A 136,153-nucleotide genomic window follows, 5' to 3' on the forward strand; every position below is an offset into this window, starting at 1 on the left:
TATGACTATAATTATTTAAAACAGTTATGTATGTAGTCAAGGCAGAAAATATGGAAATTAGAAAAGAGTTATTTGGAGCTTTATGGTAGTTATTAAAAAATTATTCTGAAAAACAATAACCTTAACTACATTGATAGGCCAACTTAGTATTCATTGTATGCTTTCTGAAGCTTGTAGTTGCTTATAAACATAAAAAAAAAAAATTAAAACAACTCTCCTTGGTGTTTCTGATGTCTACTAATCACTTTCTTTGGGTACACAACTAAACCACTCCAATCAAAAGAGAATCTACTTTTAAGAAGGAAAATCAGATTTTTAAAAAAGATTTATTTATTTATGCATACAAGAGCTGGGGTACAGGCCAGAGATGTGGTGGGTGAGAAGATTCACCAGACACAGAGTGGGGAACAGAACAGGCAGACTGATTGAAATACACTGCTGAGGGGAGCAGTGGGTGAGACAGGAGAGGTCTGCTGCTCCATGTGTGTTTCTCTCTGGCCGGCCGGGGAACGAACTCGTGCTACAGAGGCTGCAGATTGCTTCATAGTGCGGTGCTTAACCCCTTGCGTCACCAGAGAGACCTGAAAATCAGATTTACTTAATAACATATTTCAGGCCATTAAAGGTCTTCTCTAAGACTAGCTTAATTTCATTATGTTCAATAGAACCAGTCTTCACAGAGGAAATGTAGAACTTGAGGTTACTAAGATCTAATGTACAAATAACTGCTCCTGGTGTCATTAGGTAAGTATCCTTCAATCCTTTTGGATTGAATAATCCCAGTTTCTTTTACTTTTATTAAAGTAAACTCTTCATCATACTTGTCAAGTTGCAAAATAAGCCTCATTTTACTGTTTACATGAATTGAAACACATTTTCTGTTATTGAACACTGTTACAGAAAATAATGCCACAGAAAAAATTGTCTATATTCTGATTCCACCTCATCCTTATTCTTCCTCCTAAAAAAAGTTTTAGTTCATGGTAAGGTCACTAAGTATTTCACATATATTGCATTAAACATTCTGATCCTCATTTGCCCTATTAAATAAGAATTGACCAGATGGATATTCCTCTGACTCTCTCCTGAGCAGGTTTTAGTTAATTAAAAATGATTATTTTTACTACATATTTTATATATCTTCCAGATGTTACCTGTGGTCATTTATGGAAAGGATCATTTGGTGGTAGTTATAATTTTCATATTTTCCTTTGGGAGGCAAGACTCTTGAGCATAATCAAGAAGCAAATGTAGAAATTGATTTCACCTCATACCTTTTTCCTAGTGCCAAAATGGGTATAACATTCCATATCCTTTGAAAGAACTATCTATTCAATTCTTTCGCAGCACTCCTTCCCACTATGTTGTGTAAAAAAACATCAGGTTGATAGAAGAAAAATTAATGTTGGCTTCCCTCTGAACTAGACACGTAAGGTGACTTTTCCAAAGAAACTGATTTGGTTTATGTAAGATGTAACAAACCTTTCTATCACAACAGAGATTTCATCATGTCACTGAGGATGTGTTTTCAGAGACATTTGTAGCCTTTCTTGCTTTTGCACAGAACTCCTTGGAAACTATTTTTTCATACAACCTAATTTGCCTAAGTTTCCTGATAGTGCTGAAATAATCCAGAATGAGACTGAAACACCATAGTTATGAAATTATTTTGTGATTACACTCATCATTTTCTCTCCATTTGCAGACCAAATGGAATTCAAACAAGGCTTCTAGTTTTCCTTTCAAACAATAAAGTCACATTCAACTTTCATTTATAAGAAAAAAATTAACTCATGAGATCAAAATTCTGAAGGTTTTAGAGCTATATTAACCACACTATCACCTAGGTTAGACTTAGGTGGTTGGTGTACCTTGGGGCAAAAGTGAGTTTTTTGAGTCTGCAGTTAACATGTGACAATATGAAATTTTCAATTCCAGAGTCCTTAGTCATGTTTTGTAAAATATTTCATGGCATGATGTAGATGTAGGATCCGACTGTCTGCTTGAGTTTTTGAGTTTCTTTTCTCTAGTAAAAAATGATGGTTAGAACCAGACAGTCTCTAAAATCTCTTTAAGCCCCTAAATTAAATGACTGGTTGTTCTAAAAATAACCTTAAACCCTAATAGGCCTTATTAAACAATTATGAAAATTTCAGGTGTGTATAAATTAAGCTTTACACACAGAACACATCAACTCAGTTTCTCAGCGTATAAAGCTTCTGCTTCCAACGTTCCAAAGTACACAAATCTACTTGCAGTAAATCACAGTCACCTCAGAAATGACCTCTTCCTCTTATGTTTTCAGAGCAATCAGTATTTACAAGGATCTTCCTATTAAAGTCCTCTGTGCTACATTTGATTTCAAGAGCCAGGTAAGGGGAAGACATTTCTGATGAAGAGGCCAATAGTCCTTGGAATAACTGTCCCCCCAAATAAAAGATTACTTACCTTTAGATCAGGCTGTGCTCACTCCTAATATGTTTGAGGGACTTGCCAGTATTAATTTCCTATGTGAATCTATAATTGTCCACAGAGGTCAATTTCAGTGGATGCCTCATAGAAATTAGAATTGAGGATAATGATACCTGCTCACTTGATCAACTAAAATGGCCAGCTGGGTTTAATGGGAGGAAAACAAAAACCCCTGTGAAACTGGGATAGCTTCAGAGGTGATAGAATGTAATTATTTTTCTGCCATGTTTCTTCTCCAAAGTGAGAAGCGGCTGTTCTGGTGGAGACCAGGGCCACATGTTATGAAGGTAGATGGAAATGGCATTCAGAGCCAATGACCACACTCAAAGGCTGAAGTGCAGTGTAGGTTTTCTGCTATTGCATTGAAGCAGGATGTCATCTCCATTCTTATTTCAGTCATTTCACGTAGATTTAGAGGAATGCTTTGAGGGGAGTGGCCTAATTGTCTCTCAAGAGGCAAATTCTAATTTAAATTGCTAGAAAATTGCTCTTTATAGCCAGAAAACATTTTCTTGGATCTATTATAACCATTCTTAGGATAACAAAATTTTAGGTCTTCAAGAAAATTGCTGTCTGCCCCAACCCTTTATTTTAAGGTGAAGAAACTGAGGACCAATTCCAGAGATGTGAATTACCGGGACCGGCATTATAAAAGCAGAAAAAGGAAAAGCATGAGCTAGAATTCTGCAGATGTGAACATGGAATCAACTGACTCCCAGCCTGGTATTGTCCACTGAAGAATTGCTGGAGACTCATCCAGAGAGGAAGGAAGACCCTCTCAATGCAAATAACCCTTTGAGAAAACTTGTGCTCTATAATCTGGTAGAGGTACTAGCAAGCAAAAAGGTGGAGAAATGGGGAGAAAGCACAAAGGAACAGGCAGACCTCAAATCTGATCACAGTGAGCTGTGTATGTGTCTGTGTGAGCTGAGGGACACTGAGCTAGGGGATGAATGTACAGACTCAAGAGCCACATTGCCTGCTGGGTTTGATCCTTGACACTGCTCATTTTGAGCTCTGTGACTTTTGGCAAGTTGCTTAAACTCTCTGTGCCTCAGTCCCTTGTGTGTATAAAGGTTGATAAAATCACTACTTCCTATTGTAAGGATTACAAACTGTACTATACTTTACTGCTATAGGAATTAAATAAACTGAATTATTTAAAGAGATCAGCACATACTAAGTGCTATGTTAGGGTTTGCTGTTTTCCCGCTAGTCACTGCACCAGAAAATCTTAAAAGTTTCAGAATATTACAAAAATCTATTTTATTAATAATGTACTGAGGTACTTTATCTGAGATATTCAAGGACTCTACTAGAGAGATGAGAAAGTCATGGCAAAACCTCTTCTTATGTTTAACAGATGAATTTTTCAATACATATTGTTAAAATTGAAAGTTTTTAATAAAAAAATCTATCATATGCTCCAGCAATTCTACTCATAGGTATCTACCCTAAGAAGCAAAAACAATAAATTGAAGGGATAGGCACTCCTATGTTCACTACAGCATTATTGACAATAGTCAAGTATGGAAGCAACTTAAATGCCCAAGGACAGGTGAGTGTATATATACACACACACACACACACACACACACACACACACACATATATATACACACACACAATAAATACTACAAACAAAGATGAACTGCCAATTGTGACAATGTGGATGAAACTGGAGGGGAGATGGTAAGTGAAATAAGTCAGGAGGAGAAAGACAAATGGCAGATGGCTTCACTTCTATACAGGATACAGAGAAACTAAGGGTCAGATAAAACCAAACCAATTCTAACAAACCCTAGAAATCTGACTGTAGATTTAAGGCTACCAAAGGAAGGAGAGCAAAGTGGGTAGTGGGCCCAATGGACTATGGTGGAGGACTGTGCTGCCTTGCTCATGGGTACAATGTGGTAATATACACCTAAAGGGTTTGATTCTGTACCTCTAAATCATATAATGTGTCATAAACCAATGTTACCAGAATAAAACAAAAACTTTAAGGATTTTTTTCAAACATGTAACTTACTGGGATTTTTAAAAATTGAACACATTTAGGGCCTCCCTGGTGGCGCAGGCGGTTGGGCGCAGAGCTGTGAAGCTGTCCGCAGACTCTGCAGTGCTGGTTCGATACCTGCCGGCCTTGGAGCAACTCACATGGCGAGCACACCTCTCCTGTCTCGCCCGCTGCTCCTCTCAGCAGTGTATTTTGTCAGTCTGCCTGTTCTGTTCCCTGCTCTGTCTCTGGTGAGTTCTCCCACTCTCCCGCGCAACTGGCCTGTGCCCCTGCTCTTGTATAAATAAAATTTTAAAAAAATAATAAAATAAAAAAAATTAAAGACATGCAATGATACACAGCATTTCATATAACAAGGACAGAAATTTTATTAACAAAATAATTTCTGAAAGAGCATATCTGTTGGAAAACTTAAAGAATTTTCAGGGCAGGATATTAGTGCTAAGCCAGCTCCTCTGAGTTGCCTGAGTCCAGGAGAACTTCAGGGACAACACATTTTCTGTTACTAGAGCACGTTTCTTGGCAATTTAACATTTTTTTCCTTGGAATTTAATGTTGTCAAAGCTATCAGTAACATTTTACTTGGCATTTTAAGAAAAACCTTCATTAAATTAACAGCGCAGATCATCTGATAATTAAGAGCATCTCAGGTGTGCCTGAAATGAACACATATGTGGATTAGTTTTTTCTTTCATTCTTTGAATTAAATTCAACAGACACTTGAAGAGGAAAAAAGGTCAGTTATTACCCATTCCCCCATTTCTTAATTAAATAATTTTAGCAATGTTGTAGCAAAGTAATTTTTAAACACTGTTGTAAAGAACTTTCTGATATTGGTCGCTTGCTGATTTAAGGCATTGGAAGATCATGGTAAGCCGCATATCTTCCAGTCACTTGATGGTAAATCTGTTGAGGAAAATCAGAGTTCAGATCATTTCTAATAAATTATTATACTGATCAAGTAATAATTATACCGGTACATAAGTGATAATTTTAATTAAATTCATTATAAAGTGCCACTATTAGAAGCTTCAGTAGTAGGACCTCCACCCACCCCAGTTCAGGTGGGGGTTTGCTTAGAAGGAGGCAAAGAGGTTTGGGAACAATGAAGTGAACAGATAAGTTTTCATTTCTATGCACAGCTCATTTCTTCCTCAACAACATTTATCATTTTGCTCCAAGGACAATGGGTTATTACTCACCTGTCTCTCAATGTCCAAAAGCAGAGTGCTGGCCCCTATTCGAAAGAGTTCTGGCTTCAGCCAATCATCTCCCAGCTCCTCCTTTATGAGAGAGAGCCACGCAAGGGAATCCTTTGCACTGCGGATGCCTCCTGCTGGCTTGAAGCCTACCTAAAAGGGAAGGGGAACAGTGTTTGCTGTCATTGGATTCCTTTTTTAGATGATACTGCAGGATTATGTTAAGTGAAATAAATCAGAAGGATAAAAACAAATCCTAGATGATTCCACTCACATGTGAGTATAAATAAACAAAGCAAAGGAAGTGACAAAAACAAACCAAAGCAAAGCCTTGGAATCTGACTGCAAAGATAAGACTATAAGGAAGGGTGCAGGAGGGCTGGGGAGCAAAGGGTAGAGGGAGTTCAGTGGACTGCAGTGGAGGATGATGAGAGCTTTGGTGGTAGGTGTGCTGTCTGTGATAACATACATACGAAGAGGTGTGAACCTGAACTTTAAAACAATGCAGTGTTGTAAACCTCAGTCATTGCAAAAAAAAAAAAAAAAAGAGAGAGAGAGAGGGAAAAAAGCACTGCATATTAATACTGGGTCTCAAATTTACCCATCCCCTCACCTTAAAATCTATTTTATTTAACCCTGGAGAAGAGCTTAGATCATGGACTCACACCCATTCACACTACAAATGATTTCTCCGAGATTAATGGGAACAATGTCACTGCTTCTGGAGAAACACTGATGAGAGTTAATAACCCTATTAACATGTCACTTATTGGAAAGTCATAAACCCCAACTATCTAGACTATAGCCATCAACATGGGATAAACAAGAGAGATGCCAATAAATAGAGAAACAGATGCCACAAACGCCCATTCATTTTACCCTTCAAATAAACCCTTCTGGTCACCTTTCAGCCTTTATTCTAAGGTGCAAAAGACACATATGCGTATTTAAAATGAGGAGTGTGTCAGTGAGGATACAATACCTAAACTGGCAGACATCAGCAAGAAGAGTTGACAGTTGTTTAAATCAACTTAACTGCAGGGACTTTTTTCTAGTTGTTAGTAGATGGAGTTACATAAAGCAGCAGACCAGGTAAAGTAAGCACAGTGGAAAAAGACAGCGTTGGGGCTCTTCACACTTGAGTCGTCTTTGAAGGTGACCATAAAACAGCACAATTCAGCCTATATGCAATGTTTATAAATGATGTCCCTGACTCTATTAGCAAAGGAGAAATGTCTTCTATGTACAGTAAAACCTGCAAATCTGGATTTACTTGTTTCAAGCACTTGAATTTGCAGGAGACTAGAGACTCTACAGATGGCAGCAATCAAAAAAATAAAAATCCACACCCTATGGCCTAAAGCCCATACATTTGGCCACTCAGAGTTGTTGGTTTAATAGGTAATACCAGCAGGGATGACTGTAGTACAATGCTAGAGGAGAGAGACAACAGATAAATGGTCCCAATATCAACCAAGCTAGAAACCTCATAGTTAACGTGGGCTCCGCCATCTTCTTCACCACCCCATAACCAGTCAATCAATGGTCATACCCTACCAATCCTTATTTTTCCCCCTTTAAATAGTTATTTACTGGCAGTAGGCTGGAAAAGGTGATGAGGTTAGCAAACACAGACAACAGCGTGCATGTGCCAATGTCACGAGGGAGGCAAGAGTGCTGGGAAAAAGCACCTGGAGCCTTGGATGACGCCCCCTCTTCAAGAGTATGGGGTGGGGGGGGGCAGGGCTGGAGTGCTGATGGGGCAGCCTTAGAAAACCTCCGCTCAGCAGGCCTGGATGCGGATGAAGAGGGACTCACTGGCTGCTGCCCTGGCCTGGCTGCTTGGTATGTACCCTCCTTAGCAGCTGTTGGCCAGGGCTCACCTAATGCACTTCCTGGGCAGCCTTAAGGTTCTCCTTCTTTCCGCCCCAGGCCATAGGAGAAGCTCAGGGCCTACGGCTTCATCAGGGAACACTTGTTGATGGCACCACAGTTGATGGATGCCTCCTCCTTGCTCCAGTCTCCAGATAGGAAGATGATCCCAGAGACAGCAGGCTGCACTGTGCAGTAAGGTGCCAAGGAAATCTCCTCATGAAAAAATTTCTGGGAGCAGGCATTGTCTGGAGTTATCATAATGGGCTTCAGCAAGATGCAGTGCAGGTAGGCATTGGTCACTTAGAGCCTTGCAGACAGTAATGGGCACCTTCTCAGTTACTTACTTCCAGCACTGCAAGTGGTGCCCATCAGGGAGAATCAGGCTCCATGAAGATGATGCTATTATTCTAGAAGATGCTGGCATAATAGGCCCCAACATTGGTGTTTTCTATGATGGTGACAACTGAGTGGGTGTGTTCCCCAATCTTCAGCACACAATGGCACTTGGCAACGTCAGCTCCATCCTTCTTCTACTGGGCACAGCATTCAGACAGCTCATCCAGCCCTTGGGTGGTAGTCATGCCAGTTGTTCCTGCAGGGGTACTGTGGCTTTGTCTGCCATGATGCCCACAACTCTGCTTTTGGATTTGATATCTTGGGGGAAGAGATGATGGCCATCATCTGCTTTCTGGTAGAAAGTCTCATGAGAGAGGACGACACCCCTAGTGCCGGGGTTCATATGTCGTTGGCAGCCAGCAGCAGCTGTTGATAGAAGCACCAGTTTTCCTTGGTGCTCTCAGTGCCAATGAACTGCAGCCACTTGGCAACGCTTTCATTGGACTCATCTTCAGCCAGGATGCCCTTTCCTGGAACCACTATTCAGAGAGTTATGTCATGTAGCTCATTTCCTGCTCTGGGGTCATGTAGCTCATTTCCTGCTCTGGGTATCAGTAAGTGCATGTCAGTCAGGTCCACCCCAGGAAGGGGGTGGGTTTGTGAGGTGCAAAGGTGGAAGGCGGCAAGCTGGCATGTAGACTGAGAGAGTGAACCTGGCAGTCATCTCCAGGACCCTGGTTCTTCAATCCTACCTTCTTAACCTCTGTATTTCCCATATGCTCACCTCATTCTCTACTATCACATTTACTGTTTTAGACACTCATCAGTTCTCACATGGAACACAGGTGACTCCCTGGGTCACCAGCATTACACCACTGAGCAGCACCCATGTAGAGATTTGAACCTTATCTTCCTGTTATCTGGAGCTCAAATGACTGTGTAAGAGTGAGGGGCAGAAGTGAGGGAGATAGTGGGATGAGGTTATTTATTAAGAAGAGCACCTCCCCCTGCCACTCAGTTAGTTGACATTAGCATACATGCCAAGCTCAGGAGTATATCTATCAATTAGACATTGCCGCATATTGATTTTTCTATATAGTTCAGTTGTGTCAGCAAGTCTGTTTGGCAATGTTTCTGATGAGAGGTTGAAGCATAAGTTTAGCATTTTTTTTTTTTAAAGATTTATTTATTTATTTATTTATTTATTTATTTATACAAGCACTGGGTACAGTCAGAAGTGCGGGAGGGTGAGAGAATTCACCAGAGCCAGAGTGGGGAGCAGAACAGGCAGAAGGACCGAGGTACACTGCTGAGGGGAGCAGCGGGCGGCAGGAGAGGTCTGCGCGCCATGTGGGAGCTTCCTCCGGTGGCCGGGGAGCAGCCAGGGATCGAACCGGTGCCGCAGAAGCTGCAGGCAGCTTTGCAACCCAGTGCTCAACCGCTGCGCCACCAGGGAGGTCCCAAGTTTAGCATTTTTTTAAGGGAAAATATGGAAAACATAAATCTGTAATGAAATCAGTTATGAAATATTAAACCTCTGCTTCTCAGGAGTGACACTAATCATGGTCTAGAAGGTGTCCCATCAACATTTTTAAACACCCGTTAAATCAAGGATGTGGAAACTTCACCATGTAAAGGTGGTCCAGGCAATGTGGCAACAACCTGAAAAGATTGCAGACCTATACACAGATTCCCTCTGTGTGAAATCAACTGTCACTTAAATGAGTGTAATTTGTACCTGTTCATTTCTTAATAAAACTGGGATGAACTCTTTTTATTAGCTGAGGAAAGGGTCAACTGAATTAAAGACAGGAGAGCCCCTCCTTCTGTACACTGCTCTGGAACACTGTTTTTGACAGTGTATTTGACACTGTATTTGACACCGTTTTAAATTTTCTGCTTGTGGTGTGAGGACTCTCTTGGAAAGTAACCTGTTCATTTTTGTATCCCTAGCACTGAATCTCAGTTAGCATGGCACAGCTAACTATTCAGTAAATATGTGTGGGACCCCAGTGGTGATTTTTAGCCCCAGTGATGGAGCTTGGGAAATGCACAGATACCTGAGGATGACCCCTGATTAAGAAGCACCAGGGAGGAGGATCAGAGCATCTGTAAGTGAAAAATGCTTCACATCTATTTTGGTGTTATTTGGCCAAGGAGAACCACAAGTCAAGTGAGTGATGGTCTCAGCTGGGGCCCAAAGCTAGAATGCTTATTGCTATGGCTTTTAAAAAGAAAATTTAAATTTATTTGGACCGCTACAAAAAGCTAACAAATAGAGGTTACCCAAGTTGGGCTGACTTTCATAGGTGAGTCATGGTACACATTTCTCCAATTTTTAAGATAAAAAGATACTCTGAAGGGGAAAATTCTGGAAGGAGTTCGTTTCCTCTCAAACTCTGTACATTTTTATGAAGGTCTCTGATTCTAAAAATAAACTAAAGGTACAGTCACATACAAAGTCATCACATCCAGTTGGCAAAGGTCATTTTTGGGTTTCTATTTGGCAGAAATCAAGAGACTATTTTAAAAAGATGCCTTCTCAGGAAAGGAAAGTCTCATTTTAAAAAATATTACCTTTCTCTCCAATGATGTAAAAAAAAGTCCTTTGAGATAATTTGCAGCTAAACAAGCAACTTGAAGTGAAAAGGAAAATCCAAACTCATTTTAAAAAATACCTCATACGCATTTTTCCTTTTAACTTCGTATGTTTCAAAAAATATGTATTATTTTTCGAAAAGCTGACAAAAGCTAGCATATACCCTCCTCAGCTTAACAGTCTTCCAAAGAGCACATCCAACTGCCATAAAACGCAAAAATGGATATTTAATTCAAGAGCTATATAACGTCGAGCTACCTTTTCCCTGCTGTTTCACAGCATTTCATTATTTTGTTTAATAAGTTCATCTCCTCGAGAATTTTCTCTTCACCTCATATTATTAAAAGTAATAAGTTTTTCTGGACCGGGGGTTTCCCAACAGAAAAACCAATTTATGTGTGTCCTTCAATAATGACAGGAAAAGATTATTTCCCATTATATTGCATACTTTTCATATCACCACCACAGCTTATCATTCAATAAATGTTACTCTGCAATTCTTTCCATTCCTCAAGGAAGTTTAATTTCTGCATTAACCTGTTTTCGCTGGCCAACGCCTTACCAGACAGCCTCTGTGTTGCTGCAGAATTAGTTCGTTAAAGAACCCATTTAGGAATCTCTTGTCAGTGATAAAATTGTCTTCGGCTAATAAAAGGACATAAAGTGAGTTTACATCTTGATCACACATACTTACTCCCCACACTCACACTTACTTTTTGTTAATCGCACATGTTTCTCCAAGAACGTGTTCGTTTGTAATGAAAGGCAAATTAAACATTTATCTTAATAAAGGTAACTCATTCACACCTTCTGCGTATAAAGGTGATGATCGTGACTGTGACTAGTATTATAAATAACATTATCTGTACTCTGAAGAAAGATTTGCTGGCAATAATATACCTTGTTTCCAGTTCTCCAGAAGAAATCTCTAATGGCCCGTAGCATTACTATAGCTACCGGGAAAGTGGCATTTACTGTTTCTTTTCCAGTAGAGGTCTTAATAAAATCTGATCCTACAACAAAAGGAAGAAAAACTCCATGTTAATTAAAAAACTTAGCTTTTACACTTTGGAGTCAGTGGAGGAAAGAATCACGTAAAATTTTTCCTGATGAAAACAGTTACGTTGTTCATTAATCATTTGAAATAAGAAAAACAAAAATTTCTCTTTAAAATAATACGGTCCATACTTTCCCCCCCTTTTACCATAAGATGAATTAAATTAGGCATCAAATGGATTCTCACTGTACCCTGGGGCTCCTGCCTCCATTTCCTTATCACCAATTAAAATCAACTTGGTTTATTTAATGCATAACTGAGATGAATAAAAACAATTTTATGCTCCGTGCTGAACATCATATATCATAACATTTTAGAACTACAAGACTGGAGCACCTACTACTCATTTCTCCCCCATGTTCATATGTTTGATAGACAATCCACAGTACAGTGATACAGCATGAGCAGTGTCACCACTAGAGGATTTCTACTATGATGTTTGTTCAGGCAAGCAACATGTCTTCCACAGCTGGGGATTTTCACGACCAATTCAAGCCACTTGCAAATATTTTAAAGGACTTCTGTCTCTCCTATGTCTCTTAAATCCATTGAGGTAATTTATCAGGCTAGCATGAGGAGACAAATGCATGATAACAATAATTCAGATTCACTGCGGGGTATAAGCTATGCACAAATCTCCGTGTTCTACAGGTACAAACTCAGTCAATCCTCACAAGTGCACAAATTAAGTTCTAATGTGATCTCCCTTTTTAAAGAGGAAATTGAGGTTAAGTAACTTGTTTAAGGTCACATAGCAAGCAGGGAAAATGCCAATTATGACAAAAGCAATAAAACAAAAGAGTGACTCCCAAAAAAATCACCTAGAGTGACACAGAGAGACAGAGAGAGAACCCCATCCTGCATATGGCTACCTATCCCCAAAATACTCAAAGCCTGGACCACAGACAGGTAGCATGGACACACATGGAGGCTTGTTAAAAATGCAGACTCCCTGGTCCTACCCTGAGTCAGAATCTGAGTATCAACAGGATGCAAAGTGATTTTCTGAGCAAATTCATGGTCATAGCCCTCTGGAACTATACATAAGGCTAATCTCTGAGATTCTCCCAACATTCATCAAAGAAGTGGCTTGATGGAAATGGAGGAAGGGGGTGGCCAAAATGTTCCCTGTTGTTTCAATTGGGAAAGATACTTCCATGATTTTCCATGGATTGAAAGATTCAAATCAATACACTTTCAGTAAACAAACTGTTTGTAAGGCACAGTAAAAAATAGAAAAACAAATAATTCAAGCCCATTCTCTCAACAGCATTCATTCTAGGTTCAGAAGCAAGTGAAATATAAATATAACTACCTGATCAGCCAGAAGTCAAGAGATCTGACTCTGAGCTCTGGTGCTGATATTTACCTTGCAAGATCCTGTTTGTAAATTAGGTCTGAAAACTCTTGCTTGCTTTATAGTTTATACAAGGAATCAAAAGAGACAATCTATGTGAGAGCACTTTGGAAACTGTCAAGTGTTATACAAATGTAAGTAAAACAAGGGGAGCTAGGTAGGAATTCTGATCTATAAGAGCAGATGATCAAGTTTCCTATTCTTTTGGTCTGTAAGTCCACTGGGAGAAATGCAGACATGTCTGCGTGTGGTATGCTGAATGCATTTATTCAACAAACATTTCCTGAGTGATTACTCTGTGTTAGGCTCTGCTCTAGAAGCTGGAACAGACCACAAAACAAAGAAAATTTCTCCCCCTTATGAGCAGATTTTCAGAAGAAAAAGACAATAAGCAAATATAACAAATGTCAGGGGGGTAATAAATGCTATAAAGAATAATGCAATGCAATGAGGTAGAGAGTGTCAGAGAAAGCTGATTTCAAAAGTCAGCAGAAAGCTGTCTCTGAGTGAAATTCAAAGAGGGATTGAACGAAGAGAATCTGGGAAGAGACTTATAACCAGGAAAACAGCAAGTGCAAAGGCCCTGAATAGGCATGTGCTAAGCTGATCACTAGATGACTGAATGAAAGACAGAATGAATGAATGGGACCACAGAACCAGTGCTGAGTCCCTATAATAAGACCATAAAAGAAAGAGAAGAAATTAAAACCCCCAAGTAAATGTTGGAAGGTGAGGGGAATATTATATCAAATTGACAGAGACCAAGACATGTTTTCCTAATCTATCGCATTGTTTTCTGATTCACTCAAAGGCTTCTGGGGACAGCACTGGACATTACCAAAATTCTTTGAAGCTGCTCAGAAAAGAATATTAAGATAAAAGACCAAGGCTACAACTAAAGGGCTGAAAATGGTAACTTGAAAATCACACTCTTTAAAGAGCCAGATTCCTATGGGGGAGAAAGGGGCAAAGTAAGGAAGGAGGCACTTCCTGACATTACGTGGGAGGAGCAGAGAATAACACTATTATGGTAGCAGCAGTGGTCCTGGAGTAGGAACACATGGTTCGTCTGTCCCTCCCTAATCTGTATGGTAAGTTTGTTTGAGGGCAGGGGCTACAGATTCCTTATGAACTTCTACACCCCCAGAACATGACATCCACCAACAGGCACAATAAATTTTGGATGGTTGACCACAGGTACAAAAAAAAAGCAAACTTTAATATTTTCCACCTTTAATGAAAAAGGGAAGACAGTTTGGGCCTCATTCTAGTCCCAGTCATAAAACTAGGCATTTGGCTCAGAAGAGCATACTGTTTGATCTGTTTGTTTTTAATAGATGTTAAATTTTACAACAGCTTCAAGTCTATAGCAATACTGTGCAGAGTTTCCATATTTACCAGTTTCCCTGATTATTAACATGTTATGTAGTATGATATTTCTGCTACAATTAATGAAACATTAACATATTATTAACCCCAACCCATGCTTTATATACAATTCTTTAGTTTTATTCAAAATTCAATTTTATCCAGGATACAATAATATATTTGTCATGGTTCCAGGTTCTTCTTGGCTATGACTTTTCTCATTTTCCTAGACTTTCCTCATTTTGATGACCCTAATTGGTTAGCTATTTTGAACAATTTCCCTCAGCTGGGATTCCTTCAATAGTCCTTTTTCTTATGATTAAATTGGTTTTCCGGGTTATCTAGAAGGAAATCCATAGAGGTAAAGTGAATTTTTCACATCATATCTAGGGTCCTCCCATGACTTATCACTACTGTTGTTGACCTGGAACTCTTGGTGGAGATACCATGTTGGCCAGGTTTCTCCACTGGAAAGTCACTTTTTTTTTTTGCTATCTTTCATAACGTACTCCGGCAAAAAGTGCTGATACATACTCCCTACAAAAGGAGGGGGGAGTTATAATCCATCTCCATTAGGGGGAAATAACTACATGCAATATTTAAATTTTAGTGTGGGAGATTTGTCTCGTTTCCATTTATTTCTTACAATCTTTTATTCACTTATATCAGCATAGACTCAAAGATTTCTTGAATTTATAATCCCATATTACATTTTGTTGTTCAAATGGCTTCTAGCTTTGACCACTGGGGCTCTTTTAGTAGCTTCCTGTAAAACTCTTTCAACAATCTCCCACCATGTGGATTTTTTTTATCAGATGTATGTTTTCTGTTCCAGTCCTAGAATAAGCCATTTCTTCAAGGAGTCCTCATTCCTTTAATTGGAGAAACATATTAGATACCCAGATGATGGTATTAGGTATACTCATTGCTATAGTAGGGGACTAGCTTTTAGGCTATCTCATGCAAATGGGCAAGGAAATGTATGTATGTATGCCACCTCATTTATATGCAATTATTCCACCTACAAATAATTTCAAAGTCAAGTATCTATATCTATGTAAACTAGACACAAGTTATAATGATGTCTCCAACTCTACCTCTTACCACATGGATCATTCCTATTTTCCCTTCTCTTTGGATTTTATTCCCTTTTTTCAGGTGTTGAATTTTATTTTATTTTTTAATATTTTGTTTTATATAATTCTTACATCATTTTTCATTTTTGCAGAATGTATGCATTTTTATTTTGGTTATATTCCCCATACAATTGAACCCCTCCTTATTTTGACCCCAATCCTTCCTCTCCCCACCCCACCCCCCATAGTGTGTCTCTGGTTTATAGTTGCTTGTTGATTTTGATTTTTACTAAACTACAATGAGATACCATCTTACACCAGTGAGAATGGCACATATTAAAAAAAAACTAGCAACAACAAATGTTGGAGAGGTTGTGGAGAAAAAGGAACTCTCCTGCACTGCTGGTGGGAGTGTAAACTGGTCCAACCACTATGGAGAGCTGTGTGGAGATTCCTCAACCTACTAAAGATAGAGCTTCCATATGATCCAGCAATTCCACTCCTAGGTATTTACTCAAATGACACAGAAACAGTAATTCCAAAGGGCACCTGCATCCCTATGTTTATAGCAGCACTATTTACAATAGCTAAGCTATGGAAACAACCCAAATGCCCAAAAATAGATGACTGGATCAAGAAGATGTGGTACATATACATGGAATATTACTCAGCAATCAAAAAAGATAAACTCATGCAATTTGCAGCAACATGGATGGAGCAAGAAGGGATCATGCTCAGCGAAATAAGTCAGAAAGAAAAAGAAAAATACTGGATGGTCTCACTCATAGCAGGAATTTAGAAAACCTAAATAAGGGACCAGGAAAAAGACTAATTAATACAAAGGATTTTATTCATTTTTTTTAAAGAAGTAACACAGGCTTATGACACTGCATATAATTTAAGGTATAGCATCATACTCTTTAGATGTATGCTACCACACCCTACCCACCACCAAGGTACCCACAATCCTCCATCAGAGTTCATGTTCCCCCTCCCACCCACATGGATCATTCTAGCCTGCTCCCCTTGCTTATCTATAAACTCCCAGGCCAATCATGATAAACCTGCCATCTGTCATCCATTTATCTAATTGTTCATGTCCAGAATCTAAGTATCATGCTATCGGAATTGTTAATCATGGCATCATGAGAAACAACTTTATCAACTACAGTGCTAATACATAGTTTAATTTGCTTTTAGTATTACAGACTATTCATTTATAATGTTATTCAGGTCAATAACACCTCTTTCTCACACCTCCTTCAAAGAGGTTGTTTCACATATATGTAATACAGTTTGATTCTTTATGTTCCTGGAGACAAAATTCACAATTTGTCAAAGTGAGCATTTAAATGTTTCCATCAGTGTATGGCTCTAGCAGGTAAGCAGGTTTCAGTTGTGGGTCATGGAAGCTGACCCACATGGCACAGCAGACCTCTCCTGTCTCACTTGCTTCTCCCTCTTAGCAGTGTTTCAGTAAATCCACCTGTTCTGCTCCCTACTCTGTCTCTGGTTAATCCTCTCACCTCCCACATCTGGCCTACACTCCAGTTCATCTACACATACACACATAAAAAAGACACTAAGTATAGTACCTCCAATAGACAGATTGAAAGACAATTAAGAGTCATAAACCAAGTAAGAGATTAAAATAGCAGTTTGGATATGCAGGCACCACTGGCTATTTCTTTAAATTCAGGAATAAGACCTAGCTGTAATTACACAAAATGCTTTAGAAAGTACATTAGTATTTTACTACTGTCAAAAGAACAATGGATTTTCCAATGGGACCAAGTAGGCACACACTTTTGTTTTACTTCTTATTTTAATATTACTTTTCTGGCCTCTCTGCTAACACAAAATTACCTTAGAGAAATAAAGGATAGATTTTGAATCACCAACACCACAGAGTACCACAGACTCCTCAGAGCTCATGTGAATCCAACATTAACCAAACCCACCTCTCCTCGGCTTGGGGGAAAAAACCTTATGAAAAAATATCTTGCAATTAAAATAGCTATCCATATCAATGTTCTTTCATCAGTACCCACCATTTCAATGAAATGACTAAACTAGCAGGTAAAAGGCTTGCAGAGTCCAAAGTAACTAGCATTCAACTCTGATTTGTTGAAGTCAAAATTAATCATGAATTCATAGTATTATATTAAATTGTTTTTTTCCCCCTAATTTGGAAGCTCTAGCACAATACTTTTTTTGTGGTCTAAAGCAACTCAAAGCTTTTTTAAGGCCTATAATTACAAGTCTCCATGGTACAGTTTCATTAAAAACTTTCATTAAACAACAGCTGCCCTTGTATATGGTCTTCTAATCAATTTGGTCAAACAGAATGACTTCTAATCAGCTGTTGATAAAAATAGAAGATGAAATTTTAATTCTAATAGATTAACCACAAACTCAAGACAGTCTTCAAAATCCATCTAGCTCTATTCTCCAGTGGATTTAATGACTATTCAGCAACTCATTACTAAATAGAACAAGATGAACATTTTCCAGTTCATTAAAGAAATGTACTATGTATTTTTGCATTGTCCTCATGATTCGTTACAGGGAGTCTTAATTACAAGATAATGGATAATGGTTATTAAATGCAGACTGCAGTAATGAAGCTCTATTCATTTGCGAACCTCAGAGACTGCAAAGAGAGGAAAATAAAATTACTAGCTTCAAAAGATTAACGGATCAAATTATTATTCAATTTTGAAAATCTCATTCAGACTTCATAGAAACAAGAAGAGATTAAAAACTAGTATTAAGACCAAAGTAGTACATTTAAAAAAATAATATCTTAAGGCTATTACTGCATAATAAGCTTCAGATGTGAATATTAGAAAAACATATAGCTAACAATGAGAAAACATACATTTTTATTTCCTGAGCAAATCTTATTTACAAGATAGGAAGTTGCTAGTAAAATCTTAAAGAGAGTCTTGGTGAACCTGAAAGATATATGCTACTATGTTACAAAAGAACAGCACAATGGAAGGTATTATTAACATTTTATACTTCACTAATGAAAAATAGGATTTAAAATCAACTGCTGCTTGAGAAAGCTTGTCATTAAGTGGAATTCATGCCAACCCTATAATAAGAGCTTCTGGGCACATTATTCATTAGCACCATGTTTTCTATCGCTCTCTAAGAAATTACCGATTAAACTTAGCAAGAGAGTTTTGTATGGTAATTTTGGTAATTCTGACACTAATTTGTACTTGCAATCTGCATTGGGACACTTAAAAAAAAACAAATATACTGTACAAAAATACAAAGCCCTAAATTAAAAATTTATTATTTAACAGTGCATTCTTTTAACATAGGCTTGAAAATAATTTGAGATGAGATATAAAGATCCAGTGTTATAGCTGAAGAATAGACCCACGTAAAAAAGGAAGCAGACGGCCCCTGTGGAGGTATAAATATGGCAGTAATGCTCAATCTGGAGGTGATTATACCACAAAGATAAGCCTACAAGACCCAGGGATAATAGCTTACCTTGCAAAAAAAAAAAAAAAAAGGAGAGGAAAGACAGGAAAAGCCAAAGAGGGAGAGAAAGAGAAAAAAGGAAAACACCTGCTCTTTGGATTCTTTTCTTCAATCTTAATAGTGAACTCTGGAAAGACTTCTTCGTTGGCTCAGTCCCTCACGTGAGAAAGGCCACAGATCATTATAATTAAGCAGTAAGGCATGTTCTAGCAGAATGGCAATCAGAAAGCAATCACAGTCTCAGAGTTAGAAAATATCCCAACTACCCCAAGGGTAAGATTAGCTCATGATAACCACATTCCTTGCAGTTGCCTTACCCTCTATAAAAAAATGTGACCATTTAAAATAATGTAAAACAGTATGATTCAAATGACATACAAGGTAGGGATTCTGATGATATAATCCTTGGTAATTGTAAATAATGGCCCTGGGAGAACATTCTAAACAATTATGCCAACCATGCAAAGATATGTGTTGGAGCACTTGACACAAGCAAGAGTCCTTGAGTTATGTCAAATATGCCAGAAGTTTCCTTCCCCTTCTAAAACAGGTTATTTGAAAGGAGTTTTGGAACAATGATAATGTGAAAGATGAGTTATCCAATCAATGAAAGTAACATTGACTTCAGAGTGGCTATTTAAATGGTTTAATCTTATAGACAACTCTATTTTTATTTATTTTTTTACAATTTTGTGAAAGAAAAGAATTATAGAACTCAAATGTTTACAAGGTCCTGCTGTCAGTATTTTGGATGAAGTGTCAAACTGGGAAACAAGAGCGTTTTCCTAAGCTTCCTTATACCTCCTCTGATTCTTTCATACAGTATTAACATCCAGAGGATAATTACAAATCTCTACACAGAATTAACAGGTCAAAAAGGTGCTCCAAAAAAGCATGCTGCACTTGTTAGTTTTCACACCTCCCTCTTTTGAATAAGGTTATCCAGGAAAGAGAGTTAGGGGTAAGTGAGCCCTAGATGTATAAATAAAACAAAAGCTTCTGGAATTTGGTAGAGGGGGCAGTTGCACAAATTTGTGAATATACTAAAAACCCTTGAACTTTATACTTTCCTGAGTGAATTTTATTTTATGGGAATTACAACTCAATTTAAAAAAATAGTGTGTTCATGAGGGGAAAAAGGGAAGAAAAAGGAAAACTACCTAGTAAAACTAACTCTAAGTAAAATGATCAATGTTATAGTGATCTGTCCTCTAGTGCTTTCCTGGGCTCTCACTGTAAGGTTGTTCCTAGTGTTCTCTGTATATGTTTTCCCACTTGCTCTCAAGTATGACATCCCTATGGCAGGCCTTCCTCATTAATTGTCACTAGCAATGACAGCATTTAGCCATCACTGGTCTCAACAGACATGGTCAACTATTGATAAAGCTTCACTCTGCAAAGAGGGTTGCTGACCCAATGAACAATATTCATATGCAAGTTTTAACCTAAGCATTATTTTTGAAATAAAAGAAAAAAAAACTTGAACCCATTTATTATTATAATTTCTAATATTTTTTAATTTTTTATATCATTGTTCATTTTTAAACAACATTTGCTTCCCTCCACACCCTCAGGTGTAGTTCACCATAGAGTTTCCTTCACCAATGCACCTGTGCACCATCACCTCAGTCCCCTGTGCTCCTCCCTCCCTCCCTTCCTTTGATCCTTCTCCCACCTTCTCCCCTGAAGTATGTCTGATTTATAATTGTCTGTTTTTGATGTGTTGTGTTTTGTACTGTTATTTTTTTTTACACTGATGTCTTATTTGGTTCCCCTATATTCCTGCTATAAGTGAAACCATCTGATATTTTTCTTTTTCCTTCTGGCTTATTTCACTCAGCATAATTCCTTCTAGTTCCACCCACGTTGCTGCAAATGGCATCAGTTTATCTTTTTTGATTGCTGAATAAATTCCATTGTGTATATGTGCCACATCTTCTTGATCCAGTCATCTGTTTTCGGGCATTTAGGTTGTTTCCAGGTTTTACCTATTGTAAATAGTGCTGCAATAAACATAGGTGTACAGGTGTTCTTTTGAATCAATGTTTTTGTGTCCTTTGGGTGGATCCCTAGTAGTGGAATTGCCGGGTCATATGGTAGCTCCATTTTTAGTAGACTGAGGAACCTCCAGACAGCTTTCCATAGTGGCTGGACCAGTTTGCACTCCCACCAGCAACATAGGAAGAGTTCCTTTTTCACCACATCCTCGCCAACATTTGTTGTTGCTTGTTTTTTTGATATGTGCCATTCTCACTGGTGTAAGGTGGTATCTCAATGTGGTTTTAATTTGCATTTCCCTTATTATCAGGGATATTGAACATTTTTTCATATGCCTGTTGGCCATTTGCATTTCCTCTTTGGAGAAATATTACTTCTAAAAAGATTTTTTGTAACGCAGTTCCAATGCTGAGAATTTCAATGCTGGCCAAAGAGACAGAATTTTGCTTAAGGGACCATTTACAGCCACCTCAATGGTACCAGCTGGGAGTCACCACCTCTGCCCTGGGCATCATCTAAGGCTGTACTACCCAATAAGGGATCACTCACCAATGTGGCAACTAAACACTTGAAAAGTTTCTAGTCCCAACTAGGATATGTTCCATGTGGAAAACGCAGTTTTGAAGACTTAGCACAAAAAATAGAAAGTAAAATATCTCACTATTAAGTTGATATTGATTATGTATTGAAATGATATATTGTAGATTTACTGGGAAAAAATAAAACAATTACTCTCATCTATTTCTCCTTGGATGTGGTTAATTTTTTTAATTATGTATTTCTATGAGTCACCATAATTTGTAGCCAATCTATGCAGCCGGCTATACTTGTATATGTCTTTTAAATGTTGGTTTAAATTTATTTAGGAATAAAGATGAAATTCTGCCTAGAGGTAGAATAAGAAGATCCCTGGGGGGCAACACTTAACTATTCTTTCAAGTTCAAACACTTGGGCTCAAATGCCAAATTTGAATTCTTCACTCAGCAAAATAAAAGCTCTGCAATGAACTGAACCCTCCCTTCTTAGAAAGTGAAAAGCATTTGTTTGGTGAGCTCTTTAGAACTTCTTTTACCCAATTCCAAACTCATACAGTAGAGGAATTCTGGTAAGTGCACTTTTCTCTTTCTTGATATTTTCAGTGGTTTCAGTGTCTCACAGATTAGCATGCAAGAAAACTGGGCAACTGGCCTAGAACTCGCCTTGCTTTCAGTTTTCAAATACACAGAAGCAAGTCTACAACTGTAATAGGGTGGTCCCCAGGAAAGGGGGAGGTTCCCTGCCCCACCCAAGGGAGGGTGGAGCTGAGCAGGAGGAGGAGAAGCTGCAGAAGAGACTGAGGAAGGAAGCAGGATGGAGCCAGAAGGAGACCTGGAGGAGGCGCGTGGATCCTAGAGACATGTGAAGAAACTGCGCTTGTCTTTTGGTCGTGGACTGGGTGACACAGATGTGGGTGAGATCCATGGGGAGGTGACCATGGCAGCTTTTATCTTGATGTTGATTTTGCTCTTTTCCTTCCGGGCTTGCCCGCTTGTTTGTGACCCTTTTCTGTGGGTCCCCACTGGAAGATGCTTTAGACTTGTAGCAGGCTTTGGGGCCTTGTTCTGGGCCGATCCCATTTGGATGGAGTTTTACCCACGAGGGGATGGGTAACTTTGGGTGCTTCATTTAGAAACTAGACTCTTTGCCTTTCCTGTATTGTTTCCTAATTAAAGTTCCTTCCCATTAAAGTCTCACATGTTTTGTGTTGATGCGGCGGATGGCAGAACCCATTTAGAATAGGCAGGTTTGCGGGGCTTGGGCTGCCCCCCTCTCCCTGTCCTATAACACAACTACACTTACCAACTCATCACTGCGTATGACTTGTGCCCTCAGCTCAGTGTTCAACTCAACCACTTTCCTTCCCAATCTTTCTACATCCAGTTAGGTAATACCTGAGTACCTACTACGTGCTAGTTCATCATCCTTACTGGAGACACAGCCATGTACAAGACAAGGCCCTCTTCTCTATGACTGCCCATTAGAGGGAACACTGACTTGGTTACATAGGTTATATTTGTTTTCTCTTGGTCCGGCACCTAAGAGGAAAAAATCTTCATCTGTCATTATCTCATGTCCCTCTGTCTTTCAGAGAGCAGGCGGCATTGCTAAGAAGAAACAGACTGAGATTCACGAGAAGAGGCCAATAGTCTGATCATAACTAGTGTCACACGTACCCACAGGCATTGTTACTGTGTAGGTATAATAGTCGGGATAAAAGAGCAACAACATGTTTTAGACTCACCATAAAGTGAAAAATATCAATCCCTAAAACAAGTCACAGTAGCTAAATGCCTCGAAATCAGAATGCTTTCCCCACTGGCAGCCCCTACAACTGAACTTACTGACTTACGTTAAGCAAATGTCCTCTATTGATATGGTATTTTTAAAGTCATCTTATCTTAAAATGACACAACCATATCTAACACATTCTTTTTTTCCCTTGTATTAGCTGGGAGGAAAGGGAGATGGAACCTCAATACAAGGTAAAATGTGATTTGGTATCACTATACTTTGGCAAAGAAGAACAAAATGAAGAAGCATTTTAACAAAATAACTAGCTAGATATGCTTTAAACAAGTGAATTTCATTTTGATTGTGCTTTCTATTGTCACTAGCAAGTTTGGAATATATAGTATATATTAACATTAAAAGTCAGGTATGCTTGTGTGGAATCTATTAACTTGAGAGAAAATTACTCAAATTGAAGAAATAGCTGCTTAAAATGGATTTAGAAATACATTTTACTGAACAAAGCAAGCTAGAAAATGAGGCTACTTTATCAGGATTAGAAAGTGCTATGAATTTTAAACACAAAGCTTTTAAAAACAATGCAGAACATATTTGAGATTATCATACCTCAATGTCATCATAAATCTTTTTTTCCCAACAATTGATGATAAGTATGTAGTTACTTTTTTTAGTGACCTGTCTTTCATAAAAGAAGTTGTGTTAATTTTTCTGCAGGGAGTTTTATCTCTAGGTGAGTGTTACAAGGCACCTGGAGACTTGTGTGCTTCCCATGAGCAGATCTACAGATGGGAGAACCTTGAAAAGACTCTGAATGGAAAGTATTTACCAGTGTAGCTCTTTGGTTGCCATCACGATTATTGCAGTCACCACTTACAAAGACAATGCTGCCTCTCCTACTGTTCACAAACAATTTCCAAGTTGAAATTCTGTCTCTAGTTGTTCAACTATTCACCCCTTCATTTTTACCTTTATTGGCTTTCACTCAGCTACCACTGAAGACCTTGATTCCTCAACAAAAGAGGTACCTGTTGACAGAGGAGAAAGCCCAACCAAGCTCATCAGTGGGAAAGGGTGGCATCAGGCAGGGTCGCTACAGACTTTGGTCAAGTCATTGCTTCATCGGGAGATTAGCATCATTATCAAATTTATGAGAGCATATGAGGTGAGGAGAAAGAAGAGGAAATAGTCCCAGCCTTGACTCTGCAAATGTCCTGAAGTAACATACGACTGCAATCAGATCCATGTCTTATGTTAGACTAAAATTCATCTAGGCTCTCCCTGCCTCCCAGTGAAATGTACACATTCAGGTCCTGTATTCCCCTCATGGCAGAAGGGCTATGGCTTCTCTTCTATTTCCTAAATAGAAATTACATATAACCATATGGTAATGATGTATGTTTCAAACAAATAAGCTTACACTACTGACTTCATACACAGGCTTTATCTGTCTCCCACAGAACTTCCCATTACAAAACTAATAGGTTTGATTAAAAGGTTATTCATTTTTAGGAGATTTCTTCCCACCAGAAAACAGAATATAAATAGTTTCTTAATATGTATAAGTTAGGTCTTTACCTGCCTTCCTTTTAAACCTACATTTAAATTCTTGATACATATTTAATGTTTTTAATACTACCTGTATAATTGCTTTCAGGGTGGCATTTATCCCCTCCCCACTAAAGTGCATGTTATATAGCAGATATAATTTCTTCCTGCTATTTCAGGGGAGTTATTAAATGTCAAAATCCAAAGTGAATACATAGGTAACTTAAAAATGTAAAACCTCAATGAAGTAAAAAAAATTCAGCTATTCAGTTTATCACCAGAAATAGGATGTGGGATTCACAATGATAACCTATCAGGTAAAAAGAACATTTAGGAAACTGGGTTTGAGATAGTTAAGTGTCAACTATGGTGGCGACCTGTTTACTTGTCCTTCTGTCACAAGTAAGTTTACTCTTGAGAAGAGGTTTCTGGGTTGACTTGGCCCAGCCTTTTATATATATTACATGGAAACTAAAGAGCATGACAAATTTTAAATAGAAGAAGCTAAAAGTTCTTGTACTATGGAATGGACAGATAAGATTGATTTGATCATGGTATTTTTCATCTCAAAACCTTCAACTGCTTAAAAAATAAAATCTCTCTAGGATCTGGGTTTTGCTCAATATTCCATTGTGCCCTTCTGCTATTTACCCTAAATAATCTTGGATTCTCAATAATTCTGATGGTGAGGATAATATAACAACTGCAAGAGCTGTAAGATGTTAAGGGTCAGCAGAGACATCTACAAAGGATGTGAGCTAAGAGTTGTAGATCAAGGAAAGCTTAGTAAGCCTGCTTTGTTCTCTGTGTCCCACTATTTCTGCAAGGCCCAGTAAACCTTTGTTTACTATACATTTACTACCTCCATCTTCCTGTGAATTGTCTTCCTCTCCTTTACAATCCTAGACCTGTATCTCCTTTTTCCTAGCCTCAGAATGTCATAAAAACCCCCAACTGCAAGAGGCTAAGGAATCCTGTGTCTTTGTGGGAAGGCTGTGTGCTCAGGGAAGATTTAATTTTTAGTGAAGTAACACTGTAGCATAACATTTGTAAGTTTTAGGTGTGCAACATTGAAAATCAACACGTGTCTGGATTATATTACATTCACCACTGAACTTCCAATTCTGTTCTTCACCATACCCTTGTCTCCTTTGCTTTGATTCACCCACCCCTTAGTCCCCTTTCCTTCTGATAACTAATTGGTCTTATAATCCAAAAGTTTATATTTCTTTTATTTGGTTCATCTGTTTTCTCTAGATAGTGGCAATGATTAATAGGCTTCCCTGAAAGGAAAATGCTCCATTCTGCCTCAGAGGCAGATATACGTGCATGTGTGAAGGCCTGGGGAGGATGGGGACACTGAGAAGGCACACCCAGGGTGCAAAAACAGATTTGGAGTCCACAAGGGGGTCCAACATAAGGAAGAAATGGCTGCGGTTTCTGTGCTCGGCCAACAGAGTAGGAAGTGCATGTATGGAGAGTGAGCAAATTAGATCCAACACATTCTGACTTGCTGATAAAGTTTTTTTTTTAAAAAAAAAGATTTATTTTTTATTTATACAAGAACTGGGGTACAGGCCAGATGCATGGAAAAGTGAGAGGATTCACCAGAGACAGAGTGGAGAACAGAACAGGCAGACTGACGAAATACACTGCTGAGGGGAGCAGCGGGCAGGACAGGAGAGGTCTGCTGCGCCATGTGGGACCCTAGCTGGCCAGCCGGGATCGAACCACCGCTGCTGAGGCTGAGGACAGCTTCACAGCGCAGCGCTCTACTGCCTGCGCCACTGGGGAGGCCTTAAAGTTTGGGTTTTAATTCCTGATTTTAATCCAAGTTTGTCAGTTTAACCCAGTTGAATTTGTATTAAATTTCTTTTGCACTCCTTTTTTGAGCTCTTTATTCAATCAGGTTGATGCAAAATATCCTGATTGGCAATAATGCTTTTGATTATAAGAGAAAATTTTTATCTTTTCTTGAAGTTCTTGATTTTGGTCGGGCAAATGTCCTGAGTTTTCATTGAGAGGGAGAGAAGTTGAGGCACAGGGTGAGGAAGGGATTGTAGCCTATGGTTTCAACACAATGGATTTTTTAAAAAATAAAATACTTTCACTAAGATCTATCTATCAATAGCTTGCACTAGGATGTCGCACAGTGACTGATTGTTGCTTCTTCCAAATAGATTTTACTTAACAAGCTTAAATTAAAGAATGATCCCAATCCCTCCTAGTGTGTCTCTGGTTCATAGTTGTTTGTTGATTTTGATTTTTTTCTTTCTTATAGTTATTCTTTTTCCTAGTCCCTTATTTAGGTTTTCTAGATTCCTGCTATGAGTGAGACCATCCGGTATTTTTCTTTTTCTTTCTGGCTTATTTCGCTGAGCATGATCCCTTCCAGCTCCATCCGTGTTGCTGCAAATTGCATGTGTTTATCTTTTTTTGAATGCTGAGTAATATTCCATGGTATATATGTACCACATCTTCTTGATCCAGTCATCTATTTTTGGGCATTGGGGTCAAAATAAGGGGGTTGCAATTGTATGGGGAATATAAAAATAAAATTTAAAATAAATAAATAAAAAAGACTTCAGTAATTATAATTAAAATTATAAATTACAAAAAAAAATATTAAAGAATGAGGATCAAAATGGGGCTTCAGATTATAACCACAGGACCAGGAAGCTGGCAGTGTGTGAAGTGACTGCTAGGGAGGTTTTCTAAAATTGGTCTACTTACCCTGGCAACTTATGTGTCCAGAGTTCTGTGTTCAACATAATCTTGTCTTCTTAAAAGTTTACAATTCCACAGAGCATAATCTTCAATGTATACAAGATCTCCAGAATCTAGGAAGAGTCCACTTACCCTATTCTTCGGTTCAATATTATTAATGACACATAAGAAAAACTTTGCCATACTTCAAAATAAATTTGGTATTATGAGCTTAAACAAAAACACAGTTTTCCTCTTTGTAAACTTTCAGGATCTTTCTACGTGTGTGTACAGCATGAATAGCTTAGGGGGTAGAGTGCATGCTGTGTTCCTAGAGTCAGATGACCATAAGAGTACTTTGTCAGAGAAGTTTTCATGGAAATATTGTTCAGAACACAATTTAGAAATTATTGTTTTAGCTGAAAAACTGTCCCAAAATACACAACCTTTCTTCATTCATTTAGTGGGAGGCAAAAATCTGGTGTTTAGAGCAAGCTTTTCAATTCTGACATGACTTTTCTAGAACCCCAAGTCAGCCAAGGGCATGTGTCACCAACTCCTTTAAGTAGGCTAACTAAGGAAATGTGCTTTGATGCAGGCTGCATTCAAGAAAAGAAAGTCATCGTTTACATTTCTAAACTGTCTTTTAGCAAATTTTAATTTGAACCCTTTAGTGCACAAAACCAAATCCTCAATTGCCTTTTCTTCTTCATCTAATTATCTATAAATTCTAATTCTTAAAACAAGTTCTTAAGTCCCATTACACTATCCAAATGTTTCTAACCCTTGCACTAGGAAACACACAGAAGTGATCTTTATCAAGCACAGGTCCCTAAATTTGACGTTGGAAACTCCCAAGGCATCTCTATTTTAATTTATATTACAAATTTAATTCTTAAAAAAGTATAATAAACATGATCCCATGCTAGTATTTGAAAATAGAATGTAACAAAGAACCAAAGCTCCATCAAGTCATTTGTCACCACTGTACAAAGAATGTATTTGCAAATACCCTTATTTTTAAGAAAAGACATACAATAAGTTAAATGTGACCACTACTAACAATTTAGGAAGACAGCTTATCTTTTTCTCTCTTCTTATATCAAAATACTGGGGCTTCCCTTTTCCTCTTTAATTTTTTCAGTGTCACAAAAATTGAGATTTGTGTTTAAAAGTAATCTTTCAAGGATTTGAAGAAGGATGAGACCTCTAGATTTATACACTAAAGGAAAAAAAAAAAACAGGATTTAGATGGCAATGAGATTATGAGGGAGTAGTTAAGGCATTTGGGTTTTGTTTTATTTTGTTTTGAGCTGTGGTTCCCTTTGTCTTAAGTAGCATCTCCAGGGAAATTATGTATGTGTATGTTTTTTTTTCTTTGCATCTAGTTGTATTTTGAATACTTGATTTTAGATACAGATTTAAATGATTTACATATATTAAACTGCAATTATCTTTTTTACCTTTAATTATTAAATTGTTTAATATGCAATATCCTAACTAGAAATGATTTGCATATTAAATGTAAATTCATGGCTGGCAGGAAATCAAACTATACTTCACAGGATAAACAGAATTTCATCTGGTAGTAAGTCCCAGGCCAGTTCAGAAAAGCATGTTGTACCTTTACTGAACCTGAAATAAAACTCTGCTAACTGCTCCTAAGCACTTCATACAACAACGTTTACTTAGGAAATAAAGGAAGGTGGGGACACACTTGCCTTCCATCTCTAGTACACAATACACCTCCATCATCTATCAGGCTGGGGATGGATCTCGCTGAGTTTTAAATTACTAGTGGAGTTTGCACGTGGACAAGGAATCACAAGACGGTGAGGCAGCCAAGGGCTGGGTTGTGAGGGTAGTAGTGGTGAGGAATATTGGGGACAAAGATCTTCTCAGGCACAAATAGCTGGGAACACTTCTCACTGATCCAGGTCCCAGTAATCACCTCCTGCACTCCCCACCAACCACGCACCCAGCTGCTCCTCTTCCTTAGCCCTTAAGTCTCCTTCCTGCTCCTCTGCCACCTAGCCATTGCTTTTATCTGATGTCCAGCTCATAGCAGACAAGAAAAATAATCCCACAGCTTCTCTCCAATCTAAGACAAGCAGGCCATTTTACCGAACATGAGTAAAAAAGGTCCCCCATAAACTTTAGCTTTGTTACCTTGTTTATAATTCCTTTGCCATAGGTTGCATTGTGCCCAGTACCAATCCATATGTTGAAGTCCTAACTCCCAGTATGTCAGAACGTAACTGTATTTAGAAACAGTGGCATTGCAAAGGTTATTAGTAATTGGCGTATGGTGGGCCTCTAATCAGATAGGATCAGGCAGAGGTGATGGTGAGATGCCCAAAAGCTAAGTAAGACCAAAGATTGGTAACCAACCTTCAGAAGTTTGAGGATAGGCCTGGCACACACTGTTTCTCTCAGCCCACAGAAGGAACCAAGTTGACACGTCATCTCATACTTCTTGCATCCAGAACTGTGAGACGATGTATTTCTATTGTTTAAGTTACTCAAGTTATTTGCTATGGCAACCTGGGGACAGGGTTATCACATGCATAGTGGTAAGGAGCGGGTCTTGAATACTTCAAAGACTGAGGGTAAGTCACTAATATTTCAGAATAAATACAAACTCAACTCTCCAGCATTTCATCAGAAAGCTGGGACAAGGTAAAGTACAGATAAAGAGATAAGGGCAGAGGGTGCAGACAAGAAACCAGCACTGGGCCAAACTGAGCCGAGTTGAATGGAATGGAATAAAACAGAAAAGAAGGCACTGCAGCCCTGTCCAATACAAGGCTGCATTTCAGGATGTCACATATGGAAACAGTGACAGGCGGATATTATCTATGGAAACAAAAGGAGGAAATTCTCCTTGTGCAGCTTAAAAGAGCAGGGGGAGGGGGATTCTCAAGTTCTTTTTCAAAGTTTGTATAGTTCCTGGTCATGTATAAGAGCCAAATTTAAGTTGGGGTTATATACCTAGTATCCTGCCTGGTATTTCTTTTTATATCTGTAGTTTCTCTAGTGAATTATTTATAGCATTTATTTTTTTTAAGATTTATTTATTTATTTATACATGCACTGGGTATAGTCAGAAGTGCGGGAGTGTGAGAGAATTCACCAGAGCCAGAGAGGGGAGCAAAACAGGCAGACTGACGAAATACACTGCTGAGGGGAGCAGCGGGCGCGGCAGAAGAGGTCTGAGTGCCATGTGGGACCCTCGCTGGCCAGCAGGGGATAGAACTGGCACTGCAGAGGCTGTGGGCAGCTTCGCAGACCAGCGCTCAACTGCTGCACCACTGTGGAGGCCCCTATTTATAGCATTTATAATTTTGTTTTTGTAACATGCCTCGTAAACATCACCCTAATTTTATTTAATTAGATGTATTTGGGGCATTTAGGAAAGGGGTTATTTGTCCAAAAAGTCCACACTGGGATTTGTTTTCTAGATTCTTAAAGGACCTGATTTCTCAAGTTTCTGGCCAAATGCCTCCTCACCCATTGGGCCAGTTATTTCTGATTCGAAGGAGCTGATGACAGAAGGTTGAGTCTTAAAATTCTCTCATTTCCTTGCCCTCCTCAGGAAATTGTTCCTTTTATGTCATTTGCTCTCTTCTTGTCCTTCTTTGGTTGTATTTCCTTCTTACAACTTTACTAACACTGTCTGCTGTCTAATAGACATCAGCTCAGGCAGGACTTGTGGAAATTGGTGGTGTCCAGTGAGTCCATGCAAATCTAGAATTACTTCAACACCAAATACCATGAACACAAATACAAGATCAAATACAAGATCACATAAGAAGAAAGACTTCAGCCTCCCAAATGCATGTCTGTCTCTTTATTTCTGAGCATGAATTTCTTTCCCTTCTCTCTGTCTCTATCTCTTTCTCTCCCCTCCTTCCAAGTCAATTGTCTTTCATAAAAACCCTGTTTTTGGGGCCTCCCTGGTGGCGCAAGGGGTTAAGCACCGCACAGTGAAGCAATTTGCAGCTTCTGCAGCATGAGTTCGATCCAGCATGAGTTCCATCTCCAGCCAGCCAGGGAGCAACCCACATGGTGAGGCAGACCTCTCCTGTCTCACCCGCTGTCCCCCTCAACAGTGTGTTTCAGTTAGTCTGCCTGTTCTGTTCCCCACTCAGTCTCTGGTGAATCCTCTCACCCCCCACATCTCTGGCCTGTATGCCAGCTCTTACATGCATAAACAAACAAACAAACAAACAAATAAATAAATAAATCTAAAAAAAAAAAAGAAATCCTGGTCTTTTCCAGTCCAGCCAGGAAGAAGCAACCAAACAGTTCATGAAAGGGGTGGTTTAATTGCAAAGTGTATTCAATTAAAAGGGAGTGGCTGACCATCTCTTGGGAGTCTGGTGAAGAAGCAGAGTAGAGAGGAAGATTATCAGCAATGCCAGGGTATGTATGCTCACAGGCAGAAGCGAAAATGAGAAATGTGCTTCAAAAAATAATTTCAGCAGAAAAACATATTTGATAACCACTCAATTTAGAAAATACCATCTATAATGAAAATGTCTCAAAACCATTTTAAGGATTTTTATATTTCTCAAGGCATTATAATAATGAATACTGTAAACGGAGAATGCTAAGAAAGGCAGAAGGAAATTTGCTCTTTAATTGTCCAAGTGATCTCATCTCTAAGCCTACCCGGAAACCTCAACATCTGTGAGTGCAACTATAGGTAACATTATGCACTCTATGGAAATTTATATGCTTTTTCTTTTTATTAAAAAATAAACAGGAATATTTTAATTATTCACTAGAATGTGAATATCAAACCAGTGTGATAGCAGCTAACATTCGACAAACAGTCTTTTGCTAGCTTTGTGTGACACGGTGATGTAAATTCTTTCCCATTTCATTGACTATTCACAGCCTCCTCTGTTGTCCCTGCCCAATTTAGCAGCTTTGTAACAGAGGAAAGTTACTTTCGATGCCCCAGTGATGATAAATGCTTCACAAAAAGCATTCTGGAACACTCACTCTTGGGTAACTAGCTAGCAAAGCATCACCCCACTAATTCAAGAAAAGCATGCATTTCCCTCTCCTGAATCACTAAAATCACTGGACTAGTTCTCCATTTTGCTTTACATGCCTTGTCCTGCTAATGTTTTTTAAACAGAAAAATAGCTTCTCTTTCTTTTACCTTCATAGCCTGAACCCAATTTCCTTAAAAACCTTATTTTTTTCCTTGTTACAAGAACAGGAGAGTAGAGAGATGCTAAGACTATGGTGTGCTCTGCAGGAAGCCGACCACAGACTGAACAGGTGGAGGGCTCACAAAGGGAAGCAGAAACTGAAGTTCCTAGGCAGAGAAAAAGTCTTGCTTCTCTGGATTTCCTGATCCTGACAAATGGCACCACTGGGACTTGTGCTGGCCTCTCCTTCCCTGCTCACCACATACTGATTTAGCAAATACTATTTGTTCTGCCTCCTTATTATCTCTTCCCCCCTCCATTCCCACAGCATGGCCTCAGTTCAGCTCCTAGACATGATCAGCTAGACTGATAACAGCTTCCTAACAAGATCCCTGTCTCCACCCAAAACCTAGTGTCCAAAAGTTAGGTCTCTAAAGTGAAAATCAGGACACTGCTCCACTGCTCAAAGAGTAGGAAGGGCTTAAGAGTAGTCCTAAGAAAGGGTGTCTCATGGATCTTCATCTCTACCTAGCCACCTTTGACAATCCTAGCCCACAAATACATGGATGAATAACCAAAAAATCATCTCTTCATTCCTCAAGCTCCCTGCCTACAAGCAGGAATTCAATTCTTTGGCATGCCATGAAGTCCCAAGCTACTTACCAGCTTCATCTTCCACCTCTCCTGCCACTTCTCCATTTACTCTCCACTCAACACACCATCATTCTGCCCTGACAGGCTCTCCCATGTCTCAGTGTATAAGGGCACAAGTGTTTCTCTGTGGGAAGTGTCATTCCTCTCCACCTGGACCTAAAACCACTCTATCACAAGATTGACTCCTTTGCAGACCCTTCCATGGCTCTACCCGGAGGGTTAGCTCTGTTCCCAGAGCATTTAGCTGAGTGCCCAGGGCTCCTGTGTTCCCAACTATGCAAATCCTAAACCTTATGTTCAGTCTCAGCAGATTAACAGGACTAGTCAGTGTTGAGAGAAGCTATAGCTTTCTCATTTTTCTCTTCCCTTTCTCCCTTCTTATCCTTTGTCAGCACCCAAGATCATGTCTGATAAACACGAGATGTTCCCTGAATTCTTACTTGATATTCAATGTAAAGAAAATGCTTTGAGTATGAAGATAGCACAGAACCTTAGCCCCCTCTTCCCTTCTCAAGCTCCCCAGTCTTCACTGCAACCCTCACCACCTCTGAATCCCTCATTTCCTATTACCCTGAACAGCCTGAGACTGGGGGAGTTCCCATTCAAATCCTAAACTTGACATGGTGAAGATGGAAAGAGAAATCTCATAATAATTAGCAAGGTGGTAGAAGTTATTATAATTTTCATATCCTTTAAAAAAAAAAAAGCACTTACTATTGTCCTAGAGACCAAATACCAATTCATATTATTTCTCTAGGAAAATAGCTTCACAGTTTTGAACAAGCAATGTGTAAGGTAAGGCAATTAATTACTAGGACAATCGGGTTTGTTAACTGTAGACTGGCTATGCCAAAGATTTACCTCATTCTCCCTGATTTGATAATCTCTATTTAATAATCTGTAAATTACCTATGTAAGTGGAAAGAACTCTCATCTTAACATAGGAAACCCACATTCCATGGTGGGGGGGTTCTCATTCCTGCTTACACAAAGGAAGCTCGTGGGGAAGTTACAAAAAAATACTAATTCTCTTTGCCCCATTAAAGAGCAAGCAAACTCGGAGTACCCTTTGGTAGGTACTGTGCAACAGTTTGTTTGAAAAGCCCTTTGCGAAATTCTAGTGCACAGCCAGGACTGAGAACCCTGTTCTATATTGTTTTGACTTTAGTTATTTGTCCTTGTGAATTTGACCTTTCTAGGTCTCAGTTCTCTCACCTGTAAAATGAAAGCTTGAAGGTTCATGCAGTGTCTTTGCACTATAGAATCCTTTCCAATTTTCAACTCTTCTGAGTTAGCTTTGGAATGTTTGGTTGCTCTAGTTCTCTTGGCCTCTCTCACAATGCACAAATCAAGGGAAAACGGGGGTGGATTTGTGAAGACCTTTTAGTGACTTAGAAAAAAGAAGTTGTGAGCACAATTCCAATTTGAAAGTATGTTTCCCACATTCTCAACCAGCTCCTGGGAGGACAAAAGTTACATATACAATCACGAATTTCATGGATTTTTTTACACCCATTATGTTAAGTTTTTTTAAAAAGGAAAAGAAAAGAAAAAAGTTCCATACTATAATACGAGACTCCCTGGATAGGTAGTTCCATCATTCTAACAATGACTTTTTTGCATATGCTTCCATTAAAGTCAAGACTGCAGATGCAGAATAAGCTGTTGATTTCAAAAACGCCCCCTCACTTCTTTAAGTCTTTCTACTGAGCAGCTTGTGAGCAATTTAATACACAGGATCCCTAATTTCTTTACTCTGGTGATGGCAATATAACCTTTGTCTTGCTTCAACCCATTCTTCCCTCGGTTAACACATCTTTCCAAGTTTAAAATTTTTTTTTCATTTATTTGGCTTATAAAATAAACCTAGAAACCTGCAAATATTTTTTAAAGGCAAATAAAGAAATATTTACCCATGCAGAAGAAAAGAGAACACAGGAGAATCACTTGCTCCATTTTATAATATTATGGTACATTGTGTAGTCTTGTGTCAGTATTTATTATCAGTCATTTAGTTTATGATAGAGAATAACTTTTGATTACTGATGCTTGTGGTATTACTCACTCTGTCTTGGACTGTTTGAAGATCTGTATTTTTATTACAAAGTCCAATAAAAATAAAGTGAAAAACCCATAGGTCCCAAAACTGATTCCTGGTCTGTGCTGTATGTCACTCCTTTCCAATCTAAAAAGTATTTCCTTCTACGGTTAGTCTCTGTCTCTTGCTCATAAGCAAATTTATCTCCTAATGCCTCATTCTTTATTTTAGCCATTAATCTCCCATTGAGAACCTTACCCAATGCTTTTTGCAGATAAAAATATTTAATATCTACTAGATTTTCCCTATCCACAAAACCATCCAACATTGCTTAGAGGGAAAAATCAATCTCTTCTACCTGAATTTAAGTTTGCTGGCTTGACTCAAAGTGTTTTTCCTCTAACTTCTTCAGGTCTTTACAGGATTTAGTAGTGTAAGAACTTTATTTCTTTTTATGTGGGTTGAATTCTGGCTCCCCCCTCCCTTAAAAATATATTTTAGTTCCCACCCCAATATCTCATAAAGTGACTATCTGGAAGTCAGGTCATGGAAGATATAATTAGTTACTGGGGAAGGCTGCCCATTAAAAAACTAGTATCCTTATAAGAAGAAAAGAGACACAGCCCAGACAGTAACACCCAGGGAGAAGGTGGCCAATTGATGGGGCAGAGATTGGAACAAAGTACCCACAAGCTAAGGACTGCCATCACACACAAAATGTCAGAAAAAATCTGTAGAATTCTCCCCTGCAGGTTTTAGAAGGAGCATGGCTCTGCTGGACAGCTTACTCTTGGACTTCAACCCTCCAGAGCTGTGTGGATAAATTCCTTCTATCTTAATCCACACCATTTGTGGTGCTTTGTGAAGGAAGTCTAAAGAAGCCATTTCACTCCTCTTTTCACAATTATTTCCATATTCAGGGACTGATATGTATTGCATTATAATCTATATTGAAATTTCATGCATGCACACAGAATTATGTGTGTAACATATTTTTCTTTTCTACATAGGATCACACTGAATTCCAAAGCAGAGAGCATCTCTATTGGATGTTGAATATCACAAGTCCAACAGTAGCTCCATTGGGTTGTCAACAACTTGTACTTAGGACATTTTCTATCTCCTAACATGACCTGTCCAATTGCTGGACAACTTAGATTAAAAGACAAACAAATAAACAAACCTCTGTCTTATACCACGCCAAAGTCCATCTTTCCAAAACTTCTAAAAGTTGGCTCTAGTCCTCTCACCTTGTAGTAAAAAAGAGAACAACCATCTTTTTTCATCCGTGCATGTGTGTGTACAAGTATATAAACCCAGTATCACAACCCCAGAGATTACTGTCTTCCTATAGAAGACATCCACTTTCAATTGCTCTTCATGGGAAGGTATTAATGTACCTCATCCAGTGCTATGGCACCCCTCTGCTTGTGCTCCAATATCATTCCCAATGTCTCATACCCCTTCATCTTACTCGCCCTTCATTCCTGGACTGCCCCCAACTTTCTCAATGCTCTTCTTCTTTCATCCGGTGTATAAGATGAAGGTCCATTCTTACTGTCACACCCTAACTGTTTTCTTAGCACCCTGGATATGAGAATCTGAAAAGAAACAAGAACTTCAGTAGAGAACTCAAGCAGCAGTAATTAAGTCTTGACTCAAATGCATCATTACTGATAGTTGGTTATTTAATAAAAAATAATCAATGGAAGCTGCCAAGTGTGAGGGGACTCTTGGCCCATCCTTAGTATTTCAACAAGGACTGTTGGCTGGCATATGATAGGCAGGTCTGGGGCTTGCTTTCACTTTTCTCTTCCATGTTTATTTCATGTTCACCACCATGTATAGTTTTTCTCAAAACAGCATGTCTCTCTGTTGTATTACTTTTCTTGCCTTCAATAGAAAGTACAGGGCAACATATAAATCTCATTCATTAACTCTAGAAATACCTCCATGACTCCAAAGGTTAAACAGAGTATATATGTATTATCTAACATACAGATCATTACAGGGTGATTTGGAGTCAATACCCCTTCACAATTCTGCCTTCTTCTCAATATATGCCCCTGGTCTAGTCACTTAATTTCTAAGCATCATGTTTTCATCTACTAGATGATAAGTTACCTCCTCAACAACACTCTTTTAGGATTATTGTGAAAAGAACTGTAAACTACTAACTTCACATAATCTACAAACCTTTATTAATGTATTCATTCAACAAACATCTGTATCAAGCATCCATGTGGTCCAATAAACTGGGGAAAACATTCAAGAATTTCTTATATTGGAGCCTCCTTGGTGGCACGGGGGTTAAAGTCTCAGTGCTATCAAGCTATCACCAGCCACTGTAGCATGAGTTTGATCCCCAGCCAGGGAGCTAACCCACATGGCACAGCAGACCTCTCCTGTCTCACTTACTACTCCCCTTAGCAGTGTATTTCAGCAAATCCACCTGTTCTGCTACCCACTCTGTCTCTGGTGAATCTTCTCAACCCCCACATCTCTGGCCAACACTCTAGTTCTTTTATGAATAAATAAAATAAATCTTAAAAAAATTTTTCTTAAATTGATCAGTAGCCACCTGGCATGAATATTAAAGAATAAAGAACTAAAGCTTCTTTGGTTGCTAAGAATTAACTCAAATGAATACTAGAAATGAATACTAGAATCTCAGGTACAAGAGCAAGGACCCACAGGAAGTACTACATCATCTACCAGAATTCTACTAAGAAGAAAATACTTGAATGTTCCTTTTAATAGGAAAATAAACATTTTCATTATATTTTCATATGTGTTATTCACAAATATTCCTGTTGATGTCCTATACCTCATAACTGAACACATCAACAAGCACTTCCTAGGCATTTACTATATTATAGCATTCATACTGATGTATTTCTCTAGGTTTCTCCAGAATTTTTAGAACTCTCTAGATTTGTAGAAGGCCATTATATGACTTTAGAATAAATTGGGTTACATTACTTTCAAATGTCATACAGTAAAATGTAACACAAATATACACCACAAAACAGTAAGTTTACAAGCTTTTTCTATTCTTTCTTTTTCCCCAGAAGCCCAGTCATGAAAAGGCAAAGCATATGCTTTATGTTTAAATCTATGTCATACACTTAACCTTTTCTTTGAAATGATATGCATATGCCTAAATGTACTATTAGTAGTTTCTTCACTGTTGAGAGTTCAAAAATAGGAAAATGTCTCTTTCTGCGGGATTCATATTTTGCACTCAACACAGAATGGTAAGGGGGTAAATAGGGACTAGAGGTGGGTAGGTGGGGGTAAACTTTCTGAAATCTTTGCTTGGGAGCCTGAATTTACATTTACTCTTGAATGAGATGGCACATTAATTAGTTTTTACCCCATAAGAGATTTAATTTTCAAGGCTAGATTAAGTGTAAATAAACTTACACTTTAAATCTTTTAAGTCCTAACCTAATATGCATCTATATTCTTAAGCTTTCCCAAGTGATGAAGTTTCAGTGCAGTATACCTTTTCACAAATTAAATGCTTTTCCTATGAAAGCCAAGAACTTATTTATTTAAAAAAAAAAAAAAAAAAAACAGGGGCCTTCCCAGTGGTGCAGCGGTTGAGGCTGGGTTGCGAAGCTGCCCGCAGCCTCTGTGGCGCCGGTTCGATCCCCGGCCACCGGGCAAGGGTCCCACATGGCTCGCAGACCTCTCCTGCAGCCCACTGCTCCCCTCAGCATTGTACTTCGGTCCTTCTGCCTGTTCTGTCCTCCACTCTGGCTCTGGTGAATTCTCTCACCCTCCTGCGCTTCTGACTGTACCCAGTGCTTGTATAAATAAATAAATAAATCTTTAAAAAAAAAAAAAAAACAGGCTGGAACACCACAGGAGTCTAGATACGCCATCTGGATCAGTAGTCCTTGACTATACAAAGATTTGCTGCCTGCAATGAAGGACTCACTATGACTTATGACAATCTTTAAATGATAAATCTTAACTGTCATTTACTATTTGGTTCATTTTTAAATTTTTTAAGTGTCTTTAAAAAAATCTTAGGTGTTAATTTGGATTATTCACAGCACTTTTTTTTAGGGCTTTGCTTCCTTCAGTCATAAAAATTTCCCATTTCTTTTTCCCCTTGATTTTATTTTTTTAATGACTTGCCTTATAGTTTCTTTTATTTCTCTGCTTCATCTCATTGTTCCTGTATTTCCTTGAGCTTGTTGAGTTTGAATTTAGAGTAGTCCCTCCCCTGGTTCTTACATTTTACATTTTTGATTTCCTATACATTATAAAATCCCAAGCAACTTCAAAGCTCATTTTGCATTCCTTCAAGGTCTGCTTTTCTCAAGCCCCATATTTTTGTGTTCGTACTCTTCCCACAGATCTTCATCAGCAATTCAAGCCTGATGACATTATGATTGCATCTTTAGTGCTTTTCTACTCCAACCTTATTTATCATGCCTGCATTATTTCCAAAGATAAGGTCTAGAATAACTTCACAGCGGAGCTTGTTAGCTGTTGCGTGGGTGCACAACAGTCCACCGCTACTGAAAGATAAAGTCACTTTTGCACTTCCTGCGTTATTCTAAATGTGTGCACTTGCAGAGCTGAAATCCCTTAGCAGTAGATTGAACTGCTATAGGCTTCTCTTTTCTATAAGCATGTTTCCCTTTCTATCTTACTCCCTATCAACTTGTTCTTGGTCTTTTTTTTTTTTTTTGAGGGAGAAAAACATAGTTCTCTTTTCTCATCTCTGATTACATTCCTTCAAATTGTTTACTCTTACATGACCTCCCCATTTATGTTTCTCTCCCCACATGGCCACTAACATAAATGGACAATTCATTTTCTTTGATCAAAAGTCAAGGCAGAAAGTTTCTCTTTCTTTGCCTCTGGAACTACCTGGGAAACTTCACAAACCTTTAACAGGTCATTCCATTGTGTGGCTTGCCTAAACAATGCCATGGACATAAAATCTCCTTATGGAGGTATGCATTACTTGTTTTTGTTCAGCCAAAATAAAAGTTTGCTCTTAGAATAACAAAGCCATACACTACAAGGCTGCAGCACATTTGGAAAGATGAATCTAGATCTGCAAGTTTTATCTTACCTGTCTTCATTTTTCCTTATCATTTTCCTCATTCATTCATTCATTCATTCATCATTCATGTATTCCAAAATACTTTCCTAGGCTCTCCTAGATGCTAACCACTGTAGCAATCACAGGAGAATACAGGTCAGGCAGACTCATGGTTTTACAAAAAAAAAAAAAAGTCTCTACCTTTATTTAATAGGTTAAACAACTAATGATGATAGTAAGATTTTTTTAATAACTAACTTACAGTCTATAATATAGCAAAATCCATTATTCCTTTGAATTGATAAACAGATTAACTTACTTGCTCACAAAATGAACAAGATCTAACAAGGGATCAGGTCTTCTTACTCCTACGGACTATGTTTCTCCCCAAGTATTTTGAAAGATTCCTAAACAAACTAAACTAAATGTACCCTCTTAATCTATGAGTTGACCAAAAATGCAAATGCCTTAATTAAATAAGTTTTTACTTACAATAATGTATAATGCAAGACTAATATAGTCAGTTATATATCTCTACCTTACTTTCCTCCAGAGAATTATTTTTGCAATAATCTAAACAGCTACCAAAATGACAAAATAAATTAAAAATGTAAATGATAAACCCCTTTCCTTTTGAGATATTGATGCTAAATTAATGGTAAAACAAAAGCAATGTACAATTCCAGACATGATAGAATAAACGTTATTGAGCTTGCCTTCCTATAGAAATAACTATAAAACTGAACAAAATAAGGGAACTATTTTCAGACAATGGAAAATTAGCAATTCAAGATACAGAGCCTGAGATCATTATATACAAATTAAAAGATAAGGACTTTATCAGCTATTATAAATATGTTCAAGGACTTATAGGAAAATATGATCTCAGTGAATGAAAAATGAGAAATCTCAGCAGTAAAAGGAAAAGTATAAAAAAAGAATCAAATAGAAGCCCTAAAACTAAAAATGTACAGTAGCATCAATTTTGCTGGATGGGATTAAGAGCAAATTTAAAATAAAAGATACAGGTCAATAAATTTGAAAGATCCAATTAAAATAGTCAATCAGGAGAACTGGGGAGGGAAAAAGTAACCAGTGGGACAATATCTAAATGTCTGTGATTATGGCCCTCTAGGGTAAAACAGAGAGAATGGGACAAAAAATATATTTGAGAAAATAATTTTTAAATATCTTAAATAGGGTAGAAACACCAACCTATAGATCCTGCAAACTATAAGCAGAACAAATACAAGGAAAACCATGCTGATGAACATCATTGTCAAATTTGTGAATAAAATTGATGAAAATAAAATACTGACTGATCTCAACCAAATAAGATGAAACATTACTTAGAGGAAAACAAAAAGAAATGGAATGACATGTTTAAACTAGTGAAATAAAAATAAAACTAACAAACCAGAATTCTATATTCAGCACACTATACTCGAAACATAAGGGTGAAATAAAGCATTTGCAGATGAACAAAACCTGAGAAAATTAATCGCCAGTAGACTGACAGAAAGGATTAAAAATGGAAACAATGTATGTGTGGGAAACATAAAACTAGTTTCATTTAGGTTTTTTAAAATCTTTTTAAGAATCTGTTGAAGCAAAATTTGCATCATTATAAGAAAAAGTTCATAATAGCTGGAAGAAGAAAAACATTAAAATAATTCAAAGAACTGATGAGGGTGTAAATGGAACTGCTGCAAAATTCTTATATTTGTGACATATGAAGTGTAAGGTGCAATGATATTAATTCTAAATAGACCATGATAAGTTAAAAACATATTATAATTGCTATTGCAACTCCTTAAAAGAGACAAAGAGGGGCTCCCTGGAGGCCTAGGGATTAAGTCCGTGCTATCACAGTTAAGGCCTGAGTTCAATCCCTGGCCAGGGAGCTAACCCACATATGGCACAGCAGATCTTTCCTGTCTTGCCCGCTACTCCCCTCAGCAGTGTATTTCAGTCAATCTGCCTGCTCTGCTCCCCTCTCTGTCTCTGGTATATCCTCTCATCCCCACACCTCTGGCCTACACCCTAGTTCTTCTATGCAAAAATAAATAAAATCTTTTTAAAAACTGCAAAGAGATAGAAGATAAAAAGCCAATGAAAATAAAATCAAAGGTTACAAAATATTAGCTGAACCTAAAAGGGTAGCAGGGAAAAAAAAAATAGATCAGAACAAATAGGAAACAAATTACAAGATAATAGATTTAAGTCCCATCCCATCACAAGCATATGAAATGTAAATGGGCAAAACAGTCAAAGTAAAAGGCATAGCTTATAATAGTAGATTTTTAAAATTGACTATCTATAAATGAAAATATAAGGATGAGAAAAGACAAACTATGCATATGGTATTAAGCAAAAGAAAGCCGATACAGCTAGATTTTAATCAGACAAAGTGGACATTCAGATAAAGACAAGATCCAAACCTAAAGAGACATGTCACATGTCCTAATTCAACAATCCTAAAAGTGTATAGTAGTAACAGGGCTCTAAGACATATTTGGAAAAAAATGAAAGAACTTAAAGGAAAGGAGACAAATTCATAATCATATTTGGAGATTTTAAGACCCCTCTCAGTAATAAGCAGACAAGTAGACTAAACAAAGCCAGATCTGAAAAATCCTACCAGACAAGTTGATCTAGTTAACATTCACTAATATGTGCAAATACACAACATTCTTTTCAAGTACACTTGAAGCATTTATTTAGATACAGCATATAAAATGGGCTATAAAATAAATTCCATTAATTCCAAAGACAAAAGATTGTTACAACATATATGTTCTGAATACAACTGAATTTTAAATTATAAGTTAACAATAACATTTCCAGAAAAGCAAAACATATTTGGAAATCAAACAATTCATTCTTAATAACAAGAGAAATTACAAGGTGATTTAATTGAATGACAATGAGTGAACAAATTTTGAAAAGATTAAAACAATTGGTATATACCTCTAGCAAGATTCTTTTTCTAGAAGAACAAGGAGAAAGGGGGAGAGACAAAAGGAAGGGGAAAAAGGAGGGGAAAATTAGAAGGAAAAGGAAGAACAAAATTATAACAATAGGAAAGAAAACAAAAATGACAAATATCAAAAATGAAAAAGGAGATATAACTATAGACCCTATAGACATCAGACAAATAAAAGAATACTATAAGTAAGTATATAAGTAAATTGAGCAACTCAGTATATTTGTGCAATGGAATACCTCTAAGCAAAGTCTGCACACACAGAACAACATGAATAGATCTCACAGCTAGAGTATAAGTGGTGGGGGGAGGACAACATAAAATCCACACAATGTGTAATTATCTGATATTCTAGAACTGGCAAGCTAAGCTGTGGTACTAAAATCAGATGAACGGTTGCACTCTGGGCAGAAGGTGAGACAAGTGGAACTGAGTGCCAAGGGGACATATGGACACTGGATATTTGAACAATGTAATTTTGAACAATGAAATATGTATTTTAAACAATGAAATATGTATACTGTCAAGACTCATCACATTGTACACTTAACACCTGAATTCAAGTGAATGTAAATTTATTGCAATGATGCTGATTATTAAGTAGGGGGAAAAAAGAATAAAAAAAACACGACAGGAGTTGGAAACCATGTGATGAGTTTAGTCCTAGATTAAAATTCAAGAAATACTTTATTTCTCCTACAACCCTTGTAAGAGTACAGGAAGCATAAACGACGGGCCAGGAAGTGTGCTAGATGCTTTCACATATTACATCCACAAAGATTGCACCTTTAAATTCATGAGAAGAACTAACATGGTGCTTTGGAAGATGGCTGTGTTATAACTGAAAAAAGTAACAAACAAGACCTGGGTTGAAACGATGATGATTTGCGATCCTTCCTTAGCTCTATGACCACAGGCAAAACATTTAATCTTAAAGTTCTTCAATGACAGAGCTCATTTGAAGACTAAAAGATAGTAACCACAAATACAAGTTATACTATTTCATAATAAGTACGCAATATACATTCATATCAATGAAGACATGAGAGAGATAAACAATATGGACAGGGATACAAGCAGGTGAGAGAAGACAGGGTAGCACAGGTAACCAGCCCCATCTTTTTCTGTAACTCTGTGGGGTGAAGGGTGAAAGGGAGGCTGCCAAGCATGATGACCTAAGACCACGTTCCTATCATGAGTAGTAGGTCAGTGAGCTGTTGGCTCATCCTTCTGAATGAATACACCTTCACTGTGACCTGGGTCGCAGTGTCTTGGCAAGAAGCACCAAAAAAAAAAAAAAAAAAAGTGACTATCTGTATACCTAAGACTCCAAGGGGGTTTTATCCAGGTTCCAAGAGTCACAGAGTGTTTCCACTACTGTGGGCGTTTGAAATGTCAACGTAACTGGTGGGCATTGTTTAAAATGTTCCATTTGCCTTCAATTTTCAGAGCTATTGCTCTAAGTGAAACAACCAGGACAGAGACCTTCCAGATACAGCCACAGTGACCAGAGCAAGGCAGTCATGAATGTCTTGTGGTCTGGTTGCAGTAGAATTCTAGGGAATGATGCTATTCTGACAGAGTACTCAAAAAAGTACACCAGAGCATAAAAATCTAAAAGGCAACTACAACAGCTCAGATGGAATACCTGAGAAGCCATGTATCTTTACCCAAATGTAGGGGCCTTAGAGGGGTGACTAGAAATTTAATACACAATTCTAGTAATCTATGACAAGGTATTCAAAAGAAGCATTTGTTGGGGGCATACAGAGGAGAAAATGAGCCAAGTGGTGGGAGAAGAAAAAAAGAAAGGGGAAATAGTCTTGAAAAGATCGACACCTGTGCTAAACCCAAAGCCATGATGTGATTATTTGGGCCAAAGGCATCCTGGGCAGGGGTCATAATACATACAAGGACTCAAAAGGGTCAGATGGTGCCATCTGCAGAGAACTGCAAGTCATTCCATGGAGCTAGAGCATATGGTATGAAGGGAAATGAAGAGATAGCAGAGGCAGAGACAGGGTCTGGGGAAGGACCTTTTTTCTTTTTTTTAATCAGGCTATAGGAATTTACATTTTACCTTGAAGACAAGGGAAGACACCGAAGGACTTTAAGCATCTTTAAGCACGCAGTATCACAATGAAATTAGCATTTTTAAGTGATCATTCTGGCAATGGCTTGGGGAACAGATTGGAAGGGGACAAAATTAGAGACAGGGAAACTAGTCAGGAGCCTCTTGAAGTGATCCATGTGGGGAATGACAGTGGCCCAAGATAGCAACACTCAGCATGGAGAGAGGAGGCACTGGAAAAAGCTGAGAGGTAAGGTTCTTAGACTTGTTCACTCATTTATACAGAGATGAGAAAAAGGAGGACTCAAGAGAACTCCCAGATCTCAAGCTTGGACCACTGAATGGATAAGCCTGCTGGTCATGGAGACTAAGAATACATCAACTTATATTTGAAAGTATAAAACACCATGATACTGTACTAAATTTAAAAAGAAAAAATTAACACAAACAAAAGCACAGGCTGCCTTAGACAGTAGGGACTCACATCTCCGAGAAAAATCAAATGCTTAAATTCACAGAGAGCAGTAAGTCAGTGTTAAAGAAATTCCTGACATATGTTGATGAATGAATAATCAAAGAATAACACAGAAGGCAATTCACTACAAGGGTGCCATCTACTGCCGTCCAAGGATAGTGCAGCAATAAAATGCTACTACCCCTCTCCACCCGCCCCAAAAAAGGTGGAAGAGAGCCAAGTATTTTTGACCATTTCACTCAGTACATGTGCTCACAAATTATCTGAACCCTCCTACAAAAAAACCCAAATGGTTAGCACGTTTAGCTAATAGCCAACTATATCTACTTACTTATTTTCTCCTTACAACATCAATTCAATGTCATTATTTGACTATCAAACACTTACCTGCCATCATTGCTATCATACTGGCTTTGTAGACATTAGTCAGAGATCCAAGTTCTCCTGTTGCTAAGATGGTTTTGAGATGAGCCTCCCCACAGGCCTTGCGAAACTGACGAATCTCATCATACAGGGCTGGGGAAGAAATAATTGAGGCAGTTACAAAGCAGGCAAGTGATAACATAACTTGGCAGCCGTTTAGAGTTAGTAGAACCCATCTCAGATTTAGAGGACGTAAAACATTTGTCACTTTCTAAAAATCACCCCAATTTAACATTGCCTGGAGCATTCTGGTGCCATTCACATCCTGTTACAAGGAAGGCTTCCTTTGCTACCATGAAACTGTTTCTGAGCCCTGGTTTGAGGTCCAAGGCAGGAAATTTATTTAAAAAATCCTGATATGCAAATTGCAAATAATTCCTTCCTCTTATCTGGGAGGGTTACTTACAAGAAAAAAGAATACCATACACACAGGCATGTATCATCTCTGCAGACTAAAGGACAAAACCCTCCAATTCCTACTAATTCTTCTATTCACACATAATAACTTCTCATGGAATAGAAGACAGGTCTTTTCTGAGAGCTCAGTTAATATCAATAAAGACAAAAGAGCTTGCTCCACTCTCTACCAGGGTATACATCCAAGTACCTGAGTAAAAAAGGTTGAAATAGCCCAGGCAGTGTTGAATGTATGTGCCCAAAGCCAGCTGCAGAGGGATTCAGAGGTGCAGTCTCAATCTACTCAACCCTGAATCCAGTACTATATGTGATTTTCTGGGACTCCATAAAGCACCCTGAAAGCAGATTAATTTGTACTTGTATATAAGTGTGTGTGTAATATAGACATACACTACATCCACACAGCTAACCCTTGAACATCGTGGGTTTGAACTGCCTGGGTCCACTTATACACAGGTGGTTTTTAACCTTTTTCTTCCTCCAACTCTCCTCACTGATGTGAAGATAAGGATCAAGACCTTCCTAACAATACATTTCCTATTTTCTCAAGCATGTTTTTTTTCCTCTAGCTTATTTTACTGTAGGAATGATTCCTACAATACATTCAACATACAAAATATGTGTGCATTGACTGCTTATGTTATCATTGAGGCTTTCAGGGAACAGCAAGCTCTTAGCCACTAAGTTTTAGGGGAGTAAAAATTTCTATGTGGGCTTTGGACTGCATGAGCCATGGGGGGCCCTTAACCTTCAGATTGTTCAAGAATTTACACACCAAAGAAAAACTACGCATAAAAAAGCAAATGGAGGGGAAAATATTTTGTACTCAAAGTAATAGAATTTGAGTAGGCAAAATCAGTATAGTGAATATTAAATTTTTGAAATATTATTTAACACAGTCTTTTGTCATTACCTCTGTAGATTTTGGCTATTAGCCTGCATTCAGTTGTCGCATTTCCTGAACTCAGACTTTGTTACAGTAAGATCAGGGCTTTTTCTTGTATGTGTGTGTGCATGTGTGTGTGCGTGTGTGTGTGCTGAATAGCAAAGGAATATTCCTAATAAGGGTTAGGGTTAGAGTAAGCATTTTGCAATGCTAAGATGAGTTCTATAATTTATAGATTTAGTAAAGTACACAAGATTAAAATTGGCTTCATGTCTGCAAAGTCAATCCAAACCAAAAAGATGAACAAAAACTTGTCTTCAGAGTCCAAGAAAACCTGAGGTTGACTCAAAGTTTGAAAGTGAAAACAGAGTAAAAACACAGGCAAATAGTCTATTACAAGATGGCTGGACAATTTTACAGTTACATCAAGGGATGGCAGCTCAGAAAGATGTTTAAAGGAGGTCTAAATATTTTCACATATTCCTAATTATCGATAATTTTGAGATGATATGAGAGGCCAAGCTGCCTTCCTTTACTTACAATCCTACCTGAACTGTGAGGAAATCATCTTACCCTTAGAGCCAATGTGACAAGAGCAGGTATGGAACAAACAATAACAGAACACGTGGCAATAACAATTTATGTTCTTTTCCCTCAGCGAATAAATGTAGGAAGGAAAGAGTTCTAGAGTCACATAATCTAAAACGAGAAAGTTGTTCTCTAAGAATGAGTAACAAAGAAATCCCCCAATCTGAAAATTCAAGGATGTTAATTTAGTTGAGATTCAACTAATTATTTTTTTTCTTCCACTGTACAGTACTGCCACCAAAAGCAAGTTTGAGAGCCAGACAATTATGGATTTAAAGACCAACTCTGTCACCTCCTGTGTGACCTCACACTAGTTATTTCTCCTGGTGTCAGTTCTATTCTTAATGTACCAATAAAAATATTTACACTATAGGGTTACTATAAGGATTAAAAGAAAAAAAATTATCAAGTACTTCGCACATTGTCTCACATATTGTAGCCATTAAAAAAGTCTAATTGTTGTTATTAATTGGGACTTCTAGCAAAATGAGTTTCCATTAAGGGTTATGTGATAAAAGTTAAATCCTGTTTCATGGTCTGACCCATCTCTTGTATTGCACCAAATTTTTGTTGTATGGATTAATGCTTACAATCAGTGAATGATCAGATAAGGCTTGAAAATACTTTATTACAACATTTGCCAAAGTGAACTTCAGCCTGTGTGACATTAATTTTTAAAACATTAATCCTGATCATATTTACAAACAAACATATTTACTATCACCTTTTCCTAAAAAGCATTATTTTTTTATATCCAGTGGCCTACTTCACCCACAGTTCAAATTAACCAGAAAAACCAGATGTACTTTATGACTCAATGATCAGCCACCTGGAAGCAGTACTCTCTAACCCATGACCCAAACAGTACAAACCCAAAATGGTCAGGTCACGTGGAGTATGATTGGCTTTAACAAATATTCAACTGGTACCTTCTCATTTTTTAACTGACAATTCCTCAAATCATTTTACTGACATATTTTACCACATAACTGGGTCAAGACTTTCTGAGAAAATATCCTGATCTTTAAAATTCAACACTACAAAAGTTGTCATTTCCTCCTGTTAACATTCTGTCCAGTGTGTAACAGAACAATTCAATCAAAAAGCATAGCAAACCCAGCCTTCATAAACTGTGGTCTGTTATCACTATAAGGCAAACTGTTCTGCTCTTACATGAAGCCAAATATCTCTCTTCTGGATGAATCTTAATCCCTTTTTACTTACTTCGCTCCTATAATTTTACTTTCTCTGTCTTGCATCATCAACTTCTTCTCTAATGAAATATTTCTATTAGTCGAAAAATGCCGTATCTTCTGTCTTTGAAAAAAGTTCTTCTTGCTCTTCTCTTTCAGCTACTGACTTACTTCTCTGTGATCTTTCTCTCTCTCTTTACATATTAGTCTTTTAATATGTGGCACATAGCTAGTGCCTTGTCTAATTTAACATTTATGTGAAAGCCATAGAATAGACTTGGAAAATGTACAGACTGTAATTTACACACACACACACACACACACACACTATACAAACTACAGCAATAAGAAAATAAATAAAAGCAAAAATGTGGCCTGAGCTCCATCAAGTGAAGGCTTCACCGGCTCTGTGAATCTTACTATATATGCAAAGATAAAAGAACAATTAGAGATTGTTATTAGTACTACAGCAGCAGCAAAAGCAGCAGATCTAAGCATCCAGTGGCCCAGTAGACACCAGCTGCAACACAGCACTTGCACTGGTCAGTAACACTCATGCCAGCGGAGGAGCTGTTGTCAAGCTCTTCCTGTGGCACAATCTGGCTGTGTTCTCTGCTCCCAGGCTCTTATGGCACTGTTTGTTTCCCAAACCCAATTGTCCAGGCTTCCTGTTCTACAGCCTCCTAATATACTAATGAAAACACAATTGGCTTCATTAGTTTTGAATTCAACTCTAATATACAAATATCTACTGGGGTATATGGTATAGTAGACAACAGTTGGCACCCCAACTGCCTGGGGTCTTATCCCAGCTCTATTATTTTAATTTGCTGTAGGTTTGAGCAAAATGCTCAACTTTCTACCGTCATTTCAGCTTCCTTGTCTATAAAATGGGAATATAGGTATGCACACCACATGGTGTCATTTCAAGCATTAAATTAGTTAATATACATTAAGTTAAGCTCAACCATGTCAGCAATTACTGTTGTTGGCAGTAGTTCAGTTACTCTTACTCTTACTTAGTAAGCTTTTGATCATTCAGTATTAGCTTTCCATATGTTCCCTATATAAAAGCAAAACTAACTTTAAGAAGGTAAAAAGCAGGGCCTCCTCCGGTGGCGCAGTGGTTGAGCACCGGGCTGCGAAGCTGCCCGCAGCCTCTGCAGTGCCAGTTCGATCCCCTACTGCCGGCGAGGGTCCCACATGGCGCGCCGACCTTTCCTGCAGTGCCCGCTGCTTCCCTCAGCAGTGTATTTCGTCGGTCTGCCTGTTCTGGTCCCCACTCTGGCTCTGGTGAATTCCCTCCCGCACTTCTGACTGTACCTAGTGCTTGTATAAATAAATAAAATAAATCTTTAATAAATAAATAAATATATAATGTTACCTTATTAAAAAAAAGGTGAAAAGCAGCAAGTACTGTACTAATGCTTATATTAGCCTATGTTGGAATTTATAGATCTTATATAAAGGAAAAACAGACCACTTCATTCTAACTCAAGCCACAGATGCCATAGAGAAGCAAGATTCATGTCCATATAATTTTGAGCACCCTGGTGTTATAATGATCGGCAACATGGAAATTAGATGGGTGACATGTGAATCAAAGTGACAGGATGGCTCAAATATAACCTGGTCACTCTCAAATCATACTGCCCTTGAACATACCCAACTGTCACTTTCAGTATGAATGAGAAAAACAAGAGAAAAACAAAAGTGTAGATATTCCCCTAGATGAGCAGGAAAGGACACCATCACCGTGTGGATTTATATCATTACTTCTGGACTGTACAGGTGGAGGAAATTATAAGTGAAGTAGTAAGTTCAAGAGATTCTTTCCAAAAAAATTCTTCATGAGGAAGAATTGCTCAAAAGAAGAACTCCCCTAAGTTTTCAAAGCATCTCCCTTCAGAAATACTCAAAGTGTTTTCCACACATCATTTAAACATCCCTTGTGAAGTAGCTGGCAGTTACCACATTTTAGACATGAAAAGTGAAATGTTGTAAGATGAATGACTTGTCTAAAATTTTATCACTAGTCAATGGTAGAATATAGATTAGAATTCATTTCTTCAGATGCTGAATAAAATTTTATTTTCTCATACCTCTCTGCCTCTGTCCCAGCGCATGCACATAGCATGCACACGGCACTGTCAGTAAAATGCATTCACAAGGAAATACACTGAATAACATACAATATTTGAAACCTAGAAGAAGCAAAAGAGGTATAAATTCCCTTCTAGTTCAAGTGACTAACTGCATAGTTGAGTGTTACAATCCTAGACCTGATTTTCATTCTTTTAGGGGGGAAAAAGTTGAATAAAAATTTCCAAAGTAACTCAGAAACAAAATACTTAATTGTGTATGATTTAATATACTAAAAACAATCAAATGGCTCTATTAGCCTTCTGGATAACAGAACAGGATATTGTTTTGCTGTGAAGTTCACATCTTAAGACTTGTCTGATTTTTTTTTTTAAAGACTTGTCTGTTCTTCCTCGCCCACCTCTCTAGGCCTCTCCAGTCTCCTCCTCAGAACCTCTCTAGTCCTCATTTTTCACCTCGAAATTGGATAAAGGATCTTTACACAGCTCAAACACATCTCAGATTCCGGAAATAAATGTAAAAGTAACTACAAGAATGATTATGAAAGTAAGCAATTAATTTCCCTTGGATCCACCATTAATAATGATCAGATGTAAAAATGAGGACAAACTATGATTTACTCTAAAAGGTTTAGCTAAGAACAAAAAGCCTCCCATTATTGATTAGAAAACAGTTGTTGATTCTACCTTGTGAGAGCTGTCAGCCAGGCAAGGGCACCCTCAGTCACACACTGCCATGAAAGTGAAGAGAAATGGGATAGGGAGGTCACAAGCTTGGGGAAACTCTTGCCTCACATTCTACAAGATCAGGGCCAGGTAAATCCAGGGACACCCTTATCAGTGAAATTGGGAATTCTGGAGAAGCTGGGAAGCACAGCCAGCCTAAGGATATAGCATGGGGTGCAGAGACATCAAGCCTAGTCAAGAGATTGTTATATACAAGGAAGGACAAGTAGGTACAATCTACTGAGGTTATGGGAGAGGGAGAGAGGTGTCTCACTAACAAAACAGAGAGGCATAAATACACAAAGGGAAAGAGAGTGAGAATAAATCATGAGAGTGAGAATAAATCATGAGAGATTGGCTTATAAAGGCTGCAATCAGGGTGGACATATAAGGGTCTAATAAATTAGATGCACAATGGATTAAACAAATAGAGATAGGAAAGATACACATGTATATGTATTGTTAAATACATGATGCATATTTATCTACATTCACATCTTTCATAATTTGTCTGCTAAGAAGGCGTAGACATATCCCAGAAGCAATAACCACACCACACTCACAGATCTGTTTCTAAATAATACCAGTCTTCAATACATGGAAACAGAGCTTCTTGGAAAAATGGCTGATTACATTGCTGGGGCAGAGAAAGTCAAATATTAGTCTGGAATATCCTTTATAAGAATGCAAGGAAGTTCTCATAGAATGGTGGGAACATATCAGAAAGAAAGAGGCACCAGTTTGAAGCAGTTGCCCACAGTCAAATCTGGGACAATTTGAGCATCAAAATAAATAACAATACTAATGTATGACTGAGTAAAATAGAAATCCTGAGTTCTTACAAAGAATAAGAATAGTAAGGAGAAGGTGATGCTAATGAGTAAGTTTAGATGTAATAATAAAACTAGAAAATCGCCATTTGTTAACTATCAGGGTAATAACTGAAGAATTATGAAGGAACATTAAAAATAGTGCAGAAAAGTTCCATGAGAAAGAGGATATAATATAGTCTAAAAATATCTCCATTTACAATTACTGTATTAATTACTTAGTAAAATACAGAATACTTATTAATTTTATAATGGAGAAACATGGGAAAAACCATTGTAACCAAATGAAAAAGTAACAGCCTTAATAATGTAAAATATGAACATCTTTTAACTTCTGAAATGATGCACTGAGAAGAACAGAGCAAAACTTCTGTGGTCCTTCTAGTGAAAATAAATGAATCTAATCATGGGCAGCCTTGGGAAGAGAGCTGCCTCACCCCTTTGCAAAGGGATGTCAGTGAAGTGAAGCACCTGCATAGTCACAGGTGGGTGAGAGGGTTGCTGCAAGGGAGAAGGATGGGGAAGAGGAACACCTGCATAAGCACAGGTGGGCAGAAGGGCTGCTGCCCCTTGTATACTATTTTTGCAACTTCTCTGTAAGTTTAAAATGAATCAAAAATAAAAGTTCAAAAGGAACATTTGATTTTTCAAAGATACATTTGATATATTGCAATTTGACATTGAGCTACTTTTCTTATGGGAGGCTTGAGATTATCAACCAACCTATTTGATGGGTTTAAGCAAACAAATTAAAAATAATATGTTACATATTATTTTAATACTTGTTTCTTGCTGCTTGATATATCATAAACTTAAAATATACTAAATTAAAAAGATTTCAAAATAATTGAAAGTTAAAAGTATCAGTCTGTAACACAATTTTTAAAAAATTTTTATTTTATATATTTTTACATCATTTTTCCCTTTTGTACATGTATGCATTTTCACCTTGGTTATCATGCTCAGTGAAATAAGCCAAAAAAGAAAAGAAAAATACTGGATGGTCTCACTCATAGGAGGAATTTAGAAAACCTAAATAAGGGATCAGGAAAAAGACTAATTATAATAAAATCAAAATCAACAGGCAACTATAAACCAGAGACACACTACAGAGGGGGAGATGAGAGTAGGATCTGTAACACAATTTTTAATGGCTGCAAAATGTTTCACTGCAAGGTTGTAAATCATTGATTCAACCATTTTTCTATTATTGGCTATTTAAGAATACTTCTGATGTTTTCAATTATAAACAATATTTTAGTAAAAGTCCTTATGGTTGAATCTCTGCCTACATCTTGACCTTATTTCCTATACCTTATTAATTCTCTGCTCACATACTCATGTGTAACATACATTCTTTTTTAAAAAACTCAAACATTATGGAAACTGGAAATCCTTCACTTAAAAAGAGAAACAACAGTTCTTGCACATACCAGAAAAATAATCATTTGGAAGGCTATTATAAAAGATGACTGACAAATGAAAATGGAATTCAAACTCCACGAGCGCAAATTAGTCAGAATAATGCAAAATTTAACAAAACACATACACCAGAGAAGTGGCTGGCAAGGTGATGTCACATTAAAAACCTGATAATAAATGTTTTGACTTATAATGAGGTTTTCAGAACTAGCAAAAGTGGGTGTACTAGAAACCCAGGATATATTACATCGCAGATGCTTAATCAATATAGTGGCCCAACTGGCAGAGGAGGTGTCTGCTGTCTGCCCCGCCACATCCCTCCTACTACTGCCACAATGATGAGGAAAAATGGAGGTCACAACGCGACCTTCTGCTCATCATACCCAGCTGAAAAACAAGACTCTGCTGGTGGGGGCTTGCTGACAGAAACCCGAGAACATAGCCACAGTGGGGAAGGCCAGTGCTCATGAGAATGTACGTCCAAGGCAGAAGGGGTCAGACTGCATGTTTTAAACAACATCCCAAACAGGCTGACAACTGCTTCTACCTTCTGCCTCCTGTGTCAGCAGGAATTTGCATCAATAGCATTTCCTTTCTCATTTTACAATGATCTTGTTTCTCTCCAGTTTCCAACTACAAAGAAAGTATAGTCTTAATCTGGAGACTGCTGGCAGTTAGTTTTCTGGAGAAGCATGGCCACAGACATAGAAAACTATTACTAAAGATTTCATGTATAGAAATTATGCTTTATGTAAGGATCCAAGTGTTTAAAGATGATGTTTCCTATCTTAAAGTCATAAAGTAGATTTCCCTTTATATTTTATGCTATTCAAAGGCACTTAAAAATAACTGTTAATGAATATATCTGAGCAATTATTTTTTGAGTACTGGAAAGATGATCAACACTGCATAAGAACAGCCTGAAAATAACTCTTAAGATAATTATATGTACACTACAACACTTAATATAAAATTGTGCAGCAACCCTTTAAACCAAAAAAGTCACAAAATGTTCAAGAACAGTTTTCATCCACCAAGGCAACTAATTAATCTTGGAAGACTAAAACACCAGGTTGTAAAATAACCTACAAGAGATAAAACAAACACATTTTGTCAATAGCATTTGAAGTTTTGAAGAATCATAGCATAAAAACACAAAACCATAAAAGCATATAGCAGCCATAAGTATCTTCAGAATTTTTCTGTTATAAACAATCCCCCAAAACAGAGAAAGAGGATTATGGATTATGTGATTCCTCCCAAGAAAAGTGTTTATAGATTTAGAGATGACTTCCTTGTAAGATATTATGATTAACAGTGGTACAAAATAAAAATACCACTTTCTTCTGAAATATTATTTCTACCATCCTTCTACCATAAAAATAAGCAAACAAGAAAAATAAATTGTTGACCAGATTCAAGATTTTCAGGACCCAATGGCATAAGTTACAACAATGATAGACATTAGGATTTGACCCTAATGTTTTACTCTCTTATCCTAAAACTCTTGACAGCCATGAGGCATAGATAATTCCAAACAAAGCCGAGGAGAGCATGTCCAGTCTGAAGACTCCAAGAGGATGAAAAGATAGAGAGACTTTGGATACAGGAGATAAACAATATTTTCAACACACTAGGCTGGAAGATGTCAAAGAAGTCACCGTTGGAGTCATGTCCATCAGTCCTCCAGAGAAGAATGGTTTCCAAAAACTAGTAAAAGCAGCTCGAGGTCCTGAGTTTATAGAAATGAAAGATTCTTGAGTGAGGCAGAATAAGATAGCCTTTCTACGTCTCTGCTAAATACATTAGGCAAATACATGCAGCAGAGAGATCACTCAAGGCAAGAAATGAACATCTCTCTATATTTGCAGTACATGGGTTGCATTCAACTTTCAAGAGATAATGAACTTCTGGGATGTGCTTCCTTGAAAGAACTGTTTAAGGAATACAACTACAAAGCCAACGTCAACAGCACCATAAAGAAATAATACTATTACTATGCTTGAAATGACTGTGGAGTTGAAGTCTTCAACCTTAACATGTCAAAGGGAAGCTTCCTCCTTAGCCTAAACTCCACAATGATGGGGATTTTTGTACATCATCTTTGAGTGGTAACAGAGATGCTAATAAAAGTACTGAGAACTGTTTCCCCATGTTTGAGAAATAAATTATAAGTGGCAGGAACAAAATTTGTGTGGCTCCAGACGGAAAAAGTATTCAAATGGACCGATGTTTCAGGGAGGCAAATTAAAGTTCAAAAAAAAAAAAAAAAGAAAGAAAGAAAGACTGTGGTGTCACCAGTACTTATCATGGGAATAATATTCATATACAATGAAAATGCCAGATACAAAACCGCAGGTCATGATGGCTCTAAAGAAATCATTAAGTGTTACCCCCTCATTGGCAGTTGATTTACATGAGGTGAAGAGAGGTGAAATGCTTGCTCACAGACTTGGAGAAAATCAGCAAAATGACAAAGACTAAAACCCATGTCCTCTCCAGAGTTCTAGTTCATTTACTCAATACATGTGTTACAGGGTTCTTGCCTTAGTATCATACTATCATCAGGAGGGGAGGGGGAAAGGGAAGAGACTGCAGCTGGAGTGCAGGGCTTCATCTGGGCCAAGCAGCAAGATGATCAATTTACATATATTATCTAATTTAATCCCTATTATACCCCTGTGAAGTCGATGCCATTATTCCTATTTTACCGAGAAGGAACAGAAGGCACAGAAGTTAAGTAACTTGTCCAAGAGCAAATAGCTATTAATGGTAGCACCAGGATTCCAACCAACATCTGGCTAATGCAAATGCTCTCAACTCTTCACTGTCTCCCAGCACTATCCTCTGCCTTACTCCACAGTGTGTTCAGTCTGGGTCACTGGCTAGCTAGGCACCCCACCTCCCTCACAGTCCAGCATAGGTCCCCCTACTCCCACCCTAGGAATGCTCTCTTTATTCCACAACACAGACTTCCCAGGGGAAGACGAAATATCCTTTTCCTGAGTGCACAGAAGTAGATTCACTTTCTGGCTAAACTTGCCTAGTAACATTTAATTACAACTAATTGCAAATCCAGGCCACATAAATAGAAACACATGGGAAATGTGTTTTGTATTAATCAACATGTAAATTCAACAATGCTTCAATTATCTGGCACCTAAACTATGTAGAACAAAGAAGTGGAAGTAATTTTTTAAAAATGCTCCAGTTAGCTCTTTTCCTTAGAACTATCAATACATAAGGATTATGGGGGCTGGGGGGTAGGGGACTGGAATCAAAATGACCAAGAATGACAGTCACTTATAGGAGTCTATTGTTCCCTTGACTCTAACCCCCAATTCTGATTTCACACAAAACCAAGGGGGTGTGCTAGATTCTGTGAGGAGAGGAACTAGAGTAAGTAACCTGAAAATATGTAGTAGGTAAAGCTGCAATACATTCCACTGCTTATTAGTTAAACTCACTGTCCTTAAGGCAACCTGGGTGTATACCTTGTTGAAGCCTGGTAGACAGGAGTGAGCAAGTTACCTGAGGGAAGAGCCATGAGCCTTAACAAGCTACACAAAATATGACAGTGAAAACTGAAGAGCAAAGAACCAGATAAAACAACAAGAGAAAACATGTTTAAATAAAAAGACAGTAAAGTAAAAAAGCACAGACTACTGGACCTTTAATTAATGAGCAAGTCATGTCAGAGATTTCAGTAGCCCCCAACAGCATCATGTATTTCAGGATAATATAATCACTGATACAATAGTGATGAATGATCTAGAAAAGGAGTTAACTTGTATTTAGTAGAAAGTGCTCATAAAGTCTGAATGACCTAGAAAAAAGCTAATTGTACTTAAAAGAAAGTGTTCATAAAATCAGAGAAATAATTTGTAATGGATGTCTTTCTAAAAAGGCTGTATTCTCTGGTTTGGCCAAGATTCACTGATACTGAATGTCCAGTTATATATTATGAAGAAGGAAAAGCTACACGGTTTCGTGAGGAAATGGAGCAAGCCTTCTGGAATCAGGCCAACCAGGAGCTGGCACCCAGGAGGTATGGTGTCCTCAACATGGGGCACACAGACAGCACCTCCAGGTGATGAGGTTGCCAAAGGGGATGCAGAGCCTGAGAGTTCACTGAGACAAGGTCTGAGGACTATCAACACTTCAGGGATGACAGAGGAGAGAGAGGAGCTGCAAGCAAGATGAGGGACCAGCCAGAAACATGAGGGAGGATCTTAAAAAGGAGGATCTCCAAAGTCATCACAACAGTTTCTAGAAGGAGGGAGCCATCCATTGTGTCAGATGTTGCTGAATGGCACAACTAAACAACAGAAGTCTCCCTTGGCACAGCAGAATCAGAGGTCATTGGTATCTTGGTTAGAACAGATTCAAGAGAAGCAAGTACAAAATGAAGGGGGGCTAGCCAGGGACACTTAGCTGGAAAGGGGAACTGTTGGAACGTGGGCTTTTTTTTTTAAGGGATAAGAAAAGTTTAAGTATGTTTAGACACTGATGAGAATGAGCTAGCAGAGAAACACAAAAGACACAAGAGGGAAAAATGGACAGCAAAAATGGAGTAAGGCCTCAGAAAATATGGGCGATGAGCCACAGCATGGGGGAGCATGGAAAAGAGGAGGGAGGAAAGAAAATCTGATGCAAGGGCCGGAGTAAGTTCCTGTTGACTAGATTCTGTCTTCTCTGAGGAGCAGCAGCTAAGTCTTCTGCTAAGAATGAAGCAGCTTCCAGATGGATAAAGAGTTAGAAGTCTGAAGAGAGTAGAGAGTTTAAATTGTCACAAAGAGAAACCAAGAAGAGGGAGAGCAGTCTCTCTCCTGTTGTCTCTTTGATTTTATATGCTAAATTACACACACTTGCAACTATAAGAAATGGCTGGGAGGGGCCTCCCCTGGTGGCGCAGCAGTTGAACACTGGGCTGCAAAGCTGCCCGCAGCCTCTGCAGCACTGGTTCCATCCACGGCCGTGGGCGGGCGAGTGTCCCACATGGCGCGCAGACCTCTCCTGCTGTGCCCACTGCTCCCCTCAGCATTGTACTTTGGTGTTTCTGCCTGCTCTGCCTCCCTCTCTGGCTCTGGTGAATTCTCTCACCCTCCTGTGCTTCTGACTGTACCCAGTGCTTGTATAAATAAATAAATAAATCTTAAAAAAAAAAAAAAGGAAAGGAATGGCTGGGATTTGCTCTGAATGGTCAGGTTTAAAAATGGGGGTCCTTCTTTTGTTCTTTAGCCAGAGTCCCACATACCTCAGTCACAGGGGAGAGGGACCTGGATTTGAAAGTATAATATCCAGACGGACATTTCCATCAGCAAATTTCAAGAAATCAATTTTAGGCTCATATTTTAATAAACAGCTAATATTAAAACATGACACCGAGAAATACAATATGTAATCAAATTGAGAGCCAAAGTTAAGACAAAATACTGCAGTGAAAAAAGGCCTAAGTCATTGCGAGTTTCTATTTAGAATTAAATTTCTAGTATTAAATGTTCCTTTTCAATTTGTTTTGGGTCAAGAGGTTATTAACACCATAAAAAAAGAGTTAATAGAAAAGTATGGTCTAGGACAAAGATGTGTTATTATATTTTGCAAGAATGCCTGTCATTGGGAAATTATCAGTTCTTAAAAACAACCATTCCTAGTTCATTAACAGATAGCCAATTACATCAAAACTTTTCTCCTATTGTATTTTATTTTCCAATTAGTAGGATCCTAGAGACAAGAGCACAAGTTATAATAACATAAACTATACCTATATGTCTACAACTTCTAAATAAAAGACATAAAGAACATATACTTTCTTATCCAACCAAATCACATGAAGTTTATTTTTTTAGATTTGTTTAAAATGATATACTTATTCATTTTTTTCCTCTTATTTTAGTCAAATTTTAAACTAAAATCTGAGTTTAGAAGCAGACGAACAGATTCAATATATAGGGACAAGGGACATCTATAAATTTAAGAAAGACTGCTTAAAAAATAATTATGACTGCAATTGTCCAGAGTACCCATGAACCATAAGAAACAAAAACCAAAAGCTCAAAAAGGTATTTGTGAGTTGCTAAGAATTTTCATCTGGCAAATATTAAAAACGTTGATAAGTACAGCTGGGAATGTAAAGCAAGGGAAATGGACTTAAATTTTATTTCTAGGTCATTTGGAACTGCTGTATCCGTAATCATGTTGTCCTGGAATGCATGATGCTCTCAGGGGCTACCGGAATCTATTGACTTGCCCCTTAGCTAACAGTCCGGATGGCTGGGTTTTTTGACTTCATGTATCTTTTTATTTAAACATTTTGTTATTGTTGGTTTTGCTTGGTTCTTGCTGTTAAACTTTTTATTATCACATGCTTCCCTGCCATGCCAGTACTTCCCTCACTGCTTTCCATCATGTTACAGAAATGTACACACCTAACTTAAGAATGTACAGGAAAGTAGCTAATATTCCAAGCTAAATGACTCCATTTCCCAGTTTCACTTGCAGCCAAGCATAGCCGTGCAATTCAATTCAGGCCAAGAGTGTTGTATGAGACTTGGGGATGGGACAAGCCCTTCTTCGCAGCAGTCTATGAGATGAAGCCGGGACTTCAGAAGCATCATAGACAATGGAGTCACCTTGAGTGTGAGTGTAGAAGGCACAGGCTTTGGCAGTAAAAGGTAAAGGTATCTGAGGTCTCCAAGGATTTGGCAGGGCTCCCACTAGACTCCTTAAATACCTATCTGACTTTATATAAGAGAATAAATTCCTGGTATTTAAACCACTGAAGGAATCTTTGTGACATAACCAAAAGCAATTCTTAATACAATGGAATTAGGACTTAAAGGTGAGAAGATTAATGGAATGATGGATTGTTAGGAAGTCATAGAAAGATATTCATGAGATATTGGCAAGCCCAATAAATATGTCATGGAAAAAAACACTAACTATAATTCTATTTTTTATTTAAACTATTAAAAAGGTGGGAATTGCATATGTGCAAAAATGAAGAGAAAAAAGTCTGGAAGTTGTGCATTGCAGTGTTATCAGGGGTTCTTTCTAGGCAATGTGATTATGTGGCACATCTACTTCTTTTATCACTGGTTAGAATTTTTGTTTTTAATAATGAACAGGTATAACTTCCATAGTTAGTATAAAATAGACCATACCTGATATTCATATATTCTAAAGACATAATATGTTAGTCTATCTTTATCTTACACTTTCATTTAAAAAAATTCTAAACTAATTGTAATAATTTTTTTGCAGTACAGATTGTATTTAAGTTAGCTATCAGCCATGTCTGTATATAAAATATATTTTATGCAGAGGTAAAATATTTTTCTTTAGTATCTAATTAGAAATAATAGCTTATTGGGCCTCCCCAGTGGCGCAGCGGTTGAGCGCTGGGTTGCGAAGCTGCCCGTGGCCTCTGCGGCGCCGGTTCGATCCCCGGCTGCTTCCCGGCCACCGGAGGAGGGTCCTGCATGGCGCGCAGACCTCTCCTGCCGCCCGCTGCTCCCCTCAGCAGTGTACTTCGGTCCTTCTGCCTGTTCTGCTCCCCGCTCTGGCACTGGTGAATTCTCTCACCCTCCCGCGCTTCTGACTGTACCCAGTGCATGTATGGACAGAACAAACAAACAAACAAATAAAGAAAGAAAGAAAACATGCCTCTATTAAAAAAAAAAAAGAAGAAGAAATAATAGCTTATTAAAATAAACTTTGCATAAGGGACCTGACTGTAGTAATGTATATATTAAGTAATAAAATGGTGGGGATCAAAATAAATGTTAATCCACTGTATGAAATAACAATTTACCTAAGCACTCAAAGGGATCTAAAGAGTTCCTGCTGGTTGGGAACTGCCTAGATTTATGGGGGGGGGGGCACAAGGACAGATCATCTTAACCATGTTTTCTTTCCTAGATTCACCCTCTGATCTAGAGCCTCGTCATCTAGAATTATGACCTCCCCAACCTACTGCTTTGTGCCGGGTCCTCACCATGATTCACAGGAGATAACTATGTCTCCCTTGCGGGAAGGACATGAACTTACCTTCCCACTGGCCGGTCAACACCAAGGTCCTGTTAATTACCACGTCGATTTCTGTAGCTCCATCTTCCACAGCCAGTCTGATCTCTTCTAATCGTGTTTTTAAATGAGTCTGTCCAGCTGGAAAGCCAGTGGCCACTAATAAAAAGAAAGAAAGAAAGGAATAGAGAAGGGAAAAAGAGTCAGAGGGAAGTGGAGGGAGGGGGAGAGATAAATTTCAAGTGGTCAGTATCTCAACAAAGAATTTCAGACTAATAAAAATCAGCATTTAGACTAAACAGAAATTACACTAAGAACTTCATGCATATCTTGAAAAGTTAATTATGAAGAAATAGACTACTATCTAATATCGCATTGGTGCTAGAATAAATATTACTATTCTATCCTCTGGAAGACTTACAACTAAATTACTGCTGAGCCGTCTAGAGGGTGCTTTAAAAAAAATACAAGGAGAAAATAAAAATAAGAGGGTGCTTTTAGTAGAGAGTCATTAAGAAAATATTACCAAAGTGATGTGATAAAATGGTAGCAGCCCTGTCTTGGTGGACACTAGCTAAGTTAGTTATCTCTGTATTCATGCTTTACTCATTCACATGTTTAGCTGTTGTGATACAGGCTCTTCCTGCTGCCTGTCTTTAACAGTCAAGCAACTGAGAATAAAGGGAAGAGACTGCAAGAGGGAAAACACCTAATTCTGAAAATTGGGGTAGGGGCAGATTAGGAAAGAACAGGATGCAGCTTCATCTCCTAGACAGTAGCGAAGAAGGGCTCATCCCATCCCCAAGTAAAAGGAAAATGAAAACGCAACCACACTTTTGAAAACTATTAATATTTTTCACATGCATGTCATTAATTCCATTCCCATTTATTGGGTTTCCTGATATTATTAAAATCCTCAGGTTGGCTACCTTCCAGGAAAGCACATTTCTTGGCTGTAGAAAGGAAAAGCTGAATTGACTGAAACTGATGAAAAGTAAAGGGTGCTAAAGGAGTAGCTGCCAAATACTTTGGGGATCTTCACAAAAATGTTGTATATAAATACCATACACTGTTTCTTTTGAGGTATCCCTAATAAAATAACAAGTTTTATGGGCTCTTTCTTCACAGTACCAGGATATTCCTCTAACATCTCCCCGCTGACCCACCAAGTTCCAGCTACTTATTTATCAGTGTAACCCCCAAAACAAAACACCTACATGATTTGGTGTGTTTAGAGGGGAACAATTTCCTAGTTAAGTGGAAAGTTGTGCAGATGGCTTCTGGAAGACCTTCATTTTAAGCAGCTATATAGTAAAATATTTTATTTTGAAGCCTGCATCTTCTTTCTTCAGTTTGCTGTCATCAACATTCACTGAGTAGAGCTTGTACTGATCATGGGGATGTGGTTCAATCCAAGGTTCTGGGTAATTCTTTCTGACCCAATGATGTCAGGATTGAATAATGCCAGGCATGTGACATATAGAGCTGCTCCGTTCCTCTGGCTCCAATAAATACAAAGAGGGGAACAGAGCTCGGATGCTTCCTGGCCTGAGGACCTGGTGGAGCATGGTTTCAGGAGAGGCCTTGGACCAAGGAGAGGAGAACAAATCTGCAAGGTCTGGGACTAAGTCTCCTGTAACATCTTTCAAATGTGGAATCTAATTGTCTATTCATTCATCCATCTGCACACACTTAGAAGCTTTTAAGACTTTTCTTTCGCTCATATCACGTCCCACAGAGTCTATCTCATGTCAGTTGCCCTTGAACATACCCCCCTGCTCTTTCTTCCTGGCTTTTGGGTAACTCTATTGATCTCTACAGACTGTGGTAAGTCATCCTAACTGCATTTCAACCTCTCTACTTCATCCATTCTCATCAACTAAATTACTCCATCATGAAACTGACCACAGCATGCCTCTGCATAAAACCTTTCAGTAAGCTCCCTGTCACCAGCAGAAAGACCAAATGTCACACCATGGCAAGGCTTCCCCATGTGACCCAGCCCCAATCTACCTCTCAGCTTCAGTCTTGACCCTCCATCTTGGTCCCACCTGAGGATGCAGTAAGTGCAAACCTCTTTCGGTTCCCTGACCATGATTCTGAGCCATCCCCTTCCCATCAACACTGTCAACTCCTCCTTCTTCAAGACCCAGTGCTATTCATATCTCCTCTAAGAATTAATCCCTTACTCGTGAAGGTCATCAACCATGGCAGAATAATCTCTCCCTGCTCAATAACAACTGTCACTGTCTATCTGTATTATTGCAGTTTACATTTATAAAAATACTGATCCTGCACAATGATTGTTTTGTACTGACTATCTGCTAAGCAACCAAGTTTCCTTAAGGACAGGGTACAGTTCTGTATCCTTGGGAATTAATATAATGTCTGCTACTTATTATTATTTAGTAGGCAATAAATAAATACTAAAAGAATGAACATATGCAACCAGTTAGATGTATAAAACTGCTCAGATGTGTATGAAACTGTAATACCCCCATAGAGTTGGAGCTGAAGAACTGCAAATGTGCAGAACAACAACAAAAGTTACCAATCTTACCTGATGCCACTGGGATGTTACAGCCTGCAGCCTTTAGTGCTTTCACTGCATCGCAGACCCGTGCAGGATAAACACAAACAGCAGCCGTGGTGATGCCTAAGAAGAAAGAAATCCTAACAGCCCACTGTATGTGAAGTTCAACTCACACAATATGCTTTTAGTTATTATTTATACTACAACATTGGCAGAAATCAAAATGAGAGGAAAAACCATTCCCCCATGATGCTACAGCAAATGAAAAGATTTTTATTTCCAAATTCCCTTGCAGTTTTTTTGACTACATGCATCATTTTCTCATCACTGTACTTGAAGGTTAACAAAATGCCACTTTGTAAAACTTCCTGGGAAAGTCCTTAATAGCAAACTTGATGGTCTTGACTCCATGAAAATATATATGAAATCTACAACATTCAAACAAGAAAGTGGCTGAAAAAAAAGGACCAGTAAGTTTTACAGCAAAATGACATTTCTCTCCTCCCTCTTTTGCAAGAAATAACACAGTCTAGATCTGGATCCTTCATATGTAAGGAGAAAGGTCTTACATTAAAAAAAAAAAATCAAACAGCCACTATAAAACAAGCAAGGGTATAAGGCTTGTGCAAAGTTGTTACCTTAAGTGCTACAAATAAGGAGGTTTTTACTGTTAAAGCTGAAGAAGTATCACAAATACTTTTCATTCAGTTGTGTAGGTAGATCAGTAAGTTCTCCCAAAATTACATGGGATAAAATACATGCATTAGGCAAATACAGAGTCACTAGTTGCCCATTCAGGTGGGCTCTCAGGCACCTTTCATGGAAACACCTGGCTCCCCAAACCAGCCTGGAGAATAACAAGGTCGTTGTCTAGGAAATACCCATTAGACTTCCAGTTTCAGTTTCCTCACTTAAAATAAGGGATAAACCTTCAAAAGTCTCCATTTCTAAAATGGTTCTCAACATATGGCAACTTTTGAAAATCCTTTTAAGTCTACAAACGGAGTGAATATAACTTTTTTTTCAAAAGAGCTAATATTACAAGCATGCCCTATTTCCCATTTGCATTTTATTCTCAACAGTATTTCATTTACTCACAGAAAATACTTTATGGATGAGATGTGATTATTAAGTAATGAGACTAGCTTTTTCACATGTGGCTAGGGATTCAGAATCAGGATTTCAGAGTCACCAGACAGAAAATTTCCAAAACTGAAAAACTAGAAAGAAAAATAAACTCTCTGCCAGCAACTTTAATCCATGATGGAAGGCACTGACCTAAAAAATGAAACCCACATTGTCTCCCTGATGATTTTCAGAGAAGAATCTCGATTATCTATGCATACCGTTCTATCATGGAATTTATTACAATTATCATGTGAGAAGCAGAATCTTGTCCTAAGTTCTCTTAGATTGAGTCATTAGTACTGTAAAGAGATGACTATCAGACAGATTATACACAACATTACCTTTATCGTGCATATTTAAAGCTTTTAAGAGGTCTTCCCGGATTGGATACTTGGCTTTATAACAGAGCCTTTGAACATTGGAAGACGTGTCATCACCCGAAAGTGTAGTAAGATCTATAAAGGTAACAGCTTTCAGGAGCCAAGCAGCCTGGTTTGAAGAAAAGTAAGAACAAGATTAAAAATTAACCTCCCACGCAGTTTGTTGAGACTCACTAGCCACATATGGGAGCCAAATCTGATCTCTCCATTAAGGCACCTCATTCTGACATGTGTTATAAACATTGCTTAAGAGTGACCAACTAGGGGCCTCCCTGGTGGCGCAAGGGATTAAGATGCAGCACTGTGAAGCTATCCATAGCCACTGCAGCACAAGTTCGATCCCCAGCCAGGGTAGTGATCCTTATGGCACAATAGACCTCTTCTGTCTCGCCCACTGCTCCCCTCAGCAGTGTATTTCAGTAGATATGCCTGTTCTGCTCCCTACTCTGTCTCTAGTGAATCCTCTCACCCACCACATCTCTGGCCTGTACCCCAGCTCTTGTATGTATAAATTTAAAAAAAAGAGTGACCAACCAGATGGATATTGTGGAGGATAAAATAAATGTGGGGACAACAGCCTTCAAATGTTCTTTTTCAACTGCTCTTCTGCCCCCCTGTGAGTATGCAGGTGTTTCTTTTCACAAACCTGCTCCGTTCAGGGGCAGCTTTCTGTGCCCTTGTGTCTGTGCCAGTGTCCTTTCCTTACCTTTCCCTTTTTTTAAAAAAAAAAGATAATAAACCTGCCCTTTTGGATATATTAAAAAAAAAACTTTCTCTCTCCCATAGATATTCCAAATGGAAACTGCTAACAGGACAATCTCCCTTCATCAATCTTCTCCATCTCACCCATGAGAATCCCCTCATACATCTTCATTCCAGGTCTGGGATCTGAGGTGGGACATTTAATTTCTTAACTTCGTTGTTGCCTTTTTTTTTTAAATTTAATCCCATTTCCTCTTCAAAACAATATTCAGATTTCACAACTCATTCTGATGAGTTTCCTTTTAGCTTTTTCAATCAGAATATTTCCAAGGATGAGCGAAGTGTGAAATGGCACCCTATAGGATTCAATCACAATATTTTGCCTCACTTGTGAAATGAACACCAAATTCCCTTTAGTCCTGTGATGCAGAGCACGACTTGGATTGGGAGACAATGAAGAACATGCTGACCACAAGTACTCTACGTCACATCATTTTTTGAATTCCGAAAAATAATTTATGAAAATTAATTGTAAGGTAATAGAAACCATGAGGGTCAAAGAGGTGGACCATGACACCTATGGGCCTCAAGAGTGGACATACCAGGTTTAAATGTGATGGCTTTAAAATTAAAATAGAAGACAACCAAAGGAGGTATATCTAAGAAACTGAATAAATGTGTTGAGGAAATATGCCATTTAATTCACTCATGAATAAAGATGCCTCAAATTCATTTGCGGCTTTGCCACTCAAGAGTGATAAGATTTTTAACTTGTTTGGATAAATGTGTTATCTTTCTCCAACCCATCATCATCATATATGAATTATTAAAATAAGTCATGGACAGCTGCAATCTTTTCAGTTTAGATGCATCTTGAGCAAAATTCAATATTGTGGCCTTGAGGGAAGAGACTATGCATTGTAAATTATAGGAACAGAAAATACTCAAGAAGGACCTTACTTGCCACTCCTTCTTCACGGTCCTACGAGCCTGGATTTGCTGTGCACGTCTCAGAACTGCCGGCTGGTTCACTTGTATTTTGGAGATCCAGCTAAGGTCTAAAGGGGACAGAAGAAAAGCTTTTAAAGTCTAAAATTTTTATTAAATAAATTCCCCTATTGTTACACGGTCCTTAGGAGACATATTTATCATTTGGCACTAAAGTTCTTACAAAGCTTAGTTTTCTTTTTCACACAATGAGAAATAAATAGCCTTGCTGGAGGAATACTTCATGTAAAACCAAGAGCATCTGGAATTAACAGATCCTGTACAGATTCATTACAGAAATGTATCTCTAACAATGAGGGTAAATGTGTTCCCCATGTTATATGCCCCACTTCTGACAGCAAAGACTTCTGAGTGCCCAGTCCAGGAGAACAAGTGATTCGTAAATACTTAAGTGAATTAATGTTGCGGCTTAGAGGAATCCTTGATCACTACCCCCTTCCTGTAAAAGCTGCACTAAGTTCACTGACAAGTCATGGTAACACTGTCCCTTAGACTTACTATATTCTGAGTCATGATCTTATTGTCTTTGAGCATCTAACACCAAACACAGTGCCTGGCACCCATGTATTTCAACTTTACCCATCAACTGTTCATAACACAGGTGATCTCACAGTAAACTGAACACAGACCCTTTACCTTCCATAATTAATCTCATTTCTATGTCCCTTTAGCAACCTCATGCTTTTGAAAGATCATCTTCTTAGAAGAATCTTAAAAGACCACTATAGAAAAAAGGTTATTTATTAGGAGATATGTCACAATTATAAATTTCTTTATGATATGATGGGGAAAACTGCTGATTACATACTTATCTATGTAATAATACAAATAATAATGAAAATACAGTATATGCATCTGCCACAAAGATAAGAACATCGAGAAAACTAATTCTTACAAACGATGTTCTCTTTTCCTCCTCCTCTCTCTCAACTGCTTCCTCTTTTCTCATTTCTATTTTATTCTTCTTATCAATATTAATGGTAGAGAAATTCCAAGTTAGTGTGTGAGAGATTAATGATATTTTTATCTAAATATCAGCAAAGAAGGAGCAGTTTAGTGCATTTCTCCCCTAATTAAATTATTTTGTTAGCCAAGATCATTTAACAAAACAGATTTTTAACATTTCAAATCCATCTGTTCCTCAAAGACACTGCACGCGTTCTTGTTTGTCTGCTGATGCAACTTCACACAGAAAATGGGCGTCTGAGGTTAGGTAAATGACATCTGCCTCTATTTTCCATCCAAAAACTGATTTGATCAAAGGTAATCCCAAGGAAATAAAACCAGACAGTCACATGAGACTCATCCTGATGTAAGACTATCTATAAGAACCCCTCTCTGCCCAAGGTAGAGGAGGCTGTAAAATTGTTTTAACTCCTAAGAATGGTGATTATGTTTGTGGTAAAGATTGTTTCAAGAGGACAGTGAGAATGAGGGAAGCAAGGAGTTGTGTGAAATGCAAGACTTCCCACCAAGCAACTGCTGACAGTGGCCAAAGGAGGGATGCCTAGGATTCACCAAGGCTTTGAGGGGCAGTCCCTACATCCTAGGATACTTCCTGGAAACTCCCCCCACCTCATCCCCTCACCCATACCACCATTCACACCCCTGGGAACATTCTGTTGGAGAGGGGACGGAGGCAAACCTAGACCCTTCAGCCATCTGCCCCCCCCCAACCAGAATCTGCTTCTCAAGACCATCTTTCCCTCTCTGCCTTCAAATCCTGTAGCACAGGTTTTTGAGCCTACTGGGTATTCACTAACATATTACATCATGTTCTGTCTCTGGACCTGTGAATGCCTGCTGTTCCTTCTGCCTGGAATGCCCTGTACTTGCTTGCCTGTATACTAGCTTGCCTATATAGTGAACTCTTTCTCAACTGAGGTTTAAGGAATAGGCATTTTTCCAAAGCTGGAGAGGCAACAGGTACAGGAAAAGGTGCTCAACATCACTAATAATCAGGGAAATGCAAATTATCAAAAACATAACAGATAACAAATGCTGGTGAGGACAAGAAGAGGAAATCTGTCCACACTGTTTGTGGGAATGTCAATTGGCATCAATTGGTACAGACACTATGAAAAACAATGTGAAAGTTCAAAAAATTAAAAATATGACTACATATGATCCAGCAATTCTACTTTTGTGTATTTATTGGAAGAAAACAAAAATCACCATTTCAAAAAGATATCTGCAGCAACATTTACAATAGCCAAGATATGAAAACAATCCAAGCTTCCATTGACAGATGAATGGATAATGAAAATGTGATACAAACATACATACACAGGGGAATAGTATGTAGTCATAAAAAAAGAAAGTCTTGCCACTTACAACATGGATTGACTTTGAGCACACCATGCTAAGTGAAATGAGTCAGACATAGAAAGGCAAATACTGTATGAACTCACTCATTTGTAGAATCTTAAATTTAAAAAAAACTGAACTCATTAAAATATAGACACCAGATTAATGTTAACCATGTGTGGGCTTGGTAGAAGGTGCAATGGGTGAAGGTGAAGAGATACAAACACTGTTATAAGTAACTCCCAGGAAGCTCATGTACATCACAGTGACTCTAGTTAATACTGTGCTGTTTATTTGAAATTTGCTGAGAGAGGATCTTAAAAGTTCTAATCAAAGAATTTTAACTATGTGGTAGTAAATATTAACTAGACTTATTGGGATGAGCATTTTGCAATATATACATTTATCAAACCATTATGTTGTCTATTTGAAGCTAATACAACGTTGTGTGTCAATTATTATCTCAGTTAAATAAGTCTCAGTTCAAACACTACCTTCTCTGTTAACCTTCTCTAAAACGTGCTACTTTTCAACCTACTTTCAGCACAGACCTCTTCATTCTGAATAACATTAATGTGTCTAAATGTTTATATTCCCACCAGTTTTGGAAAAATTCAAGCAAAGTGCCTAACACATGGTTGGCATTTAACAAACAAGGCAAAAAGGTCCCACAAAGCAGAAATGATCTAACTTTGGATAATGTCTTCCCCAATTGCTTCTTAGGGAAAAAAAAATTTTAATGTCTACCCTTTTTTTCCAGCTTTTTTGAGGTCTGACAAATAAAAATTTATTGAATTTAAGTTATACAACATAATGTTTTGATACAGATATAATGTGAAATATTCACCACAATCAAGCTAATTAGCATATCAGACTCACACATTTACTATTTTCTGTGTGTCTGTGTGTATGTGTGTGTTGTAAACATTTAAAAGCTACTTTCTTAGCAATTTCAAGGGCACAATAAAGTGTCAGTACTATAATCACACAGAGCTCCAGAACTTAGTCATCTTGCATAACTGAAACATTGTACCTCAATTACTTTTTTTTTTAAAGATGCATGTATTTTTATTTATTTATTTGTTTGTTTGTTTTTTGTTTATTTGTTTATACATGTACTGGGTACAGTCAGAAGACGTGGGAGGGTGAGAGAATTCACCAGAGCCAGAGCGGGGAGCAGAGCAGGCAGAAGGACCCAAGTACACTGCTGAGGGAAGCAGCGGGCGGCAGGAGAGGTCTGTGCGCCATGTGGGACCCTCCTCCGGTGGCCGGGGAGCAGCCGGGGATCGAACCCAGCGCTCAACCGCTGCGCCACCGGGGAGGCCTTGTACCTCAATTACTTTTGATTAAAAAGGATTTCGGCTTTCCTAAGAAAAGTTGGGACTGAAGCTAAAGGGGTATACCTGAGGATGTTCTCCTTAAAAAAAAATTTTTAGTACCGTTCCCACCAAAGGTGAGAACTCTCAAGGCTCATTCTGATATTAATCAGACACCACTTGCTAGAGGTCTCTGCAAACCATCTAACTGGAAGAAGTAATAGGATTACTTCTTTCAGAATATCAGCCCCCTGCTAAAAACATCATTAGCAGTCATAAAATTATCCAGCCCCATATTTAATCCGGCCACAGAATTTGCCTCTGTGACTGCCCAAGGTGATGAATTATATAAGTGACTATTTCATTTTATTAGCACTTAATTTGCAACTCTTTAATTCATCAAATAACTCTTGTTCTCATATGATGGGGTCTGGGGATAAGAAAGGACTGAGTGGCCTTCATTATGTCCTTCACAATTTTTAATATTTTATTTAAGTACCCTTTAGCATCTCCTATCTAGGAGAAGTAATTCTAACACATGCAGTCGCAGCAGGACTGTAGCTTTTCCTATGGGGCTAGGAGGAGTTTCAAGTACATGTGCCTTTGAGGAGAAAAGTCATGAAACCCTAATTGGAAGGTGATAATACTCTTCCAAAAACTCTCTTGTGAAGAAAATTCTACTGTTTCTCTTAGAATGTCATTTTGGTGGCTTTCAGACCTTCAATTGGTTATCAATTTGTTCTCAAATACTCTCTTCATACTTATTGTCCTTCCTGATTTCACTTCAGTGGACAAAGACATTGTTTTATCAGCAAATTTACTCTGAAGTCTTCCTATCTCTCACTTCCATTTGTGTTTCTTTGGATGTTCTTGCTCTTCTTCACAATAGTCCTGAAACATGTAAAACCACATAACTCTAGAAAAAATTGATTTTATATGTTTGATTTTAACCCTTGTTGCAGATGGAGATAAATAAATTGTGATACTTCATCAGAGACCTTTCCTCTCAAATTTGAGTAAACAGAAAAAAACTTTCCATGCTTTTTTTTTTTTTCCATTCTTTCTGGGTCTCTCGGTCTAATTGGACCAACCAAATGTGTTCCCCAGTGTTGTCCACATTTCCTGATATGTTCTGTATAGAGTTTTATTCCAAGAATCTATTATTGAATACCTCTTTCTATTATAGACACCTAATTGTCTATTATTTGAGTGTGTTTTTGATTCTTGCAACTTTCCATGAATTGGCCATACTGTCCCATATATGCAAGTGCATGGCTCAGAAACAATTGCTGGATATGCCCCTTTACTTCAGATTTTGAAGCTAGTGAAACATCAACTTGATCTTCTCACATCAAAGATGCAAAGTAAAAATAAACAGAGAGGAGTAGAGAGCACTTATAGGAAATGAAACATTGTAGAAAGCAGGAGAAAAATTGAGAATAACTATAAATGATGTCCTCACCCATAAATCAAGAATAGAAAGCAAAGAAATTTTTTTTAAAGAGGCATCCAGAAAACTAAGGGGCTTTTAGAAATTAAAAATGTAATGACAAAAATGAAACGCCCACTAGTGGACTTGAAGGATTAAAACTGAGGAAATCTTACTGCCACATTTTCCAAGGAAAAAGTGAAACAGAAAACAGGAGGAAAAAAAAAAAAAAAAAGAAAATATCAGAGAATCAGTCTAAGAAGTCAAATGTCCAATAACAGGAATTCCAGGAATAGTAGATTAAGACTATAAAAGGAAAGAAATTAATAAAAATAATTCAAGGAAATTTCCCAGGACTAAAGGCAAGTATGGCCCATGAATTGAAAGAGTTCAACAAGTGGACAAGGCAATTAAGAGAAGGCAACCCCACACTAAAGCATTTCACTATGGAATTTCAGAACTCTGAAGATGAGAAAATGTACACACTTCCAAAAATGAAAATAAAGGAGACCACATTACAAACTGAGGCTAAGAAAAGTATCAAATTTGTCAACAGTAATGCTGGATAGATGTAGGAGTGGAAGGATGGCTCCAAACTCCTGAGTAAAAAAAAGAATTTCAAATATAAAATTCTATACTCAGCCAAACTACCCATTAACTATATCTGAAGAATGAAAGTATTTTTTCACATTCAAAGTCTATATTTTCAGGCAATCACTCATGGTTGTGCTACACCAAAAATCAGGAGGAAAATCATGAGAGAGGAAGGCATGGAGTCCAGTTAACAAGGGAGTCACATTAGCAGCATGAAAGATATCCATGGAGGATGGTGAAGGGACAGCCCTGGAGAACAGAAGTGTGACAGGCCTAATTCACAGAAGCTGAATTAGAACAGCAGGACTGTTAAGGACTGTAGAGATGGTGTCTCCAAAAAAAATTAAAATCTAATAAATTATACATTCAAATGTATCAAAAGAAGAGTTTCTGGCAGCTAATGTGGCATTAAATTATAAATAACTACACAGGAAAGTAAACAATGAGACAATTCTGAGAAAATAAAATTGTGTATCAAAAAATGCAATCACAGTATACCATACTACAAAAAAATTGATATTCACATAGTCACAATAATAGAAATACCAAAAATGTAACCAACTAAAATTATATTATCATAGAGAAATGGAAGACAACATTTAGGTGCAGAAGTGAGGAGAGAAAGTGTGAAAGAGCTAAATCTTTCCCATCCATAGCAGAAAATCAATGAATAAAGTCATAAATTAAAAATTTAAGAATAAACAGTAAAAGCATGTTATTTAGTAATTTGGAGGTAAATACTAAAAAAGAAAAAGATGCCTCTGGAATGCATAAGTTGTGGATGCAGACAGCTGGAATAAGAGTTTGCTGTTGACTCTTAATGACTTTGGTCTTTTTGAAGACATAAATAGAGATATAAATAAAGATGTGCATATATACTGTCAATAAAAATTAAAGTGTTTTAAAAGACAGCAATATTTTATAATTAATCAGGATGAACACCAGCAGGCCTATGCTATACACCAGTATGGGGGCAGGGAAGCATAGTTTGCATACCTTTATTTTCTCAAAGGGATCTTTTCAAAAGATTAGCTGACAAAAAATACAGGAGTGAGAGCTTGAATCCCAGATTGAAACTAAACAGCTAACCTCACCTCCAGATTTATAAATTGTTTGATATTTGTAAATGACTTTGTCACTCTAGTAGTTTCTCCAACAGATTTACTGTTAGTCATATATCCAAATTTAGGGACCACAAATTATCTCCCAAAAATTATCTAAACTTTATCTTGCTATTTCATATTCCTCTGCTTCAGAAATTTCCACAGAAAGCATAACATTATACTCCTAAAGACAATACCCTTGTTACATCAGGACTCATATTCTGAACTTAAGACAACTGAAATATTGCATTATCCCAAGTGTTTCACTTTGAAAGGACAGCAAAAAATACCTAAGAGGCCAGAAGATAAAAATCCTTTTACAGTCCCTCTTACACTCTACCTAGTCTATGCTTTGCCTTTATGAAATGGGCTTATTCTGTCAATCTAAGTATTGGTTCTGCAGTCTGTGCCTATGACTAGTATTTTACATGTGTTCATATGTCCCTGTCAAATCTGGAACTCATACATTCTCACACCAAATAATGTTGTAGATTAATCCTTGAATGGGCATGTTTCAGAAATTGTCATCTAAAAATGAGTTATTGTTTTCAGTCAAATTAACATCTTAAATAAATTAAACAGACAAAATTCTCCCATGTCACAAAGAATATACAGTAAGACTTACTAAACCACACTTGGGGGTTAGTATTTTTACATAACCTGGGAAAACTCATGAGAGTTTCTCTGGCCCCTAAATATGCCCAGTGTTCAGAAAGGATCATAAGACCTTATAGAAATATATCAAGGAGCTAGAAAACTTTGCCCCCCATTGGGTAAAGAGCCAACATTCAGTCCTTTAAGAAGATGTAATTATTCTAGGAGCTAAGAGCTTTAGAGAAATCTCATTTAACTCTTCCTTCTCAAGGAGGGACTTAATGACAGACTTTCCTACATGAAAATTTGAAATGTCCAAAGGTACCCTCTAATTAATTCAGGCTATAATAGAAAATATTATTCATAAAACTGTTACCTGTGATGGATGTCGTGCTAGGCAGACAAGCTACAGTCTGCAAAGACATGCACATGCCAAAACTGACCTGTACAAATTAATGCTGTCACCAAATCATAAAAGTAATTGAAATACTACAGAGTCAAACAAACTCAAAATAATAAAACTATTTCATTTACATAAGATAGTGGTGAGGATGATGTAGAATACACAGTGTTGATATCTAAGTCTGCATAGTAAACAATGTTGTACACCAATGCTACTTCAATTAAAAATAAAGTTAAATGGATACAAGTATGTTAAGTTCCAGAAATAAAATCAAATGCAAATAAAAGATTATATAAAATCTATACTTATTTTTTCTGAAATCTATTCCATCATTGCTATTGCTCAAGATCTTCCTGCTCTCACCACACACTGCCCCACTTAAGTCTCATTTCTGGAAAAATCTATTATCAATCATTTGTACTTTACCCAGGAATTTAAGGTAATATAATATATGACCTCCTGGAACATTTACATTTATCTAAGGCAATTTATCTAAAGTAGTTTACATTTGTCTAAGGTAATTTATACTTATCTAAGGTAAGATGTAGTTAATTATACATAATTAGTTTATGAGGGTGTTGTGTTAACGTATTTTCAAAAATTTGTGAGTTCATTTTATTCCCGATACTTAAAACCTTTCCTGGAAATTATTTTGAAGTGACCTGTTGAGAATCTCTATAATTTTGTTATTAAAATTTGTATGTTTAAATCTAAAAACCAATGTCTGCATTCCAAAAACATGTATTTTACATACAGATATATAGATATAGAGAAAGCTAGTCTCAAGAATAGTGGGTAAGCATGTGCTTGAAATTATTTACCTAAAACAGTCATAAGGGGACACCTATGAACTGATCAAATGAACACACACTCAATAGCCTGGGTATTGATCAATATTCAAAGATGCTGATCACAAAAATAGACCAGAAAAAAATAAAAGAATGTGGCATGAGTAGATCTTCATTGGGGGAAAAAAATACCCCACTGATAATAACTTTTATCCAATTTCCACATAAAGGATAGTAAATCACCATCAAAGTAGGGAACACAGGCTCAGTTTCCACTCCCATCACACTCCAGCATGCAAAGCAACTCCGACTGCCCTGGTTCCTTTGGACTTCTCCCTCACAGCCATGTTATTATACCCCGTCAGCAAGACCCTTGGTCACTATCAGTTACATTTTAGCATTAATGTCAGCACTTTCCAACAGCCCTACTCTATCTTGAAAAGGAAAGGCTCAGTAGTTCTTGACAGCACCCTGCAGTCCTGGCATAGTGCCAGTTGCTCTATATATAACGCCTCATTTAACTGCACGATTATTCTGCAACCTAGCTTTCATTCAGTGTACTTTCTAGGTGTGGAAGCTCAAAAACATAAGTAGAAGAATCAGGACTTGATTACCAAACAATCTATCTTTAAAGTCCAATTTGTTTAAAAAAAAAAAAAAGAGCTGTATTTAACGGGTAACCATTCCAAAACATGCTTACACATATGTATGAATGTATAAATGTATGTATTTACAGAAATGTTTAATCTGGATAGTCGAGAACTGCATAATCAAACTCTCAAACAAACAAGACATTATCCTTTGAATTCTAAATGAACTAAGTTTTACAAGAAAAGGAAATATTTGTTTTGTGGCTACTATGTGGAATGTGCACGCTTACATCACCTGCTCATGACCCTTTAATTTGCAGAAATATCAGCTTCTTTCCAGATCCCTCCTTACCCCAGTCTCCTGCTCTCCAGTAATGCCTGCATCTTTGTATTTAAACACACAGAGGAGGAGCTTGGAGTGTAGGTGTGCCCCTGAAACAGCAGGTATCTAACATGCTAAAATACCCTGACTACAAGCAGACAGGGCTTGGACTGATATAATCTCCCAAAACAAACAACCCCCTGCTACCTTATAAAGCACTGTGATTGCCAACATTGTGTGGTAATCTGTTCAAAACTGAATTCTGAGTGGAAATCACTCCCTGCTGGGTGCTGGTTCACGACAGCTTCCCACAGCACCTGATCTCCTCCTACAATTTCTCCTCAGGAAGAAGTGCTTCTGTGGCACAGGTTGTGATGGGGTGGCTGGTTTTCCCAGTGCGTTCAGATGTTCTGTGACAAGTCATCAAAAACTGTAAGGCACCAGCACCCCTGTTTTAGAACAGAAGTCATTAGATGTGCCAACTCAGAAGAGTGTCTGAGTTAACGCTACAGTAACAAGTCAGCTGCACTCTCGTCTTCAGTAACAAGTCAGCTGCACTCTCGTCTGGAAGCATGTCCCCTGGTGGTGCACTGCAGGAACACAGGCACCCCATGGCCCCCTCTGCTGAGCCCAGGGGGCCAGAAACATAATGGAGCCTCTTGATGGTATCAGCTCTCCAAAGGAGCTGGGTCTCATCCAATTTTCACAGAGAAGGCTCCTCCTGTCTGCAGGACTGAATTTCACAACTGATCTAAAAAGCTGAGGATTTCTTAAGGTCAACCACACAAAATACAAGAGTGGATAAAAGTCAAATGGCAAAATTTCAACAATAACAAGAAGGCCCCTGACAACCAATATTCCCCATGGCTAAAATATTTCAACTGCACAATTCAAGTGCCATTCATTTCATGGTACTTGTGAAAGTTACCTTCCTTGGGGAAAAGTAGCTGTTTATACCATCAACTTCACACACGGTGGAAGGAAGTGAATTTTCTTTTCTTTTCCCAGAGCTTTTAAACATGGAGAAAGGCTCCCTTAAACGAGAAACCTTGGGGCTGGGAAAGCTGATAGTTGGTGCTTGATGCAGTCAGAGTCAAAATTTCCCCACCTCATAAGAGTATCCCTGACATTAGCTGACACTCCTTTACTTCTCACTGCTTGCCCATGGCGGGTCCACCATATAGTTCAAATTGCAAATATAAGAGTTGAATTCTAAAGTAATCATTTCTGTTTCTTGTTCTGAAATCACTATAAGAGAAATAATGAGCAGGAAATGTAAAAGCCATTAACTAAAATAATACTTGGAGATCATCCATAGATTTCCCACCTGCCTTTATCTTGGGTGTCCAACTAAGATGAGTAGTTAGCTGTCACTCATATATGGAAGGTGAGGTGGTATGAATAACTGAACACGTGAGTACATAAAGAGGCAATGTAGTTTTCAGGTAAAGAGCAGTCCCTCGAGTCACAAGGAATGAGGCTGGGTCCTGACTTACCACTCACCTGCTCTATGAAGGATAAAATGCCTTACCTCTCAAAACTTTCAGTCCTCTCATTTGTAAAATTAGGATAAAAACAGTACTGACCATAAAAAGCTTCTGGGAGGACATACATACAAGTCCTCAAATATTAACACACATTGTAATTTCAGATTTCATCTTCATGAGGCAAGGGCACCTTCCTTTCAAAATCCTTTAAAGAAATCAAATTTTAATTTTGTTAACATCATAATGATCAAGGAGTTACCTAACATTATGTTTTCTAGAAATACATCTCCAAATAGTAGAGGCAAAATGGCACGATTTCATTTTGAAATTTATTTTTTAAAAATGTAGAAAAAAGAGGGAGGCTAGTAAATCAAGTGTGGCAAAATACATTTTTGTTGAATCTGGTGGGGGGGGGGGGCAGGCATGACTTCATTACACTAGTTTCTCCATATCTGAATGTTTGAAAACCTTCATAAATAAAAGGTTAAAAGAATCAGTTGGTCTATCAATATCTATGTATTAAGAATCCATGACATGACAGTTAACCATCATTAAAAAAAATCAGATAAACTCAACTTTACCTTTCTGGCAAGTTGTCATGAACCGAAGACTAAGTAAAGCAAGGGGCTCTGACATGCGAATAGAGTTCACAGCATCCACATATGCTGTTTCTGTACCTGTCTCATCAGGGGAACCACAGCCAACTTTTTCAGAGACCAGGGTTCCTCATCTGAACCAGAGAACAAAAATCGATTTGAATGACTTATTTTCTCACTCCTTCCAGTGGAAAAGAACCCCCCCCCCATTACGTATCATTGAGAAATGAATTCCTTATACATAATGGATGCCTTAGGGCATAAGGCTTAACATTCTTGCTGAACCACCACTGTTGAAGGTCACTAGTTTTTAAATTTTTTATTGTAGTAACTCCGGTTTACAACACCAGGTATGTTTATGGGATAGGTTCATCTCTACAAAGATTTGTTCTCACACCTCCACCATCAGCAAAGCACCCACACACAGTCTTCCACCATAGCCCACTGGGTGTCTTCCCTATAGCTCCCCTCTCTGGCAGCCTCAGCTCTACTGTTAAAAGTTCAAGAGTTTTTTGGCTGGTTTTTGTCTGTCAGAACCCTCCTTTTCTTAGTTTACTCAACTCTAGCAACCTTGAATTTCTGTTTTCCAGCCAAGTGTATATTTGAAAACAGAAAATCAAATGGGAATGTTTATGATAGAAGACTAATTGCCCAATCAAAGGAGTCCAAAAATGTATTAAAAATACACTCAGTGAATCAGAAAAGCAGAGCAAGCTGCCACCTGATAGAGGAAGGTGGTTCTAAAAGCCTTGGGAGTCAATTTACACTTAAAATTAATATTTACTGACTACTTATGATGTAGAGGACTTAGATAAGGAGTTGTCTGCTTGTACTGATGATCCTTCAAATCACCAAAAACAATGAAATTCTGCTCAGTGCTCTCTACCTCCAATAGGAAGAAAGTTTCAGTTCCACATCTCTGTGGGATGAAGCTGGTTAATTTTAATTTCCTTCTTGGTATCTATGAATTTTCAAAATTTTCTATAATGATTATGAATCTGAGGGCAAATTAGGGAGAATCAGGCAGCCTCAAGGACAGTGCAGGTGGGGACCTCAGGAGAATTAAGGAAGGCTTCAGAGATAAGGGCAGCAAGAAGAATGTAACTAATTCCACTGGGAATAATAAACATCCCAGGACCAAGGACAACATTGTTAATGCTGGCCTTGGTTTCCCTCAGGTGATAAAGGGAGGTGGAGTTTGGGGAAACAGAGAGTGGTTTAATTTATGGACAAATTAGGAGGGCAGCAGACTCATGTCTGGTAGATCACCATCCTCCCCTTTGTCAGAGTGCAGGGAAATTTATGCAAGGGGGAGATGAGAAGGGGTCAGCACCAGTGGGCGCCAGCCTGTTTTTCTTCAATAGCTGATGTTTAACTTTCTCTTCCCTAAAATGCAGGGGTACTCATCTGGGAGACTGGGCCATAAAGATAAATCTATCAAAAAAGGGGGAAGGTGCAACAAGGGGGAAAGACAAACCTGTTAGATAAGGAATGTGAAGATCCCCCACTGAGAAGCAGATTAAGTGAGACCACCAAGAACTAACCAATCACAAAGAGACTGTTGGAGCTTTAGAATAATGAGGTCTATAAAGAAGGTCTATATTCCCTGAGACAGGACTCCACTTTGGCTTCCTTGCCCCTCCCTGGCCTGGTTTCATGGCCTGGGAGTCCCACTTTATTTCTGTTCCTTTTCTCCTCAATAAACTTTTTCTTTCTCTAAACAAACCTGCCTCTTCTCGCTTGCTTGCCTGAGCGTCTGCGAAGTTCCTGCTGCGGCTTCGTGAGACACCAACCCGTGGTGGTCTAGTGGCTGGGGCTCAGCGCTGACCCTGCAGCCTGGGATCTGTTCCTGGCTGGAAGACTAGGCCTGACAATTCCGGTATCAATTATATTATCACCTTTATAATTAGGGGGAACCATTTTAGAAAGACATTTATGATAGGAAAATTTCACTCCAGGTGGCATAAGTGTTAAGCTCACCCCCACCCACACACACACATAAAAGAGTATAAAGCCTCTACACTGATTCATTCTACCAAGTTCACAGACAAGTATGCTTATGGACTAGTTATCATCCTTGGTGTTAAGGAACATGATCGAATTGGTGAGAAGGAAACTTCCAGACAAAAAGATTTCAGTATTAAATCAAAAGTGTTAAAAGACATCTACTAACCACATAAAAGAAGTTTTCATGAAAGTGAAGGGATTTAAGCTTGACTTCCAAGGCTGAAGATTATTTCCAAACTTCCAGTGAGCAGAGAGAACAATGTCAACGGGAATTCCAAACAGAAGCAACGTTTGCAAAGAACAATGAACCAAGTCAGCCTGACAGGAGCAGAGCTTGGAGAGCAGGAATGGAGCCAAGTGACCCAGGATCCTGAGAGAAAGAGAGGAGAGAGAGAGACGGAGAGAGGCTGGATTTGATACACCAGATGGCAAAAAGCCATTGTACATTCCTATAAAAGGCAGCAACCGATTCATTCATTTAACAAACACTGAAGAAGAGAATTACAAATTACATGCATAATAAAAAGTACTGTTCTAAATGATAGGAGAGATACAGAGACTTAACAAACACAGATCCTGCCCACAAGCAGCTTATTAACAAAGACCAGGACAGTACGCAAACACATGATGGAATGAGGAGGTCCAATAACAAAAGGAAAGGCCTCCAGGATATGAGTGGTTAACACTCCAGATGAAGAGACAAGTCTGTCTTCACAGAGGAGAGGAAATAATGAAAGCTGCATTTGAGGAAGATTTCAGGAATAATGGCTACCTTATTTGTCACTCTTCAAGTCAAGATTGCTGAATATTCACACTCATTTTGCAGATGAGGAAATTGTGATGCCTCTGAGAGGTCAAGTGACTGGTCTAAGGCCACCCAGTACATACACATCAGGGCAAAATTTCAAACACATATCTCCATGATTGAAACCCCAAGCTGAATCACTGGGAAAAAAACTGATTTCCAGAACACTTTCTACACAGCTTTAGAGCAAAAATCATTCACTTATTTCAATCTTTGACATCCCATTTCAACAGAAGAAAGCAGAGATTCCTATTTCCATCCATGTGGAAATTCTGAACCCATTCATTATTTGCTGATAGCACTCTTTGTCCCCACCAACTCAGTCACTTCCTTTTACTAAAGACAGATTACATTAATTTCATTAAGATTATATACTTTTCATGAAATGGGAGTACATGTTAAAGGAACCAAATAATAAAAATAGCAAATCTTAGAAAGTTAATTATCGCTTGTTTGATTTGAACAAAAAAGAAAATGTTTCATCGAACATAGACTTTTCTGAGGCAGACACAAAACATCTGCAGTAGAGACAACAGGTACAAGTATGAGGCCACCATCATAATGGAGTATGAGCCCAGCATGGAAACAGAAAAAGAAAGTAAGAGATGCAACTGTAAGATAGGTTTTTATGGAAGAAACTGTAAGACGATAATTCATACTCTGCCAAGCAGAGGAACAAATACGAAATAAAGAGACTTGGCTTATATGAAGATTTCTGATATCAAGAGGCACACCCATGGAACATTTAGAGAGAAAGAAAATAAGTAATCATGTGTTGAGTCATTCAGTCATGTGCAATTATAAAGTGGAAGAGGGGTCAAGTGATCACTGGAATCTGGCACCTTGATAGCTACATGGCACTGTGATGGGCAGAGAAGGAAGCAAAAGGTATGAATTCCAAGCACACAGAACATCATAGACCTACAATTCCATTGCATGGTAATTCTAAGTAATGATCAGAACACTGAAAGTTCAGAACCAGAAGGATTTTTGAATCCCTTGTATGGTTTTATTGTATTTTTTAGGCCTCATTTTTTAGAGAAGTCCAAAATCGAGCAGAAAAAAGTACAGGTTTCCCTTATGCCCTTTGCCTCCACCTCCACACACAATGGCCTCCCCCATTATCAGCATCCTCTAGCAGATCCGTGTGCTTGTTGCAAATGATGAATCTCCTTTGTCATGTACTTGTTTCACTGATGGCAAAAGTCCAAGCCAGTGTCCTGAAGTCACCTGCCCAAGGTTACAAGGACGAATACTACCTGGGTTTGAACCAACATGCCCGGGTTCCAACTCATCTCCTTTACAGATAAACCAAGAGTGCATTCAATGAAGCATGCATGGCCAAGGACAGATTCCCTGACATTCACTCTGTGAGATGCCTAATTCCAATTTAACCTGCAAAGCACCCAAAAAAAAATCTGCCTTCCTTTAGGACATAGAGAGAGCTCTAATTTTCTGGGAGACACCTCCAGTATTTGTCTAGACTGTACATGCTAATCACTGTCTCTCCTGCAGCTTTTCTGTAATATATAATTACTAGTGTAATACTACAACCAGTCAAACAGAATATTCATCTGCAGATGAAACTGATTATTTTTTTTTCCTGGAGCCAGATCCATGGAAGTGTTGTCACTGATAAAACCCATAACAGATCTGTGCCTAACCCAAGAGATTTCCCACAGTGTGTTTAAATGATTATCCAAAGGTTAAGAAATACACCAATGACAGATTTCATCCTTTCAAATAGGGCAAATGCATATTCGAATGGTGAGCAAAATTTGCTTTACTTCAAGTTTGATGAAGGGAAGTTCGTCAAGGACAGGGTCTCTCTATCCCTAAAAAATAAAGAAAAAATAAGCTTTGCTTATAAAGATTTCAGAATAAAATATGTAGTTTCTATTTTTTTCTTTGGAAAATTACCAGAAGCATTTAAGGTTTTTCCTGCATAATGAAGGAAAAAATTATCTCCCTCAAAACAGCAGAATACACAGCTTGAATTCCTTTATCAAATACAAATATGAGGACCCTCATCATCTCCCTTCTGCCCTGAGTCTACAACACAAAATTAAAAATCTCTAAGGAAACATGAGGAAACATGAATGTGTTCTTTTTTCCACCGGAAAATTAACTGAATTATTCTTTCTGGTAGATAATGTTTCATGTTCAGGAAAATGGAGATTTTTAGGGTCTATCCCCTCCAATCCCCACGACATGGAGAAGATACCCTTCATGTCAATTTCTAAAATCAACACAAAGAGCACTGCTGGATTATATTCTTCCATCAGCCATTGGCATTATTTGAATAAAATATGCTCCTTTTCAAATACCATGCACTTTTCAGATATATATGCACTTACTTATCGGCCTTACCCTGTTTATTTTTCTGATCTGATTTCACTCATTTCAACACACTTCATTTATTTCAATCAGAAAATAAAAGGCTAATTTCTTCCCAAATTTGCTTACAGAAATTTTGCTAACCAAAAAACCAAAAAAATGATATAGATGTTAATATAAATGTAATTGATCAGATTTGTCTAAAAGTAATATAAAATCTTTGATGAGTCTCTGCATCTCTAGTTAATCTGGGTGACTCAACAAGGTCCTGCATGGTATTGAATCTTCAGTGTCCATCAGAACCAGTTCCTGGGCTCTTCCCCCAAGTAAGGATAGTTAGAGCTTTTATCAGACTCAGGAATCTGCATTTTTAATAAGCAGCTCATGTGATTCTGATTGATTCAGAATCACAGGCCAGTCTCAGTCCTAGAAAGCTAACGGCAAGGCAAGTGTTGCAATGTACTGGAGTAAGCATAGAGAGAGCCTGAGTATCTATTCCTACGCATGTGACCAGAGGTTTAACTTCCCTGTGTCTCAGTGCACTCAACGGTATCAAAAGGTTATTGGACTGATAACTAAGATGCCTTCCTGCTATAAAGTTGTGACATGCCAAAAAATGGCAGCTTAATAAATGTGGGCACTTTAACTTTCCTAGACAAGAATATTTGAAATATTTATAAGTAATATTTATTCAAAAATCTCTACAAGAGAGAGGAAGAGTTTCTATACTTTAAATACTCCAGGTACTGAATTAATTTTTAAATGTTAAAACATTCGAACAAAATCACACCCGTGCATACACACACGTATGCATACACACACACACACACACACACACACACACACACACACACACACATACACTCTCTCTTACCTTCTGGCCATTTGTTCAGTTGAAAAGCTTATCAGAATCTGGATTACAGGAAGAGTTAATTTGGATATTTTTACCAGACATTAAAGACCACAATCTTGACATAATTAACTAGGACCCCAAAGAACCAACATACTTTTTTTAGGAAGTAATTACCAGAGGCTACTCTTATTTCAGATGTTGCTTTAGGGGAGGAAGTCTGAACAATACCCAGAGAGCCAGAAGTTGCAGCTGGAGTGTTTCAACATTTAAAAAGCCTGTATAGTTGGCTGGAGTTGAGATGAAACATTTATCCTCCTCTTGCAACCGCTTTGGTTTCCAGGGAACTGACTGTTACTGTGGCGGCAGGCTGGGGAGAGATACAGCCACAGACACACACACAACGCACACCAAAGTTAACTGAAAAATTTCAAAGTGCCTTTTTATGCCTTTAACTCCAAAGATGAACACATTTTCAAGGTGACCCAATCCTCAAGTGACAGACAGTGTTTCAAAAGGGCCAGAGCTCTGCACTTAAACAATTTCTAGTGACATGTTTAAATCTCATCCTCAAGGGCTCTATCTGCTGTCTCATTTATGAGTCTTTCTTTCCTGGCAGAAGCATCCCATTTTAAATGAGTGCTTGAAGTTGGTCTTCCTTGCGAACAATTAAAATCCATAGGGCTTAGATGCTTTAAAATTTTTTTCGGAACGTAGCAGGCACTGTGGAGGACTTTTAATTATTTAATTACACACCAAACTCAGATTAGTATTTTATAGCTTTTTTAATCCTATTTGTCAAAAACAGTCTCAGAATAATAAGATACTGAGCCTCATTGCTCATGCTTACCAGCAAAAGGTAAAGCCTTGTAAGGTAAAAATCAAAGGTCACATTCATAAAAGGTTGCCCTATTTAAATTCTAAAAATACTCATAATCATTATATTGACTGTCATATTTCACACACAGAATAGAAAGGATTTTTCTTCTTTCTTCACTAAAACATTACTTAGTGATTATAGAAGAATGGGATAACATCAGAGGTCTGACTTGGGTTTCCTAAAAATGAAACATGCCAGGCTGTTTTTGACCTGGTTCTTTGCAGAAACCACTCCCTGAACTGTCTGTGAATTCCTACATATCTTTCCAATGCACTTGTATCTCTGTGGTCCCTTCTATCCTACAGCACTGATTTACACAGCTATCTCCCTTAGGGGCCTATAAACTCCAGGCAAAGACCAGGTGAAAGTCACTTCAGTTTCCGAGTCATTCCCCTGAGCATAAAGTAACAAATGCCAGGAACATCAGGCACCCCCATATTAGTTGGCTTTTAAAAACAATATTTGTATTCATTCACAATATATAAAAATAAGTTTTTAAATTTTATTATTATGATCCCCCATCCTGAACAAGTGTCCTGAGTCCAAGGGTGGGGGCCGGGGAGATGGAGGATGGTGAGCAGAGTACACATTGGGACAGGAGCCATGATGGCCCAGGGTTGGTATGAGGACTCAAGCAAGTGATGGGGGAACCCACAGTCCAGTCAAAACAGGGAGGGGAGATGCATGAAGGGGCAGTCTGGATGTGAAGCATCTCAAATATGGAACAAAAGGAAATGAAAAAATTCCTTGGTATTGGGTTGGAATTGGAGGTATGGGTGTGAACGTGCACTTTTCACTATAGATACAGATCTATGATAAGTAGACAGATGGGGTGAGGTAGGGGAGTTGAGAAGGGGAGTTGAGAAGAATGTCTACACATTTTTCAGCTCTGCCCAGTAAGGGGCCTGGAAACAGACACACACCATAGAACCTACTTGCTGCATAGTTCCTCAATTCTACATATATCATCACCCACTGAAAGAAATGCATGGAGAAATGGCTGACTCCAGCACTGGGGCAGGGAGAGTATAAAATAAGCCAGGAAAACCTCCTTAAGGCAGAAAAGAAGTACTTAAAAAATAATGAGGCAGGTCTAAAGGAGAAGCATGGTGGAAGGAGCACCATTAGCAAAATCTGATACAATTTGAACACTAAGTAATCAGAGCAACAATCTAATCCACTGGAAAAATAAGAAACCTCAAATATATACCAATATGAACAAATAGCAATAAATTGAAAAATCTGCAGAACAGGATACTTAAATAGTATCAAAGTATCAACCCACAAAACATATACTAATTACAAAGGTTGAAAAGTAACTTTATAGGAGAAGCCTGACAGACAACACCTTAATGGAGAGATTAAAGTGTGGGAACTCCCTGGTGATTCAATGGGTTCAGAGGCAATCTATGAAGCTGTCTGCAGCCTCTGCAGCATGAATTTGATCCCTGGCCAGCCAGGGAGGAACCCACATGGTGCAGCAGACCTCTCTTGGCTCTCCCGCTGTTCCCCTCAGCAGTGTACTTTGAGAACACCTCATAATTTCTGTAATACACATGCCAGACAAGCACAACCTAAATCTGAGCATGTCAGATGACTGACGACAGAGACTGGAGAGTATTCTACAAAATAACTGGCCTGGGCCTCCCCTGGTGGTACAGGTGGTTGAGTGCAGCACTGTGAAGCTGCTTCCGTAGCCTCTGCAGCGTCAGTTAGATCCCAGCTGGCTGGCGAGGGTCCCACGTGGTGCAGCAGACCTCTCCTGTTGCGCCCACTACTCCCCTCAGCAGTGTATTTCATCAGTCTGCCTGTTCTGTTCCCCGCTCTGTCTCTGGTGAATCCTCTCACCCTCCTGCAAATCTGGCTTGTACCCCGGTTCTTGTATAATAAATAAATAAATCTTTAAAAAAAAATAAATAACTGGCCTGAGATTCAAAACTATGACTATCCCATATTTACTCCCTACTGAAGCAGATGAGAGACACAGCCATTAAGGGCAACATGTGAATCTGAACTGGGGTTTTGAAATAAAGTGCATTATTTGGACAACTGGCTAAATGAGTGAAAGTGGTGGATTGGACAGTGTTATGGGCCCATGCTTATGTTCTCACTTCGATGGTTGCAGTGTGGTAGCTATAAGGAAATCTCCTTCTATGTAGATGATACTCTAGAACCCAGGGGTACAGATGCATCTGTCGATCATGTTCCTCAAATGAATCTTTCTACTGCAAATCTCCTGAAAGCTTGAGATTGTTTCAAAGTTGAAAGTACATGGATAGAGGGTTTAGTGTGGTCTTTATCAGCTTCCATGCACTATGGCACACCATGGCCAAAAAGTGCAGGATGATACAGTCTATCAACCTCACCTTCAGATACTTGCAAGAACATATCTGGCTTTATGAGCAAAAAAACTAGATTGGACCAAGCTCCAAAGTGTCTTCCACTAGACATGATCAGTGGCTACAATTGGGTGTTTAGGTGTGCTTTGTTAAGAGTGCAGATCTAAACTGCTGTTCACTTTGCCTTATGTTACTGCCAGAAGATAATAAATTTTAACGGGTTATTATTATTAAAACAATACACATATACAGCAAAAAAAAATTGTGCTGCTTTATGATCAATACGCAATAGGATAACAAAGTTATCGTTACTAATATCATACTCAGATAAAAACACTTTCATATTATTTTTTCTCTCTCTCTCTCACACACACACACACAGCATGCATGCAGCTGTGATGTAAAGTGTAAGTACTTGTAACCACAACTTTAAGAAGCTGTGGATTTGAATTGTGACCTCAACTCTTACTCTTAGATATTAAATTTCTGAGAGCCTTAGATTTCCTACTTTCATAGGGAGAATAATTATACCTACCACATAGGATTACTAGGATAATTTAGATAATGTTTGTAAAGATAACTTGTTAAACCTAAATAAAAATGTCAATACTAAGAAAAATATTGGATTCAGCTATAAAATTCACACTAACTTAAACTACTGTACAAATAATAATTTATTTTTTTTAATTTTACATTGATTCCACTTGGAATTAATGGGAATTCCTTGCAGAAATCTGTTTTTTGCAAGCTTTTATATATTTATTTTGTATCCTGCAACTTTACTGAATTTATTGAGGAACTCTAACAGCTTTTTGGTGGCATCTTTAGGGTATTCCCTATATGATATCATGTCATCCACAAGTAGTTTTACTTCTTCCTTTTCAATTTTGATGCCTATTACTTTTTTCCCCTGTCTAATTGCTCTAGCTAGGACTTCCAAAACTATGTTGAATAGCAGAAGTGAAAGTGGACATCCCTGTCTTGTTCTTGACATTAGAAGAAAAGCCTTTAGCTTTCACCTTTGAGTATATGATGTTAGCTGTAAGTTTGTCATACATGGTTTTCATCATGGTGATATATATTTCCTATGTATTGGCTTTGTTGAGTTTTTAACATTAAATAGATATAGAATTTTTTTAAAAATTCTATTTTTACCTAACCTAAACTACAGTCAAATTTTCACATGCCACTTAGTGAAGAATATACCACCTTTTGTGTTGAAGTAGGAATTGAATTTGTTTCTGAGAGGCAAACATTAATGGGCTTCCATAAAATCAATCAATCAATAATAGGGATTCTTGAAGGGTGAATAAGGTCTTCTCACCTGAAATCTACAGTCTCCTTAAATTGCTTGATTTGTATTCAATTAGAGATTACATTTCTCAGGAAGCTTCAGAGAAACCTTAGATTTAGAAATAAAAAAAATCAAGAAAAGACAAAAACAAACGAACAAAAAAGACAGAAGTCATCTCAAGTCAATGAAACAAATTTATTCACAAGAAGAAATCCTGGGCCTCCCTGGTGGCACAGGGGTTAAAGACAGCACTATCAAGCTATCCGCAGCCACTGTAGCAAGAGTTCGATTCCCAGCCAGCCAGGGAGCAACCCACATGGTGCAGCAGACCTCTCCTGACTTGCCCGCTGCTCCTCTCAGCAGAGTATTTCAGTCAATCTGCCTGTTCTGATGCCCACTCTGTCTCTGATGACTCCTCTTACCCCCCACACCTCTGGTTTACACCCCAGTTCTTGTATGTATAAATATTTAAAAAAAGAAGAAGAAATACCAAGGAAGGCTGGCTTTAACATGCCATCCCAGAAATTTTTTTCAGTGACAACTAAACACACTTCTCATGATCCATTCAAATGAGATATTTCTATTCTCCCTTGGGATACACCAAATCCTCTCTGAAAAAAAATGGTTAAGATGTGGGTTTTGCATTAATTCCAAAGAGCACCTGCACCCCTATGTTTATAGCAGCACTATTTACAATAGCTCAGCTTTGGAAACAACCCAAATGCCCAAAAATAGATGACTGGATCAAGAAGATGTGATACATATCACAATGGAATATTACTCAGCAATCAAAAAAGATAAACACATGCAGTTTGCAACAACATGGATGGCGCTGGAAGAGATCATGCTCAGCGAAATAAGCCAGAAAGAAAAAGAAAAATACCGGATGGTCTCACTCATAGCAGGAATCTAGAAAACTTAAATAAGGGACCAGGAAAATGAATAACTATAAGAAAGTAAAAATCAAAATCAACAAACAACTATGAACCAGAGACACTCTGTGGGGGGTGCGGGGGTGGGGAGGGGAGGGATTGGGGTCAAAATAAGGGGATTGCAATTGTATGGGGAATATAAAAATAAAATTTAAAAAAAATGTGGGTTTTGATTATTGCCATCAAGACACTGGTGAAGCAAATCTAAAATGAGTCATTTTATTGTGACTAGCTAGTCATTTATATTTTTTGCATAAGAGATTGAGTATCTCTATTTAGGGATGGGGGTAAAAGAGAGTGGGAGTGAAGCAAGCAACCTCAGCATGAAAGCACCGGCGTTTGAATTCTGGCTGTGCTACCTTAGCTGTTTCTGACTTATAACTAGTGACTTAAGACTTTTTGTATCTTAGTTTGTTCTTCTGTAAAATGGCCATCACAGTCATCTTCCCCAAAGAGCTGTTGTTAAGTGCAACAAAATTATTCCAAAAGCATTTAGCAAAGACCCTGGCACCTGCTCAGCTCTATGTGATCCAATAAAACCAGCACCTAGGTACCTGGAGCAAAGCACATGTCAAATAAAGAAAAGTGCAAGTGTTCTCTACTTTGCCAAAGTTTAAGATATGAGTCCATTAAGATTGTTTTTAATTTTAAATTGCTAATTTTGCAGTGGGAAATCACCCATCAAAATCAGAAATTCAACACCAAAGTCTAGCTCTTAGGAGTGGCAAAATGAGCTCACTCCATCCCTGATTTTTATCTGAGTAAATTTTTAAAGAAAAATGAAAGGTTTTAATGCAAGAGGGCCAGAAAGCTCTGTTATCACAACCCATTTCAGGCAGGAATTAATCATACCTATCTCGTTTCTTAAAGAGACTAAATGGAGAAGTGCATTTCACATTCACAAGTGTTTTCATTGTGACTTTGGCTTGATGCCCAGCTTCTGAACCAAACCTAGCTCTGTCCTAGTAGAGCTGTGTGTATGTTAAATTACCAGAGCCCAGGTCTATAATACCCAGTAGACAGTGGGAATCCAATAACCACTTGTGGAATGTGTTTCCTCAAATACAAAAATCTCATCAATGTTTTAGGTTAGACAAGCAGCCAAAGCTGATCTCTTTTATCCATGCTTTACATATACTGTCCTCTCTGCTTGTTTTGCCCTGGATTATAGAAAATGCCTCTACACATCAAAACAGACTGTACATTACTTAATAATCCCTAAGGAATCCTTTAATTGTGGATATATGCCTAAAACAATCCTGTCAAGGCAATACAGGAAATCCACAGAATTGTCCCCATCCTTGGCCAATTAAAAATCAGTGTTGAATTACTTTTTTTCCTGTTGTTTTTCAGTTTTCTTTGAAATTTTCCTTTTGGTACACAAGAGCTTACTAATATACACCTAGAGAGCAGGAAGATGCTTAGAAGTTCCCTGATACAATACCCTCACTTCCAAAGAAATGCCTCCAAAGAAAAGCACACTTGAAAGGAAGCCACTGTCAACAATCTGCATAAGCCTCTTGAGATATTTTTAAAGACAAAAATAATAAAATTGAATTTTAATGTTATTTAGAAACAAGAGAGAAGATGTAATACCTTACAACACCTGTCCACGCACAGGGACCCAGATAGATGCCCCAAACAAGAAGTTCTAAATTCATTTCTTCACTTAGCAGACATGTAAGAGTGCCTTCTGTATGCCAGACACTATTCTGGGTGCCTTGGACACATCAGTGATCAAAAGAAAGATCACTGCCCACCTGTACCTCTATTTCAGGCAAAAGCTAAGAGGACCCAAGGACAAGAGAAGAATTGGGGCCTCCCCGGTGGCGCAGTGGTGGCGCAGTGGTTGAGTGCTGGGTTGCGAAGCTGCCTTCTGCAGCCTCTGCAGCGCCGGTTCGATCCCTGGCCACCGGGCGAGGGTCCCACATGGCGCGCAGACCTCTCCCGCTGCCCACTGCTCCCCTCAGCAGTGTACTTTGTCAGTCTGCCTGTTCTGTCCTCCGCTCTGGCTCTGGTGAATTCTCTCACCCTCCCGCGCTTCTGACTGTACCCAGTGCTTGGATAAATAAATAAATAAATTTTTGAAAAAAGAGAAGAATTGGTGAATCTCAATGGGGTCAATAGCATTCCACAGCACCACTGAGATTAGATCAGGGGTTAGCTGGGTACACCTCAGAATCAAAGAATGTGGGGTACCATACCCTGGAGCTTCAGATTTATTAAGATCTCCAAGAGCCCATGAATTTGCATTTTTAATAAGCTCCCAGGAAAGGCTAATGCTGCTGGTCCAGGGCATTACTGGGACCATTATCTAGTTCAAAGAAACGAAGTGGTTTGCCCAAAGCCACAGGCCACTCAATAGCAGGGTCAGATTTAGGTTTTCTTCTCTTCCAACTCCAAACTGATCACAACTCTTCCTACAACAGCTGTCACCTGCCCCCTTAGTACAAACACAGCCCAAAGAAAAAGAAGTTAACATTATATCTGAGGTTGAAAAAAATCGGAGTCAAATTCTTAGTAGAAAATATCTTAGGGGGGCCTCTCTGGTGGCGCAAGGGGTTAAGAAGCAACCTATGAAGCTCACCACAGCCACTATAGCACAAGTTCAATCCCTGGCCAGGGAGGTGACCCATATGGCACAGCAGACTTCTCCTGACTTGCCCGCTGCTCCCCTCAGCAGTGTATTTCAGTCTATCTGCCTGTTCTGTTCCCCACTATGTCTCTGGTGAATCCTCTCACCTCCCAAAACTCTGGCCTGTACCCCAGTTCTTGTATGTATAAATAAATAAATCTTTAAAAAAAGAAAAGAAATGATCTTAGGCAGACAACACTGATCACCAAATACAAACATACAAGTTGATATTAAAGTTAGAGGAGGCATGGTTCCTTCTTTCACATGTCCAAAAGCCACCATAAAAGAATGTTTCCTTAAAGGATTTTACCATGAGGGTCAGGTTCAGTCTCAAACATACACACACTTCTTTTAAGTAGAGGTACAGACACTAAAATATAAATAAGTAATTGGATTAGTGATAATTTTGGTTTTCTTGTGTGCTAACTGTACTTTCTAAAATTTTTACAACAAACGAATTCCATTTGTATTAAGACAGGGAATAAGTTATTTTCCCTTAAAAAAGAAGTACACTGTATAGAGTTTCTGGATCCAACTTCAATGTATATAAAGGTTTTCTCATCTCAACAAGCAATTCTCAGACACCATCAGGATGCGAGAATTCATCTCAGTTTTAACACTATCCAGAGACTGTGTTTTTAAGTTTCACAGGAAAAGAGCTCAGTCTCCCATCCTCTTCAGAGGCAGCTGCAAGCCTGTTGTCTGTGCTTCTGACCACCTGGCTGTAGATCAGATATTCTGACAGGCTTTCCTCAGGTTCAGTTAATTTGCTAGTGCAACTCAGAGAATTCAGTAAGCCAGTTTGTTCACTAGATCGTCAATTTCTTCCGAAGAATAAATTCCAAATGAAAGAGATGCATACGCCAAGGTTTGGAGATCAAGTATGGAACTTCCAAACATTCTCCAGGATGCGAATCTTACCCTAGAATTTTCAAAGATCCTCCTTCTGGGTTTTTAAGAGGGCTACTTTATTTAGGCATGACTGATTAATGCATTGGCCATTGAATTCAACCTCCAGCATCGCCCTGGAGGTCGGGGGTAGGGACTGGATGAGCCAACCCTTAATGACAGGATTGGTTCTCCAAGCAACCTCCAACTCACAAATCAGGTGCTTTTCAAAAGTTACCATTATTAACACAGAAGGAGACAATGTCATCACTTCGGAGCTAATTCAAAGCTCTGGTGATTCCAGTTTAAGAAACTCAGTCAGGAACTGTGGATGAAGACCAAATACTCATGAGGACCAAAATATTAACTTTTCTATAAATCACCATACTGTAACAGCTTATTTAAAAAGACTTTCAATTGAAAAACTACAAAAGTAACAACATAATGCATAAATATTAAAGAATTTTTTCTTAAATACATAAATTCAAATAAATTTAGGATTTTAAGCTAGACCTCTGTCTGGATTAATGATTAATATCAATGAAGGAAAAACATATTTAAAATATGCATGATTTTATTTAAACAATAAAAGAAAATTACGCTCATTTAAATAGCTGCATAAAATTCACATTTACTATTAATCTACACAGCAACTGGTTTTTGCATATAGTGTACTTTTCAACAAATAAATGGATGCGATTCTAATTCTTTCAAATTAAGGAAATAAAAGCTATATGTCAATTAATGCACCAAATAAAAAATTAAAGGGCTCAATTGTAATTCTTGAAAGAAAAATAAATGTGAAAGTTTGGGAAAATAATAGAGCATCCTCACCTCTTTACAAGTCACACAGCTATATGCCTAAGGATATCCAGATGAGTAAGACCATCCCCCATCCCTATTCCCCATCCCCCATCTTTCAAGATCTTCCAATCTAGGGAATACTCCTTCATTACTAAAGTCCATGTTCCAGAGACAGAACTAGGGTTTAAAACATAATGTGCTAAAGGGCAGTGACTTGATGGGGAAATCAGCTATCATAAAGACATTCTCTACCATTCAGCACAAGTTCTGCTACACCTCTTGAAGTCTAGACTGTTAATTAGAACAGCCACTTTTTTAAAAAAGTAACTTTTATGTTATATATATAATTTATAACTAGTTTTCTGAAAATTAGCCCCTAACAGAACTTTCTATAGAATACTATTATTTACACTTAGTAGGGACCAAACACTTGACACCCTCTCATCTGATTTCCAGACCACTTTATGAGCTAAGTAGGTATCACTATTACCATTTCCAGATGAAGAAACTTAAGCAGTGATTAATTAATTTGCCCAAAGTCAGACAGCAAACTCGAAGACTCAGATATCCAAGCTTTTAAACTGAGAAACTTAACCTTTGTCAGGATCATGGTTTTGCTGTTTGAATGACAACATTTTTACCGTTTTACAAACTCTGAAGGAAGTTTCCCAACTATATTTGATAATATCAATGAAATGAAACTGGCGGAATAACCCAGGCACTTTTACAAATCTTTGTACCTTTAAAATCATATACAATTTACAATTAACTATGCAGTTCACAAACCTGACAAACTTCCCACCCACATGACCTGCTCTGAGGGACAGCTGTGTTCAAGTCATCTATGGAAATCCAGCAATAAATCGCACAGGGATTCTATAAGGCTAGGAAATGAAGGTTTTGAATTTGTTTTTTGTTTGTGTGGGGGTCTTGGGTTTATTTTTGTTCTTTGCAACAGGGGAGCTAGTAGGTGAACGAGTTAATAGGAAGATCAAAGTCGAATCCTTCCCTGTGCCCTTCGGTTACAAAAATAAGGTTGGGTGCCAAGGCCGGCGGGATCATGGTGCCCTAGAATTAAGTCTCCCTGATCGGCCTCTGCTTAGGGTGGGTGCCGGCCCCGCGACCCCAATCTCCGAGACCCCGGGCCAGGGCTCTGACGGCGATGACCCCACGACCGGCGAGGGGGTGCTGGGAAGCGCTGGAGGGGAGGGGGCGCCCCGCGTGGCCCTTACCCAGCTCGGTGCCCAGGTTGCGCGCCGACATGGCGAGGGTGGCTGCAGAGACGCCGGCTCAGGGCGCCCGCTCACCTCGGCGGCCCTTCCTCCTTCCTGCCCGCCCCGCCGCTCCCGGGGCGGAGCCTCGGCAGGGATCGCGCGGGCGGGACCGGGCGGGCGCTCTCCGGGGCCGCCCCGCCACGCGCGAACTCCAACACTGGCTGCAAAGCCCTTTGATTACTTAGGCGCACACGGCACTGAGTGCCAACCTGTGCAAAAGTTTTTACCAGTAAGCTTGCCGAACCAGGGGAGAGCATCCACGTGCAGGTGCTGCGGCCCCTGCCTCACGTGGCTCCTGTGCTCCCTTAGCCTCTCAGGGCGCCCAAAAGCCAACCCCCCGGAGCTCACAGGAACTGCTAATACGGATTATAGAGGCTGCTCTGTGGCCTGAAGACAATGGCCAGGTGAGATGTGAGTGAGAAGACCAGTATCCCAGCCTGGCTCTGACACGGGGCACATCAACTGCCTTCCTAAACTTCCTTTTCCTTCTCTAGAAGAACTGACCCTGACAATTTCTTGGAGCGCTAAAACTCTGATAGTGATTTTTTAAAAGATTTATTTATTTATGTATATAAGAACTGGGGTACAGGTCAGAGGTGGGGGGGGGTGAGAGGATTCACCAGAGGCAGAGTGGGGAACAGAACAGGCATATCTACTGAAATACACTGCTGAGGGGAGCAGCAGGTGAGGCAGGAGAGGTCTGCTTCACCATGTGGGTAGCTCTCTGGCTGGGGATTGAACTCGTGCTGGAATGGCTGCAGATAGCTTCATAGGTTACATCTTAACCCCTTGTGCCACCAGGGAGGCCGTGATTTTTTTTTTTCCCCCTAGCCTGACTTTTCTGTGCCCAAGAGTCTAAAATTCCTGGTGGTCAACTTATTGTGGTCACAATCAGAGGCCTCTCTGCTGAAAGAAAACTCTTAATTATGGTTTCCTACCATGAGCCAGTTATTGAGCTAGGGTGCTTGCAAAAATATGTATAATAGCATTTGCATCTCTTAACTACCAGATACATAATTTATATCCATTGCAGCACCTACAGACACTAAAGTTCTGAAAAAGAAGCATCCTGTGTGGTTTACTATAAGGTCAAAATGGGTTAAACCTCTCTTTAATATACCAGCAATTGCACTTCAGAAATAGGTGCTTCTAGGAATGTTGCTACTTAACTGTAAAAATGGGCATGATCAATATACATTGGCCTGAAAAGTTTACTTGTATGTGAAGTACCCAGGATATGTCATGGCACATGAGAGGTTCTCAACAAAAGCAAACTGCTAGTATTAATTTGAGGTTCACCCAGCAATTATGGGGCTAAACAGAAAAAGTACTCCTAGTCTTATTTCCTTACACTGAGCTGCATCTAGTCTTGTCAACCCATAAGTGTTGATGAATAACTATTGGATGTGTCTAGATGGTCTTTCTCCATACAATAACATGTTACCATTGTTTTGCTTTTAACCTCTGGAAAGAGAAGAGCAGGCCCTGAAAGCCAGGAGCTGGCCTTGCACCCACAGCTAAACTGTAATGCCACTGATCACCACACACCACCTCAGCCAAGGCCAAGGCCATTATGACTGTGAGGAATCAACAAAAACAAGACCACTGGTAATCATGTATGCACACACACACGAACCCTCCAAACCACAAAAATGACCCAACAGGCCCCTATTCTGTGACTGTCCCAGGATAAGAGACTGTCCCTTCACCAATTGGTTTAAGCCTCATCCCATTCTTCTTGTGCTGTAGATAAAAATTAATATGCTGTCACAGAATTATCACAACTTTCTGCCAGCATCCAATGCAGAGCCATGTCCCACTTGCTTGATCTTTTTCCATATTACTAACCCTCTTATTAAAATACCCCCCCAGTTTCCCGTGATGCTCCTAGACATCTTTGGCTTAGAGATCACACCCAATCTAATGATATTCCTAGAAGATATAGATGATACATGGAATTCTATTTTTAGGGACAGGTACAACTCTAAGTCAGATTTTAAGTAATTTTATACCATCCTGTATCCTGTAAATGTATTAAAATAAACAAAAAGCTGTGAGACACCCAACTTCAAGTGAAAAACCAGAATCAGGGCTGCCTCTCACAGCAAATATACAATATATCTGACAAGAATTCCTCAAGGACTTTTTCTAAAATTGACCTATTGTAATCTGAGCCTGAATTAATCTGTAGTTTAATCTCTAGAATTAATCTCTGAATTAATCTCTAGAGTTTTGAAGTAAAATGGCAGCAGGTAGTGGGGATAGAATGCAAAAAATACCTGAATTTCTTTGGTGGAGAAATGTTGCGAAGTTTCACTTTGCCTTCTGGAACTTCTGAAGTGTCCCTAAGGCAAAGACTCTGAAAGATCTGAGGAGTACCACCACTATACTAGAGGCTCCCAAGAGTTTTTTCTAAAGTAGTTTCTAGACTCCATCACAGCCTTGCTAAATCAGAATTTCAAGGAGCAGGTATGTTCTAGAAACTATTATCAACAAATTCCATTCAAGACTATTTCTGCAGGCTAATGTAAACAATCACTAAGCCTGGGGCAGAGGAAAGTAAACTATGTGTGTCAATCTGGAGTCATAGCCTCAACAGTAAAACTGTCAAGAATGAAGTATTATAGTTTTAAGTTCATGCAGATTTTGCATGCCCTTTTTATGGATATGATTTTAAATGTCAATGTTAAACTGCCAGATATATTACATGTTTTCCCACCACCACTCCTTCAATTAAAATTAAAGTCTTAGGAATATATCATATTTATCTTGAAGCCTCAAGAACCTACCTGGCCTGGGAGATAGGAGTACTCCAAATGTTAAGTTCCAAAGGGCTACTTCATCCTGTAACAAAGTATGATGGAGAACTGGGTCCCTACAGGCTATAGGGTTTGTCAATGGACACATACTGCTGTGTGTGCTGTTTTCTTGTGATACCCATTGTTTTACAGTCTTTTCATAAGTTTCATTTTATCTAGTCCAGTGTCTCATTGATCCTCTGATTTCTAACAGCAATCATTCACAAATCAACAACCCCTTAGAAAAGTATTTCTAAGTCAGATGGAGAAAAGCACAGCAGTGGATACCTGAAACCATATGTAATACTAAACTCCATATACACTATAGTTTCTCCTATAGAGATACCGGTGATGTTTCATTTATACATTAGGCACAAGAGATTAACAATAACAAAAAATTAGAATACACAGACAAAAGCTACATATCTTTCTCAAAACATTTCATGTGCAGTAATTTTGGACTATGGTTCACTATGGTTAACTGAAACCACAGAAAGTGAAACTGTGGATATGGAGGGACTACTACACAGGAGCAGCCAGAAACAGCTAAGAAACAGAAGAGGAAAAAAGTATTTCGAAAACTAGTGGACAACTATTGAGTGCTGCTGGAGGTTTAGTAAGAAAAGTGATTGCTTGGTTAGAAACATGCAGGTCACTGGATACCTTAGTAGGTACAATTCTAGTAGGACAGACTTAAACTTTTTGCTGAAGTAAATGCCACTGTAGGACTCCACCATTACAAAACATGGTGGTTAAATGAAAGCTCTACCTACACCACAAAGATATCCATGCCCTAATCCCTGAAACCTATAAAAGGGATTTTGCAGGTGTTGTTAAATTAAAGGTATTCAACTGGGAAGATTATCCAAGTGAACATAATTACAAATAAATGACCTTTTAAGTGAAGAAGGGTGGCAGGAGAGTTGGAGATTTGAAGAAGACATGTTGCCCCTTTGAAGATAGAAGAGATGAAGAGCAAAGAAATGCTGGTGGCCTCCACAAGCTAAAAGACAAGGAAATAGCTGGTTTCCAAGTCTCCAGAAGGAAAGCAGCCCTGCCTGTACCTTGGGTTTTGCTCAAGAGACAGACTTTTGACCTCGAGATAAATTTATTTCAAGCCACAAATTTTTGGGCACTTGTTACAGCAGTAGAAAATACAGAAAGGCTACCAAACCAAACAATAGCTATTTCCACACTGTGCTAGGTAGTCTGTAACCTCAGTATATAAAAAGTTAAAAAGAAAAGTAAGATTACCCCTAAGAGTCAAACTATCAAAATCCCTAAGAACCTACCTTGTTATAAAACAAAAATAGCTAACAATCCTAAACAACTCTACCCAGCTGGCAAAATGTGAAACCTGAAATTTTATAATGGGTAATCTGTGTCTAAAAACTTGCAAAAACCCTCAGACCTTGGGCCTCCCCTGGTGGCGCAGCGGTTGAACGCTGGGCTGCAAAGCTGCCGCAGCCTTTGCAGCACAGGTTCAATCCCCAGCCACCGTTGAGAGTCCCACATGGCACGTAGACCTCTCCGGCCGCACCCACTGCTCCCCTCAGCAGCGTGCTTCAGTCCTTCTGCCTGTTCTGCTCCCCGCTCTAGCTCTGGTGGGTCCTCTTACCCTCCCGCGCTTCTGACTGTACCCACTGCTTGTATAAATAAATCAACCTTTAAAAAAAAAAAAGGCTCAGACCTTGACAGCTTATATGTAACAATATCATGATCAACACTAGTCACACAGTGTCTTGGAGGATGGTGGGAACTGAGGGATTTTCCTGCTCTCTTACGGCTAATTCTGAGTTGTTTTATATTTGTTTTTATAATAACATGCATAATTTAAATAAGCCAATACTCTGAAAGCTTTTTTTTTTAAGACAGGTCAAGTATTTCTATCCAATACAGGAAAAATTGTGACAAAGGCCATGAACATTTCAAAAATCCAACACAAGTAACTGAATTTCAATTAAGTTAGGACAGAGTTTCATGGCCTGATATCCTTCAACTTACAAACTCAACTCAAAACAAGCATTTAGAGATTCCAAGTGATGTTCCATTTGGTGATGATGTAAACACATATCGGTAGAGAGTTTTCAGATTTTTGTGAAAACTAAGCAGAAGAAATTCCCTTGGTCTATAAATTTCATAAATACAAAGCAATTTCATGATTCCAATCCGGTACATACACCTCAGCTCTATTTATGATAAATTAGACTAACTAGAATGTGAGCCACCCATGGAACACTGACAATGTAGCGTGGTACACCTGTGGTACTGTTGCAAAACAAAGAACCAGGTAAACAGCAAGTGGATACAAGACTATTACCCCATAGCAGGCCCTGTATGGATCATCAGCTGGCTGTCCCCAAGAAATGCTGCTCTTGATGCTCTAGCACCTTCATGGCTTACAGCACCTTCTGGTTATCACAAATCCTCAAAAAAATCTTATCCTATTCTTTCCTTGGTTACTTCTTTTATGGAACATTATTAAATGTCATTCACAAACGAACTAGGAAAGAAAAAGCAATTTGACAGAAAGGTTTTTCATTTATGTGAAGTAATTCCAAATGACCAGTTTAAATCCCCTCCATATTGAAAAAAAGTAATACAAGTCTAAACTCAGTTGATTCATTTTATTAGAAGGTTGGTAAAAAAGTTTTTTGAATGCCACCCTCACTTAAAGGATAAACTAAACATTGCAGGTCTACAATTATCCCATTTTTATAAAATCTGTTCAATCTATACAGTGCACTAATGTGCAATAACATTTGCTCCATTTTAATAATTATTGAGAATGGTAGAACTGAATTTTCTGCTGCCTTTCTGCTAATTCTGAATTGTTTCATATTTTTTCTCATACTAGCATGTATAATTTAAATAAGTCATTACTCTGAAAGGTTTTTTTAAAGGCAGGTAAAGCAATGCTATCTAATGCAGAAGGAACTGCAGTAAATACAACCCAGCAAAGGTCATGAACATTTCAAAAATTCAGTACAAGTAACTGATTTCCAAAATTAGGAAACAAAATGTTTACCACAGATTATTTAATCAGGTTATCTTCTGACATAGTTCTTTAGAAAACTTTCTGGTGATTTCTATTTTATAAAAAGCCAATCCACCAATTTTTCCCAAGAAACAAACACTGTTTTGTTTTAGAGGCATTTTATTTTGACAACTAAAAACAATTAGATGTTCAGAAGCAGTGTACAATGAAAGAGAAATCAAACCAGTTACTTTCAGTTATTTTATCATGTATTCCCTCTTCTTTACAACTGAAGCAAAAAACAAACAAACAAACAAAAAAAAAAACCCAGACTTTCTGCTTTAAGGAAAAAGTCAGAAAAATAGGCCAATATATTTTTCTTTTCCATAATAACATAACAGCTATAAGAAATCTAATTGTAATAAGAGAAATGGATGTTGGCTTGCACATATTCATTAAAAAGACAACAGGCCATTGTAGTACAAGAGCATAACTCCACCTGCTTTCATCTGGTACCTTGAGTTTTAACTTACAGGTAACACCAAGTTAGTCCCAGCACTGGAGCTAATTCACATTCCTCAGTATTTACTGCTCATGTTTGCCTTAAGCAGAGAGTCACTCTGGAAGACTGATGCTTTTCTCTGCTTGCTTTAGTCCATAAGTTGTACACTATTTGTGGCAACTGCCTGATGCTGCTCAGGCTTTAACTTCAGGAGTTGAGCTATAGATGGAATCTGAATTCTCTGAAGCAATTTCTTCTACGATTAAAAAAAAAAAATCTTATTAGTCAACTTAATAAAAGAAAAAAGCAAATCTTCATTTCTGTGTAATGAAGGAACAAAAACATCTTTCAAAGCATGCTGGTGAGCAGCTTTACCGCAGAGCAAATGCAATGTCATTTATCACCAGACTCATGCCATGAAAAAGCAATGAAGAAAGGTTCATGCAGGCCTCTATTCCATGGTAAATTTTCAGTGAAACAGTGAAACCATATTATCTAATAAACACTGATTTAAAGTCATATCTCTTAGAAGTCTGCCCCGCCTCCCCTTAAATTTATTCCAATTGCAAACAGGACAAATTACAATTACTAATTCTAAATTTGGGAAAGAGCACTTAGTCTGTACTAAGTGCTTAATAAATGTCAAATAACAATTAGAATTGTAACAAGTTTATTTTAGCATGTCTTCTAAGTTACACTCTAGGTTTTACAAAAGTAACCACAGCAATTGTGTCCACAGGACATCCGTGCCTGTACCATGTAGTAGGTACTTAAATGTTTTACAAACATATATATGCAAGTATATACACACATTTTAACTTTCTGCTATTTAAGTTTGTTCACATTTAACAAATTTCCATTATCAATGAGTAAGTAAAACTCAGACAACACCTCAATTTTAAATTCTCTAGGACTCTACAAAAGTTAATTGATATTTACCCAGCTCCTCTTCTGCTGTCTCTGGAAAACTGATCTTTGGCTTTGCCAGCTCACCACTATCCTCTTCTATGAAAAGAAAAGCAATAATGATTATATGAATTATAGTATTACAAGTCATTTCTAGGACTAAGCAAGACAAGGAAGCCATGAGTACTCTATGTAACAAGCTACGAAACATAACAACTCTCTCTTTTTTAGTAATTGTGATACTAAAATAGCAGCTCTTCAAAAATTACTTCAAAGTTCGAACTGCTACTACATTCAGATCAATTTAATTAGTATTTTTTTTACTAAAGACATGTCTATCTTACTAGTAGGGATTAATGAACAAAGCTCGTTAGAGATTAAATACACTCACTTGTAAAGTCTTTGTAATGCCCTCTAGCAAATTTTGGATTAGGTCCATTCTATCCACTGAGTGATTTAGTGTGAAAATTTAGGGAAAAAAAGATTTTACAAGGAGGGGCCTCCCTGGTGGCACAAGGGGTTAAGTGTCAGCACTATGGAGCTATCCACAGCCACTGCGGTTCAATCCCTGGCCAGGAAGGTGACCCACATGGCGCAGAGGACCTTTCCTGTCTCGCCTGGTACTACCCTCAGCAGTGTATTTCAATCAATCTGCCTGTTCTGTTCCCCACTCTGTCCCTGGTGAATCCTCTCATCCCCCGCACCTCTGGCCTGCACCCCAGCTCTTGTATGCATAAACAAACAAATCCTCAAATAAAAGATTTTATAATGATAAAATTTAAACAAAAATCCACAATGGCCAATTCATAAATCATGGGCTGCTCTTTGCTTCAGCCACACTTTGTAATTTAAAATTTACAGAAACAGAAACACTTAAATGAATCAAAGATAAAAAGTACCACACAATTATGAAGCTTATCGTGTTAACTCCGAATATAGCTCTCACCTGGAAGCACGCATTTCCAAAGGCCGTATGTTTTCCCCACCACAGTTTGCCACAGTCTCAATGTTCCATCTTCAGAACCACTGGCATACAGCTCTCCATCAGGGCTAAATCTCACACAGTGTATAGGGCCAAAATGTCCTTTGTAGGATTCTGAAAAGAGGAGAGCTCTTAAATAAGTTAACACTTAAAAAAAAGAAAAGTTAAACATTTACACATTCAAGAAAATACTGTCTATAATTTGGAAAGGTGCAAAATTCATAAAGGCAAATACTAAGAACTATACCTAATTAAAAATAAGTTTTTCTCACCCCAAAGTGGCATGTCTCTCTTTTCTCTGTAAAAATATTCTTTTCTAATTTTAGCATGCATTATAATTTCAGATTGTTCCTCTAAATAACCGGGACTTCATGTTCCAATGTGGATAAAGGAAGGGGATAAATGAAAACCCTTCTAAATTCTAGAGAAAGATCTAAAGTTAATCCCAATGTCTATTTACTAGGTAACCAATTCTTATTATGATTACAGAGAGCCACCAGATGGAGCTCTTTTTACAGTCTGCCTCTTAATTTCCTACCAGGCTATCCAGTGTCCTTGAGTCATTCTGTCACACATAACCCTGACACAGAAAAATCAAGAGTGACACTTAAATATTTAAATCCATGGAGTTTAATGAGAGAAAAAAAAAAACATATTAGTAATGATGTCATTCTCTTTAAGTCGCATCCTTGCTTATGAACTTTTCTCATTTACTGTCTAATGCATCAACGTTTTAGTTTTCAAAGCCCTTTATTAGGCCAATGTTCCTGTTTTGTCTTCAAGCCTGTTCAACTCAAGACCCTCTGCACCACTTTCCTCATCTCTCTTCAACCAGAGAATAAAGTAAAAAGAAATTTCAGAAGAATGGCTGGTCCAATATTTGACCTCAGATATCAGACAAATAATTTAGTTCTCTTGTTTTCAAAGTGAACAACCCAGTTAGCATAAAATTCTGAAACTTTTTAAACTGGCATTAAATAATAGAAAAGATCCTCTTATTTAAAGGTTACTTATGTTCAAGAAATAAAGGGGAACCACAAACAATTAAAATAGATTCCACATGCTCCACTCACCAAAGTTCCATTAATGTCACCCAAATCCACCCATTATTCCAAAGAAATAAAACATAAAATCATCATTGGCTCTTTATATATTAAATTCTAATGAGTTTACACTACTGGATGGTAAAGCAGGACAGCGAGAAGCAGACAAAAACACTAACAAAAATTGGTACCTTCTAGACAAAAAATACATTACAGTGAAATAAACTAGTTCAAGAAGTAACAAACATTTGTGAAGGCCAAAAATAAATACTGAAATCTCTAACTATGAAATACCGAAACCATCAAGATAAATACTAAGTGTAGGGCCTCCCCTGGTGGCACAGGCAGTTGAGTGCAGCACTGTGAAGCTGTCCGCAGCCTCTGCCGCACGGGTTCCATCCCGGCCAGCTGGCGAGATACCCACATGGCGTGGCAGATCTCTCCTGCCTCACCTGCTGCTCCCTGCAGCAGTGTACTTTGGTTGATCTGCCTGCCCTGTTCCCCGCTCTGTCTCTGATGAATTCTCTCACCCTCCTGCACATCTGGCCTGTACCCCAGTTCTTGTATGCATGAATAAATATCTTTTTAAAAAAAAAAGATGCATGAATAAATAAAAAGATGCATGAATAAATATCTTTAAAAAAAAAGATAAATACGAAGTTTGGATGTGCATTAACTTCAAATTCATCCTACATATCTTTCCCTTTCCGTGATCAAGTACTATTATCATGAAACTGGAAGCAAAAGTCATACTCGGAAGAAGAGTAAAGGATAAAAAAACCTTTTTTATCCCTCTATCTCAGTTACCTGAAGATATCCCCATACTAAGCTATAGCTGACTTTTTTCCTCACACAATATTTTCTATAGTTTTAGGGATTCCTATGCTGGCAAAAGGAGGGGAACTAGACAGATGGGGCTCACACCTGCACTACATTTCAGAAAGAATAAATTTCCTTATTCCTGTTTAATAAGACTTTTAACAGAAGAATGCTTCCCCTTTCCCCAAATAAATGCACTGCACTACTGCACAGAACATCAGCTTAGCAAAGAAAAGGTAAGCAATTAAAAGGAAAGGGTAAAATTGAGTTCAATAACCTTTGTATATAGTTCTATAGAAATTTCTATCCTCTAATTTTTCACTTGGAAGCAGCGAAATTTAGTTAGCTGAAAAATGTGCTTTCAAGATGTAACAGGCACAAATGAGGTGTTGATTAATAAAACCTAACATTCTATAAAGGGAGGAAAAAAAAGACAACTCACCTAATTCCTCTCCACTATTATAATCATACTTATAAAGCTTAAAATCTTCACCACCTGCAACAAGAAATTCTTTCTCAGGATGTAGTGATGCAGAATTGATGGTTGCAGGAGCTTCAAAGGATTTAATTGGGTCCAAACTGAAGAAAAAAATCAAAATAAACATATTTTTTAAAAAAAACACCTTTCAGTATTAGCAAAAACATTCAGAAAGATACCATGCCCAAATGGAGTTCATGACAGGAACACTGACGTTTCTACAGAAGAATATCCACATTTTGTGCAGTGCTTATCTCCCTGGAAGTTAGCATGTTGGCTAATTAAAACAGCACAGTTAGTATACTGAGAGTTTCATTTTAAAGTTTTAATTTAGTAGTATTTGAATTATCAACAGGAAAGGTTTTTATTTAAAAGATTAGTTGTGCACTATTATCAACAGCTGAGAGTTTATAAGCTTCTGCAACAGAACCTTCAAATGCCATAAAATTAAAACTGCAAAATATGGCTGTTTTTATTATCAGGCAGTAAAAGAATAATCAAATATGAGACTTTAGCCACGTAATAAAAATCAACGTAAACCACAGCTTTACTTGAATATCAATGAGTTTGGACATTTGCTCTTTTCCAGTGCAACCGTCAAAGTCCTGAAATGCCTCCACTACAAAAATCAGAGCATTTGAGCTCCTAAACTCTAACACATACTACAAAGTATGAAAATTAAAGTCAGTCATCACTGGCTCAAATGTTAGAATAGTCAATAGGCCAATCACCTCTGCCACCAAAATGGGATTTGAGGCAAAGGCATTCTGCGTATGGCAGTATTAGCAATTCCCTGTGTCTGAACTCCTTCATATTTTTAATTGCTCTTCATTTTTAATGTCTTTTTTTTTTCTTCTGTTATTCAGTCAATTTTAGTTCTGCAAGTGGTCCATTAAACAAAAGGTTAGAACTGCTGGTCAGAATACAAAGTTTGTAGTCTTATGAAAATCAATGAAGAGACATATAAACTGAGAACTTTAAAATACAGTTCTACTCTTTGAACTGATAATTTATTGTAGGGAGATATTCAAATATATACCATAAAACTCACTTTGGTGAGGAATTGCTATATAATTTAGTGCAACACTAATCCAATGTACCTAGTAATTGCTAAGTATATTTTAAAATAAAAATTCAAAATAATCACACAAACACACACACATATATAACAAAAAGAAAAAGACTAGCAGAAAATATAGCTACCATTAGTACTCTGGCATCTATGGTTGGGGGACTGTGAATCAATTTACATTTTCCAAATTTTCAGCAAGAGCTTTTGCTATATTTATAGTCACAAAAATTAAGTCTGTTTAAAAAATATCAAGCTACATATACTCAGGAATAGAAAAATGTACTACACTAATATTTTCAAGTAAAAATTAATACCTGATCATAGTAATAGCTTTGACTACATTAGTTACACCACCACGGTCTGGTGATCATTTAAGAAAAGTTTAGAAGTCGTTACATTTTACCAATAAATGTCCTAAATAACTAGAAAACAATTTGACTAATTCCTATAAATTAAAGAACACCAAATTCTTAAAAAACACTATTAGGGGGTAAAGAAGAGTTTCCCTCCTCATTATACAGCACAGATCAAGATTTGCTTCTAAAACAGTTAAATTCCTTTCACATATGCTTCTCAATTTTTAAGTGCCTTAAATTGTAATTTTTGTTACCAGAAAAGAAAATGAATTTATTCCTTCTGAACATACCTTACTGCACTATGAAAAGCAATTGATCGTCCATAAGTTATTACCAAGATCTCTCCCTCAGGAATATATTCCATACTGCTAACAGACATATTAAAATTTAGAGATTTCACTTCTGTCATAGTAGCATGATCCCAAAGGCTGCAAAAGAAAAAAAGGAAAATACGGTGGCATTTACTTGTTAAGAAAAGGTTTAAATTCTAAGTACAGCTGCAGATTCATTGATGAAAGAATAATCACACTGAGTCAAACAAGACACACCCCAGTGAGAATTTACAAATGACATACAGAAGCTTTGGGATACCATAAAATATAAAAAATATTTAGTAGCTTGTTGATGAAGTCAAATTTAAATATAGCTCTGAAATAATTTAGCAAAATTATGTCATTAACACACTTAGGTCCTAGTCTAATAAGTTTCAACACTGCTCTAAATAGTGGTATTGTCTTTCAATAGAAAACTACACGTTTCAGCACAGAAACTTATGAACAGAACTTCAGGGTTTTGTGGACCCCCTCTGGTCAGCCTGCCCATTGATGTGGGTTAAGAATACCTGCTTATGAAAGTGTCAGCAATTTTGGAATTTTGTCAGTTCTGCTCTGAGTTTATGACAGTAATTGGACAGCACCAGAAAAATGTGATGTGCCACTGAATTCTTATTCAGAAACAATTCAAAATTATTATAAAAAAGTTTTTAAAATGCAAGCATTAAACTATTAAAGAAAAATTACTCACCGGACAGTTTTATCATCAGCTGAAAGTATTTGTTTATCCTCACTGCACCATAGAGCCTTTTTAATACCAGAAGTATGACCACTGATTTCCCTAGGTTCTAAAGATGAAACAATTTATAGAACACACTTGTTAATACTTGATTTTTAAAAGTGAATATTAGAATAGGCAAGAAATAAAGATTTCCTTTTTCTATACTGGCTCTGCATGAGGAGGAAACCAAGAACTATGATCTATATGTAGCTGAGAGTGAATATCCCACTTTGTTCAGGCTAATGTTCTGATTTTAAAGGCATTACTGTATCAAAATGAAATAATAATGAATGTGGCATAATTTAATAAAGATACAGTCCCAGGAACAGGACATCCTGAGCTTCCCTAGCACCGTCACTGTGGAGCCCTCATCCAAATCACTGTTGGTGGTGACTTACAGGAAAAAAAGGAAATTACAGGCTGGAAGGAGAAGAGGGAAGTAAAATGGTGTAGCAACTCCTAGGAATATTTCCACACCGAGAGAAAAGCATCAAAAAAATGGGAACATGTCTCTGATAGAGACTTTCCTTCAAGTTTTGGGGGTTTTTTTTGTTTATTTATTTATCTGTAAAGATTTATTTATACAAGCACTGGGTACAGTCAGAAGCGCTAGAGGGTGAGAGGATTCACCAGAGCCAGAGCGGGGAACAGAACAGGCAGACCGACAAAATACACTGCTGAGGGGAGCAGCAGGTGCGGCAGGAGAGGTCTGTGTGCCATGTGGGACCCTCGCCGGTGGCTGGGGATTGAACTGGCGCTGCAGAGGCTGCAGGCAGCTTCACAGCCCAGCGCTCAACCGCTGCACCACCAGGGGAGGCCCTGTTTGTTTTTTTTTGAATGTGTGGGCAACAGCAAATGCTAGAGATAATGCCAAGTCAACATGATGTTGACTCTGGGCAAGCTACTTAACCTTTTGAAAACTATGTTTCTTCACCTGTAAAATGGGATAACAATCAATAATGGCTATAGCCCACAGTTGGATTATTTAAGGGTCAAAAGAGAATATGCACCTAAAGTGCCCATCATGGTATTTGACATACAGTAAAAGCTCAGGTAATTGCTATTATTTTTGTTGTCAGAGCAGTGGGCGAACCACTTTCAAAAAGCATCTCTGGGAAAGGTAAAAGGATAGGAAAAGTGTCCACCTAAGCCATGAACAATCTTGGTGGGTCAGACAGGCATGCTGTGAAGTGTTCTGACACAAAGTTATCAAAAAGAATGAAGAGAAACCATGCACCAAAAGAAGAATAACATATAAATGTAGTATATTTTCTCACCTTAAAAATGATTTTAGAAAAGTAAGGTATCTAATTTCCAGTGTAGCTCTGACTTTCTTAAAAACTTATAGTTTACTAATTTATGAATACACAATAAATTAAAGATACCAATTAATATATAATAAGTGAAACAAAATTGAGTTTATCAAATGTTGATAGCTTTCACAATATATATCATGTGATTAGAAAAGCATTGATACACTATAAAACAAGGGTAAAGATATGAATTAAAGAAAAAAAGGTGTCTTACAACTTCTGTGCAACCAGAAAATCTACAAAGGAAATGACATTTTTTACCATCTAAGTCTTTAAATGTGTATGCTTTAAAAAGGCAACTAGCTCACAAGAGAAATACATTAAAATGCTATTCATTATATGAACAATTTTTTAAAGTTTACTTTATACAACAGAATCTTTTTTTAATATAACTATGTAAGATTTATTTTTTCACACTTTATTTAAATTTTATTTTTTATAGTCCCCATACAATTACAACCCCCTTATTTTGACCCCAAGCCCTCCTTTCCCCACCCCCACCCCCCCAGAGTGTCTCTGATTCATAGTTGTTTGTTGATTTTGATATTTTCTTTCTTATAGTTATTCTTTTTCCTGGTTCCTTATTTAAGTTTTCTAGATTCCTGCTATGAGTTACACCATCTGGTATTTTTCTTTTTCTTTCTACAGCAGAATATTTTTTATCTATTAAATTGCAAAGAAAATCAGTTATCAGTGTTTGCTGGAGGTCATCTATCAATAGCCTTGGTAACAGCTATCAAGGGTTTGCAAATGTCACTCCTTTTTGTGCCTACAGTTATAGCTCTACAATTTTCCTAGAGCACTGCAGAAATATTTGTAACTATGAGACTATTTAGCATAACACTGTGTGTCCTATTTTAGAAGTTGGTAATAGCCCAAACAGGTGATTACAGAGATTGGTTAATTCCTAACCACTTATCCACAGAATGGAGAATTACATAGTCATTTTAAAAAGTGGACAGATGTTTAAAGACTTCAAAAATTCTTCTGAATAGTTAAAGAATTACATGGTTCAAAAATGTGAACATGAGTACACAGTGAGAACAGTTACCCCCTTATCTTCCACTACACCAAGAGGTAATAACACTGTTATGCATCTTATAAAACTTGTATCATGATGAAAATTTATCAGGAAAGTTTTAATTATAAGAAAACCACAAAAGTATAAGTAAACTGATATAAAAAGATAACCACATCAAAAAAAGGACTGGAAGAATGAAAGACAAAAACTAAAGAAATCAATAATGATTAATAATGGTTGATGGGGGCAACTCCCTGGTGGCCTATGAGTTAAATCTCAGCGCTAACACTGTGATGGCCCACCGTGAAGGCCGGGGTTTAATCCCCAGCCAAGGAGCTAACCCACATGGAGCAGCAGACCTCTCCTGTCTCGCCCACTGCTCCCCTTAACAGTGTATTTCAGTAGATTTGCCTTTTCTGCTCCTCACTCTGTCTCTGGCAAATCCTCTCACACACACATCCCCCACCTCTGGCATACACCCCAGTTCTATACAAAAATAAATTTTAAAAAATCTTTACCAAAAAAAAAAAAAGATGATGAGTTATGTGTAATTTTTGTTTATGGCTATCCCGATTTTCCAAATTTGAATACTGAACATGAGTTCCTTTAATCTGAAACACTAGAGTAAAAGAAAGTAAAAAGCACAAGTATGAATCATACTCACCTGCTTCAGGTTTGTTCAAGTCATATATACGTAAGAGTTTATCCTGTCCACCGGTTAACAAATAATTACTATCCTAAAAACAGACACAAGTACAATGTTACTAGGTTAACCACTTTAAATGCTCTCTTTGAAACTTCTCCAACATCAAATAAAATCCAAATACAGCTCAGTCATCACAGAGATGCAATACACACAATCACTCTGAGAAGATATAGAGAGCATACATCGCCCAAGCCCTTGAACTCCCCAACTCTAAGAAACCACACACACCCCCTATCACAGGAGTCCCCTCATTTGCTCCTGCCCCTGTTTCCCTCCCTCCTGAGCAGCACTTCTGTGAGGATCTCAAATTTATCCCCCCATCTTCGGAAAGTAGCTGGGAAATAGTACTGGGGCTTTTTAGATGTTTGTTACTAGTTTTTGGAGGACTGAGATAAGAGTTCGAGGATATCATAAAAGCCTCATAGGGTTAATCAAGAAAAAATAAATCCAATCAAATCAAACGTAAGCCAACACACACCATTCCCCACCATACCCAAATATCAACCAAACATATAAAACAATCAAATATAAAACCATTGTCAAATCCTATAATAATGCAATTTAACTCCCTAAAACTAATAGCATTTGTTGATACCTGTGTAAAATCCACAGTCTTGACAATGTGCTTGTGAGCCAGAGTCATCAACTCATCTCCCGAGACAGCATCCCACACTTTGCTAAAAGTGAAAAGGAAAAGAAAAATATAATGGTGATCATGATGACTGATGACCAAATAAGATAGGTATGTGCAATGTTACACAAATGCATTATAAATCTATTATCTCTAATATTCCTCACTGCTACATTCATTTGATAAAATATTTAAGTGAGTGTAAATGAAATCTCTCTGTAAAAGCCACAGGACCAATCTAATTTGAGTGGGAAAAAAATGTAAGAATTTAAGTAAATCAGATCCATAAACCAATTTACCTTTATTTTTGCATTAGCCTCTAATCATAAAATCCTTTTAGCAAGACCAGGAAATATTTAAACCAATTTTAAGCTTCATCTTCTCAATTTTTTCTCTATTCCTAACCCTCATATACATGGAAAACAAGATCATCTTTAAAAAAAAAAAAAAAAAAAAAAAAACAGGATAATTAAAGACCCTGATACAGGTTATGCAAAATTTTAAACCAAATCAGAAAATAGTCTCCCTGTCTCTATCTCAAAGTTGAGTCCTAAATTCTGAAATCCTAGTCAAATTAACTTTCTGCACCAAAGTACTAGTCATAATTATAGTAATGCTAACACTACTTTAATCTCAATTTCATGTTTCCCTGACCAAGCCCACCCCAAATTATACATATGCTGGTCTATACATCATTATATGTACATGTCACAGAAATAGGTTAAACAAAACTTCATAGAAGTACTATAAGTTTCTCAAAAAAGCTTGAAGACAATGAGGAGGGGGAGAAAAAAATTCATTTTAGATCAGAAGTTGTCACTGAAAAATAAACAAGAAAACTTAGCACACAGGGAAAAGATCTGTTGAGACTGAACGAGCTATGCTCCAAAGAGATTTTCATTTTAATGTAACTTACATTAGGAATTTTTAGGAATAAAGTGAATAAAACAGTACAGAGGGAAAAAAGCCAGGGTCATCTATTCTCTACTTATTCAAGTATCACAATAAATGTACCAAATATGTCATGAGAAAAAAACTATAACCAACTAAGTTCCTGCACTAGCAGAGCTTTAACTGAAGAGGGAAAAAATGTGTTAAGTAACATGCTGAATAAAGATAAAACACAAGTACATAATAGCTTACTGAAACACACACATAAAAATGACATGATTAATTACACAAAGTCCAATACTCTAAAAGCAAGGAGTCAGAATTGAAAAGGGCAGGCTATCCTATACAACATTAACAGCACGAAGGGAAGGAAACACTAATGGCCACCTAACAAGGAAGAAATACTGATGATACAACAGGGTCCTATGAAGGCTGACTAAACATGTTCTGACAGAAATACCATCAATTATGAGTAGGACGGCTACTGAATTCTCAAGCATTCATTTCTCTTTGTGCAGGAAACCTGCCCCAATTTCTCCCATTTCTAATTCAACTCTCTGGCCCAAAGCTACTTTCCCAGCTTCATTTTAAAAATAATATAAAATCTAATCATACCAGATTATCAAACAGTCCTCAAATAAGCCATATATTTTATTCAGGCTCTTATATCTATTCATACCAGTCCTGTAAGTCTGCATTGTATTTTCTCAGTTATTGAAGTGTGACTCAGTCAAAATCTTCTGTCTCACCTCCATCAACCATTCTTTCCTGTGGGCTCAGCTCATGCTGATTACTGTGCTTCATTCTGCTTCACTTGTTGTTTACATGTTTACTCTTAGTCACAGGGAAATCAGCGACTTCACAAAGATTATAAGAGTACAGACTGCTGTGTGTCAAAGTGAAGAAAATATCAAATACACCTGAAATTACTCTCCCAGTCATTCACATGATGCTGAGTCTTAAAGGTTCCCTTGGCCCTGTTCTTTGAAATTCCAATTTTAAATATCTTCATTAATCTCCCCAAAATGACTTAAAATCTTAATACTGTTTGGCCATGTCCCCACTGGTCAGGAGAAAATAGTTGTAGTGACCACAGCAGTATCATGCAGAGGTCCATTGTCGCTGGACTCTTTTCCGTTCTATTTTAAAACACAACTAATAATGAGGCATGACACTCAACAGATGATGCTCTAATCACTTTACTAACTTTGATGTAGTCCCATCCCGCAGAGTAGGAATCTGAAAACCGGGTTTTCAATCTCAAAAAGAAATTGGAATGATCTAAATGTTTGTTAGTGTCTTTCTCAATCTATACCAAGAAATCTTAACTAAGTAGTTGGGAGCAAGGCTCAAATCAAGACAGTGAAGCATAACAACTACCTTTCATCAGCTGATCCTGCAGCATTTCTTTTCTGCACAATTTACTTAGTATTTGCCATCTCCCTAAACTACTGATACCTCTTACATTCTCAGCCCATTTTCTTGCACATAATATCCAATGATGCTATCTGTTCAAAACCTTTCATATTCTAAGAACTGACCTACCATAAAGTCCCCAAAGAGGGACAGCTAACCTAGTTCTTAAAGCCTCAATGAAACAATTGAGCCATTTTACAGGTTGGCCAAGATAATATCAAGTTTGAAAACCTTCTTTCAGAGAAAAATTAGATCGTCTATTGGCTTTACCAGGAAACAAAACATGATCATATACTTTCATTACCTGTAGATTCCTGGGCCCAACTTCAGATCTACTTAAGCACTCTTGAAGAAATCACAGGAACTTTCTCTAATTCTAGTACTTTCCCAGGATCATGGGATACAATGCTCATCAAACTTATGAATTAAAAGTTATGATGAGAATGGTGTTTCAGAGTCCAGGTACTCATTGTTTGATTGCTCTGCCCAAAGTACCTTAAGACAACATTCTGAAATCACCCATAAACCTGCTCTTTTGACTGTATTTTCTCCACAAGAGACAAGGAAACCATTCACCTCTAAATAGACATGACATTAATGAATTTTCATAAAAATCATTAATTTTCAATAATGAAACAAAAGTATGAGGCAGATAAATTTTCCTAAAAATTATTTATACCAATTATAACCAATCAGGTCAGCAAAGGGAGCCATGCTTTAGCTACATCCAGTTCCATAAGGGCAAACTGCACAGAAGTCACTAAAAGGGAACAATGTACATGATGAACACACACACTCACATCTCAAAGACAGACACAGAAGTGATGAGGGGTTAGTCTTCTGCTACCATTTATTGCGAACCTACTATGTAATTTACACTATGCCAAACTCTAGGAATAACAAGCAGAGAAGATGGTCTATGATGTTCCCAATAACCTCATTAGTCTTATGCCCATTTTACAGATGTCAAAAATTAGATTAAGAGGCATGCCATGCACAAATTGGAAATACACACAGCCAGCAGCACATGCCCTGTCTAGAGAATCACACTTTTCCAACTATACCAATACCTGAAAGCCTTAATCAGGGGGCCGGGGGGCTGGATGGGGTGGGAGGAAGCAGCAAAATTAATCCTTCTGATATTTAAATCTACTCAAACTTACAGGAAACAAGAAGATTTCAAGGCATGAGCCACAGAAATTCCAAAAATAACATGTATGTCTTCTTTCTACTGGTGGTAATAGTTGGGAGTTGCAGCATTTATCAAAACTTTTGTAGTTATTCCACATATAACAAGTGTAGCTATTAGATTTTAGGCAATGCTCTAGGTATTACAAACATATTAACTCATTTAATATAACCAGCACATGAGGTAAGCACTATTACTATTCTCATTTTTAGAGACAATGAATCTGACAAAAAGAGATGTTAAATAAAGTTCCTAAGGTGACAGAGCTATCAGATGATGGAACCAGGGTCCAAATATAATCTATATCCAACACCCATCTTTTCATATCACTTACAAAAAACACTGAGGCTGAAATGCTAAGCACAAAGCAACATTAAATACCTATCCTACAGACCTGTCTCAAAAATGAAACTTTGGTTATTAATGCTCTGTCAGTGCCCTAAACGAAGATAATGTTTCCTCTGACAGCATGATAAAATATCCTGACTTCTCTCTGCAATACTCTGTTAAAGATATTTGAACATATACATAAACATAAAAATATTTATGTTATCATATTTTTTTTTCAACACCCTTTCTGTCTCCATTTCAGAATTAGCACATAAACAGTAATTTTATCAGATGCCTTTTATTTCTTAGGGGCTGACTTTACAATTCTGTCAAATATACAGACTTTTCACAGGTTTGACAGATAGGACTCCTTCCTAACAAGCTTCTGCATGGGTTTCTTAAAGATATAGGCAAGACCATCAAGCACAGATGAGAAAGTACTGTGCTCCTGGAATTAACAGTCAGGGCCAGATAACACACAACTCAAGCTAACGAAATTTACCTTTGCAGAAGTACAATCCAAAAACTTGTTTCTTTTAATGCTGTTTGTCGTGTCTAAAATCTTCTAACCTTTGTAACATAATTATATTTAATTTTAAATAAGTTTATTACTTACTACCTATCTAGTTTTAATGACATTAAAATTAACTTACCAATATCTGAAACCTAGAGTTGTACACACAGTATTAAGCCAATTTTCTACCTACTTTATAAAATCATTCCCAAATCATTCATCCATTCATTCCCAATGACAATATTCATACTGATCTAAGGAAAGGAGAAGCTGAAGGGAAAAAGTTAAAATTGTGACAATCAGAAACGAGTGTCCCAGGAGCATCTTTAATTCCTCCATCCTTGATTTTTTTTTTAGAAATTTTCCTCAAGGTACTTATCTGATAAATGGAAGGCAGTGAATTAGCTGGGAATACAAAAATTTAGACATGGCCCCTAACCTCAAGAAGCACTGACACATATATCTATCAGTAAGTACTAGAACAGTGCCAGAAATCTTAATACAGGGAATGGTGTGAGCACAAATCAGGGAGTGAACACACACCTTCACCCTCCTAAGTCTCCTGCTTTGGAAAACCACTTTTACTTCCTATTTTCACCTCCCAAAAATAACAAGAGTCTTGACAAATAAGCAACTTGTGTTAACACCTAAAGCCACATTTGACCTGAAGTTGCTGATATTAAAGAATTTATATAAAACCAAGTGGTTACTTAAAGTGACACAATGGTTATACATAAAGACATAGGAACAATCTATTCATTGAAGGCATGGAAAAAGTATGGACTGATATTTAAAATTTTCCTTACAGATCTCTCATTAGCTAATATCATGAGAGTACTCTATCTTCTTCTCCTTATTTTTAAATTACTTTTTAAATTCACTATAATCTTCTGTGGCACACAAGTCTGAGTACCAACAAATGTGTAGAATCCACCAGTCAATCTGCTTTTTCATAACAATCTTGGGATATTTAATTTGCTTAAGACGAAGGAGCAACACATTTACAATTGCCTCAGTATGAAATTCTGTTTAAAAGGAAATCAAACCACTTTGCTCTCCAGATTCTCAAACATAATAAAATCTATGTACATACAATAGCTCTTGACATTGCCTAAATTACTTTAAACATTTAAATTTAAATTAAATATAAGATTTAAAATTAGCACAATTAGGAACTGGAGATACAAAGATTACAAAAGATGTGAAGGGCAAATTAGAAGGGAAAAGTGGGTCATTGCAAATCAAGTTACTTGAGTAATTTATGCAAAGGCCAAAAATGAAACTTAGTTGGGTATACTCTGGCAACAGTAAGAATTTAGTATAAACTGCAGGGCACATGACACACATTGACAGAATAGGAATTTGATGAACTATGATGGGGCCAAATTTTAAAGTGCCAACAACTGAAATTTAACCTTTAAACTGGTGGTTCTAAGGCTTCACATAAAAATAACCTAGAAGTTCGAGGAAGGAAAAAACTGATGATGGGGATTCCACACCCAGACTAACAGAATCAAAACTTCTGAAATACATGCATTTGAATACATTAGAAGCTCCCTGAGGCATATTCTATAGCCCCATGGTTATGAACGACTAACACAGCAAAAGACAGGAAGATCTTTACATAGAGAAGTGGTATAAAATTTGTTTTTAGGAAGACAACTGGTAGCACTATGGAAGATGAACAGAAGGAAAACGGTGAGCAGAAGGGACCTGAAGTAAGGTAGTTGCTAAAGCAAAGGGAAGATCAGTGAGAATAGCAGTTAAAATTAACAAAAATGACTATAATTTGGATAGATGAAAAACTTTCAAATGATTTAGATTTCAATCTTAAAAGAAAAGAACTGACAAGTAGCTGAGTTGGAACCCAGAGTTTAAATATGTCTAAATCCATTTTAACAAAATCTGAGAGTGAGACTGAGTCCATCAGCACTAGGAAGTCATGGAAGTGTATGTTATCACTGAGGGAATACATGTGTAAGCACCACCAACAACACTCATTATCTGGAGTGCCTGTTAATAATGCAAATCTCTGGATCCCAATCCAAACATACTGAATAAGTCATTTAGGTCTGAAAATTTTCAGAATCACTTAAAATAAAGAAGCAGGACCAAGAACTTTGGTAAGATCAAAAACCATGTGTTCTATATGGTGGGCACTGAGTTGGAATTTGATGAGGAACTTAGACTGAAGTTTTGGTTATTTCTGATCATAGAGATCTCCAAAGCTGGTCATATTGGCTACACTTACGCTGTGAAATCTGCAGCTGCTGTAGCTGCTTTAGTGGCGTCCTTGTTCAATGTTGCACCCCAAACAGCACCCTTGTGACCCAAAAATGTCCCAATCCAGTCTCCTGTATCACCTTGGCGCAGCATAGGTTTGCCATCTAAAAAAGAATTAGAGACATGTGATTCAGAAGTTCAGATTACTGACAATCTTGAGTCAAACATAAAATCATTTTGTTCAATAACAAAAGGGAAAATTACTGTTGATGTATAACTACTCTCACTCACTGGAGTCACTAAAGAACATCTAGAAATAAGTTATCTGAGAAGCTGGACCTGACATTCTCAGGGAGGCAAGTGTGACGGGGTGGGAAGAATACTGATGAGAATGAAAACCGTCTACGTTTGTTGGACAAACTTAACCTAAATGTTTCCATTTGAAAAACTGGGCTAATAAAACAAAGGAATGCCCAGTAAGATAGCAGACCTGACATATCTGTAAAATAAGGTAAACCTGGTCTAAGTTTTCCTTTCTCCAAAATCCTTGAAAGATCATTACTGTATTAACTGGCCAGGGCATTAAGAAAGTCTAGCTTCTCCAGAAATAGCAATAAAAGTAAAATGAGAGGCCTACGTTGGGAGGCACTACTAAGCCTTGTCAGAGGCGTCAGAAAAGCCTTTGGGCGCCAGCTGCGAAATTCCTACCACCACCCCTTTCTCCATCAGACCCCCGTTGGCCTTAACCTCAAAGGCCGAGAGCCCCACAATCCCACCGCGTTGGGAGTGCCGTCTCCACCCCCACTGGGCCCAGTCCTCGCAATGAGGCCCGGATCGGCGGCCCAGCTCACCTTTGCAAGCGCTGATTAAGAAATACCCATAAGGCGTGATGCCGCTGAAAGCCAAATCCACCACCGGCCTCGTGTGGCCTGAGCAGGTGAGCGGCGTCTGCCTCATTGCCATGGCGGCGGCGATCCGGTTGTCCAGCCGAGGGTGGTCTCGCCTTTTCTCTCTTCCTGCAGCGCCTCTGGCTCAAGGCCCCCGCCCTGACACTGGAACTGGGCCGGGAAACAGGAGAAAAGGCCAATCCGGTGGCGCCCAGGTCAGGAAGGGGTTAGGGACGGGTCAGGGAGTCTGGACGGGCGAGCGACAGCCGCCGCGGGAGGGAAAGGGAGGGAGGGAGGAAAGTCGGGGAGGGGGAGAACCGGAAAGCGGGCGGCCACGATCCGTACCGTGCACACCGGTACCGGCAGGAAGTGACGACACCAATGGCGAAAGCGGCCGCCGGAAGTGACGATCTGCTGGGGAGGCGGGTTCTCCGGGTAGAAGACATTGAGCGGAACAATAATGCGCAGGCGCCAGCTCCGCGCACGTTGCGCACGTGACGTGGGCCCCACGCCGCTACGTACGGCGCGTGGAGGAGCCCGGGCTTTGCAAGTTAGTCCCGCGCCCGGCATTCAGCCGCCCCAAAGGGCTTTGCTTGTCCCTACGGAGTTGGCGACGGCGAAAACTGCTGGTTTTGCTCCGCTCAGACCCTGTGCCTGGCGGCCGCTGTGCCCCACACGCAGAGCAGCCACGCAGTTGAGCTGTACTGGGCACCTGGGCACCAGCACGCGAAGATCGGAGCGCGTCCCAGCGGCGGCCCTGACCTGCGACGTCGTTTAAGAACCGTGTGGCCCATTTGTATTAAAAACTAGGCAGCTCCTCAGGGGTGGCCTACAAGTAAGTCCCTTAGGAAACCCAATTCCCCAGTTACGCTTCCTGGTAACTTCCTGTATTGCTAGTGTTTTAGTCATCAGTAGTAGATGACTTTAAATACAGTTAGGTTTATCTTACTTTTCCTTTTTGAAAATGAAATAGTACTTAAAAGAATAAATTATCCAAGTCTGTGAGAGTAAAATAAAATGAGCACATTATAAAACATAATATAGTTGCATCAGTAAAAGTTGAAGGGGCTGAAAAATTCAAGATCTGCAAAGATACAAATTCATGCAACTCAATAAAAAGTAAACAAAAGAAATTAAAAAATGAGCAGAAAATCAGGACATTTACCCAAGAATATTAATATCACTTATCCTTAGGGAAATGCAAATCAAAACAACGAGATAGCACTTCACTCCTGTGAGAATGGCCTATATTAAATGGTGTGTGTGTGTGTATTGGAGAAAAAGGAATCTTTGTTCACTGTTGGTGGGAATGCAGGCTGGTTCAGCCCCTATGGAGAATAATATGGTGGTTTCTCAAAACGTTAAAAATAGTCCTGCCATTTCATCTAGCACTGCTCCTCCTTGGTTTTCATCCGAAGAATGTACAAACATTAATTTGAAAGTACGTCTGCACACCTCTATTCACTGCAGCACTATTTAACAGTAGTCAAGTGCCCATCCACAAAGAAATAGATTAAGATGTGAAACATAAATGAGAGAATATTCGTCTTTATTAAAAAAGATCAAATTGGGCCTCTCTTGGTGGTGCAGCGGTTGAGCGTTGGGCTGCGAAGCTGCCCGCAGTCTGCAGAGCCGGTTTGATCCCCGGCTGCCAGTGAGGGGCCCACATGGCACAACAGACCTCTCCTGCTGCTCCCGCTGTTCCCCTCAGTGTGTTTCCTTGGTCTGCCTGTTCTGTTCCCTGCTCTGGCTCTGGTGAATTCTCTCACCCTCCCGCACTTCTGACTGTACCCAGTGCTTGTATAAATAAATAAATATTTTAAAACATTTTTTTAAAAAGATCAAATCTTGCTATTTACACTATGGAACTGGAAGGGATTTTCCTAAGTGGAACAATCCAGAGGGGGAAAGGAAAATACCAGATTATTTCACTCAAGTAGAATATAGAGAAACGAAACAAAGGAACTGACAAAACAAAGCTTAGATAAACAACTGCGCTACTTGAAAGGGAATATGAGGATTGGGAACTGGTCTTCACACCTTTGTGTAATCCTCTCCCCTTGCATTTGGAATGAATTTAGTAACTTGCTTTCAACTAGTGGAATATGGCAAATTAATGAAATGGTATTTAAAAGAATAAATTATAAAAATTTGTGAGTAAAATAAAAAGAGCACATTATAAAACAAAAATAGAAATACTAGAAGAAGGTAAAAACAAAATAAATAGGAACTTTGCTTTTGTCTTCCAGCTGGTAGCACAATTTCGGTATCCCTTCTCTGGATAATAACCAGAACTGTTGACTGGTTGCTCATACAAAAGCTTTGCTAAGCTGGGAAGCTACTTTCTTTGGAAAAATTTCTTTCCCTTGATGTTAAAATGTAAACTGAAAACAGTAGAGTTTTTGTGACTTATTCACTAGTTTATGCCCTAGGCCTTAATGCCTTGGTATATAGTAACAAATCGTGCAAATGTCTGAATGTTTCCCCCATCTTTTTGTGATGAACGTATGTATCATGCAAGAGTTAAGTGTAATGACTTGAGTAAGGACTTGAAATACTCCCCCATTCTATTATCTTAATGCTTTATTCATTCACTTATAGGACAGCACTTATTATAAATGTCTTTTGTTATCTTTTGCTCTACTCCCTCTCTGCCTCATGCTATGGCCCAACACACACACATTCCATTCACATTTTAGTTATGAGCTCTTTAATCGCAATGGTTATGGCTGTCATCTTAATATTCTAATGCCAGAAAAGTGAATGACATTTAGTGGATGCTCAACAAGTGATTGCTTACTGGTTAAATAAAGTACTGACTAACTGATGGTGGTAAGTAAATAAAAGCTACAACAGGAGTTAAAACAATTAGGAGCATATCAATATGTGTTCATTTATGGTTCACTGTATATAGGTAAGTATGTAAATGATAACTGTTATCAATGAATATTTCTGTTCAATTGAATTTTAAGTTCTAAGAGCATTATGTATCATGATCAATTGTGTGAGCTGTAAGTTCTATTTAATATTAGAAAACAAATCAGTGCTATTAACATAACCACGTTAAAAGACTAAGGAGAAAATGTTATCAATATATGTCTAAAAAGTGTTTTATAGAATTGAACATTCATTCTTTCATGATAAAAACTCTTAGATACTAAAAACAGAAAGGACCTCCCCTAACCTGACAGCATATCTGAATAGTTTATCACTTAATGGTGAAATACTGAAAGCATTTCTTGTTAGGTCAGGTACCAGACAAGGATGATTACTACTATCACTACAATACAATATCAAACTCAATGTTTAGATGATACAAAAAGGTAAAATGTTGCAAAGAAAGTTACAAAACTGTGCTTTTGTAAAGGTCATTTATGAGGTAATATGTAAAAAAAAAAAGTTCTGTTACAAATTATTGGAGTTAGAGTTTAGCAAGGTTGCTGGATTTAAAATATATATATAGGGCCTCTCCTGATGGTGCAGGCGGTTGAGCGCAGCACTGTGAAGCTGTCCGCAGCCTCTGCAGCGTGGTTTGATCCCAGCCGGCGGGTGAGGATCCCACATGGCGCAGTGGACCTCTCTTGCCTTGCCCTCTGCTCCCCTCAGCAGTGAATTTCAGCAGTCTGCCTGTTCTGCTCCCCACTCTTTCTCTGGTGAATCCTCTCACCCTCCTTTGCATCTGGCCTGTACCCCGGTTCTTGTATGCATGAATAAATAAATCTTAAAAAAATAATAAAAATAAAATATATGTATAGTGAAAACAATTACATTTTATACACAGCAAACAAAATGCAATTTTAAAGTATGCAATATAAAATAAATCAAGAAATATAATATAATATAAATATACTTGGAAATTAATCTGACAATATGTATATCCCAGCAGGGAAAAAAATTGACACATAGAAATGTAGAAATTGAGATGAATATATTGGATGGATGATTTACTAAGCTGTGGTCAGCATTAAAAGCAAACAACAAGGAATGGTGAGGAAACCCTGGTAGAAAATGGTTATTAATCACAGATAGGAGTGAGCAACTGAAAAGGAGCAGTTATTAGAACTTGAATTCACAGAACTGTGAAGGCTACTGGAAGAGTTGCGTGAGTCAGGATAGGAACACAGTTGCTGACAGCCATCATCAGCCTAATAGTGGGCAAGAAATAGGAGGATGTATAGCCACATAGATCTCCTGCCCATGCTTCCCACTGCTTCAACCCAGTCAGAGGCCAGAAGGCAAGGGACTCCTTTGATGGAACCCAAAAGTGTTAATTTTCTAAGATATGATCTGTAGTACAGTAGTGAGAGTGAGCTGGGTAAGTAAATTGGAATATTCAACATAATGTTCAAGACCTCTATAGAGAATGAATTTTGTTGGAAACAAAAATATAAAAAAATGGAAAGGGGAATATTTTGTTCATGAATTGGAAGAAACTATTAGAAAAATATCAGTGCTTCCCCATTATTGGTTGAATCATGCCTTTTCTCCCTCCTAGCCCCAATTCATATGTTTAAATTCTAACACCAGTATGTGGTCATAGTGTTACTGTATATGGGCATAGGGTCTCTAAAATAGTAATATAAAATGAGGTCAAATGGGTGGACTCTAACCCAATATGACTTGTGTCTTTATTAGAATAGACTAGAACACAGAAAACATAGATCAAGGGATGATCACATGAGGATACAGTGAAAAGGTAGCCATATGCAAGCCAAGAAGAAAAGTCTCAGAAGAAACCAAACCTGCAACATCTTCATCCTGGACTTCCAGTCTCCAGAATTGTGAGAAAATTAATTTCAGTTGTTTAAGCCGACCATTCTGTAGTATTTTGTTATGGCAGCTGTAGCAAACTAATACACCCCCAGATTAATTTATAAATCCAATACAATTCAAACAAAAGTCCCAACTGTTTTAAATTAAATTTGTCATGTTGACGTTAAAAGTCATATAATAATAAAAGTCATAAACAACACTCCAAAAGAAAAAAACTTTGGACATCTAGACTATTTTGACATTGTAATAAACACTGTGACCATGGCATAGGAATAAGAATAGAAAAAGGAAACAAAATAGCCCATATAGAGAGAAATTTAGTTAATAGCAAAACTGATGTGTAGGTCAGTGGGGAAAAAATTAATACAGCCCCTGAGAGAACTGGGAGACAGATAGGTCCCCAGTTGAACCTCTGGATGAGGGAGGACACAGCTGGCCAACACACTGATATCCTCCTTTTAAAGACAGTTAAAACATGCTAGATTCCTGATAGAAACTGGGTTAACAAATTTGCAATGTTGTAAGTTGTTGATGTCTATTGTTATCAACAATAGAAAACTAGGGGGGGCGGAGCAACATGGCGGCGAGGAGACGCTGCGAGTAAGATCTCCCATTAAAAAAAGTGAATAGGGAGGAAAAGCGGCAGGTCCCAGTGAGAACTGGGACACGGAAGATAAACGGGTGACGCCAGCGAACTGCCCGAAGAAGAAAGTGGCCATAAAAGAGGACTAGAAGGGAGGGAAGCGCAGAACCCTGCTCCCCTCCCCCGCCCACAGAGGCGGCACTCTCCGACCCCCAGAGAGGAGGAAACAACAAACCAAAACGGCCCACAAGAACAAAGGACGCAGCAAGCGGGACTGTGAGTGGAAAGGAACTATTGCAGCCACCACACCCCGTGAACGGGAGCTGAGGCGAACCCTGCAGGATCCGCCGCGGCGGTGAGCGAACGGCTCCTGGCGCCATTAGAGAAGAACAAAGACCCCGGGAGACGCACACACAGCCCGGGCTGCCGGTAAGCTGGCGCGGGAAAGCGGCGCGCTTGGCGCACTTGAAAAGCAAGTGCAGACCTGGATCGCGGCTGCCCAGGTCCCCGCGCCTGCGACCTAGGCTTGCGGGGAGACGACCTAGGCTTGCGGAGACGCACGGAGGTCCTCACTGAGGTGAAGGTCCCTCCCTGAGTGAGCAGGAACCAGCGCCCAGGCACAGGAGCATGCAAAAGGCGCCATTCCCGCGCCACTGAACTGGGCTACAGCCCGCGTCCTGGAACTGAGGGCTTTGAACTGAGACCCGGGCACGAAAAATTCGGGGCGTGGGTTCTCCACGACGGTGGGGCACAAGGCAGACACAGCACCCCAAAGCTGTTGAGGTGTACCCTACCATTCCCGCTCTGTTCTCTGTCCCACGGGGTGGGGGAGGCGAAAACAGCCCCCCAAGGACAATAGGAGAGATCTCTGGCGCCACCTAGCGACCAGGAAAAAAAAGTCACTAACACCCTATAAAACAGGACATTTCTTAAGACTGCTTGAAAAGGGCAGAAGGTTTCTGGAGGACCCAGTGGCCAGCTGGAAGTTATTCCACGCCAGGCCCCTTCCGACCAGCAGTCTGAGCCCACAGAGGGAGCAGGCACCCACGTCCGGGGCAGACCGGGTGCGCAGAAGAGTGTGCCTGAAACCGGAGGCGCAGGGACTGCATCCCGCTTCGCCATTTGAGAACAGGGACATTTCTTCAGTAAAAACTGCCTAAAACCAGCAGAAAGCTCCCCCAGAAGACAGAGATGGCTCCTGGAAGAGCCAGAGGGGAGCGGAGAAGTCCACCCAAGATGTCAGTCAGTCCGAGCAACACAGTGTCCCAACGCATACGACAAATTAGAAAACAGACAGTAGGGAGTAGAAGAACCACACGCAACCTAAAAACTCCTCAGGAAAGAAGCACACCACAAAAAGAAACCACTCCCCAGATTGCAACGACAGCAACTTGGAAGAACTTCTGAGCCTTCCAGAAAGAGAATTTAAAATTGCCATGATTAAAAAAGGTGATAGATCAGAAAGGAAATTGAGTCCCTAAAGAGGGAAGTAAAAGAAATGCAGGAGATCAAAGAATTAATGGAGGAACTAAAGAACTCTGGGAAAAGCAATGAAAGCAGAATAGATGAAATGGAAGAACGAATAAGTAATCTTGAAGACACAGAAATAAAAAGAACCAAAACAGAAAAGGAAAGAGAAGTACGAAGGAAAAAGAATGAAGAAGACTTCGGGAACTATCTGACTCCATGAGGAAAGGAAATATAAGAGTTATAGGAATTCCAGAAGGAGAGGAGAGAGATGTAGGAACAGAGAAAATATTCATGGATATAATTGAAGAGAACTTCCCAAATGAGAAGAAGGAGCTGAAAATTGATATACAAGAAGCAAGAAGAACACCAAACTTCCACGACGAAAGGAAAAACACAGCAAGACACATAATAGTAAAGCTCCCAAGAATCCAGGACAAGGAAAAAATAATGAAGCTGACAAGAGGGAAGAAACAGATAACATTCAAAGGAAAACCAATCAGGCTGACATCAGACTTCTCTGAAGAAACACTACGGGCAAGGAGAGAGTGGAGGGACATAGTCAACAGACTCCAAGAAACAGATGCCAACCAAGAATACTCTATCCCGCAAAGCTCTCTTTCCTCCATGAAGAAAGAATATGGACCTTCCCAACAAGAGAAACTCCGGAATTTCATTGCGACTAAACCCCCACTCCAAAAAATACTACAAGGAATCCTAAAGCCAGAACCTCAGAGGGACGAATAACAACGAAAGAAGACCAAAAAAAAAAAAAAGTTATTAAAAGAATAAATAAATAAAATCAAAGGAAAGACAAACATAATGGCAAATACAGATGCTAACATATCAATATTAACTCTAAATGTAAATGGACTAAACTCTTCAATAAAAAGACACAGAGTTGCAGCCTGGATTAAGAAACAAAACCCAACCTTTTGCTGTCTCCAGGAAACACATTTAGCTACAAAAGATAAAAATAGGCTCAAAGTCAAAGGATGGAAAACAATCCTACAAGCAAATGGGCCAAAAAAGAAAGCAGGAACAGCTATACTTATATCAGATAAAACAGACTTCAAACTCAAAAAAATAAAAAGAGACCCCAATGGTCACTACATTATGATTAAGGGGACAATACTTCAAGAAGAAATAACACTCATTAACATATACTCACCAAACGAAAGAGCACCAAATATATCAGACAACTGTTGTCCTCTCTGAAAACAGACATCAGAGAAAACACATATGTAGTGGGAGACTTCAACACACCACTATCAACAATGGATAGATCAACAAGACAAAATAAGTAAAGAAACTAAAGCTCTAAATAAGGACCTAGAGCATTTGGGCTTAACAGACATCTATAGAACACTAAACCCAAAAAAAACGGAGTACACATTTTTCTCAAGCGCACACGGATCATTCTCCAGGATCGATCACATACTGGGGCACAAGACAAACATCAACAGATACACCAAGATTGAAATCATACCAACCATCTTTTCTGACCACGAAGGCATCAAACTAGAAATAAATCATAAAAAGAAGGCAAGGACTATCCTACCTCATGGAGATTAAAAGCCACACTACTGGAAGACCACTGGACTAACGAGGAGATCAAAGAAGAAATTAAAAAATTCTTTGAATTGAATGACAAGGAGGACACCAATATCCTAAATGTATGGGATGCAGCAAAAGCAGTAATAAGAGGAAAATATATAGCAATAGAAGCTCACATCAAAAACAAGAAAGAACTCAAAGAAACAACCTAATCTCGAAGCTCAAAGATCTAGAAAAAGAACAACAAAAAACCCCAGAACCAGTAGAAGAAAAGAATAATAAAAACCAAAGCAGAAATAAATGAAATTGAAACTAAAAAAACAATCCAAAAGATCAATGAAACCAAGAGCTGGTTCTTTGAAAAAATAAATAAAATAGACAAACCCCTAGCCAGGCTCACAAGGAAAAAAGGGAGAAAGCACAAATACAAGAATCATAATGAAAGAGGAGAAATCACAACGGACACAGCAGAAATCAAAAGAATAATCAGTAACTACTATGAACAGTTATATGGAAACAAGTTCAACAATCTAGAGGAGATGGACAAATTCCTACAACTCTACAATCACCCAAAGCTAGATAAAGAAGAAATAGAACACCTAAACTGACCAATTACAAGCAGCGAAATTGAAATGGTAATTAAAAACCTCCCCAAAAACAAAAGCCCAGGACCTGATGGATTTACAAATGAATTCTACCAAACATTCAGAGACGAATTAGTGCCTATCCTTCACAAACTCTTCCAAAAAATTGAGAAGGAAGGGACAATACCAAACACGTTCTATGAAGCCAATATTACACTAATACCAAAACCGAATAAGGACAACACAAAAAAAGGAAAACTATAGGCCAATCTCCCTAATGAACACTGATGCAAAAATCCTCAATAAAATTTTAGCTATCAGAATCCACAATGTATCCATAAGATAATTCACCACCACGACCAAGTTGGATTCATTCCAGGGCACAAGGATGGTTTAACATCCGAAAATCAATCAACGTTATCCAACACATCAACAAAAGAAATATAAAAACCATATGATAATATCAATAGATGCTGAGAAAGCTTTCGACAAAGTGCAACACCCATTCATGATAAAAGCCCTTGAAATTCTTGGGATACAAGGAACATACCTCAACATCATAAAGGCCATCTATGACAAGCCAACAGCCAGTATCATTCTCAATGGTGAAAAGCTGAAAGCAATTCCATTAAGATCTGGAACAAGACAAGGATGTCCACTCTCACCACTGCTTTTCAATATAATACTGGAAGTCCTAGCCAGAGCAATAAGACAAGAGAAAGACATCCAGGAATCCAAATAGGAAAAGAGAAGTCAAACTATCACTATTTGCAGATGATATGATAATATACATAGAGAACCCCAAAACTCCACAGAAAAACTAATTCAACTCATCAATCAATTCAGTAAAGTGGCAGGATACAAAATCAACACGCAAAAGTCAGTAGCCTTCCTATACACAAACAATAAATCTGAAGAAGAAGAAATCAAAAAAAAACCACCTTTTATTATCGAAACAAAAAAATCAAATATTTGGGAATAAATCTAACAAAGAGGTAAAGGACCTATACAAAGAAAACTATAAAACACTGTTAAAAGAAATAAGAAGACACAAAGAAATGGAAGACATCCCCTGCTCATGGATTGGAAGAATAAACATTATTAAAATGGCCATCCTACCAAAGCAATATACAGATTCAATGCTATTCCAATCAAAATCTCAATGGCATTCTTCAAAGAAATAGAACAATTACTGATGAAATTCATATGGAATCACCAAAAACCCCGAATAGCCAAAGCTCTACTGAAAAAAAAAGAAGGAAATGGAGGCATCACACTCCCAGACTTCAAACTATACTACAAAGCCATAATCATCAACTGCATGGTATTGGAACAAGAACAGACATACAGACCAATGGAATCGAATAGAAAATCCAGAAATAAACCCACAGATTTATGGTCAACTAATCTTTGACAAAGGAGCAAAGACTATGCATTGGAGCAAAGAAAGTTTGTTCAATAAATGGTGCTGGGAAAACTGGGTCGCTACATGCAAAAGAATGAAGCTTGACCACTACCTCACACCATACACAAAAATCAACTCAAAATGGATTAAAGAACTAGACATAAGCCTGAAACCATAAAATACATAGAAGGAATATAGGCGAAACACTACGGGATTTGCACATCAAAGACATCTTTACAGACACATCACCCAAAGCAGTGATAGTGAAGAGAAAGATAAACAGCTGGGACTACATCAAATTAAAGAGCTTCTGCACAGCAAAAGAGACAATAACAAAACAAAGAGAAACCCCACCAACTGGGAGAACATTTTTGCACCCAACACTAATGATAAAGGACTGAACACAAAATCTGCAAAGAGCTGATGAGACTCAGCAACAACAAAGAAAATAATCCAGTCAAAAAATGGGAGAAGAGCTAAAAAGAAACTTCTCTGAAGGAAAATGCAAATGGCCAACAGACATATGAAAAAATGTTCAACATCACTTGTCATCAGGGAAATGCAAATCAAAACTACCATGAGATACCATCTCACACCAGTGAGAATGGCACATATTAAAAAAACTAGCAACAACAAATGTTGGCGAGGATGTGGAGAAAAAGGAACTCTTGTGCACTGTTGGTGGGAGTGCAAACTGGTCCAACCACTATGGAGAGCTGTGTGGAGATTTCTGGACCTACTAAACATAGAGCTTCCATATGATCCAGGAATTCCACTCCTAGGTATTTACCCAAAGGACACAGAAACATCAATTCCAAAGAGCACCTGCACCCATGTTTATAGCAGCACTGTTTACAATAGCTAAGCTTTGGAAACAACCCAAATGCCCAAAAATAGATGACTGGATCAAGAAGATGTGGTCCATAATATACCATGGAATATTACTCAGCATTCAAAAAAGATAAACACATGCAATTTGCAGCAACATGGATGCACTGGAGGGATCATGCTCAGCGAAATAAGCCAAAAAGAAAAAGAAAAATACCGGATGGTCTCACTCATAGCAGGAATCTAGAAAACTTAAATAAGGGACCAGGAAAATGAATATAAGAAAGTGAAAATCAAATCAACAAAAACTATGAACCAGAGACACTTTTTGGGGGGTGGGGGGCGGGAGGGGAAGATGGGGTCAGAATGGGGCGTTTGCAATTGTATGGGGGAATATAAAAATAAAATTTAATATTTAAAAAAAAAAAAAACAATAGAAAACTAATACAATATTTAATGAAGAAACAAAGTTTAAAACAAATATTTGTAGAAATCCAGCATTTTAGGTATTGATATTTTTAGTGATATAGCCATTATTTATCTAGCTATCACAGCAAAAATATGAGTGGACTAAAGAGCTTTAAACCATTGAATTAAAAAAAAAAAATTGTTAATGTGAAACCAAAATAGTATCAACAACAATTGAGATGGATAAAAACAAGAATAAAGTAAGTAGGAAATTTATGAAATAATACTTAACAATACGAATATAATGACGGTGTGGAATTACCACTGTGTGGTGGTTGCTGATGGTGTCTTACCCAGATCTCCTTTTCGGGTGTGTGCACCCACATTTGATTAAAAAATTTTTACAGTACTTCACCAAAATGTATTTTTCCTGTAACCACTAGATGGCAGTCTTTTCACGTGTATTGCCCAGTTTATATCTTGCAGCACCTTTATGGGATTGTGTGTGATTTAAAATTTTTTTTTTTTGGAACAAATTAAAATATATTATTTATACTTTGAATGTGTTTCAGTGCACACTAAGAAAATTTTAGGCTTTAATTATCTAAACATTAAATGAACTCTTATTAACACCTCACATATATTGATACCATCCCAGCCGGTCCTATACTAATTAGTCCCACTTCACTATTAAAGGTTGCAGAAATTCCAGTCACCCTTATATTTTGCTTTTATTCTTGAGTTAGACCTTTAGGCTTGCAAATGATGCCTAATCTAACCAATCTTCTTCAAAACTAGGGGGCCTCCCACCCTATACCCATGTAGCAATACTGCCTTGATCCAAGAATTGTGTCACACTGAATTAAATTTCTGAAAGTCAGGGTGGTAGGGTATACCTGTGGGAAAGCCTGATGGCACATAGCTGTGTCTGAATGATTTTAAATGTCTCAAATAATATCTTCAGGGTTTTTAATAAATATTCCTAATACTTTAAAGGATGGTAAAGATTTTAAAGCTTAACTCTTGCCCATTTTTCACCAGTTTCCCTCTCTAGACTATTACCAAAATCAAAGAAATCTCCAATCCTTTGCAGTTGTCCCTTTTTCTGTTCCTTTCTTTTCAGACGGCTTAGTATGTTTCACTTTAGTTAGAGGATGACTTATCTGCCTGACATTACATTTTCAATTTCAATAAACATTAGGGGGATGAGTCAAATTTTGTAGACTCAGAGCTGTTTTTCTAACAGGTCAACTGGGCCTTTTGCTTTTGAACACATGAGGTACATTTCTAATGTCAGGATTTAAAAAAAAAACATTTTCAAGGAGAATTACTATCTGTTAGAGCAGAATGTATGAGTAAATTATAATTTTTCATAGTCTTTTCTGAGTAAAACACAGATTCTTTGTAAATTTTTTTTAAAGCTCAAAGAAGAAATATTAATCACTCATTTTCCTATTTGGGTAAAGAATCCTTTAAGAGGCTATATAAAGCTAATTATAAGGGTTTGTGTTTAGAAAAAACAAATCTAGTATCTTGGCATTCTCATCATTTTCCCTAATGAAATTTTATTATTTGGAGTTCTGTTGCTATTGTGAATGATTATAAAGACAGTATGAAACAGAGCGTGTTTTTGAGATTAGACTAGATGTCAGCCTATATTTAGAAACCATTTTTGTAAATTATTAACATTTTCATTTCTTTGTGTTATCTTTAAGGTTAAATATTTTCTTAATTTACATTAACACTTAGGGCTGCAAATAAATTCCAAGGCATGAACTCTACATATTTCACAGAATCAGTCTTTCTTAGAATAACAGAACTCTAAATGCTGTGCTTGCTAGTCCACAATTTTCTGTGCGACCTCAGCAAGTTAATTATCTCCTTTGTGTGCTTAATCCTCTTACACAGCAGCCCTCATCCCTTCTGCTCATTATGCCAATCTATGAGGCTGACTATTTCTCTGTATTCCTTCCATATAGAAAGGGGTGGAGGGGGAAGAGAATTAAGATTAGTGAATGCAGAGCCTACATTTTGCACTAACCTAAGAAGTGTGGATTCAATGTCTTGAGAATTAAAAATGCTTCAGTCCTGTAAACATTCAGAACATCATTGTAATGTAAAAATAAGATTTGCCATCAATATTCAAAATGAATATTGGTTGCTTTTTAATGATTTTCTTCATCTAGTCAAACTTAAAAAAAATAGCACCATCTGTGCCTACTAATTGTTATTTGGTGTAAGTATAATGTGAATTTCAAAATAAATGGAATGAAGTATTTCTTTTAAAAACATTTCCTATTAATTCATTTGAAGAACATTTGTAGAGCACTGAAATAGATGAATAAGACACAGTCTTTACTTAGATTCTAGTGAAGGAATCAGAGGAATATTCAATTATGATGTTTCCAAAAATCATTTAGTGCTATATTCCAGGCATTGTCTGAAAGACAGGACAAAGCCATAAACAAAGCATAGAAAAATTATGCTTTCATGAAACACATATTTTAGCAGGGCCAGAGAGTAGATAAACTATCAAATAATGTACTGATGTTACACATAGTAGTGAGAACTATGGAGAATATAGGGATTGTTACTAATAAAGTCACATTTTAGCAAAGTCATGAAGGAAATAAAGGAAATAGCCTGGTGGATAGGTGTATGAAGAACATTTCAAGGAAAGAAAAAGCAAGGAGCCCATCAAGGCTTGAGTGGAATGATCCAGGTAAGCCTGGAGGAAATGAAGTGAAGGAAGTAAAAGGGCAGATCACGTCAGTCTTTGCGAACACTGTAAGCGTCTACTGTTACTTAGAGTGAGTTGGGGAGCTAACGAGAGTTTTGAACAAAAATGTAGATGACCTGAAGTTAATACAGGGACACAAATTAGGAGGCTATTTTTCTAATCCTCAGGAGAGAGGATGGAAACTTGTACCAGAGTGGTAGCCGTGGAGGTGATAACAAATGATCAGATTCTAGGTGTGTGTTGAATGAAAAGTTGTACCTGGTGACAGATTGGATGGAGGCTGTGAGACAAGGAATCAAGAACTTTTAAAAATAGAAGTAGATTCACTTTTATAGGTATCCTCTGCTTTTAGAAAGTTTGTGTTAAGTTACTTAGCTTTTACAAAAGACTTGCATTAGTTTCTGCTTTCACTGACTGAAAGAAATCCAAAGGACATTTTCACTTTTAGCAAAGAGGTTAAAAAGTGCGCACAAGGTCAAAGTGGATTTTACAGCGGCCACTCTAGAGGCAACTGGCACCCCAGCAGCAGAGACACCCTGCCAGGTACACCCCTGAAACTGTTTTCTACAGGTATGTATTTATCATAGCATCCCTGCTTTTCCTGTATGTTGGCATTCTTTTAGGTTTTCTATTTTATTTGGTATGATAGGTTGTTTTCTGGGTCTGGAAACACAAAAAAAAATTCCACATAAACTTACAGTCATTTCTTCTTTGCTTTATGTCATTTGCACTCAGGGAAACTTTCTTAGGAACACAATATTTTTGCATAGAGAGGGAAACCTTTATTGTATAGTATAAAACATACCTTCTATTCTATTTTGATTTAAAACAGCAACTTCCATCAGGTGGGTTTTTATGTTTCCAAGACATTTTTTCTTGTAGTTTCATGTATCTGTTTTAGTACTTATTTG

General features: G+C 38.1%; 2 protein-coding genes and 1 pseudogene across 3 annotated transcripts; all 3 read right to left on the reverse strand.

Annotated features, from left to right (window-relative positions):
• Positions 1-320: 320 nt before the first annotated feature.
• Positions 321-96,841, reverse strand: DERA (deoxyribose-phosphate aldolase). 2 transcript variants are annotated; one of them, XR_008552261.1, is made up of 10 exons: positions 96,749-96,841; positions 68,169-68,266; positions 66,468-66,615; positions 65,026-65,121; positions 62,490-62,624; positions 46,241-46,369; positions 11,399-11,511; positions 5,692-5,841; positions 4,502-5,395; positions 321-581 (listed from the first exon to the last, which is right to left on the reverse strand). XR_008552261.1 is itself a non-coding variant. In XM_037514286.2 (9 exons), exons 1-9 carry the CDS (start codon positions 96,777-96,779, stop codon positions 5,339-5,341), a joined length of 957 nt encoding a protein of 318 aa, XP_037370183.1. In that variant the 5' UTR covers positions 96,780-96,841; the 3' UTR covers positions 4,493-5,338. The 2 variants fall into 2 exon arrangements, 1 of the variants encoding a protein (XP_037370183.1); XM_037514286.2 differs by lacking the exon at positions 321-581 and having other exon boundaries at positions 4,493-5,395.
• Positions 7,410-8,789, reverse strand: LOC119248144 (fructose-bisphosphate aldolase A-like; annotated as a pseudogene).
• A 5,886-nt stretch (positions 96,842-102,727) lies between the features above and the next one.
• STRAP (serine/threonine kinase receptor associated protein) lies at positions 102,728-121,284 on the reverse strand. The gene is made up of 10 exons (XM_037514287.2): positions 120,862-121,284; positions 120,039-120,174; positions 113,412-113,493; positions 112,775-112,847; positions 109,747-109,843; positions 109,014-109,151; positions 107,260-107,396; positions 104,920-105,069; positions 104,007-104,072; positions 102,728-103,323 (listed from the first exon to the last, which is right to left on the reverse strand). The coding sequence occupies exons 1-10, from the start codon at positions 120,971-120,973 to the stop codon at positions 103,262-103,264; spliced, it is 1,053 nt and encodes a 350-aa protein (XP_037370184.1). The 5' UTR covers positions 120,974-121,284; the 3' UTR covers positions 102,728-103,261.
• Positions 121,285-136,153: the final 14,869 nt, after the last annotated feature.

Source organism: Talpa occidentalis, unplaced genomic scaffold (assembly GCF_014898055.3).
Source record: "Talpa occidentalis isolate TD23 unplaced genomic scaffold, MPIMG_talOcc4v2.1 talOcc4.16, whole genome shotgun sequence".
In the NCBI taxonomy this organism is placed as follows: Eukaryota; Metazoa; Chordata; class Mammalia; order Eulipotyphla; family Talpidae; genus Talpa; species Talpa occidentalis.

What these genes read in the sequence shown, in the direction of transcription:
- STRAP (XM_037514287.2), bottom strand. Translation starts at nt 120,973, where the DNA reads ATGGCAATGAGGCAGACGCCGCTCACCTGCTCAGGCCACACGAGGCCG. An exon ending in GCAGCTGCAGATTTCACAGC is followed by an intron (nt 113,494 to 120,038) that starts GTAAGTGTAGCC and finishes TTTCACTTTTAG; the next exon opens with CAAAGTGTGGGATGCTGTCT. An exon ending in TAATAGTGGAGAGGAATTAG is followed by an intron (nt 105,070 to 107,259) that starts GTGAGTTGTCTT and finishes TCCTCTTTTCAG; the next exon opens with AATCCTACAAAGGACATTTT.
- DERA (XM_037514286.2), bottom strand. Translation starts at nt 96,779, where the DNA reads ATGTCGGCGCGCAACCTGGGCACCGAGCTGG. An exon ending in TATGATAGCAATGATGGCAG is followed by an intron (nt 11,512 to 46,240) that starts GTAAGTGTTTGA and finishes CTTTTGTTGTAG; the next exon opens with GATCAGATTTTATTAAGACC. An exon ending in TTTTGGACATTGAGAGACAG is followed by an intron (nt 5,396 to 5,691) that starts GTGAGTAATAAC and finishes TTTCCTCAACAG; the next exon opens with ATTTACCATCAAGTGACTGG.